The sequence below is a fragment of the Pleuronectes platessa genome, chromosome 10, assembly GCF_947347685.1.
Source record: "Pleuronectes platessa chromosome 10, fPlePla1.1, whole genome shotgun sequence".
In the NCBI taxonomy this organism is placed as follows: domain Eukaryota; kingdom Metazoa; phylum Chordata; class Actinopteri; order Pleuronectiformes; family Pleuronectidae; genus Pleuronectes; species Pleuronectes platessa.
Genome location: NC_070635.1, coordinates 24,795,009 through 24,911,918, shown reverse-complemented (window position 1 = coordinate 24,911,918; position 116,910 = coordinate 24,795,009). Strand labels below are relative to the sequence as shown.

At 41.3% G+C, this 116,910-nt stretch overlaps 6 protein-coding genes across 11 annotated transcripts; 3 read left to right on the top strand and 3 right to left on the bottom strand.

The window, feature by feature from the left end:
* Nucleotides 1–8,858: 8,858 nt before the first annotated feature.
* Nucleotides 8,859–17,389, bottom strand: coq3 (coenzyme Q3 methyltransferase). The gene is made up of 6 exons (XM_053433452.1): nucleotides 17,138–17,389; nucleotides 15,033–15,170; nucleotides 12,748–12,847; nucleotides 10,667–10,924; nucleotides 9,730–9,889; nucleotides 8,859–9,451 (listed from the first exon to the last, which is right to left on the bottom strand). Exons 1-6 carry the CDS (start codon nucleotides 17,287–17,289, stop codon nucleotides 9,264–9,266), a joined length of 996 nt encoding a protein of 331 aa, XP_053289427.1. The 5' UTR covers nucleotides 17,290–17,389; the 3' UTR covers nucleotides 8,859–9,263.
* Nucleotides 17,390–17,940: 551 nt separating this feature from the next.
* Nucleotides 17,941–25,302, bottom strand: pnisr (PNN-interacting serine/arginine-rich protein). 2 transcript variants are annotated; one of them, XM_053432464.1, is made up of 13 exons: nucleotides 25,236–25,302; nucleotides 24,614–24,721; nucleotides 24,306–24,482; nucleotides 23,098–23,342; nucleotides 22,386–22,713; nucleotides 22,238–22,276; nucleotides 21,837–22,027; nucleotides 21,521–21,661; nucleotides 21,316–21,415; nucleotides 20,620–20,673; nucleotides 20,103–20,297; nucleotides 18,865–19,966; nucleotides 17,941–18,321 (listed from the first exon to the last, which is right to left on the bottom strand). In XM_053432464.1, exons 2-13 carry the CDS (start codon nucleotides 24,699–24,701, stop codon nucleotides 18,288–18,290), a joined length of 2,694 nt encoding a protein of 897 aa, XP_053288439.1. In that variant the 5' UTR covers nucleotides 24,702–24,721; nucleotides 25,236–25,302; the 3' UTR covers nucleotides 17,941–18,287. The 2 variants fall into 2 exon arrangements, with proteins under 2 accessions (XP_053288439.1, XP_053288440.1); XM_053432465.1 differs by lacking the exon at nucleotides 22,238–22,276 and having other exon boundaries at nucleotides 22,551–22,713.
* A 3,856-nt stretch (nucleotides 25,303–29,158) lies between these two features.
* On the bottom strand, nucleotides 29,159–67,935 carry usp45 (ubiquitin specific peptidase 45). Of its 4 annotated transcripts, none has more exons than XM_053432028.1 (18): nucleotides 67,634–67,935; nucleotides 66,850–66,960; nucleotides 66,370–66,539; nucleotides 64,043–64,143; nucleotides 63,490–63,590; nucleotides 53,418–53,569; nucleotides 51,438–51,533; nucleotides 49,778–49,908; nucleotides 40,042–40,129; nucleotides 37,713–37,794; nucleotides 37,151–37,242; nucleotides 36,529–36,585; nucleotides 36,294–36,440; nucleotides 34,350–35,016; nucleotides 33,690–33,787; nucleotides 33,409–33,495; nucleotides 33,063–33,207; nucleotides 29,159–32,116 (listed from the first exon to the last, which is right to left on the bottom strand). In XM_053432028.1, exons 2-18 carry the CDS (start codon nucleotides 66,950–66,952, stop codon nucleotides 31,986–31,988), a joined length of 2,448 nt encoding a protein of 815 aa, XP_053288003.1. In that variant the 5' UTR covers nucleotides 66,953–66,960; nucleotides 67,634–67,935; the 3' UTR covers nucleotides 29,159–31,985. The 4 variants fall into 4 exon arrangements, with proteins under 4 accessions (XP_053288003.1, XP_053288005.1, XP_053288004.1 ...); XM_053432030.1 differs by having other exon boundaries at nucleotides 36,309–36,440; XM_053432029.1 differs by having other exon boundaries at nucleotides 53,418–53,566.
* Nucleotides 67,936–68,565: 630 nt separating this feature from the next.
* Nucleotides 68,566–71,834, top strand: tstd3 (thiosulfate sulfurtransferase like domain containing 3). 2 transcript variants are annotated; one of them, XM_053432356.1, is made up of 5 exons: nucleotides 68,566–68,904; nucleotides 69,271–69,441; nucleotides 70,232–70,391; nucleotides 70,786–70,885; nucleotides 71,030–71,834. In XM_053432356.1, exons 1-4 carry the CDS (start codon nucleotides 68,766–68,768, stop codon nucleotides 70,835–70,837), a joined length of 522 nt encoding a protein of 173 aa, XP_053288331.1. In that variant the 5' UTR covers nucleotides 68,566–68,765; the 3' UTR covers nucleotides 70,838–70,885; nucleotides 71,030–71,834. The 2 variants fall into 2 exon arrangements, with proteins under 2 accessions (XP_053288331.1, XP_053288330.1); XM_053432355.1 differs by having other exon boundaries at nucleotides 68,584–68,904; nucleotides 70,786–71,834.
* A 3,356-nt stretch (nucleotides 71,835–75,190) lies between these two features.
* Nucleotides 75,191–77,665, top strand: zgc:172323 (uncharacterized protein LOC564165 homolog). The gene is made up of 9 exons (XM_053433191.1): nucleotides 75,191–75,414; nucleotides 75,620–75,779; nucleotides 75,897–76,046; nucleotides 76,466–76,585; nucleotides 76,668–76,763; nucleotides 76,858–76,992; nucleotides 77,086–77,196; nucleotides 77,293–77,403; nucleotides 77,537–77,665. Exons 1-9 carry the CDS (start codon nucleotides 75,191–75,193, stop codon nucleotides 77,663–77,665), a joined length of 1,236 nt encoding a protein of 411 aa, XP_053289166.1.
* Nucleotides 77,666–85,314: 7,649 nt separating this feature from the next.
* On the top strand, nucleotides 85,315–90,508 carry prdm13 (PR domain containing 13). The gene is made up of 4 exons (XM_053433288.1): nucleotides 85,315–85,482; nucleotides 86,848–86,979; nucleotides 87,081–87,201; nucleotides 89,019–90,508. Exons 1-4 carry the CDS (start codon nucleotides 85,315–85,317, stop codon nucleotides 90,506–90,508), a joined length of 1,911 nt encoding a protein of 636 aa, XP_053289263.1.
* The last annotated feature ends 26,402 nt before the right edge of the window (nucleotides 90,509–116,910 follow it).

Genomic DNA, 116,910 nt, shown 5'->3' with positions numbered 1-116,910 from the left:
CAGCGCTAATAATATCACCCGTTGATCCAGTAGATCGCTGCACGGCTTTGTGCCGGTCACACCGGAGGCTGAAGCACCGCGCTGCACCAAGGCTGCCTCGCGGTGCTTCAGCCTCCGGTGTGACCGGCACAAAGTTTTAACATGGGAGTGGATGGGAGCCAGCTGTTATTTAAGGCTTGGCGCTGCGCTGAAGCGTCCGGTGTGAACCCGGCGTTAGTAAATAACTCACAATGCGTTGCTTAGCATACGTCACATACTACGTTGCTCTGATTGGTTGTAGGTCTATCCAATTGAGCGAAGAAGAATTTTACTTCCTGGTCAGTTGAAACACGCCCCATAATCACAGCCCAATGGAGCGGTCTCAGACTCACATTCTGACTAGAATTGTGAGTCTGACAACGTCAGGCTAAGTGTTGGCTGCTTCTTTCATGTGAATTCTGGACTTCCCCTTGTGCTTAGATTTATCTGGTGCTTTCTTCAGACTGAGTAGAGGTTTGATGTAAGCGGCAGCTTTTTTATGATTGGAAAGTGCATCAGCGACTTCAGTAGAGGATGCTCCTTCACTGCGCACAGCGAACTTTACCTTGCTCTTGGGTTTCACTGGTGGTTTCATCAGTCTGCACTCCTTACTGATGCAAGTGGCAGTTTCTTCCTGAACTGAATGCAAGTCATCCAAGTTAGTATTTGATGCTACTTTCATGTGAATTGGGGAGTTTAACTTAGACTTCACTGCTGGCTCCTCCAGTCTACGTTCCTCATTGGTGGTAATATATGTTTCTCTATTTAATCTTCCTTGTTGGGTTAAGTCACAATTTCGAGGAAAAAAAATTCTTTTAAAAAGACTATGCCAAAGTGCCTTCTCTGGGGTGATTCTTTTTTCCGGATCTACTTCCATCATCTGTTCCTGAACTGAATGCGAGTCATCCAAGTTAGTATTGGCTGCTTCTTTCATGAGAACTGGGGACTTTAACTTAGACTTCACTGCTGGCTCCTCCAGTCTGCGTTCCTCATTGGTGGTAATATAGCTTTCTCTACCGAATCTTCCTTGTTGGGTCAAGTCACAATTTCGAGGAAAATGTTTTCTTTTAATAAAACTATGCCAAAGTGCCTTCTCTGGGATGATTCTTTTTTCCGGATCTACTTCCATCATCTGCTTGAAAAGGTTTACATAGGCTGGGATGTCCTCATTCTCAGTAGTGTTCGGGCGATCCTTCATTATCTCATCAAGACTTTTAAACATAAAAGAAGGGTGTACATTGTGGGTTGTTGAATGACCATTGACATGACAGTCACACTGTTCAAGTAGCTCCCATGAAACCGATTGGACATTGTGAAAAAAAAAGTTTTTGCTGTAAATTCCAGAATTTAGCAGTTTGTCCTCTGGCTGGCCCTGCAAGCGCACCATTTCTCTTATTCGATCAAATTCACACCTTGCTGAATAAAAGTCTTTGCCAAAGAACATGAAGGCTACTATACAGCCAAGAGACCACATGTCTACAGCCTCAGTTAGATGGAGGCCCAGAATGACTTCAGGGGCCCTATAATTAAGGGTCTGTGTTTTGTAGCCAGTGGTCAGTTTGTCGACAGAAAAAGCCGAACCAAGATCAATCAGCTTCACCTTGAAAGGCCAGCATTTATGATTAACCAACAGTATGTTGTCTGGCTTGATGTCCAGATGTACCATACGTATTCTGCTGAGAGTGTTGAGAGACATTACTATCTGTTATGTGACTTCTTGAATCTCATTCAGATGCAGTGGCCTACCAGTCTCAACGATTAAATCATCAAGAGTCATGTCAAGTTTTTCAGATTCCAGTATAACTTTCCTTGGTTACGAAATGCCTGTTAAGGCTGACTATGTTCTCATGTCGGCCATGCTTCCTGAGTTGCGTAAGAGCCTTCATCTCATTTTCAGCACACCAGCCAAATTTTTTGGGAGTGACCTTCACAGCAACTATCTCCTTGGTGTCTAATGTAATGCACTTGTACACTTTACCAAAACCCCCTGCCCTTAGTTGCTTCAGAACCTTATATGTATTGCAAAGAATGTCTTTGGCTGACATTTTTGCTGCTATGAAAAGTTAAACAAAAGTAATTCCAACTGTTTGTTGCTAGCAGTTTGTTGATAGGCAGAAAAATATGTCTCACTATCCTACTTCTTCTTACTCAATTGGTACTCATTTGGTTTAATCGATTCTTCCTCTTCTTCTTCATACTTCATAGTTCTTTATGAGGTTAGAATTTACCTTAATGTTATAGGTTAAAACCCTTTATCCCTTTAATGTTTTTGGTCACAATTTTGCCTTTCAAGTTTAAAATTACACTTTGCCTTGGAAGTTTTGACGGGGACATCTACTCAATTGGTTTGTTTTGGTTGTTAGCATCTTTTTCTGTTTATTAAATTGGATTTTGAACTCTATCTGGTAAATCTCACCTAATATCACATGTCAACTTTGAAAAATTATCTTTTGTCATTCTGTTTTAAATTGACCTTGTCTACATTAATGTAAGGTTTCATGTAACACTCATGTACAGTGTAGGAGAAAAGGGGAAAGACAGCTCTAGAGGTCTGGAGCTGGGCAGGATCTCCTGTTGACTACCTGCGCAGCTGAGCTTCATCTCCTCGTCGACTCCACCCCTCCTCAGTCAATAAAACGTATCAATGGATTCCTATTTATGATTTTGTCTACGTAAAATGGCAACAGGTTTTTTTGTACAGTATGTTATCTTTATGAGGTGACATGGAACTTTCTGTTTGACCTGGTGTTCACCCTCAATCACATTTATGTAAGGACACAGATTACAGGTTACACTCACACAGTCAAATGAAAATGTTATTGTAGTCGGAGACAATACATTTTTTTTACATAATTAACAAACAAAAAATCTATAGCTGGGCAAGTTACACAGGCCAGCCGTCTATGAAGGACTAGTCTGTAAACAAAGGGGTGTGGATATCTTGCAACCCTATTACCTACCCACCTTAAACCCACAGATGAAAAGGCACCTAAGGGAGCAAGATCCCTCGATACAACAGTTTAATTAAAGAATGCTACTTGAGATATACAGTGCCTTGCATAAGTATTCACCCCCCTTGGACTTTTTCCCATTATGTACTGTTACTAACTGGAATTCAAATAGACTTAAATAAACTTTTTCCCGTTTGATCAACAAAACATGCATAGTACTTTGGAGGTGCAAAATAAATTTTATCGTGACACAAACAATAATGAGAACAAAAAAGTTGACATCTGTTGGGTGCATAAGTATTCACCCCCCTGTGTCAATACTTGGTAGAACCCCCTTTCGCTGCAATTACAGCTGCAAGTCTTTTGGGGTATGTCTCTACCAGCTTTGCACATCTAGAGATGGAAAGGTTTGTCCATTCTTCTTGGCAAAAAAGATGAAGCTCAGTCAGATTGGATGGAGACCGTCTGTGAACCACAATCTTCAAGTCTTGCCATAGATTCTCTATTGGATTGAGGTCTGGGCTTTGACTGGGCCATTTTAAGACATTAACATTCTTTAATCCAAACCATTCCTTTGTAGCTCTGGCTGTATGTTTAGGGTCATTGTCCTGCTGGAAGATGAACCTCCGCCCCAGTCTCAAGTCTTTTGCAGACTGCATCAGATTTTCTTCAAGGATTTCCCTGTATTTGGCTCCATCCATCTTTCCCTCTATTCTGACCAGTTTCCCTGTACCTGCTGAAGAGAAGCATCCCCACAGCATGATGCTACCACCACCATGTTTCACTGTTGGGATGGTGTGCTCAGGGTGATGGGTAGTGTTGGGTTTTCGCCACACATAGCGTTTTGCATTGAGGCCAAAAAGTTCAATTTTGGTCTCATCTGACCAGAGCACCTTCTTCCACATGTTTGCTGTGTCTCCCACATGGCTTCTGGCAAACTCCAAACGGGATTTTTTATGGAGCCCTTTCAACAATGGCTTTCTTCTTGCCACTCTTCCATAAAGGCCAGATTTGTGGAGTAGACGACTAATAGTTGTCCTGTGGACAGATTCTCCCACCTCAACTGTGGATCTCTGCAACTCCTCCAGAGTAACCATGGGCCTCCTGGTTGCTTCTCTGATTAATTTTCTCCTTGTCCGACTCTTCAGTTTGGGTGGACGGCCTCCTCTTGGTAGGTTTGCGGTTGTGCCATATTCTTTCCATTTTCTTATGATGGATTTGATGGTGCTCAGAGAGATGTTCAAAGCTCTGGATATTTTTTTATAACCTAACCCTGCTTCATATTTCTCCACAACTTTATCCCTGACCTGTTTGGTGAGCTCCTTGGTCTTCATGATGCTGTTTGTTCAGTAATGATCTCCAACAAACTCTGAGTCCGTCACAGAACAGGTGTATTTATACTGAGATTAAATTGCAGACAGGTGGACCCTATTTACTAATTATGTGACTTGCAAATGTGACTTGTGAATGCAATTGGTCGCACCAGATCTTTTTTGGGGGTTTCACAGTAAAGGGGGTGAATAAATATGCACTCAACACTTTTCAGATTTTTATTTGTAAATAATTGTGAAATCCATGTAATATTTCCCCCCACTTCCAAATGATGCACTATTTTGTGTTGGTCCATTACATAAACTCACGATGAAATAAATTTTAATCTGTGGTTATACCATGACAAAATGTAGAAAAGTCCAAAGGGGGTGAATACTTATGCAAGGCACTGTACACTTGAGTTGTCCAAGTATAGGGGAAGACCCCCATGTCTAGTCTATAATGATAAAAAGAATGGCATTTCCAGGTGCCCCTCTTTTGCTGCAAAAACCATGGAAGAAAAAAGGCATTCATCCATGAAAACCGCCTCTGCTTTAGTTGCTTTAGGAAGGAACACAAGACCAAAGAATATAAAAGGGCGACATACAAGCGCAAGGGAAAGTGACAAAAAATGTCTCTGCCATAGCAGATAACGGCTCCAGTGAAGAGGTTCTCATTGTCACGTCCCATGCATCAATCTAATTTCAAGCATAGTCCCAGTCCTGGTGTCGTTAGTACAAGAGCCGCAAAGAGAAGTATTACTTGACACACATAGTGATTCAACATTCATTATAGAAGACTTACTTCAGGACCTGGATGTGGACACTCAACCAGTTAAGCTAAAACTTAGCACAATGACAGCTGTCAACACCATCTCGCCTACACCCGTAGCTTTCCAGTGGATAAGTCTTACATCCCAATATGAGAAACAGCACAAATGTGCCCTCACCTCAGACATCTAGCAGACATTGATACCACCACTTCAGGATTGCGAAGTAGGACAGCTAATTGGGTATGGTTGTCCATCAGCACTAGCCCTGCATGAAATTCTCATAGGCAGTGAAAATGAACCCTTTGCACAGCAAACTGAGCTTGGCTGGAGCATTATAGGTTCATCTAATCCTGATCTGGACATGCCGGGAAGTCAGAGCTTCGTTCACCGAGTTGCTGTAAAGAAATTCCTGCCCCACCAGTCAATGATGTTTGAAAGCCCTTTAGGTAAGACTTAGATGAAACAGTCTATGAGGATAAGTATGTATCCTATGAGGATGTTCAGTTCATACAGTTCCTCAGCAAACACATCAAGCAGAAGCAAAAGAGTAACAGTCCACCTTTTCTACCAAACAACAATAAACTAGCCACTGTTCACATTCAGTGTTTGAAGAAGAAGTTGAGGGCTAATGAAAAATATCATGACCACTACAAAACAATCATGGAGGAAATCATTAGGAGAGGTGATTCAGAATTGGCAACCAGTCCAACCTAAGTTGTCTTTGACTGCTTGGCTAAGTCCAGGGCACCTCCCCGAATGACACCAATCATAAATTGGCTATCTTTTCCCTTCTTTGAAGGGTGGTGTCCCCGAGACAACTTTAACCAATTAAATTATAATTTAATATTAATATTTTAAATATCAATGTTTTATATTTTATTTTGATAAACAACATTTATTGAGTGCCTAAAGGCACACCATTCTATGGTAACACTTTTTAAGCACTATTGCACAACACTTCCTATATTCGCTGACATTAACACTGTCCATTTAAATCAAAGATTTCTGAATTATGCTAGAGATATAACAATTTTTCCTTCTTCAAAAATGTATCTTTACATTGGGTCACTCCCCACACTACTTGCATTCCCAGTCTTTTGGACCTTGTATGGTCTTCGGACCCCATACGGTCTTTGCGATGTATGCATTGTGTAAAGGAGTTTAATTTCTGTTTGTCATGCTGACTTTAATTTCTGATCGGTCGCTGAAACCATTTTTTATAAATTTGGTCCTCGGACCTTAATTTTTCTCATATATCTCAATTTATCAATTGGGCTTAAGCTAAATTCTAACAAAAACTATTTCACCTCAATACAATTATCTGATAAATAATTATATTGTATAAATGTTGTAATTATTTTCTAGTCTTAGTAAGGTATGAATTCTTCGTTTTGTCTTTGCCTAGAATACTAAACTTACAAGGTGTGAATCATTTTTCCCCACTGTGGGACTATTAAAGGATTCTATCTATTCTATTTATCAATTTCACTACTCTGTCAAAGTCCTCTACCATTTTCACTTAACCACATTCTGCTTCACACCCTCATTATCCCGATAACATCACATAGGGGTCTAAAATGCCAAAAAACCTCTCTCTGAGCATTTTATGGTGCTCAGAGAGATGTTCAAAGCTCTGGATATTTTTTTATAACCTAACCCTGCTTCATATTTCTCCACAACTTTATCCCTGACCTGTTTGGTGAGCTCCTTGGTCTTCATGATGCTGTTTGTTCAGTAGTGATCTCCAACAAACTCTGAGTCCGTCACAGAACAGGTGTATTTATACTGAGATTAAATTGCAGACAGGTGGACCCTATTTACTAATTATGTGACTTGCAAATGTGACTTGTGAATGCAATTGGTCGCACCAGATCTTTGTTAGGGGTTTCACAGTAAAGGGGGTGAATACATATGCACTCAACACTTTTCAGATTTTTATTTGTAAATAATTGTGAAATCCATGTAATATTTCCCCCCACTTCCAAATGATGCACTATTTTGTGTTGGTCCATTACATAAACTCATGATGAAATAAATTTTAATCTGTGGTTATACCATGACAAAATGTAGAAATGTCCAAAGGGGGTGAATACTTATGCAAGGCACTGTATGTGTGGCACAGCGGACCAGAACTGAGCTCTGACAGTAGCAGGACTGCTGCTCGCTGATGCCTGCATGGAGGAGCTGACAGCGGCCCAGCCTGTCACTCACAGAGTATGCCCACTAGCCACCTATTCATATCATCTTGTTAACTCTAAATCTGGCTGGCTACTATTTATATACTCTCTGCGCGCCTGCTTGCGTGCGCATGCACATGTGTGCGTGTATGTGTGTGCATGTGAGTGGGGTGGTGTTTTCTTTCCTCTGATTTGTTTTTTTACTGTTGCTGTGTTGCTGCCAGATGGGTCGACAGGTCTATCTATCTGTCTTTCTATCTTAACTGTATGGGTCTGTTTCAAAGGGGTGAGGGATGAGTCATGTACAGTTCTCACTTTCTGACCCACTTTCAGTGGGCTGTTTAAGGGTTAAGACTTGAGTGTCCTGACTATAGACAGACACACAAGGTTGTGTGTGTTTGGTAGTGGTGGTGGGGGGAAGTCATATTATGGGGGAATTATCCAGTTTATGGGGCAAAAAGGCAAATAACACAAACATACATAACGAAAAGAAATACATTTAGAGCATGGGTGTCCAAACTTTTTATCTCGAGGGCCAAATATAGAAAAAATACGAAAGTCTGGGCCACTCACGCCACCACGCCCGTTCTGAGGGACAGCTGCAATACAGTGGGCCATAGTCCATCACATTACATTTCATTTAGCTGACGCTTTTATCCAAATCGACTTACAATGAGTGCATTCAAGGGTACAAACCCAGAACAACGAGAATCAAGAAAGTACAATTTCTTCAAAAATAGAGTAAAACTATAAAGTACTATAATTAAGTGCCATTTAAGTGCTACTAAATTGTTAGTTTCAAAAAATTCAAAAAAATAATTTCTTTCTTTTTATTTAAAATTTTTTAAATAAAAAAACAAAAAATTGAGCCGGGCCAATTTAAAATGGATGGCGGGCCGCAGATGGCCCGCGGGCCATAGTTTGGACACCCCTGATTTAGAGGTAATGGCTTTTTTTAACATTAACGTTCTAACAGTCAGTCTGTGGACCTAGTTAAACATGTCTTCCTCTACGTTCTCTGATAAACTCCAGCAGTGGTCAGCACCTGGGCCAAACTCCAGGTCAAAAATGCCGCCAGATCATTCTGATCACTTTTTAAATATTTCTATTTCATCATACAGTCACAGCGTTCACACTATCACTTCCTGTTTGAAAAATTATCTTCAAAGTAAAAGCACAATACTCTATTTCTTTCTGTAGTGCAGTGCTTTAAATACTGAGATAAGCTTTTGAATAGATCTTTTATTTAGAAAAGATGTATACCACGGTCTGAAGATTGTGTCAGTTGTTTAACAGGCCTCTAAAACCGCCGACATGTAATTGAATAAAAAGATAACAGCAGTTCCGGAAATCATTCAAACTTATATCAGACACAGTCCTAATCTCTACAGAGCAAACCTACCAGGATCTGTATTCATCAGATTGTAGCACATCATGCCAGCACCACTTCCTCTCTGCCATGGGATTTGTGTTATGTAATACTTCCGCATGGGATACATTATAATCCCAGAGGAGGTGACTGTCCCCTCTCGTGTGGGGATGCCACTTACATTGGCTTTAGCTTCTAAAAATGGTTTCCAGTGACATGACATGTGGCTGTTCGACAAATCTGATTCTTCACGGTTGGACTTCCACTCAAAGACAATTTTAATAGATATCACAACATAAAGCACAGAAGTATTTCAGCACAGTGTATACTGATAAATAAATGGCCAATGCGAACTTCAAAGATTCTCAGGTTGTGTGTGGCTGCAGCGCTCTGATGTTGGAGGATGCTACCTCATCAAATAAAACAATAGGAGTCACTCTGGCCTATAGTAAAGTAAAGGCTGAATGAAAACTGATAGCATGATGCAGTCAGAGTGTAAATCAGCAACTGCAGCTCATCTCTAATTCTATATCAAGGCTGTTTGTCCATTTCCTTTAATAACTTCACATGCTGCATCACAGCCTCTGGCCTCCTTGAAGTTCCGACTCCACACATGTGAATTTATTAGTTTCCTTTCTTTCTGACTTGTTCCTCAGTCTTGTGGCTCAGCTGTGTGTCGCAGCACTTTGGTGCTCTGGGTGGGGGCCGCTGTCCTCAGCTCGGTCCGGCTGGGGATCGTCACTCAGTTTGACAGCGTGGAGGGCGTAGTTGATGGCCGTGCTGTTTGTCCAGCTCCAGGCTCCTGATACTGGGTTGTACAGCATTCCGAGTACAGACTGCACCGAGAAACCATCTGATAAAGGATGAGGAGAGTGGAGTGGTTAGAGCGCGGATACAGGAAATCACCACAGCAACACAACGGACAAACGTTCCCTTCTTTTTTAACATCTTTAACAGAAGATTCTAAACTTGTGTAAAAGCAACAGAGCTGCTGCGTTCAGCAGCTGGTTATGTCAGAAAAAAGTGTAGCTATTCTGAAAATATGAACTGCTTTACACGTCAAAATGTTTAACAAAAGAATAAGTTGTAACGTTCATGTGCTCGTTCCCCTCTGTGATAATGAGGACTTACTGGACGCCAGGAGGCGCTCGAGATCCACTGGGCTGATGAACTTCTCCCAATCATGGGTCCCACTGGGAACGATGCGCAGCAGCCGTTCGGCTACGACAATACCCAGAGCGTACGACAGGTTGGTTTTATTAATAGTAGTGATGAAGAGGGAGCCGCCTGGCTGCACACACAGAAAACAACAGTTTTAGTTCATCATGTAAGAGAGACTCACAGTTTTATACTTTATGATTAAACTTCATCACTGCTGCAGAAATAACATTCCTATAGGTATGTTCTACACATGTGAGGTGCATGGCTACCGGAGGATATTTATAGAGTGGATTTAGAGCTTTCAGTGGAGAGAGACCAGTGCACATGACTGGGATGTAACAGCGTTCTTCCTTGGTCAAAAGGGGAGGGAGAGTGGACTGGGGAGAAAGTGGAAGGGAGGGGAAATAAATCTTTTTCTACTGAATGAATCCAAACAATACACAAGTTCATACTAAAGCCTCTTTGCTGAAGTCTCCTGAAGCAAGATACACTGTAAAGTTTATATTTTAGTACAAAAATACAAGTGAGCAGTAAGGGCCAGACAGAAAGAGCAGAAATCCAGTTTATCCTAATCCAAGTTCAGAGGCATTGAGTGAAGATTAGGCAGCTTTTTTCCCTCTTAACACTCTGGCCCAGGAGATTACGATCATCTGGCCTTGGTATTGATGCACAGCTTTCCATCAGAGCTCGACAAAATTCAAAACAAAGCACATTTATAAAAACATGAAGCTAACCTATTCCCAGCAGATGCAAACGCAACAAACCTAACAAAATCTGCACACGAACCTTAGCATAGGCTCGGATGAACACGCAGACAGCCGCTGTACGGATGCAGAAATATTTGACATGAGGTAACAGCTGGGAGGAGAATCTCTCACAAACACAAACACACACCAACGGGACACACCTTCAGCACGTGGCTGCTGCAGAAGGCAAATGTTTCCAGATCGGCCAGATGTTCCACCACCTCTGACGCTACAACGGCATCAAACTGACCCGCTCCCTGCTCCTCCTCCCCGTCCGCCGAGAGCTCCTCAAGGGTGCAGGCCTGATAGGAGACGGAAGCACGAACGTCCGGGTCATAGGACGCATGCAGCTGAGCCGTGGAGATGCTGTCCTCTACCGGATCTATTCCCACCACATTAGCCCCCAGGCGACCTAGAGGCTTGGGAGGAGGAGGGAATGAGCAGAGTCACAACTGGAATTATTCAAGAGGTTTTAAAAAGCCACACAAGAACATCAAATCAGAAACATTATTGCCCATATGTTCAAATCCGTCTTTGGAGGCACCACACTGCTAAAAACAATGACCATGAGCATACATAAATAAAATAAAAAAGAGAGAGAGATAGAGGGTGAAGTCCTGGGTACAGTTTGCATGACTTCTGAAAAAAAGACTTCTTTACACATTGAGGTGTCTCCACCTTATCTCCATCATGGTAAAAAACTCACAACGGGTCGGATCACTCACGATTTTGAAAATGCTTCTCCTTTTAGCACTCCGCCATGGAGATTGTACTTTCACCCCTGTCTGTTGGTTTGGTTTGTTTGTGGATGCTGTAACATCTAAGGAGGGATGGGCCATGTCCGAAGGAAGGACCTGTTTAATTCTGGTGTGGAACCGGGCGCTGAACCAGGATTTATTTTAAGCATTTTAAGATAGGCTATTTTGTAATACATTTCCCAGGGAGAAATTCTTCAACTTGATGACACAAATCAGTTATGTTTAGTGGACTGATATTAAGGAATGTGTGCAATTTGGTACAGATCCAAATAAAAATCCAGATCTAGAGAAATTAAATGTGCTTTTATTTTGTTGGGCCGTGTGTACACTTTTTTTCACTTGATTGCATCCATGATGTCTCCAGTTTAACCAGCTGCATGAATGAATAATGAACACTTTCTATAAATTCAAATTAGGTTAAACATTTTGTAAATATTCTTGGACAGATTCTTCCACAGTGTTTAATGGTGTGCTCAATAACTCCAAATTAATTTAACTTCCTGAGATTTGGGTTCTTCAAAACAGATTCTCATTTCTGTGACATTAAGCTGCCTAGTCTACAGACATCTTGTAATGCACCAATGTTTGCAGTAAACACCACTGACACCCATCTTTCATGGAATATATTTACTTTGTCATCTTTTAGACAGTACAATTAACAATAAATATGTAACTGTGAAAGTAAATTCACGGCACAGTCGGTGAAGGATCCACCCAATACCACACAGATTAAAATTTAACAGCATGTTAGAATAAACATCTCAAGTGGCTGGATGTGAGCTACAGTGCCCTCCTCTGGACATTAGGTAGAAACACATCCCTGTGTTGAGAGCTGCACTTGCTTGGCCAGGGGCTAATCTCCATCCTCCCTGATCCCTTCTGATGGGTCGACTTCCAGTGACAAGACACCCAGAGACACAAACACAGCTTAAATCTTAACAGACACTTTTTTCAGGGGGGTTTGTGTTTGTGTGTGTCTGAATATGACAGCATGGGTGACAGGGCCTTATAAATACAGGACCTGATTTTGTCTCCCCAAATCACAAAACACAGCTGGTATGTCCTCAGTTCAAACGAGGGCAGAGACAGGAGCTGTGTCCTCGGTGCGCAGCTATCAACACTAACAAACAGATAAACAACTGTAAACGACGACTGTCTGATCCACCACACTGAAACCAGTCAAATCAAAAGAGAACGAGGACCGGTCTGACGTGAAAATGTTTTTCCAGCACTGGTGTGTATGTGAACAGACTGACACTATAATGCACTGGAAGCAGAATCTCATAGTGTAACAGACTGCAATCTGAAGGATTAGAATAAAAGGCTGAATGTGACGTGAAAGGTGGCAATTGAAACAATTGCGACTGGACAGATTGTGTACAGGAAAGATATTATTGTCTACATGTCCTTGTTCTCACTGGATCTGCATCTCTCTCTCAAAACACACACACAAACAACACACAACACACACACACTCTCTTTACCTCTGTGAGCAGGCCTCCTCCACAGCCAACGTCCAGTATTCTGAGTCCTGCCAGCGGTTTCCCAGGATGCCGTGCTGTATGCACATTCAGCAGATTATCCCTGTGCAGGTAAACACACATTTGAAATTTCAAATGAAAACATCTCTCCGCTTTCACATCTGTCTCTTGCGGTCCAACAGACACCCCTTCATGTTATGCTCACAGTCTAATCTGACGTGAAAAGCACTGAGGGAAGATGGGAGTATTTTCAAAAAACATCCACAGCCTGCATGTATGGGAGGCGGGAGACCACATAGAATCTCTACATTCTGCTAACTCCTCTGTCACAATCACCGCCTCCATTTAGCTGCGAGCTAAAGTGTTGGCTGACAACCTCAAATGATCCTCTGGCTACAGAGTCAGCCCTACCTTGCTCCTATGCTCCTTCATCCCCTCACACGCTGTCTAACGGCCGCCTGCCTCGGGCGTGAAACATGCAGAGCAGCCTCGGATCTGGGTATGCATCATCCTCATTAAAGCTCTGCTGCGGTGCGTGAGCACTCGTGCAAACAGTGAAGGAAATGAGATTAGATGTTGGCAGACATCCACCTAACTAGCTCCTGACATCACAGCAATACACAAAGACACTGACAAAGGCTTCTTATCCACATCTGAGCGGAATGTCAAAGTATCTCCACATGATCAGCTATACAGGATGGAGTGTTGTGATAAAAGAAGAGAACAAATTCTTTACTTCTACTAGTCAAAAAAGAGTGAAGAGATCTGTTTGTGATCATTTTGCCCAGAGCCTTTGGATTGCCAAAGGAGTCAAACTAAGGAGGGAAAAATGATGTCAGATGTTGACAGACATTTTTCAACTTGGCCATAACATTTCTTATGAATTACTATAAATGAACAAAAACACAATTGAAAATAAACATTTAGAAAGCTATTTTACCCATATTTTGTAGACATATTTTTGGGGTTGTTTAAATTATTAATCTTTTTGGGTCCGTTTTCTCTGCAAAACTGTGCCAAAGACCCAAACTAATCTTCTAAATGATTTGCCTAAACACAAAATGTGTTTATAACACATTATATAAGCGACGACCAGTCTTTTTGCAGATCGCTGGATCAATGCAACCTGTGTTTATATGCAGGGCTCTTTACTTTAGCAATTACCCTGGAGAACTGAACTGAGCATTTCTTCATCTAAAGGTTTAAAGAGGAAAATAAGAGCAATGTATTTTCTTTCCATATGACCACACATTGTACTGCGTCTAGTGTCTGGTATGGTGGTTTTTTACTTGACTAGAATTTCAAAGTGACTGAAATATTTAGGTTAGACATTAGTCTATATTATCTGTATTTAGAGTAAAGTGGGATATTCAGTTTTTTTAAATGTCTGACTCAATCCTGATTCCTGCACATTTTCCTCATAATCATTCATATAATCTTGGAGGAAAAAGGCCAGGTCCTATTTTATAAATTTGTCACTGATAATTAGCATTTCCTTTTAACACAGCAATTGTGTATTCATGTGCTGTTGTGCTGTTTACCCAACTTGAGTGACCTGACTGTCGGCACAACTGAGCCAGAGCATCGTAGAACACCTGAACTATCTCCATGAAGAAAACACTACAACCATCAAAAGAGAGCAACATTTGGAAACATCTAAAGTCAGTGTAGTACATTTCAATATCAATGAGGTCTGACCTTGATGGACCATTTAAACAAAGAAGGCTGCGAGGTTCCACAGCAGCATCAACTGCATCACAGTGAGACTGTCAGAGTGTTAAGGTGCAGCAGCAACAGTGGTGCATCTCATTTAGTTGAGCCTGAGGGCAGAGCTGTAGCTGGAGAATCAGCCACACTCAGACATACACTGGCACTGGAGCTGTCACACTGTCAGCATAAACACCCATCACCACCAACACGGCCATGGAGGGGGAAGGGGGGAGCGTCAGTGGGCTCTCGGCGAACGTAATGATTATCCTGCGCAGTCCCCCGAGAGCAGATCTTATCAATCAAAACAGAGTCGCAGCCAGCCCCCAAAACACTCGTATGTAGAGTAGGGACGGCTGAAAATGTGCTGATGTGCGAAGGAATCCTGTCACTTCACATTTCTGTTGCTTCGCCGGATCCCTGATGTGTTCTCTGCTCTCCTACACCACAAGCCCGGATCCGCTCCAGGTTATATTTTGACACAAGAGCTCGACGCCTGTGTTGACAGCAACTTGGGCAAGACATCTTTGCATTTGAAAAACCATGATAGATATTGAAACATATTTTGCACAGACACACACCGTATAAAAGGCACCCTCAGGTCATTCATGGCATGAAGAGCTGCGAATTCTCCCTGTTCATCCCACCACTTGCCGGCCAGTGACTGGAACCTCCTCACCTCATCGGGGTCCACTGTGTTTCTGAAGGATGACCGAGTGCTGCACATGGAAAAACAGACAGAGACCATTTAACACTGTCCACAACTGGAGAAATGGTTCTGGAGCCATGAAGTTTAAAGCTACAGAATCCTCCTGTTGGGTCATTCAGTGTCACGTCAGAGAGGAAACATGAAACTATAAAGCAGCTCGTCTGTTAAATGATCTCACAAATCTTATCTGGGAGGTCATGTTGCAGATAAATACTTCAGTCAATGTTTATTGCAGTAACTATTAATAGCATGTCTTACCTCGGGCAAGTTTAGGTTAACGTCAGTGCTGAAATTAGTTTGTATCATGCAAGATTAGGGTTGCAAAATTCGGGGAATAGGCCAAGTTGGAAACTTTGCATGGGAATTAACGGGAATATACGGGAATGAACTGGAAATGTTGTGGGTAATTTTTACTAACTGTATTTACCTTGTCATATAGAGACATAAATATAAACATTTTGTTTTGTCATTGGGCACTTGACTATATGCTTCTTCATCTTTGTGTCATTCTTAACATAGGTCTTTGCACAGTATTTGCAAATGTACACAGCCTTTCCTTCTACATTGGCTGGGGTGAAATGTCTCCACACATGAGATAGTGCACGTGGAATTGTTCTGTAGAATAACATGAGTAAAAAGTTTGTAAAAAACACTAATGCAATGCCAGAGATATAAATAGTTGGCCAAACAATTAGAATCGTCTGTAAAAATATTTTACAATTGATGGATAAATGAATAGAAATAGGCTAGATGAACTGATGAACAATCCTCAATCAGCATGCTAATATATTTTCCCCAGTAATATCATTGAAACTTACCTGACTAGTCCTGCACACTACAGCAAGCCTCAATAGCCCTGCTGTGGTTTGCAGGATGCTGGGCATTATCTGTGCATGTGATGGAAGAACGCACAGTGGAGGGTTGAAATTCAATGAGCAGCGTGGGCTGCATTCCATACATCTTTAAAACAGAGTTTCGAATGATGTTTTTATTGCTCAGCGTTTAATTTGCGTAGTTTTTTTTTTTCTTCAAAATTTCCCAAATTCCCGGGCTTAACTTCCCATGGAAAGTTTCCGGAAAGTTTCTGGAAATTCACCGGAAATGTTCCGCCCATTTACAACCCTATGCAAGATAAATGAGAGTTTTTCAACAAGTAACTTTGCAAAAGGAATTTTAAGCCTCCTTAAAGATGCCTGAACACATTTTTCTACTATGGGTGAATTGATCTAGAATTATGTATATTTTTGTTTATGCTATTTCCATAAGCAGATAAAATATTGACTTAAATCATATAGTGCAAAAATGTGGATTTGAAGTACCTGCAATGTCACTCGTTTTTAGAGGTTTTGTGCTTTTAACTAACTCAAAGGCCTCATAAATACATTGGTAGGCCAGCACAAGCTTTTATTGACCTTTGGCATGTACAGAATTATTTTTTTGTCTATTCATCCTACAAAGACTGGTGATGCTGGCCAACAATAATTGTCAAGATATTCATGATCAAACGTGCCTGCCAAGATAAGGGGTAGAAACAATAACTATGAAGAGCTGAGAAATATGAGGAGGAGAATCTGAGACGATTTGACACAGAATGAGCCGATGAGTTAGTAGATGAAGAGAAAAGTGACCAAACAGGAAGTTTATGTGTCAAACCCTGAGTCTCTAGTGAGAGCATGTGCTGGTTTTCAAGATTGTTCATGATTATATGCATTTAAAAAAGGCCTTTTCTCAAAGCATATTCTGAACTTTTGCAGAATAATAAGAAAAATAAACACCAAGAAAGACGGTTGTGTTGCAGCCAAACTTTCATTCTGATACATTCCAACATTGTCAGGGAAAGGATCATTTAATCGGTACTTTTAGTTTAAGAAGTTGACCCTTGACTGAGCTGGCAGCTGCTTGTTCCGACCCTCACAACAGAACCAGCACCATAGACAAGGTGGCCCTGCTGCTGTCATCCGGAACCTTCCACTGTACCTGAAATGACAGGACGCAGTCGGACACGGGCTCCACACAGCAGCGCTCCTCTGCAGCACCGCTGACCGCTGCCCACGCACCGCGGCCCGGGACAAGCCCATCCGACATCTGTACAGCCCCGACACGAGGCGTCCCAACCGCTTACAATACATGTCACGGCCCCGCGCTGCAGCCACACTGTCTGCTCTTCACTAACCTGCTCCTTTATATAAACAGTCTATGACCAGCACCAGGACCTCCGGTGTTCTAGCGTTTACTGCTCGGGTAGACACTACAGCAACCTCAGTTCCGGTCGGACAGATTAGTTGGTGGTGATAGCGACAGGAAGGGAAATGACAAATCTACTTTACGTCGAGGATAAAAATAGGTAGGTCTGTTTATTTACTGAATCTCTATTTATTGTGTAATGGTTGATTTACGGTTGTGACACTGACAATAAATGTCATCGGGCATGGTTGATTTTTGTAAAAAAAATACAAAAGTTCAATTGGGTCATATTTTTAAGAGTGAGTTCGTGAATTCTTCATGAGGTCTGTGTGAGGATGTTTACAATCTCTACACTTTGTGAGAGTAAAGGTCAGACACTTTTCTGCACCACTGATGTGATTGGATGATATTTTCATGCTTATGACCCTTCAGTGCTTGTGATGCTTCTAATCTTCATGTAGTCCACGGTTGCAACTATGATGCATTATCCAGACACAGTAACAGCAGCTCTGTCCTGTGCTTCATAAATGTAGTATTTTCAAGTTTGACATAAAATGGGTTCCAGTTCACTGAAAGTATGATCAAAGACACAGAAGCAAACTCAAGGAACAGTTTTATTGACATTTTACAATAATATTGGAGAGAAAAGATGAACCCTGTTACTGTTTAAAATGACATAACTTGAATCTTTAGTGTCTACCGAGTCTTGTTAAGTTCTGCATAAAATTACAAGTGTAAACTCCTACCATTCAAAATGTCTTGTTCTTCAGTCACACTTTAAAATAACATCATATTTACAGAAATGAAGAAAAAAAATGTATGAGTGAAAGAGAGACAGGGAGGGGCGGTCACCTACACAACTGCCTCTATAATGAGACAAGCCTGTTCAACTCATGGAATTTAAAATGGTAACGTGCACAGATCAGGAGGTTAGCTGTGCTCCTCAGCGTCTGCTATGACGGGAGAGGGACGCTGACCTGTAAGAGAGGCGCAGACAAAACATTAATATGCTGCACCGAGAACACTTACCCACACATACCATAATACATAGACATGCACCAGACATACTGAACATGAAAACATGAGTCCTGCATACTCTCGACAACCACATCTACCCTCTGCAGCCAAGTGATCTGTATTTCTTCGGACATTACTGAGACCGTATCTAAGTTTCCCCGCACTTCTCTGGGCAGGAGACAGCTTACACATTTTAAATAGGGCTAAAAAAGAGAGCTCTAGACTCTACTAAGGCAACAGAGGGTAACATCAAGAATTGATGAAACTGAAATTCATTCATGGTCAATTTTCATTTGATAGAAAGTATTATATACTAAAACTCTTTATTGCAACAGATGTCTGTGACTGAAGCAGAGTTTTGGAAAACATTAGTGCAATAATTTTTTTCAGGATTTTCCTTCAGTTATTGAAAAATACATTGACTACAAGGAATCTAGAGAAATCACAATGAGACATACCATGAGAACATACAATAAGAAAGAGAGAATAAAAACGAATACTACCTTGATCGCGACTTAGACTTGTGTTTGCGGCTTGCCTTCTTACCAGACTTGTGAGATTTTTCCGTCGACCGTGAGCGACTACGTTTGGATTTCTTAGATTTCTTTTCCTTGCTAACCTCGGGGGAAGGGGATCTGCTCGAGTCAGAGTCTGAGCGTTTCTTGCTAGCTTTGGCGGAGCCCTTCTTGCTGCCTTTGCTCTCCTGCCGGGAGTGCCTGTCACTCTGAGAGTCCGTGAATGAGTCGCTCTCTCTCCGTTTCTTTGATTTGCCATTCTCCTCGGTAACTCCAGAGCTTCCTTTTTCCTTTTCTTTCTCATTACCCTTTGGTTTTTCTTTCTTTTTATCAGAATCTTTCTCCCTTTCCTTGTCTTTATCCTTCTTTTTCTTATCTTTCTCATGGCTATGACTCCTGTCTCTCCGCCTCTCTCTGTCTTTGCTGGAGGCCTTCTGCTTGTGTTTACTATGACTACTATCCCTGTAATCTCTGCTCCTCTTCCTCTCCTTATCCCGGTCTTTCTCCTTCTCTCTCTCCCTGCTACGACTGTGGCTCTCTCTAGCCCTGGCTTTGCCCCTGTCTCGGTCTCTGGATCTGGACCTGCTCCTGTGACTCCTGCGCTCCCTGGAATCACTGCGGTCTGTCTTGTGACGGCCTGACCTGTCAGGACTGCTCCTCCTCCTGTCCCTGACCTTCTCGCTACGATCGCTGCGCCGCCTATGTGAACTGTGGCTGCGTTTGCGAGCCTTGTGAGACGAAGAGCGACTACGTCTTCTCTTCCTTTTTGGGGAGGACGATCGAGAGGAGCTGCGGGAAGATTCTGAAGAAGAAGAGGAGGAGGATGAAGAACGACTGCTGCTGTGGCTGGAGGTGGACACTGAGCTGCTGCTGTGACCATTTGCAGGGGAATGGCTGCCACCTCGTCCCGATCGCTCCTTCCCTCTACCAGAGTGCTTGCTTTCACTACCCTCCTTTTCACTACGGGACCTACGCCTCTCTACCATGGGCTCCGCCTGCCTCTCTTTTACTTCCTGCTTGTGTGGAATCTCTGCCTGACCCTCATCATGTTCCCCTTTTTCTCTGCTCAATCTCTCCTTCACCATCTCCTCTGTAGAAACAAACAGACAAACCAGCAAATAGGATCTGTTAGAAGTCATAACACAACAATGTATGACATTTTGAGGCATTAAAGTCCGACTAGTTACTGTGTTGTAATTTTAAAAACAAAGACTCAAACATCTTACCGCGTGCAAGCAGAGCCTCTTGTGACTGTTTTTCTAGCAGCTGCTGCATATCCCGTTCTTTGCGGCGGAAGGCATCCTGCTTCTCGCGGATGCGGTGGTGCAACTCCTCCTCGTCTGTGTCGGAGGACTCGGATCCTCGCACGCTGCGCTCATCGTCATCCTCACTCTCATCTGAACCATAGTCACCAAGCCCGCCTGCCACAACAGAGCCCCCAGCTTGTTGAGTGTTGGAAAGGACCCAGATCCATTCTCACAATAAAGTTCCAACTTATGAAACACCTTATTCAGAACCCAAGGTCCCCTCACTCACTCCTGTTTAACGCTGTATTTCATCAATTATCCTCTTAAACTCAAACTAATACATAGATATCTTTTAATAATATTAATATCAATACTTTAAGCGCATGCTTTTACCATCCAAGTGAAAACTAAACTCAGGATGCCCCTTCAGTCTTAATGAATCTTTATCTTTATTATTTTTCTTCCCTCCCCCCGGTGACAAAAAAGGGATACTCACTGAGACCAGTCAGAGAAGCCAGTGCACTTGACTGTGCCAGCTGTTTTGCAGGAGCTTTGATTCACATCAACAACAGGAACAACATGTTAAAAACATATACTGCCATGTCCTCAAAGGCTCGAGAGTCGCTAGAGAGGGCGGTCACAGATAAAGCACTATTCAAATGAGCTGCCGTTGGTAAGAGAAGAAACAAAACATAACAAAAATGAAAACTGAAGGGGAAAAAAATGGAGAGAAGAGAAAGGGTTAACAAACAGACTTCTGTCACAATCCAAGTTAAACAGTTGGACTGGAGGAAAAGAACCAATCTGTACTAATGCAGTCACTTGAATGGAGAAAGTCACTTGTGTCTATAACTGGTTGCTGGTCTGAGTCAATGCTGAGACTTTATTCAGTCATGCAGTCTTTCAGTTGCACCTTCAATGCCATGAAGATGTTTTCAAGTAAAGGTTTGTAGGAAACATGGCTAAGCTCACTCTCCTTTTGATGCATTAGTTGAGAATACATTTTTTGACATACACCCATGTTTTAATTTTTATTTTTTGTTACCATGTTTGTTGCTCAATCATCCTTTACAAGGCACCACTGGATCTGATTTCAAATGCTTATATAAATATAATGGATTCTCTTCAGATTTAAAAAATGTCTTGGTGACAAGTATGGATGATGCATAAACTGGAAAAAACAAAAGCAGACCTCGAGTAGCCTTCCGGTGAGTATCTTTGGCGATGTGTACGATCTCTTCGTTTGTGACCTCAAGTAGGATCTCTGTCAGAAGTGTTTTTGTGATGATCATCTAAAAACCGGGGGGGAAAGCAGAGGAAATGCAATATTTTCATTGAAACCTTTTCAAACGGGGTGAGATCAACTACAACAATGTAGATGCATTGGTCAAACTGACTAGCTGAAATTCTTTTTCCTCCTCAGTCATTTCAGGTTCACTGTCCTCTGCAGGAGGTGATGGGCTCCGGACAGAAAACTCCCTCTTTATGACGGGCTTGGCTTCGTCGTTATTGTCTTCATTCCCCTCATCATCACTGTCCTGAAGTAGAAAGAATAAAAAAAAAATCAGACTCAATCAACAAAGCAGAAATATATGCATCATATATAAACACGAGCATTGCTGCAGTTGGATTATACACATCACCACTAACACAATGTCAACTGATTTTCAAAGAGAACCCTTCTGCAGTCAAGGCCAGAAATGTGCTGCTTACAAATTTACTCTTGCGAGGAACGCGTGGCCCGTCACCATCCTTGTCTACTTCGTGTTGGTTGCCCTCATCCTTCGCCATCTCTGCACGCTCCTTCTCCATTCGTTCTCGCTCCAGCTTCTTCTGCTTCTCCCTGTCCATCTTTTCAAGGCCCTCACGGATCCACACAGGTAATGTTCGTCTTTTAACCGCATCTAAAAGGAGAAATCCATGGTCAAAAGGATTGTAGCCACATACTGAGATGTTTTAAAGATTTGTCAACTTGTTTTTAAGCTTTTCCATTCACACAGAAGAACATAGAAGACACCGACGAAGATGTCAAAGAGAGTTTGTGGTCATAAGAGCTGACTGTGTGTTGTAAAGACAATCACATGATCTACGCAGCGGAATTAGTATATCACTACCTGTGTCTGTCAGCTGCACCCGGCTGCTCCACCTCTCGCCTGAATAATGGGGAATAACGGTGTTTATGTGCTGTAGTCAGAAATATGTGATCTCTGCAACCAAATGAATATGTTACTTGCTGCCTGTGACTGCTGCGCCACCCCTCACCTGAAATCTGTGGAGGATTTGTTGCTGATCTGAACATGTCTGAGCAGAGAATCTCCCGCTCCGTTGATTGTGTGAAAGGCAAACTGCGGAGAATGTCCACACCCAAATCTCCAGAGCTCCTCCGCAGGTCTGAAACCGGCTTAGGTTGAGTGAAATCACACTCACCTAATGGTGCCGCGGCTTCCTGTTTGACAGGGAGCTGGATAGGGGATCTGGGCCGTTCTCTGAACCCGGGGGGTCTGGCATCTCGTCTGTTCTGAGGAGGACCCTGCCAGTATGGAGAGTGGAATCCCGTAGGTGTGGGGGTGAAGGATGAGGCGGCTCCATGCTTTGGAGAGAGAGCACAAAAGTACAAATTAAGAGAATTTTAAAGCACAGAAGGTCCTGTAAATACCACCAGGTGGCATTCAATGAGGCTGGGACTGTCGTCTTTCCCCAGGTTATTTTAGCTGACATTCATCCTTCACTCCTAGCTGCGCTAGAAAATCTGTTTGCTTGAAAAAGTAAATTAATAGCTAATAAAATAATACCAAACCATGCTGGATCCTCAACTAGCCAACACTTTCCTCTGCACCGCATCAAGAAAGCAATGACTGATTCACCTAGATGCTGGGACCCGGCACAGTTTCTATGGATTGCTCCTTCTTGTGTTACTTGGTTGTCACACTAAAACCCAAACGCTTCAACAATTTCTACTGTAGCATCTGCATACCTGATAATCAAACTGGTTCATGGCCATGGGGGCCATGGCGTAGCTGTCGGGCTGTGCCCCATACCCATGGCTGTTCTGGGGGTAAACCCCGTGGCGGGCTTCAGAGTTGAACTCCACGCTGTCCTGGCTGTTGCTGTCCTCACTGGGGTTCACCACATCCATTGGTCCTGACCCTGGAGGGATCCAGGCCTGGTCAGGGGGTGGAGGAGGAGGAGGAGGAGGGGGCTGTCCATGCATTCCCCATTCTATTAAAAGTGTAGTAAGATAACATAATAAGTACAAACCAATATGAATATCTTTGTGTACCCACAAAGGGAAATTCTGATTAGTTACGTAGTAGATGCCTTCACGTGTTTCACGTCTATTTGTGAGCTTACACCTTTAAGGTCTCATGTCCTGCATCTTATTTCCAATTAATCTTCTTCATCCGTTACAAATTCTTAAAATTACATCACATACATTATTGGTGTTAGAAATCTTCAGAACCACTTTGACTATAAAGAAAGCGTTTGTGCTCTGGATGAAATGTATTATGACAACAGCGTAATGCTGCATTTACACACAATGCAAAGCATGTCATCCTATTGCTTTACTAGTTTATGTTTGGCTACAGGATAGAAAGCAATGCACATAAACACAACCCTGAAATATATGTCCATTCTCCTCCAGGAAAGAAGATGTCTACTGGTGACTGCAGTCGCTGCGTGGAACCTGTCGTGGAAACGCTGGAAAATTCAGTGCTGTGGTCGTGTGTGTTCACAAGACCAATCAGAGCCTTCACACAGCTCAGGGGCTTAATTCTATCTCTAGAAGCTGAGTTTGGTTGACTACTGATTCCAGCTCTACCTGTGGCTGACCAGTGGTCAGTTTGATGCCCTTCTAGCCCAATTCACAGAGTTTAACTCAGTAACACAGTAATTGGCCTTTACGGCCATGAAAATCTTTCTATCGAAATCAAAACGTATTTCAACTCAAGTTAGAGAAAGGAAAGATGAAAAGTTTGCTTCTGTTGAAACGTGTCACTTGCAGATCGTAAGAAATTTGTTACTTTGTGTCATCTGACTGTGTGTAATCTCAATGCACAAAATATTTGCTTTGCCTTCGATGTGAGCGCAGCATACTGATTTAAATACGTTCGAAGAGAATAGAGAAAATCAATAACAAAAAAAAAAGAGATGCCTTCCAGCTCAATAGGATTCAATGCATACCTGGCTGCCATATTCTGCCAAAAGCTGGGTCACCCTGGAAGGCACCATGGTTAATTTGTCTGACAGGTTCAAGGCCTGGGATATCCTGCCCATTGGGCTGAACGTGCGGCTGCTCTGGTCCTGTAGACTCCTTCTGGGCTATCCAAGCCTGTGCCAGAGCTGCCCAGTCCACTTGACCTGCACCAAGTCAAAAGATAAACACAAGGATGTAAAATGTACTGACAAACACAGGGCTCTTATTATGGAGGGTACACCAGCAGATTTCTTGTTAATAACACATGCTTTCACTGTGTATTTGCATCACTGACCTGGATCTTGCTGGTGCTGAAAGGACTGCATCCACTGCTGCTGGCTCAGAGGCCACTGCGGCCAGGGCTGTCCTCCCTGGTCCCACATCTCTCTCCCTGGATCCAAACCTGAAACACCGAGGCCGGCCACACTCAAGTTCAACACTTTTAAATTAGCATCCCTCTAACTGATATGGCGACGACAGTTTATGTGCTGTAACTTTGCACTTGGATCTGGTCTAGTGGACACACTTACGAGTGAACGTTAGCTTCGACTTCAGTGCTTACGTTACATCCAACTACTCGGCTAGCTCTGTGTTGGCATTAAGTTAGGGACCATCCATAAAAGGAACCAAAGGCTCTGTGCTTCAATGTGTTATTGCATTTATTGATATTGCGTAACTACATTCGAAGTCGTTAAAATCCTAAACTATCAGTTGCCTGTGCTTAACCGAGCAGCAGAAGCTCAAACAAGCTAACACGAGCTAACGTTAGCCAAGATAAAAAAAATGGACGCTAGCAGATAGCAGGAGCATTTAGGCAGCTGAACAAATGTGCCTCTGTGTTTAGATTAGAGTCTGTGCAGATGTGTACGGTGATTGAACCCGAATGAGATCTTTGCTTTAGGTAAAACAATCCGCACCTTTTCCTCACAGGTTCCCCCCGATGCTGCGGATCCGAATCAAAATGGCTGCAATGGAGCCGGGGTTCTGCTGCTGCCTTAAGGGGCTGCCGGGAATTTTGTATCTCACTCTTATTCTGCATCTACCTTTTCCAAAATGTTGTTGCATTTATCGTTTCGCATATTATAGACATTGCATGTCTGCAAAATGAATCGATCATCAACCCACTGCTTTGAATCTTTAGGAAGGTAAATCCCATATAGTAAGCAAACTCATTAATCAGTAAATTTACCCGGTGAGTTTTGCTTTTCGCTTCTTCATACCGAGCACAGGAGATTACGGGCAGCACGTAAAGGCATCATTGGCCCTGCGAGTTTCATTGCACTGGTGACTGTATCGCACACGCACACGCACACGCACACCCCCTTGCCCTCCCCTTTAACCCCCAGCCATATGTCTATATATAGTTCTACCAGATGGTTTTAATTGATTTAAATAACACTTATCCAAAGCACATCTCTCTTATAATGAATCTGTATTATCTTTGATCTATTATTGTTGTTATTTAGTATTGTTTATCATAGAGAGTCATGTCAACATGCCTCAGATTGCTTTATTTACAGCTAGGGAAGACGCCCTGGAGGTTTGGAGAGTTTCTATAAAAACTAAAACTCCTGCTACCTGTGGCCTTTTAAACCTTACCTTATAATTATTTTATTGACTATTTATCCATTTTATTTGAATAATGGAGTTTTTAGTGACTTGTAACACTCACCGTCCCTGCGTGCCCATGCCCGCTAATTCAGAGTGCTGCATTCTAACTCCAACCTAGACCCCTTCTTCCCTTAAAAGGAAGTCTTAACCTTCAAACAGCCCTTTGTTAAATCAAAGAGGACAAAGCCAAAATATCCTCAGTCCGGATGGTTTATGCCTTAAAGGCTCATTGTGTAAGATTAAGGTGAAAGGGATCTATTGTCACAAATTGGAAATTAAATAATCCTAGTGATTATTCCACTTGAGTGTTTCATCTAATTTGTACAAATTGTTGTTTTCTTTGCCCTAGAATGGTCGCTTTCGGGAGCAAGTGCTCTCTCTGGAGGCCACCGTGTTTTCTTTAGAGTAGTCCTGAACAAATTAAACACAGTTAGATTTTTATGACAACAGAAGGCCATCACAGGTTCTCCTTCATGTTGGAAGGGGAGGGTGTGCTGAAGGGTAATCAGCTGCAACTTGCAACTTCACCACTAGATATCACTAAATTCTACACACTGAGCCTTTAAGTACACACACAAACACAGTCCAGCATGAGACCTGATCTCAACGCTGCTCATGTCACACTCACAGCAGTCTGTGTGTATGAGGAAGAAGAGCAGTCAAGTTGAGGCTTGTGTTTTCTCTCTTTGTGGAGACTCTGGTAGTTTGAGCCAGAGCAATTGGACGTCAGATCCCTCATCAGTCTGTGAAGACCACAATCCTGAGAAGACTTCACAGTCGATCGCCCTAAATCGTTACATGACACTAGATTTCCTCTGAGAACACGCCCAGTCTTCTCCTCATACCTCTTTCCTTTTCAGGTTTGAGAGGAAGTTTGAAGATGGGGGCACTGTGTTTGGAATAAGCTGCTCTGCTCACCATCGACCACACCTCCTCAGTTTCAGTGAGTCACATTTTACACATCTATCAGATAAAGTGCAGTAAAGTGTTTTAAAACAAACTTTGAAAGACTTTAACTTACAGAAATCAAAATCAAAATGACCAGTTAGGATCAGAAATACACAGAGAGCCCGAAAGCACAGCAGCAGCAGCAGCCAACTTCCAAGCTGCCTGGCTCATGGGTGGTGGTGATGAAGATGATCCCAAAAATGCTGCAGGGCTTCTGGCTGTCTCCTCCCCCAGCAGCTCAGTGTTCCATTTAAGGGCAGACAAACAGTGGAGAGGGAGAGGTGGTGGGATTGACCTGTGCGCAGCTGAAGATGGACATGCTCCAAGCAACTCTTAAACCTCATAAAGTACTTTATAATGCATTCTGTGTATTTGAGATTGGTGTTAATAAAATGAAGTAAAACATCATGATAAAGAGAAAGGAGAATTCATGTATTTGACTCTACAGGCCGGAGGTGGGAAGCCAACTCCTTTTGGTGTCAAGCGCACACAAACTTTAGAAGTGCATCGGAGAAAACATCAGGTAATTATATGTTAATTAAGTTCAGTGTGTTTCAAATATGCACAGTAGTTGAAAGTAACAAAATACTTCCACTCCACAACATTTTTGGCAGCTTTTAACCTTGCTGATTTAGATCAGAGAACAAGATATAACACTGAGTTTTACACTTTAGTTAAAATTCGACTGAAAACATCATTTAAATGTTGCATGCGCAGTAATACATTGACACAAACATTCTCTTACACTCACAGATGAGAACTGAATAGATTTCAGTGGTCAAAGGTCACAGTGACCTTATATGAATCAGGAAAGAAATGTATGTAGCCTGAAACTGTGCTGGTTAGCGGAGGAATATTCTAGTTTTTTAACATAATTACTTGATACTTTACATATTGCTGTGGATATCGCTTCTCATCTTTACTGAAGTAAAATATTCAATGTTATATTTTTTGCTTGTGATGGAGAATTGTACAGGATGGTATTGCTACTTTTACTCTACATATCTCTATACTTCCTCCAACACGCCGCAATATCAACTGAAACAGTAAAACTAAATTTGACTTTCTCAAAAAGAAACCAGAAGCCACCCTCGGATCCTGAGCATTTTAATTTATGATGTGCATCAATTTATTCCTTTGAATAATAATAAAGAAAATGGATTCAAAAAGTCTTGGACCTCCTCTTAGTTTTTCTCTCCACAGTTGCTTCTGCTGACCCATTGTGGAAACTGTTGTGTTTCTCTATAATGTTCGAAGGCCTCAACCTTAAGTACCTTGAGGAAATGTATGTCATGATTTGGCGCTATTCACATAGAAGGGAATTGAAATTGAATTGAATTATGAATTATTATTAAATTATGAAAGCCTAGAGTTAGGTGGGGCGTCTGATGTGCAGTTGCTCTGCAGCCCATACTTGATGTCACCGTTTTCCAATACATGTCTGAAATATATTTAACAAGGCTCTTGTGCAGGTGTCGGTCAGCACTCAATCATATGCAGTGTTAGTGCTAGATGAGTGTGAAGAGCAAAGCCTGAGGCACATGCATTGTAAGGGTGTTTCTGCATGCGTTTACCATGTTGTGTTAATGTAAGCGTGTAGTGGGGTGGTGTCAGGATAGGTGAGACTGACAGTGACAGTGGTGGTGAGAGCAGGAGATTTGAACCCCCACTGCTGGTGGTGGAGCATCCGAGCACCACCTTATTAGTTTCTTACAACAGTCTCACATGGGGGGGGGGGGTTCATTAAGTGAGATTAATCAAATCAAATGCTTCAACATCATGTCCTAGAGCCAACCCCCCCCCCTCCCCTCCAAAACATACACACGCACGCCCCAGAGCCACACTTTAAAAATAGACAAATACATTTCAGAAAAGATTTGATCTCTTTGTTGGTGGCGGTGGTGACAACCTGCTTTAATGCTCCAGCAGCATGACCGTGGTGTCACAGCGTGTGGGAACAAGAGGACATGTAAGGCGATGGTCTTGGACGTTGCCCTTTTCTTGATTCGACACCCACCTCCCCTTCACCAGCTCGCTACATGTTCTGAAGCAGTGCTGCTATGCACCCGTCACGGCCGATCACCGGCCGAGAAGGTCTGAATATGGCACCCTGGGATCTGCAGTGACAGCCTCGAGCTATGGTGGACAACGTTTCGCTTTGAGTAAAAAAACAACAGGACAACATCAATTCCAAAGCAAAAGAAAAAGTATATTATGATCTCTTGTCTGCGAGCAATGTTGCACAGTCAGGCTAAATAAAAAGAGAGAGGCAAGTCAAATATTCAGTTCATAAATTAGATTTATTTTGATACAGTATGTAGTTATAGTCATTCAAAAATGTTTATTATTTCAATGCTGAAATTAAACGTCTTTCTGACAACAAACATCCGTCTTGAGGAAAAACCCTGAAGCACCAGCATTTTCTAGCTTCTAGTATGTACAATTACATAGTCATTATTATTATTTTTGCTAACAGTAATTTATACTGTACATAAATATTCCACAGGTTCCTCTTTGCATTTGACTCTGCATGTTTTTCTTCTCACCATGCACAGGTTTCTTAAACCTTAGCATAGGCACTGAGTTTGTCCTAATTTCAAAATGAAAAAAAAAACGAAAAACTCTAGACTGTGATGCATATGTTTAACCCTTTCCCTTTACACTGTTTTGGCAAAGTCCAACAATCCCCCCAAAAAATGTTTCATCCAAAATATTTTCATAGAAAAGGACGAACAGTTCATGAGACAGACATTTCAAGAATAGGCAATACATTCATGAGAACATTAACCCATGCACATGACATCAGAGGTGATTTTGTAGTACGGCTTGAAGCCTTTTATATATATATATTTGTTTTTGCTCAACCTTATTGATAATATTAGAGAATAAAGAGTCAGTGTTGCAGTGTTGACTCTTTGTCGGGCTTCTTAATGGTTTTGTGTGTGTGCCCACAGAGTTACAGTAGAGCTGAAATACAATGGAAGGCAAACAAGGTGCTTTGTTGGGCTGATGAGCATCGGGTGTGTGTGTCGGTGCAGCAACACTAAACAATCAGAGATACTGATTGAAAGAACAACAGCTAATGAAACTCTGGCTGAAGTAAACACCTCGCATGTTTGGTTTGGATTTTCTGCTCTGACATGCAGCCGCAAAAACTCGTCTTTGGCAAATGTTACTGCCTGATAGTCTTACATTCATACATTCTGATGAAAAATTAAACAATCCATTTAAAGTAGGCTGTAAAATAACTGTTGTGCTACTCTTTAAAAAGGAGCTGTGTGCAGCTATTTCAGGATGTAAGTAAACTACCGTGAGATGTGATTAACTTGTGTCCAGTTTGTTTATTATCTAACGACTTATCAATTTTACGTTCAGATTTTGCAATGAATGCTCAGATATTTTGTTGCTTGCACTAAGATTGACCTTCAGCTCTTCTCCTTGCACTAACGCTACCTATGTGATGGGTCAAACATCTGCTCTCGGATATTTCCTCTGCTCTCTGGTTTTGTCTTCTGTTCTTGGATTTTTTCATGCAACAAGTCTGTCAAATTTCCCCAACCAACTGAGCACCAGGTGTAATAATGACAAATTAAATTGTAGTGCATGAACTTGTGAATGTATGGGACTCTCGAAGACGTAAAGCTGACACACCCACAATGAGGGTGGGAAAATTAAATAAGCCAGCTGTCCAAGAGCTGAGGAGAAATCCGAGAGCAGACGTTTCATGCGTGAACAGGAGCAGCGTGAGCACAAGGAGGAAAGCTGAAGCTGGAGCTCGGGAGATCTGTCCAAGCAACAAAATATATGAGTGCAAGCACAGTTTGAGCACAAGCAAAGCAAATACCAGCACAAACAGTGGCTATTTGAGTGTGAGCGGAGGGTTTTGAGTGAGAGCATTACAAAATCTAAACTCGAAATCAAAGTCCGGCTCTCAAACTTAAAGACCACACCGTTAAATAGAGACAGGCTGAAAGAAACCCAGATACTAAACCCATTTCCACCAAACTTGGTGGACGGATGGGACCTGGTCCTGAAAAGAAACAATAAAATGTCTGTGCGGATGCAGAGTAAGGGCGATTAAGGTTTTCAGACCACTTCCCTTTGTCTTTATAATTTCTACTATAAGAAATTGATTATCATGTGTAGGATTGTTCAGCCTTGGCAGGTACGGACTCTCCTAGTTAGCAGTGGAGTTTCTTATAAGTATGATTATAAACTCTGTCATGACTGATATTACTACTTGTCCTTGTGTCTTTACTGTAAAGGAACAGAACCTGTCTGAATTCATTGTTCTGCCGTTTCTTACCAACCATTATTAAAATATACAATCAGGCCTACTTGTCACCAAGTCATAGCTAGTGCCTTGTTTTATGAAATTTTTTGTGTAGAGCTCTGACACAGGAGCCAATCTTTATTACACCGGTCCTGAGTTTTAATATTAATAATACCAAGTATGCCAATTAACCTGGCAGTCATATACTGATTAGAAAATGCTACACACAGCACCTTAAAACTACATTCTCCTGTCTCTCCCTCACCCACACACGTGTATGTGCATACACACGCACATTATACACACACACACACACACTATATTGACATCAACTAGTCAGTGCTGAAGACAGTTTAGCATGCAATAACTGCTTATTTCCTGCTGGGTACTGTAGCAAACTCCTTCATGCAGTTTCTATCTCAGGCACATGATTGGGGCCGAGAGATGATAAAGACGGACAAAGACGATAATGCTAGCTCAGGTTAAATAATCTTTTTTTTCTCTTACCCAACCTTCTTATAAAAAGGGTAGAATTTTTCAACAACTGAAATCAGGACTATGTAAAAGGAGAAAAGAATAATGTCAACATCTGTTGCTACTCTTTTATATATCTAAGATATTTCAAAGTGCCCATTTCAGATTTAGATTTAGTTTGGATATGGTACAATGGCCATTTTTCTTCTGTAAGAAAAGTGAGTGTACTGTGAAACCTTTCCCTTTTCGTTCCTCCACCCACTCACACGATCAGTAAGAGGAGTTGTAAAGGCTTTATCAAAAAACAAAAACAAAAATATAAAGTAAAATATTTTTATGGAAACTGCTCTTGTTGGTCACATTACAGCATTTCCTCATAAAAGAGCAAGTATGCCTGAGAGTTGAGTACCCTTGACTCTGGTACTGTTTGAACCGTGGTATCACTGACGTACACCCACTGGCCCTGGGAGCTGCCGCTGGCCTCCCTCGCACCTGAAAAATAAACACAGTGTCAATATCAGGGGGCAAATGGCTGAAGTTGGGATGTCACGAAAAAATATTGGAAAACAAACAAAACAAAAAAATATCAAGTAGTATATTGTTTGTCACTCATCATCTGGTGGTTGGTTTCATCATGGTTATACAATCCTGTTCACAGAACAGAAGCGTGCAAAGCACAGCAAATCAACAGAAACTTTAAACCAAACCTCACCAGTGTTCTGTTGATGTGTGAGTGTGTGTATATGGATTAGGTGAGCTGGCAGAGAGCCTGGAATCAGCCAAAGAACTATGTGCTGTCACTAGGCTGGGAGTTTTGAGAGCTTCTTGCTGGGCTTCAACTATAAAATAGATATTTTCACTGTGACATATTGTGCCAAAACATAAGAAACGTGGACATATTATAAAGAGCAATACGAGTTACACTGAAGTTCTTTGTACACATTTTTGCATCGCCAATTAAGGTAAATGAGACCTGAGTACTTTGGGTCAGATGCTACTGTGGATGTAAATTTCCCACCCTTGCTCATTTACAGACCTGATAATTCTGCATTTTATTGGCTTCAACAATGTTGAACTGAGGTGAAGGTTTTATTAAACTTAGTCAGCCTGTCAAGAATTATTATAGCATGTCTGAACTTTCTGTCATCACCAAACTAGGGTTTCAGTTATAATGTGTCAGGTCTGACAGTAGCAACTGCATCCTGGATTTTTCCCAACTACCCTCCAGCTTCATTCTGTAAATCTGGACACTCTGAAGAGAAAAAGAAAAACAACATGGATCTATAGAACACGAAACCCTGAATTCATTGTGCCCTTTGACGTCTTCAAGCTTATACGAAGGGAGGCCTCTGGCTGCTCTCATCAACTTTAAACAAACGTGCGGATGCAGAAAACAAATACAAGTTCTTAAAAGAGTTGAGGAGAGCTGAACCCTGACCTGACAGGTTCCTGAGGTGCTGATCTGTTTTCCTCTGGGTAGAGCGCACTTTTACATATGCAGTGTAGTGCCCCCCCCTCATCGAGCCACTATGTTCCACGATCCCATACAGAGTGTAGAGGACACGCTCACCAGCCGCCAGGTTCTAACAGAAATGTAAAAAAAGGAAGAGAAAAAAAGAGCTCAAAAACAGCACCAACAGGACATTTACTATGAACTGGAATGGCAGAAAGCTTTAGCATGTTAAAGGTGAAAAATATCTTAACTGGATGTGAGAGTATACAAATAAAAGATCCATTCACTTTCAAACAGAATGTTTTTGACTTTTTTATTTGTTGCTTAATACCTTGCAGGATGCTGAACAGAACGGAGCCAGATCCAAGACAAGAGGGAAGTCAACATGACGATTGACCTTTCGTAGGTTCATCCCTGCCTTGAAAAACAAACACAGAACAGTGCACACTTCGGCTTTAAGACCAAAGCACAAGCCTCTATATCATTGTTAAGGATAAGTAAACAAAACAAAACAAAATAAACCATGGATAACTGCATCAAATACTTTTAACAGCATTTGAGTATATGAATGCTAAAATTGGCCAGTGATGAAAAGGCTGTGTGGCTACTAACCTGGTGGAAACGTTTAAGATGCAATGTGATGACTGGAGGCAGCGAGGATATCAGCATTTGCTTCCTGGCACTGGTGTAAATCTTCTCCAACTTCTTATCTATGCAAACAAGAAAAAACACACGTGAATGACGGGTTAAACCTTTAAAACATCAATTCTGTATTGTCCAAACAATCAAAGTGATGAATCTTTATTTTAAAGAACAAATAATAATCACAAAGAATAATATGTAATAATCAGTGCATTGTAAAATAACTAATAATGGTATAACATGAAACAACAGTCATTTTCAGGTATACGACACTGACCCTGTTTGTATCTGATATTAACATCCATCCTGAGTGTTCAGATCACAAGTGCTTAGTGCCAAGTGGCCAAATTTCTTTCACTGTGTGAACGCAATTTCAACCTGTCTGTTGAATTGTTTTTAGCCACTGCCACTGTATCAAAACAAATTATCAATACTTTCCTTAAATTGGTAAAATCTTTCTTCATAGCTGCTCATATTTATGCAATCATCCATTCAGTCCCTCCTGACTCAGCTCTCTCTTTCTCTGACCACTTCTCTCAGGACGAGTGTCAATACCAGGCCTAAACAGGACCACTGACTGTTTGTTCATCCCCATAGTTCTGCACCCTGGTTCTGGGTGTTCGGTCTTACCAGCTGAGCTACTCTTCCGCAGCTGTTTCTGTCTGCGTTCAGTGCAGCTCTCACAAAGCAGCTTGTTGTTGCCCATCAGCAGCTCTACAGAGGTGAACTGGTGGAGGCAGGACTGGATGGAGCACTCCTTGGAGCTAGGGGTGTAACTGTGGGACAGCGACTGGAAGGCCCCCTGGTGGTGCTGGTGATGGTGGAGGTTATCTCGGGGCTGTGCCTCTCCCTGCTCCTCTGAAGAACATTTCATGGTGGAAGGTGAGTAGTCCCCAGAGCCGAAGCCCATGTTGACTTTCGACACTGCAGTAACTAGCTGCTCCACAGTGCCACCCTGCCTCGTGGAGTACGATGATACGGGGGAGGAGGCAGAGACAGGTGTAGGGGATGGAGTGAGGGTGGAGGTGGACGATGGGGTGGACCCGTGCCCGTGGCTGAAGGAGAAGGTGTGTGGGGCCCACTCACTCTCTGAGGCCTCACTGTCAGCGTCATTACTACTGTCCTGAGCAGCTGAGTCTCTTTCACTGCTGTCTGATAGGCTGCCGACAGTGGCCATCTTGCAAACTGTGACACTTTGGGCTGATCCACCAGAGACCCCCTCCTCCTCTGGTCGCTCCGCACCACAGCCTGCTCCTTTCTCCTCCACAGAGCTCGATGCCCTTCTGGTCTGCTGCTTCTGAGGAAAGGAGAACATGCACATTAGCCCTTTTCAGTGATAGCAGACTCTGACAGATTTACTTGTTGGCCTCATATTTAAGAAAGATACTGATTTATTTTCCAAAGAAAGTTGTTTTGGTCACCTACTGACACAAGACTTTCGTACACAATTTTTGACACAGTTCAAATGTGTGGGAAAACCCCCCACACTGCAAGTAGAGCCATGCAAAGGATTCATGTTTAAAGTATTTTAATAAAAGAAGAGGAAGTGATGTTTTCAATACTATGTCTTACAAAAATCCATTTCAAATCACAACAAATTTACAGTCTACTGTGAGCGCCACTAAGGACGGTTAGAAAACTGAAAAATTAAGAATCTGCTCTCTAAATATAAAGCTGGTTTCAGACAGGCACTGAAGTCTGGACATTGTCTTGAAACTTTCTGGAGACATGCAAATGTCCAAGAAGTCAGTTGTTCCTGACATTTCCCAAACTTTTCCCGCCCTTTGCAAAATTTGGGAGTGAGCGCATGTGAGAACGCAGTTGGAAAATGTCTGCAAAATTCCCCACCAGCGAGGGGCCGTGTTAATGACATCTCTAACAGGTGACGGATGCAAAACTTAAATATATAGAATAACATTTTTTAATGACACATGGTTTCAGAAGCGGAATGTAAATGCTATTTCCGGCCTCCTGCAAGTTTTACTCAGACGCCTCCCCTTGCCTGATTATTTCAGACATTTTCATGTTGTTGTGGATGCATCTGATCTGGAGAATCTCCTTCTTTCTTCTTAATATGTGAAAGGCAAACAACAGATAAATGTGCAGACCCAATTTTCCTGACATTGTCTTGAGTTCATGTCTGAAAACAGCTTCTCACAAAGATAGAAAAAGACAGTTTGGTAAAACAAACAAATCTCCTTTTTGTAATTATTTGATGTTGCTCAGTCTGAGGTGTCATATGTCAAATATATGTGCAGTTTAAATCCATGTGGAAACTGGAAATAACCATGGATGTGAAATACTTCAGAGTTAAAATATCACATTAGATAAATATTTACAAATAAGATGGGGTACTAACTTGCCACTACCAACACCATGGTTTATTTGACAACATGTTTTTATTATGACAAATAAAATGTCACTTTAAAGCTTTGTATTAAGTGAGATGCGAATATATATGAACAACAGATCTAACAGGCAAACCAACAAGATGGGAAGCCTGACTGTGAATAGAAAAGATAAAACCATTTTCATGAAAAAAGGGTGCACAGCAACCAGTGCACCAGTACATACTATACACACTCTGACCTGTCCACTAAGCTTCCTGGTGTTTCGGTTGGCAGAGTGAGCTGCAGAAAGAAGCTGGTCAGCGTGAGCCGAGTGGGCGTCCTGCTCTTTGCTGCCCTTACCCAGCCTGCCAGGATTGGATGGTTTTGACATCTGAACACAACAAAAACGCATTATCTGTGAAAACACCACACAAAACCAATTCTACTGTTTATTCTTGAAAGCAGTTTTGACAGCTCACCCTCTCCTCGATGATGGGTAAGGAGATGTCTATGAAAGCCTCCTTCACTGTGGAGATCTGGAAAAAGATTGCATTTTAAGTCAGTGTATGCAGATATTATCTTTCTTAAAAGTCAGAAATTATAGGCAGCAAAACGTCTGCTGCATATTTTCAACAGGTCTAAGAAGAAATGTGGGAAGCAGCTGTTTCTCTGCTTTTTCCGCTCCAGCTCCACACCTGGTACCCTCTACCTTCAAGGATATTCTAGTTTGCATAGTGCTTTGTTAACAACCCACAGCTCAGACATTTCTTTGTAAACGCCTGCTGCAAACAGTTGGTGTTTGAGCTGGTCCTTGAAGTGCTTTTTTTTTTTTCTTCTGTTGATTTCTGCTCAGTTCTCTCTGACAAATTTGTTGTTGTTTTTTTTCTGGTCTGTGTCAATGTGAGAAATAGAAACTTAATGTAAGTTATATTAAAATATGCACAAATTTCAGACTTTAAGGAGAATGCCAGTGCATCTACACACACACACACAGATATTTACGTGAAAACTGCACAGAAAAAATGTACCTATCGACCCTGCTCCATAGACAACAATACTGACTATTCAGATTTTTGTTATAGTTCCCCCATACATACTTACATGCTCACACTCTTCACACATAATTGTGTTGGTCAGCTCGCCTACAAAGATGCGGTCAACAAAGTTCATCTTCACACCTTCCTTCCCGTATGCTGGTGGAAAAGAAAGACAGTATAGATTAATCATAAATGTGAACAGTGCTTGACTACTAATATGTAACAAATTTTACTTGTTGTTCTCTGATCATCAAACACCGTAATTTAACAGATAATGTGACCATTCTTTCCACGAAATGCTGTGAATCTGTGGCATTTACCAAGTCAAGAAAAATCACAAGGATTGACAAAATAAATTTAATTCTTAGGTATGTGAAAAGCAAACACAGGCCAAAAGTCAAAGTTCATCAGGCATTAAGCATGGTTATACAAGGATTTTCCTTGATTATTAATTTTTTTAATTTTCATGTACAAGTCAAAAGATCATCTAACAGACTGTATTCTTCTCCTCTCCTCCATTAAAACCTATCCTCTGCCCGATCAATCTCTGAGCTGTATTTCCATTCATTGCCACAAGGTGGTACTGTTGATCTTGGTTGTCAGTTGAGTGCAGAATGCCTGTGAACCTTTGACTTGGCGTTTGGTCTCCTCGTCTGCTGTCTTCTCTGTGGGATTGTTGAAGGCCTTCAGAATGCCTGCCCTCACCCGCTGGACAAAGAAAACACACACAAAAAAATGCACAGGGTTTAAGTGACATTCATTAATGCAAAAAATTATTATATAAATTGAAGGAAATTTCACTCTGCAGGTTTTACCGCATCTCTCTAGAATTCTCTCTATTACATCCATTACTGACATATCACAGTATGGCCGATATCTGAGACTGACAGGTTTACCTATAATAAGCATCATTTGTGTAAAATAATTATTGTGCTTGTCTAAAGACATTAACATGTAAATCTAATAATTAACTGTGCATGTTTGTGTGTGTGTAGAAGTTCTTGACAGGGCCTACTTATTGAAGGTGACATGGTCAGTGAGTGTGTTGGTGAGGGAGCTGTGAAGACGCACAGCCACAGTAAATCACCAATCAATAGATAATTGGCCATGGTCTATGTCTGCGGTCGAAACCAGTCAGCCCCATTGTCCCGGGACCCACGCACTGGACTGGCTATTTAGGTCAAAAAGCCCTGTTAATCCCAGCCCGGCCAGTCTGCACCCCACTCAGTCAGCACAGCCAAAACCAGGCGGAGGCTCTCGCACTAATTAATTACCAGTAACCCCCACGCTGCCCCTTTTCTCCCCCTTCCCCAAAGTAGCACTGTGCACTGCCCCATACAGGATGGGCTGTGGGGCTGGGGGGAGGGTGGAGAGGGTTGCTGGTATAAGGGTGCAGGGGTGGAAACTAAAATTAAGACGGGTGAAGAAGGACAGTCCATGCCCTGAGAGAGTAAGACCTAACGTCTCAGCTAATTGGTGATAATTGACTGGGGCCATATTAGCATATTTAGATCTCTGATACTAATGGCCAATCAACACAAACACTTAGGGCATCTAAAAGGTTGTTACCACCCAGTCTCTCTCTCTGGCACTCACATACACTCACACTAATACACACAGGCCAGAGTGAGTATATTCATTTTTCTGCATTTGTCTTACTTCATGATTCTATTCATTATCATAGTCTTTTTTTTCAAGCTTGCAAGTTGATGATGAATTGATGCAGGCTTGAAAACAACATGGTTCTGTCAGGTTTGCTTAATGCTTGAGTGGGAACTTTTTTTAATAAAAATTAAGAAAAATAATCACTGTATCTAAAATGTGACTGTATCTCTGAATGTGCTTGGTTGTATAAATTAATTTCTGAGTGAATGAATAGGGAAGGCCGTACCCCCCTCCCTCTTCACCTTCTTGATTGGATTGGGAGACAGGCTGATGAGTATGTGCGCGTGTGTTTTTGTGTGTGTGCAGGAGGGGGCTGTGGGTGACCCTCAAGCACAATGGGACAGCCCTGGAGCTCATTCAGCAGCTGTGGGTTTCCCAAGATCACACAATGATGCCGGTCGTGCCACTTGCAAGTCCTATAAGTGGCACAACTGTCAGCGTTCACAAGTTTGAATGGAAGCGGCGAGCCCAGCCTGCAGCCCCTCCTGGGCCTGCGGCTGACCACTAAACACACCCGCTAACTTCTCCTCCTTGGTTCACGTAGCCACTGGTGGGGCCACAGGGGCCAGCTCTGCTGTGGGGTCTCCTAATTGCCCTGTGAAGGGTCGGATTGGGGGGTGGTTGCTCTCTGTGCTTGCCAAAAAACATGGCACCATAAGGTTGAAACACAAAAACTGGCAAGCCTGTCAAAAAAGAGCCACTGGGCTGTGTGAGTGAACACAGCCACCCACAAACACGCAGTCGCACATCTTACATTATGATATTAAATGGCTTTTAATGTTTAATGAACAATACTAACTTGACTGATCTTCAAAAACATATAAATTGTCAAAATTGATGGTTGATGAGACTATAAATTTCAGTGGTAAGAATCACAGCTGAGATTACTGGATTTGAAAAAAGATTATACAGAAAAATAGATATACAGTCTTTATATGCTTGATAAAGCTGCCTATTCATTATTGTTGCTTGTTCATTAAGTCCATAATAAACATGATGCTTTCCCATGGCTAAAAAATTTAAGCAAGTTCAGTTCTAAAACCCTGGACTGCCTCATGTTTATAGTGACCTGACTTTGCATGTACAGCACACACAGTATCCTCTTTAAAAATGTACGTGCAAAGAAACTTAAAATACCATGAAAATCAGAGAACCAAAAAGGATCTCTCTGTCACAAAGAATGATAGATTAGCAGACACCTCAAAGATTTTTAAAAGGTGTCAAAAGATCCCAGCAAGTTTTAGATCAGACATGCAGTATGTGTAAATTGTGCACTGGATGTATGCTCACTTTAGTTTCCTCTACTCGTATGGAGTCCAGTAAGTAATGCAGAAGCTCCTGGCTGTCTTGTTGCTGGTAGCCCTTGAACCGTGGAGCTCTAAAACAACAAAATAAAAACAGATGAAAGTCAAGAACTACAGAGATGCAGCAATTCTTGAAATGAAAGGGAGAAGAATCAGACCATGTAAACTCTCTGTGCAGGGAGGAGACATAAATGTGCAATAATATACTCGTGCTATCATTCTCCATGCCGAGCACGTAAGTATATTGTTGGGATTTTACAAAAAGAGCAAAATTCAAGAAACATTATTATTATGAATAGCCTTTGTTCCAGGCTGACAATATAAGGGTTAAATACAAAGACAAACCACAGCCTGGAATAATCAATAGTTAAATCACAGCTCTACCATGCTCCTTATCAGCATTTATTTCTATGATCACTTGCTGAGCAATTTGTCAGGGCTGGATCTCCATCCTGGACATGAATGCTAGGGTGGTTAGAGGGGAGGCTCTCCTTGGGTCCGTCCCCTGGCTGTCCACGCTAAGGCAGATGTGAGGACAGATGCCAGGGCCAGATGGGCAGCCAAGGCTAGAGCCACCGCAACCTGTTGGGCCAAGCCAGCCACATAACCACAGGACAGGTTGGTCCGACAGGCACAGTACACAGCAAAGGACCACGTTGGTGGTTACAGGAGCCATCAGTCAAATGTTGATGATGTTGGGAGGGGAGGGGGGTTAACTCCATCTAAAGGCTCTATGGAGGTAATTTACCGGTACTTCAAGACTAGTGGTCTTCAGGGTCCAGAATGAATGGATCGTCAGTCATTTTGGCAAGGAAAAGACTATCCTCTCTGGTTTGATAGGAGAGTTGTTTAAGGGAATTCTGATGACAAATTCTTTGACATAGCAGAAGACTGGTAGCAATGAATCGAGATTTTTGTTGTTGTCCATGATGTCTTTTCTGAACAATTAATATTGGTGGATAAACAAAAAGTAGCTGACTTTTACTGTAAATGTATTTCTCCACGTCCCTGTTTGTTTGTTAATTAGCAGGTAGCGCAATAATTACTGAACAGATTACAACAAACTTGGAGGGATGAGCTACTGGTCAGGTAAGAACCCATTACATTTTGGTGTGGAGCCACATCAGGGGTGGATCCAGGAATTTCTTTATCCATTTCTTTAACATCGATAGATGTTAACATTTTAAATTACATAACACAATGTATATGCATAGCTTAAATTAGGGCCAACAATTGTATGAAGAGAAATATTTGAAATCAATATCGATAATTATCAGGATAAATATCAAGTTATTATTTCTTTTCAAGCATCAAGTAAGATTTTAGCTCCTTCTGCCTGACGGTTGTGCACTCTGATTTATGAGAGGAGAATGATAAATAATCATGTACACCAAAAACAATTTGGAGATTTGAGGTGGATCAATTATGCGTTATCCCTCCTCACTGTGCTTAAAAAAACACCTAAGCAATATATTGACATATAGTGAACCTTTGTTATATTTCTATTTGTGAAAGTTATATATTGATTATCATTGGAAATATTTTATTGTCCAACCTTTGGATAAATATATGAGTTGTCTTTTTATATGGCAGTTTGGATCCAGTGTTTTTTAGCCAAATAATTTCATTCTTAAGCCTATTTATAAAATATAATTCATATAAAATGAATCCAGTCTTTAAGACAAGCTGACTTGTGGCCCAAGAACGGACATCCGAGGCTCGGGGAGAGATAGCCAACCACCTGCCCTCAACACAGGTTAACCAGGAGGTTTGGAGGAGCCCAATGCCCCCCCTCCCTTACATGCTGACATGATCTCTGTCTCTTATGCCCTGTTCGTGCAGACACATGGAGAGGGTTAGATGGAGGGATGGGGAGCACATATGCCATTTATTCGCCGGCTCTAAAAATTAACAGCATGTGAAGGAATGTCTCCCTCTTGTTCCGCTGACTAGTCGTCTATATCCCAAGAGAGAGACACTCACACACACAGAGACTTAAAAAGGAAACAGAGATAAAATGAGTGAAACAGGGAAAAAAAGGAAAAAATGACACAGAATGAATGAAAAATCTTGGTTGGGATCAGTGGGAATGAGGAGGTCTGGAAGCTCATCCCCGTGGAGAGAAGCAGAAGGGCCCTGTAGCGCTGCTCGCAATCTGGCCAATGCAAACAGCTGCGGTGTTAACACAATTAATAGCCGGATGAGTTAGTACCAGACACAAGACCACACAAGCCCCTCCTCAAAAACACACACGGATGAACAAAACATTGTACCCGCAGTCCCGCACAACAGTTCACAAAATAAATTCATCCAACATTTACTCACTTACAGCCATGAACTATAAAAATGTGACTCAAACAATATGTTCATAAAAATATTTTTGGGGTAAATAGTGGCATGTGCTGGGCATATATGACTTAGTCTAAATACCAATATGTAAATAGAAAATATTGCATGCAAATTAGATTCTTCTTTTAACAAAATAAAAATATAACAACACTGTTAACTGCTGTTATATTTTCTTTTACATAAAGTTTACCAACAATTAAAAACATTACAATTGTGAAGAGTGTGAGTGAGTTGGTGATGACAGTCAGCAGAAAAAACATCAAACATCAGATATATCTAAATGTTTGAATTTGAGTCATGACAATGGTAACCAATGACGACATCAGTAACCAGTGTCCTCATGTGTGTCTCACCCAAGGGAGACATGCCAGGAAATAAATAAAATATGATGAATAGCAAAAGGTGTAACAATAGGGATGTCATGACACCAAAAATGACAGCACACATGCACACACATAAGTTTCGGCAACCTGTTGCTGAATCCAGACTTCCATCCATCCATTATTTATACTGCTTATCCTTTTGAGCGCTGAAGCGGGGCGTGATCCAATTCCAATCTCCAGCAATCACAACATCTGACGGAAGTTAAATGAAGTTCTATCATATTTTCAGAATTTTGGAATTGACCTAGTACTTTAAAATGTTTTGATTTGTTTTCACGGGTTTTATTTTTCCTCATCAGCAGACAGGCCCAACCTCTGTGTGTGCATGTTATCTGTATTCATGTGGGTGCATATACAGTGCCTTGCATAAGTATTCACCCCCTTTGGACTTTTCTACATTTTGTCATGGTATAACCACAGATTAAAATTTATTTCATCGTGAGTTTATGTAATGGACCAACACAAAATAGTGCATCATTTGGAAGTGGGGGGAAATATTACATGGATTTCACAATTATTTACAAATAAAAATCTGAAAAGTGTTGAGTGCATATGTATTCACCCCCTTTACTGTGAAACCCCTAACAAAGATCTGGTGCGACCAATTGCATTCACAAGTCACATTTGCAAGTCACATAATTAGTAAATAGGGTCCACCTGTCTGCAATTTAATCTCAGTATAAATACACCTGTTCTGTGACGGACTCAGAGTTTGTTGGAGATCATTACTGAACAAACAGCATCATGAACACCAAGGAGCTCACCAAACAGGTCAGGGATAAAGCTGTGGAGAAATATGAAGCAGGGTTAGGTTATAAAAAAATATCCAGAGCTTTGAACATCTCTCTGAGCACCATAAATTCCATCATAAGAAAATGGAAAGAATATGGCACAACCGCAAACCTACCAAGAGGAGGCCGTCCACCCAAACTGAAGAGTCGGACAAGGAGAAAATTAATCAGAGAAGCAACCAGGAGGCCAATGGTTACTCTGGAGGAGTTGCAGAGATCCACAGCTGAGGTGGGAGAATCTGTCCACAGGACAACTATTAGTCGTCTACTCCACAAATCTGGCCTTTATGGAAGAGTGGCAAGAAGAAAGCCATTGTTGAAAGGGATCCATAAAAAATCCCGTTTGGAGTTTGCCAGAAGCCATGTGGGAGACACAGCAAACATGTGGAAGAAGGTGCTCTGGTCAGATGAGACCAAAATTGAACTTTTTGGCCTCAATGCAAAACGCTATGTGTGGCGAAAACCCAACACTGCCCATCACCCTGAGCACACCATCCCAACAGTGAAACATGGTGGTGGTAGCATCATGCTGTGGGGATGCTTCTCTTCAGCAGGTACAGGGAAACTGGTCAGAATAGAGGGAAAGATGGATGGAGCCAAATACAGGGAAATCCTTGAAGAAAATCTGATGCAGTCTGCAAAAGACTTGAGACTGGGGCGGAGGTTCATCTTCCAGCAGGACAATGACCCTAAACATACAGCCAGAGCTACAAAGGAATGGTTTGGATTAAAGAATGTTAATGTCTTAAAATGGCCCAGTCAAAGCCCAGACCTCAATCCAATAGAGAATCTATGGCAAGACTTGAAGATTGCGGTTCACAGACGGTCTCCATCCAATCTGACTGAGCTTCATCTTTTTTGCCAAGAAGAATGGACAAACCTTTCCATCTCTAGATGTGCAAAGCTGGTAGAGACATACCCCAAAAGACTTGCAGCTGTAATTGCAGCGAAAGGGGGTTCTACCAAGTATTGACACAGGGGGGTGAATACTTATGCACCCAACAGATGTCAACTTTTTTGTTCTCATTATTGTTTGTGTCACAATAAAATTTATTTTGCACCTCCAAAGTACTATGCATGTTTTGTTGATCAAACGGGAAAAAGTTTATTTAAGTCTATTTGAATTCCAGTTAGTAACAGTACATAATGGGAAAAAGTCCAAGGGGGGTGAATACTTATGCAAGGCACTGTATGTGTGTGCGTGTTCGTTGCAAGCCAGAAAACGAGATGGAATCCATTGTTGCAATTTCTATCATGGATGTGTGGCTTTTTTCATAAAGGCCTATAATCAAAATTGAAAAGATGTGGGTATATTATACAGAGCACCTGGGTGGAGAGGAGAGCCAGCATACTTTTCATTTGTTTTAATATACAAGTCCAGTGTCTGTCCTAATAAGTAATCAGTTCTTGAGAGAGTATGTACTGTGGACAAATGCTTCTGAGTGGTCTTTTTGTCCAATGTATACATTTTACATGCATGGAGAGCACAAATAATTAATTGACCTAATATAGACAACCTGTACAAGATTATGAACCCTGCCTTCCTGTTCCTATAGGTGGAAAATTATTTTACCCTGTAATTAAATGATATTTCCCCCCAGATGAGCTTAGACTGCAGACCGGGACCCTCCCTGGCACCAGATAGAGAGTGTGGTGCTGACCATCCAACCCACATAGCTTGGCACGAGTGTGAGCACAGACCAGACCACTTCCGCAGGCCAGAGGAGCAGAGGAGGCAGGCTGTTGGGTACTCAGCTGGTTGAGGTCAAACACATGTGTACACACACATGGGGAAACACACATACACTTGCACAAAACTGGGCTCGATCAGGCTCCAGTGTTGCACATAAACACTCAGACTGACCCTGATCTGAGCCAAAAAAGCTTTCATTAACCTGCCTGTCAGCACAAACACACTGGATTACACAGTAAAAGAGAAATGGAAAAGCGCTGTCACTTTCCTCGGGTCAAGGGCAGACCCAACCCTCTTGGAGCGACAAGAGCTAGCGGAGACAAGTGAAGATGACAGGCTACATTTACAGAGTGCGGCCATCTTAAAGGTCACTACAATGGAGAGAAATGTCCTAGTCCACAGGAGCAGTTCTTGACCCTGTCATTTCAACGACAAGCTTTAGACAAGTCTGAATGTGGACTAGCTACTGTGTGGAGGAGTTTAAAAGAGAAAAATGGAAAAGCTCAGCCTCGTTCAGAATGCAGCTGTAATCACTCACACTGTGTGGATGTTAGTATGTGAATGAGACCTTGAGAGAGTTCTTTCGTAAACTGAACTTTCAAAATAAACAGAATAGCTTTCACACTCCTGTTAAAACTGAAGAGCCAATCATTGTTACAGAGAGGTAATAAAAACAAACTGAATGGCCAAAGCTGTCATATTTAATCTAAAGATCAATATTAACGCATGCATTGATTTAGTAACATGCAAGGAAATATTCCAGCCTAAAAGTTGTCAGAGATGCCAGACTTCTTCTGGAATGTTATAACAAGCAGAATTGATTAAATCAGTATCACTGGTAAGAAAAATTCAAGACAAGATTTTGTGAGGTTTTTCATTTTAAAGTACATTATCACTCAGCAGAGAACATACCTCCACCAAGGCCCAACAGTTCCCTTATGGAACCACATTTAATTATTCAAATTAGACCAAACAATACACACTCAAAAATATCAAAAAATATTATTATGATTATAATGCTCTACAGTACATTTGATTGTCATTCAAGCATTCACACATACATTCAGACAGTAAATCTGTTGGCAGGACTTTTTCTTTGAGGGGTATACCGGAATCAAACCGCCGACCTTCTGCTTCAAAATGTCATGTTTTTTTGTCAAAGAGAATTAACAATCATGTGAAAATAAGATATTTTTTTAATGACTGTTGCAAATAACACTATTCGAGAACCCAGCAACAAAACACATTGTCCATCCGGATTCTGAGCTACTTTCACATTGAAAGTACCTCAGAATTGTATCACCCGATATTGATTTGGCTATTTGTCACACCAGTGAATAACTGAAGATTAAAGTTTAAATTTTTTTTTTTTTTTAGATCATCATTATCAAGCCAGCTCTATCTGTGTTTAGGAAAATGCTGACAAATATTAAAAAGGCGTTTATCACATGTTTGAGTTAATTTTGAAAACTGTTCTTTTTTCTTCAGCATATTAAGTCTTGATTTTTACATTTACCTTAAGGAGGATCTACAAAACTACAACAAACTGGCCCTAAAAATTGGTCACTTGTGGTACCATATGGGAAATATTCACATCTCTATTCAAATGCATGTCAATGGAATAGATTAACCCTAAATACCACGCGTGAGTGCGATGCTTGCTGTCTGAATGCACAATTGCCTGCATGTGTTCCGTACGCTGAGGTGGTACCAGGTGAGGTGGCAGCGCGCACACACACACACACACACACACACACACACACACACACACACACACACACACACACACACACACACACACACACACACACACACACACACACACACACACACACACACACACACACACACACACACACACACACACACAAGCTCGGTACCAGAATAACTTTCAAAGCCATACCAGAGATGTACCCAGTCATCCAACATTAAATACCCTGCTCACCCACCTGCACTTCAACAGTACACAACACCCCCACCAACCCACTATCTTACATACACACACACAGGCTGGACCCAACCAGCAGTGCACCATGCTCAAAGAAGAACCCAGCCGTTCATAAAAGAGAGGATTCCAACTGCCCAGTACACAAAAGTGCAGCCATGAATATGCCTGTCACACAGCCTGTTAGACCTTGTGCTGGATCCAACATGACACAGGTGGTACAGCAGTGTGGCAAGTAGCAGAAAGAACTGCAAATACCTAGCTGCTGCTCAGTGTTTACCATGGTCCACTGCAGTATGTTGAGATTAAAGTGTGTAAAAGGCATTCAGCTTGTGACCGGGTGCTTCCTGGGTCTGGCTGGTTGAAATGGTCACTGCCAGTAAGGGGGTTTTAAGCTGTGGCTCTGCTATTATGTGTTGCTGTTGTTATTATGGGGAACTGCAATGGCACAGTTTGACGACTTCACTGACCCTGAGCTCAAATATCTGCATACAGATTCAGGGCTTTCTACAGGGATATGAATAAACAGGCCAGTGGGGAAAAAGCAACAAGCCACTGGGGTCCGGGTGCATGACCCTCCAGAGAAAAAAGTAATGCCATTGCTTCTTCATATACATTGATGTTAATTATGACGTATGTAAACATGCAGTGAATTATTTCAAAAGAAAAATAAGGAGAAGGAAGATTTAGAATGAACATTCACCTTGTTTCACACAAAGCAGGAGGAAGTGATTCAGTGACAAGACAAACTTTTAGCCATGAATAAAATGTATGCTGTGAAAAAAATCATATCATATGTTACTGCAGGAGTGTTTTTAGACCTACACATTATATCATAATTACTTTACAAAACATGATTTGGAGAATCTGACATAACTAAATATTGTTTAAAGAGTAGTGACGTGAGAAATGAATCAGTCCTCTCTCCCCTCTGCTGCTGTGACTGGTACCACTGTCAAGGGGGGTAGTTTTCTAGAGCTGAACCAGATTCATCACTCAGACCGACATTTTTTGTTTTAGCTTCTCTATAACAATTTGGTATTAGCTTTACAACCACACTGTTGTTAGGTAAAACATGTCTCCTGCACACTGCCACCAACTGTTTCTACCACATTTCTACATGTTTATTGAACAGGTGGTTTGATTAAGTTCTTAATCTGTCTTAGAAGCGTAGTCAAATGGGAGAAAGTCAAAATATGAGAGCACAGTAAAATTGTATGTAACTAGGAGAACTTAGTAATTAGTAGTCAAGTATTTGGCCAACAGCCGCAGATTATGGAAAATACTGTGAGTAAAGGTAATAGTATCCTCCCTGGTAATTTTCATGTTAATAACAATACAAACTGAGATGAAAAGGTCCGTTCTAACTTCCATAATGTTAATTAAATGATCTATGAATAAGTAGGGGTTGACGCAGTTGTTTTTGTTTCCTATCTTAAACTATCATTACTGCATTACCTGTATGACTCCACCAAACAGTGCAGTTTCTACATATTTCTACATAATTTTGTCAATGTTGACCTACACTTCAGATGTAATAAAACAGAAAAATATAACATGCCTCTATACTGTTCCTGTGGTGTCATCCAAGTGTCGGCAAGGATGGAAACTCGGTGTAAATGACCTTGTTTCGAGTCGAATGTGAATGTCCGGGCTTGCGGACAATTGGATGACACCAAACGAGCAGTTTGGAGGCATGTTGTGTTTTTTCTGTTCTAATACGTCTGAATTCTAGGTCACCTTTGACTTCAATTGTATTGAACTTTGCGTCAACAAAGTTTACCCCTGAGACTCCAGAAGTGTTTTGTGGACTTAAAGATTTCACCCACCCATCCATCGGCATAGTGGTGAGTAGTGAGTGAATTTCCATTTTTAGGTGAACTATACTTTTAGGTAGTCTTGAGATAACACATTCAAAAGGCCAAAACATGTTTTTTGAGTCCACCGTGACATTTACCTTTGACCACCGAAATCAAAACAGTTAATCGGTGAGTCCAAGTAAACATGTGGGCCAAATTTAAATTAATTTCATTTAGGTGTTTCTGGTGGGTTATATTCACAAGGCAAAATGTGTTTCAGAGGTCAAAGACCAACTTTGACCAACAAATTCTAAGCAGGTCCTCCATGAGTCAAAGTGAATTGTGCCAGATGCAATGAAATCCCCTAGGGGCAGTCCTGATGCATCCCATTCACAGCACGTGAGGCCACTGTTACCTTGATCTTTGACAACCAAATTCAAATGAGTTCATCGTGTAAACCAAATATGTGTACCTAATTTGAAGAAATTTCCTCTAGAAAGTTTTGAGATATTGCATTAATGAGAATGGGAAGGAACAACCCCAAAACATTATGCCTTCAGTAGCCGGAGGCATAGAAACAAAGAGTTGAATTTTATATTAATCAAAAAACCTGTTGACTTCCTACTGTTTAACCCAAATTAATGCCGCAGGTATCATCCGCACTTAAGCAATGCATTAGGATACCCAAACATTTGTCATTGCATGAGCACTTACAAATGAGATGATCTATGGTGAAAGGAAGTATAAGGAGTAGTGCCTTACTTCTGACAGAGCTGGTTGAAAAGGATCTTGGGATTGACGTGGCCTTTCCCGGGTTCTTTCATGGTTTGGAGGAAGAGAAACATGGCTGATGTCAGGGGCTCTGGATTAGGCAGCGTTACTGTCAAGAGACTCTGGAAGACATGGAGACAAAATTAAGAAAAATTTACTTCTAATTTGTTATGGCAGGAATGACAAGCAAAAAAGTTTATACAGTAGAAATGGACTTATTCTTTCATTTTTATAGTAAATGGGGAACTTGGATGTTTTATAACAACTTACTGATTCTTATTCTAGACAAATATTTTTAACAGATCCTTGGGGCTTACAAAGCCACTAAATAATTCCCTAGCACCTACCAAGTGCACTGATCATGAGAGGAGAGCTGCCATGAGCGGGCGTGGCTGGAAATACTATTTGACGCATACAGCTATTAATCATAATACATATTATATGTATAGACCTTTTAAGAAGGTACTCAAAGGCACCTAACATGGTAAAAACAGTGACAGTACAAACAAAACAACAAGGCAACATTATGGAAGTTAAAAGATCATATATTACATAAATAAATCGCAGATTTAAAGCAGATTTAAAAAGGAGCGTTTGAGTACATTTCTGAAGGAGGTGAGTGAGGGAGAATGTCTGAGGTGTTGGGGGAGAGAGTTTCCAGTGGGAGGGGGAAGCGATGCAGAAGGTCCCGTCCCCCCAGGTTCGGTGCTTGGACAGGGTAAGAGGGGTGATGAGGTTGGTGGATCAGACGTTGTGCATGGGATTGTGCCAGTGCAGGAGGTCAGAGAAGTAAGCGGGGGCGAGGATGTGGAGGGCTTTGTTTGTGATGGAGAGAATTTTAAACAGTATTCTTTGTTGAATTGGGAGCCAGTGAAGGTTTTGAAGGAGGGGGGTGATGTGGTCTCTGGTACAGACGGGGAGCTGAGTTTTGTAATTTGTTGACGACTTTGTTGGATGTTGTCTTAAAGGATGCTATTCCATCATATAGTTGAGTCATGAGGTGATCAGGGTGTGGATGAATGTTTCAGCAACTGAGGGGGAGAGGGAGGGGCGTATTCAGGAAATGTATTTTAGGTGGAAGAAGGCTGCTTATGTAATATGGTTGACGTGGTGTTCAAAGGACAGGGTTGAGACGAAGATGAGTGGATGCGGGAAGAGTGGAGCCACCGATGGAGAGGGAGAAATTGTGGCAGGAGTTGGTGATTGATTTGGGGCTGATGAGTATTTTCAGATTTTCCGCTGTTGAGGGTGAGAAAGTCCAGGTCTTTATATCTGTGAGGTAATTTGTGAGGGTGGAGCAAGTGACGGGAGTGATGGATTTGGTGGAGATGTAGAGTTGGGTGTTGTCACCATAGCTATTCAGTATAATACCAGTGGAAGTAGGGTATATGTTTGGATGAAGGCACTTAGAAGCTAGGTGTGTCTCCTACCAATCAGCTTACATAAGTTACAGTGAAATTCTAATTGGGTAGATTCCCCTAGAGCCTGCAAGTAGGACCTTTATAACAGAGAGCTAATCAGGAACCTCTGTACTGAAGGACACTGGGCACTGCAGAAGCGGCACCCTACAATAAATAATTTGTCCTCTCTGTGGTCTGGTTAAATAAGACTAAACTTTGAGAGGAAAACAATACATTCTAGAAAAATTTACCAAATTAGTGTCCACAGGGGGGGAGATCCTCAGCTTGTATCCTTTCTCCTTCACTTCCTGGATGAGCTCAATGAGCACGTGCGTCTGGGATAAATTCTGTGGGGATAGAATACTATTATTTTCACCATGTCACATAAAACTTGATTATGAATTAACAATGAATTGAATGGCATTGGGAAAAGGTATGCAGGTACGAGAAGACACTGAAGTTGAAAAATCATTAAGAAATCAGTGGAGCATAAGACTGGTCATATCTTACTATTTATCAAATAAAAAGTGCCATCAACAATATCTTAGACAGGTAAAATACAAACACTGGTACCACAAAAAAACTTTTATAATCCTTCAAAGATAAGAAACCGTTACCAAACGTAGTTTGTGGCAATTCAATGGTCAATTAAAATATCCTCGTTGAGAGTTACCTACATTTTGGTTAGAATTAAAAATCATGTGGTGAGTTCATTATTCTGAAAGAGGCTTTCAAATCTGTCTAGGATCTATGAGTTTGAAATGTAGAGATCCTTGGTGAGGAGGTAGCCTGAAGCAGCCATTGTCCCTTCATGTTAGAGGAGCATCTTTTCCTCCGCTTTCAAGAGATATTTGTTTTGTCACATCCTAGCAATGAAGACAGTTGCTATGGAAAACACACAATGGAGCTGGCATTGTGAATGCAGACACAACTCATCCTTTGACAATTATGTGTTTTCACCAGAAAGATTGCAATTTTCAAGGAAACAATACAAACAGACAGGGTGAGGGAGGGAAAAGCATGTAAAGCGCGCTCACTCGAATTTCAATCAACGAGGAAGGCCCTGAGGGTGATTAACAAAATGGAGGGAAAAACAGCTTCATTGTTGAAGAGGCACGTCAGTTTGCAGTCACCATGACACGACCAGAGAAAGACTGGGGAGGCTCTATAGCTGTGTTGTATGTGAACGTGCTCTGCACCAACTGAGTGCCACTCATGCATGGGCAGGTGAATGTGTCCAAGCCAGCACTGCTTTTACTGCTGCATTGAATATACTCCAAAATGATCTCAAGGTCTAACCTGTTTACAATCAGTCATTAAGAGAATGTAATCTGGTTCATATTGGCCAGACTCCTCAGAAGCACTGTGTGGGATGTGTTTATGCTTTGTAAAGGCAAACATATGCATATTGTCATGTTAGAATGGAAATCCCTGTGACTCATTAGGCTATCACAAAGTCCATTGAGATAAAGCCATGACTGAGAAGCAGGTTATCTTCAGTAAGACATCCACTTAAAAATAATGAGATCATGCAGAAGATTTATAATGACAGATACAAGCAATCATACTTACTTATGTCAATTCATAAGGTACTGGTTCTAACCCTATGGTGTTGTACTATGCAGCATCTATCTGACAATCCGCAGTATGTAGTTAATGCAGAAATCTCTCTGTATGTGCCTCGCATATCGAGAGAACTGTTCATCTTATTAGCTTTACACTCGCCATGTGTATGTCCATGTGTCAAGGCCTGAGGAAGTTGAGCGGATTTCCTTCATGTGAGCTAGTATTTAGAAAAGTTGTGAACTCGAATCTGCAGACTCTCGTTTACTTATAGCCGACATGCAATGTTAAAGAAAAACACCAGTAAAGTAAATTATTCAAACTTATATCGAAACCCCAGAAATGAATACTCTGCACCATAGACGGTATATAAAGCTCTGCACAAAATGTGCAGCAAGCAAACACTAAAATGAGACAGTATGTTGTAGAACTGATTGAGGAGGACTCACTCATGACGAGGAATAATTCTGAAGTAGCTCCGCAACAGTACCACAGGCCACGCGAACAGTACATCCCAAACCATCAGATTCAGAACAGTCACTGCACTAGTATTTCATCATACGTGACAAAAATATGTATGTTGTTTTTTCCCCGTTACCGTTCCTTTTTTCTAAGTTATAGCAGACAAATTCAACCAGGAAATTATAATGTTAGTTAGTAATACCAACCTGCATGACAGCATTGAAGAAACAGGTGTTGCCAAGGTTATTGATGCCTTTGACAGGAACCAAGGTGCTGTTACTGGTTGGATTCTTGCCTTTGGATGGCTCAGAATAATCTGATGCTTCCTCTCGCAGCTTGATGATCTTGGGTGATGCTGCTAGAACACAGTAGCCGGATCTCATAAACAATGTTTAATGGTAAAATGCAGCAAAAGACAACAGTGTAGCCTGCAAGTTAGAGAAATGTTGTGAGGTTACGGTGTGAGGGAAATCTCTGAAACTGACAAATGATTCAATTTCTAAACCCTGTTTTCAATTGTATAGTTATTTTTGTGCCACGACTTGGCAGCCGAGCCTGAAGCTGCAGCTGAGATGGTGGCTGGGTTGTCAATTTGGTTGAGAATGAGGGTGAAAGTCGACCTTGCAGCTGAAAAAATTTCAGCTTCCCTTAAAAATGGGATTACAGCTTGATGCAGGAAGAAAAAAAAAGGGCTTGGCCTTGAAGCGAGACAGGGGCTGGGAGCAGGCTGCTGGGATGGCAGCTGGAAGGAAAGCTGGGTCATTTGGGGAAGCAGATGACAGCTGTAGAAGTTTCCGCTGGTTAGTGAGGGAGGGGTGGGGGAAGGGGTTGGAGAGAAGATTCTCCAGAGCCAGCTGTTTGTCCCGATCACCAATGAAAACTAACCTTAAACAGCAAATAAGACACAGATGGTCCAAAGCTAACGGTGTCATACAGTGTGCTAGGGCAGACTGGAGTAGGTACTGTAGCTGTGTGATGGCGTGCCAGCAGCTAACAACAAAGTTAACACCACAATGACGTAAAAGCAATAATTCTTAAGTACCATGTGATAGCAACTACTGATTCCAAGAAATAGACATTAGATTAAAGAGGTTAAAGCTTTCATGCAGTCTGTTTAGTTAAAAAGAATGGAGTGTATTCTGTCTACATCCTGAATTATCAGCATGTATAAAGCCAGGATGGATAAGACTGACACTGAACCTTTGTGGCAACAACAGATAAGAGATACTTTAATTTTCCTACACCTTGCATTGTGCCATAAGAAGAGGTCGGATCCAATGAAGCTTTGAGCAGAGTTATAACATGCAAACAAATATTATAGATTAGATAGAGCAGATTTTTCCTCTGACGCCAGAGTAATTTAATACAGAGAAGATATGACTATAGGCATACTGAAAAACACGGCACTTAAAGTACAAATGAGTTTGGAAACAACAGCAGATTCCAAACAATGTACAATAAAAATGTAATAACCTGCAAAAAGGAGGTCATGTGTCGTATGTGTTTGTTTGTTTGATATTTAGCAGGATTAAGCAAAAACTACAGGACAGATTATTAAGAAACTTGGTGGAAGAATGTGATATGTATCAGAAAAAAATCAATTTTAAAATCAGCTCCACTCCTACTCATGTTGTATATAATATGTTTAATAAAGCAAATATATTGGTTTGCTTTAGACTGAGAACAGTTTTTTTCTATTTGACTGCGAAAACTGGATGATATCTTCATTTAGAGGAAGAAAAGCATTTGGCCAATATGCTTGCACAATAAAACAATTTAGTTTTTTACTCTGGGAAATGACAAACCGAACATACCTCGTCTTTTTATCTCAGTAGTTTTATCAACAGTTCACTTTATTGTGAACTGTGGCTGTTCTGGTTTTCAAGATAAAAAAGAAAGTAAGGTTGCAAATATGGATGATGCACATACACTGAGTTGCCTGCTTATACATGAAACATATTTAGACCGTTATCTGGAAAAATCCTGAACGAGGAGAAAAAATCTCTTTATGAGTCCGCACATAGATTTGTTATAGTTATATATAACATTTTTTGTGTGTTTTTCTATTATATTTCTATTTATCAAAAAATGAGTCTGTTAGTTCGCAGGATTGAGCAAAAACTACCAAATGTATTACCACGAAACTTGGTGGAAGGGTGTGGTATAGGACAGGGAAGAAGTCTAATTCGGATCAGGGGGCGGATCCAGCACATTTTTCCATTTTCTTTAACATTACAAGATGTTTGTAGAGGCATTTTTAAACATTTTCCTGGATTAAATAATAAATCATGAACAGAAAACTGGATAGTGAATATATATATGTGGTTTCATAAGGTGACTATTGGGCCTTGGCAGAAGAAAACATCTCTGAGAGCCTTTCTCGTTACTATCTGACTGATTCTACTTAATTGGTAGGAGGGGATTTGATTTTATTAAGGATCAACATTGTATACTCTTGTTAATATTGAATAGAAGTTGGGTCAGAGCAAAGTAGTAGGCAGAGCCTTTATTATGTGATGTAGGTTACAACATCACATAGATCGTTGAATACACAAGCATGAGAGTTAACACTGTGTAGCTGGTCCATTGCAACATTATACCTAAGTCACTATGATTGCCTATGGTTCTTTAACAAAGTGGCAAGTCAGTCATGGTAATACATTTACAATGCTAAAAATGCTATCATTGTCTTAAAGAATGCAATGAGGTTTGTACTATATAGTAAATAAAATGTAATATTAATACTTTTTATTAATATGTATTATTTTCTGATAGCCAATTTTACTGGGCATATATTGATGCCCTAGGCCCATCAGACTAATACTGGTAAACAAGAAGGTTTTCCTTGAGCACTTCACCACCACAAGCCAGTCAAGAGAGCAGGCTGGCAGAGAGATCACTGGCCGGGACCCGCTTATGTCCGAGCCAAAGAAATTCAATTGACCCATAAACCATCATAATCATCATAACAGCCTGCACTTTTACTCTCACAATTCTTCTCCTGAACACAAAAATGACCTTGCCTTCGCACAAATTCTATTCACAAAGCCACTCCTTGCGCATAACACATTCAATGAAAAAGCAATTCAACCTACAGCTTTTCCTCCTCAAGGCCAAGGACATCAGCAGGATTGCCCAAGCCACAGTCGGTGGAATGTGAACCTTGGGCTTTTCACTCGTGGCCTGGTAATTTACATGTTATATATCTATAAATTTTCTTTCAGGTAACTTCCACTCAAAAAGGTGTGAAAGTGTCACTTTTCTGTCTAACTGAGTAATTTAGCCTTGAATTGGCATTTTTTGGATGACATGTGGAGAGAGCATTGTCCTGTCGGTTGTGTTCTAGTTTTGGGATCGAGGAGGTAAGGGCGAGGTTCAGCTTGCCGGGACAGCATGCTGTTGTGGCACTCTACCCAGTGGTGCTAAATACATCTGGCCCTCCATGCTGGCAACATCTGGAGGCCTATTTCCATCCTCAATATGTAGCCATAAGGGAGTTCCCATATGTCAACACACACACAATGCATGGACAAGTGGAGATGGGGAAAAAACTGTAACCCCCAACCCCCCCCCCCCCAAAAAAACTTGAAAAAACTAACTCTATTATCAGATTTGGTGAGAGTCTGGGAAGGTGTGAAAACATGTGTCTACGCTAGTGTTGACAACTGAGCCAAAGAGAAAGTAAACGAGAGAAAGACAGAGTGTGTACATGAATGAGTGTGTTTACTTGTTGTGGTGTTTTTGAGCAGAGACCCAAAATCAACAGCAACTCAAGTCGGGGAGCTACAACTGACACTCAAGTTAAGAGGCAGCAGAGGAATGACTAACTGGGCGGAATGGGGATGCCGACGGACACAATCTGCATCTGGGACCGTCACCCAAGGTAAACAATGTTCAGGGAGCCATCTGGTTAAGAACGGGGAAAGGGGGGGCTTAAGAGGGCAGTGGAGGGGGGATGCAGTGGATGGAGGGAAGGGTTGCAACGAGCACAAGCATATGGAAAAACAGATTTTTCCTCTCCCTGCAGCAGTCAGTGAAGGCAAATGTCAGCATGCGCTGCGTCCACGCTTGACTGTGCTGCACTCGGCACCACCACCTGGCCCTCCTTGCTCAGCCACCGAGTATGGGCAGCAGTGACACTGCGGAGCCTTTCCCCAGGGTAGGAGGAAAAGCATCACGGTGCTCAGGCTCATCCACATGCATGCATGTACACCAACACCTCCTGCACTCCCTGCTCTTTTTCACACAAGAGATACACAAAGAAATGTGGGACTTGTTTACTTTCACCGAGAACAGAACTCGAGCACTTCAGATAGATAAAATCAAGCAAGTTTAGCTATATTATAGATTATTCGGTCTCGCTTGTGTTTTTTGTCTTTCTGTCAAGCTGACGCAAGGCCAACACCAGACTGCATGAAAAAGAAACAAAAAAAGACTTCATAAAACATGTCATAAACAAAATGCATTCTTTTCAAGTTTGTTTTGTTTTACAATTTAATGCAATAGGGTTTTTTTGTTTACCGGCTGCTTATTGTAAAAAAAAAAAAAAAAAAATTTACAGATATAATCAACACAAAAGCAAGGCTGAGAGAGAATACACTTTTATAGACCTCTTCATTTGGTTCACAGTTGGGCTGAGAGAGTATGAAATTGTATGGCCATTGGGCAGTGTAGCAATGTGGAGGGTCAGCTCCCTTCATGCAGAGCAGGCAGTCAAGAGGAAGGCCAGGCAACACCAAATGTCTTATTAATTCGCTAATTTGTTGTGACTGCAGGGCATGAAAAGCCTGTTTCCTTGCCATCTGAGGCCAAGAGAACCCAGTGCCTAGTTACTTAGAGACACACACACACAAACACACAAACACAATAATGTATACACACAGCTTTTGCTACCCACTATCTGGCCTACTTTCTTGTGCGGTGGTGGGAATTAAGACGAAATCACCCTTGATTACCTCCATGAACGCACCACCAGGGGACAAGCAGCTTCCTGGCTACTGACTCAGCTAAGCTAAACTGACAGTATACTAAAGACTGTGGTTTCCAAAAAAATCTACAACCAGAGGCAAGAAACTAGGTGAGTAAAAGTGTAATGATGATACAACACTATATCCCCCACTTCAGCCTTTCACCCAGGTCTCTAAGAGGGAAAGTCTACAGAGATGTCAGTCCTGGAAATATTGAGCCCAGGAGCTAACAAGACACAGGTTTCACCCATCCAACGTTTACATCCCGATACTGATACCTCATCTATTATTAGATATTACTAATTTACTGAGTAAAGATCATAAACAAGAGTTTGACTGATCAGAAAAAAAACATTGCTAACTTGGTAAAAACAAATGTAACAATTTCAAATACATATAAGAGTCTCCCCACTGTTTATATTCTTTAAATTTTAAAATAATTTATTATTGGAATAAATAGTGCACAATAATCTTAACATAAAATGTATTATTGAGTATAGATTTGTTTAATTTCAGCGGATTACTGAGTCCGAGTCCGATTACTGATGACCGTGGTGCAGGTCACCAACTTGAGTAGGGATTAATTTGTATCCATATGATTCATAATTTTTCCTTTTTAAATTATCAATATATAATAGGGGATAAATAGTTTACAGATTTACATTGTTCTCTATCTCTCCATCTCTAAGACAAGTGAGGTCAACCCTCACCAAATTACACTACTTTGTCGCATGGGGCACCCTATCCTTTAAGATAAAAAAAATATGTCTGGTTGGTCAAGCCATGCCACCACACATGCTGACACAGTACATCTCAATCCTTCCCCATTCCAATATGACCCATGCTCATCTTGTAACCGAAATACCAAACGCACAACTTCACCCTCCCTGTGAAACGGACATTTAACTGCGCGTTGCACTTGTGTGTCTAACTATGTGAATAGCTGAAATGTTTCACCTTCTTCAGTTTCATTCACATAATCAGCTAAGAACAGATTTAAGTTGTAGTTTTCTGCTCCCTCGTGCTATATTGGCACTCCTCCTTTAAGGGATGTAGGGATCCACCAGCACACTGCTTACATATGATATAGAATAAAAAGCAGATATAAACAAAGACTAACATAAACATGAATGTAATAGATCAGCCATATTTGTCACACTTAATCCAGCTATTGAATCAGCATCAGACCAATGTTCAGTGGTAGAATCAGATGGGAGCATCCCTACTGAGCACACAGACACACGTGTGCATGACCTCACAATCAAAGAGCCGTCGTACATACATTTGACTAATGACTTGCTGTGATGACTAAAGGTGTCTGGAACAGCACTTTGCAGGGACATACAAGTATTCTGTCAGAAACTAATATCAATACTTCTGCTTCTAGTGGAAACTAGGATGAAAATATCACATCAAATTAACATTGATAATGTTAAAATAAATGTTTACAGGAGTCTAGTCTAAGTTATATTTCTTAGTGAAGACCATTGAGAAAAAAATATTTTAGACAGATATTTCATTATGATTGAGCTACCATACTGTCAAAGGGCTTACAAATGTCAGTCTTACTCACTCTTCCTCAGATTTATTTGAGGAAGAAAAAGGTAATAAATGTTTCATAAATACACCCTCAGTTTCAAAACAAGAATTTAGATTTTTGGAATAAAAATCATAAAATATAAAACAAGTATACTGTATGCCTTGTAAGACTGTGGTAATCAAATTTTAGAATGACCATATAGCATCAAAATAAAGAAGGGTTGTTGATGATTTAAATTGTATAAATAAAATATGTATGATAATACAAATTCCACAGAGACATAATGATACAATAAGATAGAGAATGAGGACAATAAGTAACATAAAACAAGAAAGAATTGACAGAAACTAGCTTCAACGTCTATTCAGAACAAAAATTTAATTTGCTTCACAAAGACTCCCCAGCTGTGTTACAAGCTGAAGTCTAGCTCTCTGAGGTCAATTAGCTTTTTACTGGGACACTGGTACTTGAGCTGAAGGCCTTGATGGTGAGAGAGCACAGTTAATCGACTTTCTTTCTTCCTTGAGCTGTTGTTGTACAGAATTATTATGGATTCTGAAAAAAATACTTGCTGGGCCTCTTTTGTGGTTGGGGTCTATGAGAAAAACAGAGCCAAAACCTGGCCTTCACACTGAAATGCAATTTTTCAAGCTCCTCCAGACAACAACCACCTATTCCTATGCAACAGTGGCTGCCCGCTTCTATACCTATTTGGCCAACCGGTGTGGAACAGTTGGGTACGATGAGAAAGGTGACAGGTAATTTAAAGAAATAGGAGGAAGCTGTAATGAAACTAGCAACTGCCCAACTCATCAGATGTTTCCTAACAACAGTGGATCCCTAGTTGCCCACAAGTACACAGCATTTATACATTTTATACAACATATAGATGACACCAAATGTGTATATATGGAACAAAACACACACACAATGCTTAATCAGAGTCTTTTCTGTCATTATATATCGCACATTTTAACAAAAAACAACTAGGAACATAGTAATGGTGAATATGTGTAAGTGTCAACCAACCTTCGATCTTAAATCTCAATGCCTAATCTACATCTTGTGCTCTTGGAGATCCTGTTTGCCCCTAAACAAAAAACACACTATATCAGATTTAGAATGTGCAAATTCCTCCAACGTTAATCCAATTCTGCTTTAAGAAGAGCTCTGCACCCAGTTGACTTTTGGTGGTATGATTTTTATTACTGAAACTTTAAATCATATGTAAAAGGCCAAAAAATGAGATAGTGTTAAATGAGATGTTATAACTAAGGTTAAGAGAAGACAGTATCTCCATGAGTTGAACATTTGTTCCAACATTCTATGTATATGTATCTGACAGTGTGTCCACTGAGAGTTAGTGCGTTCCAGCTGTTAGGATTTAGTCACTCTGACTTGTTGAGGACCCTGGCTCTCACTAGTGCAGCTCACAGGCCCAGAGGTGGTGAGACGTACAGCAGCGCGGCGGGGGTAGCAAGGGACAGAAACAGATAGTGATGGAAAGACAAAGAAGGACAGAACAGAGGCTGTACCCCACACAGCTGCTCTTGTTCTTCAGGGAACCCAGCCGGGAAGCATCACTCAGGCGCTTAATTCCTTTAATGTGTGCAGTCATGCGACTTGCAGTATGAGGATGAGGGGTGGGGGGGTTTGCTGCAGTTTATATCTCACATATCTGCAGCCATGGCTGAGAGACTAAGGGTGGACCAGCCTGACTGGGCCTGGGTGATTGGCCTCTGGCCACAGGCAGCTAGGCACCGGGCAGGGGGCTAAGCTGAGTCAGCCAGTGAGCCTAAAAGTGATAAGGCCCACCACTCTGTTCGGCTACAGCCTGTTGAGAGGCTTCTCAGCACTCTAGCACAAACTACGAGCAGCAACAGAAGGTGAATGCATGTGTGTTGAAGTAAAGTAAGGGGGTGGGGGTGCATATGGTTGACTGACTGGGGTAGGAGGGCTCAGGTGGTCTGAGTAAGTTAAAAGGACATGAGGCTACGACAAAACTAAAGTTCTCCTCAAACTCAAATTCTTCCTGAAACCCTGATAAATCGTGCTAATATAGCTACAGTATATCAAAAAGAAATCATGCTGTGATGCCGGATGTTCTCAAGCCAATGCAGAAACAGCATACACATACATATGCATCAGGTTGAGCTGCAGTGTGAAGTCCTGGAGTTCTAATGACCACAGCCACCAGGGGGAGCAGGTGTACTGCTGTCAACTCCTGGTGTGGAGGTGATACACTGACAATCATAAATGTGACCCTTTGTGAACAGGGGCCTGTACTACAGTTCTAAGTTCTACATACCCAGATTATATTTTCAATAACCGTGTGAAATCAAAAAATCAGGCTAAGCGGTCACAGGAAGCTGGTTATCAACTTGATAAGTCAACCCAGGTTTGCCTCATGAAGATCTGAGAGGGTGCAGATGAAAGGGGCGTGTTTACTGCATAAGACCAATCACAGACATGAACAAGTGAACTGACAACAAAGCCACATACTTCACAACAGGGGAACAAACTATTATGTTAGAAAAATACGAGGAGTGCAGGAGTTTTCTAGTCTGGATAACACATTATCCAGACTAGAAAAAACACAATTAGAGCTGCTAAATGCAGGAAGGACAGAAGGTAAAACATCTCTTATTGTGTGAATGTGTAAGTTAAGAAGGATCTATGCTGAGCTTTAGTTTGACACACACTATGTGCACTGACTCAGAGGACACACCAGGGTGTAAACATTGCCAATTATTAGTCAATAAAAACACATGGACCTAATTGTCCACCATGAACGTGACTGTGCGCACCTACTTAAAGAAAAGGATAAAAGTATTTAACTATGTGTGGTTACCCCGCCACTAACACACCCAGTATATGAATATCAGTAAATTAAGTAAAGGAACGTAGAGTGACGCAGACAGTCTGTGGTACTGTGACTGTGAGCACATTGCTCCTACGTGTCAGGGTGGTTATGTTCGGCCCCAGCAGCTGACAAAGGTTTATCATCATCTCTGATGAGGATCTATATCTTTGATTTAGATCCTCATCAGAGATGGTCAAATGATTTTGTGGGTCTGGCCTGGTCCTCCTCAGAGAACAATCCGTGCACCGAGATCCACGGGATCCTTTTTTTTAATAAATATTATTTTTTTATTTTGCTCTATGTCAAAGGAAATGATTGGTCAGTGCGCAAAGATTTTATGCGGGTTGAAGTGAACTAGCTTTGTAAACTGAAAAGTAAACCTGATAACTACCCCCAAAAATGCAAATCATGCTTCATAGTATAAGACTCTGGTAAGTCACTTCATCAGTATCACTTACTTCAACACTTAATGATTTGACGATAAAAAGATGAGCAGGAGTAGTCTTGTATGAAGTGATGGTGTTATTGCGTTCACAGCCTTGGGTGAAAAGGACCTCTCCACTTCACGTTCTGCTATTATCACATTATATTCTCGATATGTCTGTTGTAACTCGGATACAAAAGCTCATTAAATCTTGTTTGAGATTCATCAGTGGGAATTATTACACATAATTATGCAGCAATAATATGTGATTCTCATAACAAGTAATGTGTGTGTGTTAAAGATCAACTATTTTCTACTTTAAATGAAGACATGGTTGCTAAATTAAAGGAACACTTTAACAGAAACGCAAAAGGTGATTTCTTGCCTTGGTGAAAATGCATTGAGGATGGACATGTCTCATAATAAAAGCTTAATTCAGCAGCAGTCTGTGGCCAGACCTTTGGAATGCTGCAGAACTCCTCACCTGACGTTGCCTTGACTGAGTGCTTTTGTAAAAAGTCCAGGGACTGAGCCAAAGCCTTCTTGTTGCAGTGAGTGGAGAGCTCCTCATTACATTCAAAACACCTGTTACAATGAGAGGGGGGGGCGGGGGGTCATAGACAGAAACAGAAAGGCTTTAGGTTACAGTGGAATTTTACAACCCTCAAGGAACTAAATGTTGAAATGAAGCATTATTTGACGACATGATTATTTGGCTGAAGTGGAAAACCATCAAGTTCAACTATCAGAATAGAGTGAACAAGCATTCATACCAGATGAGTGCACCTAAAATGAAGTAATAAAATATATAAAGGTTTCAGAAACTGACTGGAAATTGTAGTCGCCAAGATCAAGGACACTTCAGGAAAAAACGCACCTTCAGTGTATGATGTTTGAAAAAACACTGGGCAACTATTGTTTTTCTATTCAAACCCACACACTGTCAGCATCTTGACATGTACAGGTTGACTAGCACTGTGTGCAGTCTTGGCTTTTTCATCCCAGCTCAAAATGAATGCAGTTCTTAGGTTTCTCACCAAGCCTTCCATGTGCTCAAGCTAATGGTGATGCAGTGAGACTCGGGATGGAACGCTTGATAGTGCTTGACAGCGTGCTGGATACCAGAGTGGTTACAGCCCTGCAAGATAGATACATTAAAAAAATTGTGTTAAAAATCTTAACTAGCACAAAACATACATGTCTATGTTTAAAAACAATGACTCAATCCCACCTCAAATACAAGTTTGCATGTCGAGCAAAAAAGGACATATTCATATTTTCAATAATGATTTAAAACTTTGTTTAAAACTATGTTTTTATCTCGGTTTGTTTGCTTGTTTGTCTGTTAGTTAGCAGAATAAGGCAGAAACTACAAGCCGGATTCCTAAGAAACTTGGGGGAAGGATGTGGTACTGGTCAGGAAAGAACCCATTCAATTTTGGTGCGAATCCATATCATGAGACAGATCCAGGACATTTTCTTCCACTTTCTTTCACATTGTGAGACAGGGTATTTTTCCACATTTTGTTGATATCTCAGAGAACAATTAATCAATGTTTAGAGGGCTGATATTAATTAGTGTGTGGAATTTGGTGCTGATCCAATTATAAAATCTGTATCTAGTAAAGTAAAATATGGTTTTATAAGGACACTGTTGAGCCCTGGCAGTGGTATACCCTACTAAGTGCCATTCTAGTCTGTTATATCAAAGAAGAAAGTACAGCTTTGATTTGTCTAATACATACATACATACAATAATACATACATACAAAACAACACGTCTTATAAATGGATATACTGGTGACTGACACAGTACACACACACTTTTACACTTTTTGTGTTTTGAATCAAAAGTTGAACATGAGAGAAGAGTTCAGAATTTCTTCTTATATTTCCTGATGTATCCATCTTGATGTGCTGAACAGTATAGGACATAGCACCTTAGCACAGTTGATGAGAGAAACATTGTGTTGGTGGCATCGCCACCAACCTGGACCAGCCTTAACCTGACACACTCATCTTTATAGATGATGTATTGCATGATGATAGCAGAGTTCAGAAGTCTACAGAAACTACAGAGAGATGTCAACTACTCGGGAGGAACTTAATCATGCAACAATAAATGGTGCAAAAACACACGGTCAATGCAACACAGGACTTCATTAGGAGGAAATGTGGAAGGATTTAGTCACTTCCGATTTACCTTACAAGAGCTGAATTTTTTCATGCGTCGAGATAACATACAAATCAATGCAAAGACAAGTCTAGGAGGGAATTTGCGTCTCTGGCCCAGGGAGTTCCATTTGGGGTGTTCCAAACCATGCTGGAGTTGAAATATTTGAACTCGGCCATCAAATTTGCGAGACACAATGTTGCGTCATCGCTGAGAATAAAAATAAGGAGACTCAGTCCTGGCGCCGACCTGAGACAGAGGATGATCAGACCAGTCACTGCTCAGCATCAGGTAGCCCTGGAAATGACAGTCATCCAGACAAAGCTCCTGTAGGAGCCAGGGATAGTCCCTAAACTGTGTGCTTTTCAAGGTGGGCTTCTGGACCCACAAACAACGGGGCTGGCTTCTCCGGCAATTAACCAGAATAAACACATATGATCCCTAGGCGTGTTCAGGGTGTTATGAAAATCCGCGCCTTGTTTAGTACGAACGCACATGTTACGGTGAAAGGCCGGGAAAACTTAATAATGTTAATGTATTTAGATGTCAGCTGGTCACAGTCTTGATGTAGTTATTGCAAGCAAGGGCTGTACAAATAAAAACAATAAATTGTATATACTTTAAGTTACATTAAAACCATCTGTTCCCTTACTTTAGTCATTTACAATATATATATTGGAAATTGACATGGTGAATATCCAGCAATCTGCCTCAGTGTGTCTATGCATTGTTCCTGTTTGGGAAAATTCATATGAACGCCATCTCAAGTCTTAACAATATCTTAGAGAGTCGCGCAAAATTTTGGTAAACGAGATGCTGATGTCATCACTTATAAACCAATAAACATAATTGTAAAATCAGCTTTAGTAACTTTTAATGTGAATTTGTGAAATGTTGAAATGTTTGTGGCAAACATCAGAATTTTATGCTTAACGTGCATGTCACCCTTGATCCCTTTTCTTTGTGCATCATTATTATGCAAATATTGTAAAGACAAGTCCAAATGTTGTTTAAACACTCTAAACACATTATGGTTACAGTGTCCATGTTTTTTCCACATTATGACTTCAAAGCAGATGAACCCACTAGAGTCTGAACAGCGACTTCACAACTCGTGAAATGGGACCTTCCAAGGAGAACGTGAATGCACAGTGTGTTTTCACCATTTATTATTAGAAAAACCAATCTTACCTGGAAACCACACTTTAAACACACCAGGATGTCATGTGATGCTGCTGGTTCTCCGTCGATCATGGTTCTCTCCTTTAGGCACTCAGAGCACATAAACCACACGCTGGACAGGACCGACTTCTTCACTGAGCTCAGGTCCACTGCCTTACTCACATGCTGGCAAGTCAACCCTAATTTAAAAACAACACAAAATCAATTAGTGATAAAAAACCTTGTGTTCAATTCATTGCAATATAAATCCTCTCTTATGGATATTCTGCCATACCTACTAACATAAGCCCTTCAGTCCTGATTTAGGAAGAGAAATAATAATACCCCAATGATAAACAGAAATGACAAGTTATTGTTCAGCTGAACATTACTTGATAAAGAACACATATCTTACGAAGAACATAAGAGTTGATCCCATTTACTATGCACATGAAAACTCAAGGCCCTAACTTTAACAGCCTGGTGTCCAGCAATGCTTCAGGGACTTACCACTGACTTCATCTGACGACTCTTCGTCTCGAGGTTTCCTCGGTTTATTCGTCCGCTTAGTCATATCGACGGCTTTTAAAGAGAAAGGGTCCTTTAGCCGCATCGGGAGCTCTGGAGGTGAACACAGAGGACAAACAACTGTTAAACCTCAAAATAAAACAACATGAGCATGACTGTGTTTTAACAGTGACACTTAAACTCGTCTCTATCTTCCTGTATCATGTTACATTACATTTAGCTGATGCTTTTATCCAAAGCAATTTCCAATAGGTGCATTTACATCTTACTTATTGTAGCAGGTAACCATCAACACAATGCAGTTCTTCAGTGTTTGTACAGTGACACAGTTCTGTTGTACCTCAACACAAACCAATGTGTGCTTTCATGTTTGAGGCCATTTCTACATTGTTTACCTAATATAGACGTGACCACCCTTAAGTATCTTTAGAGCTGATAGTTATTAATCCCACTCAGATTATAATTTCAATGTCACCGTACAGGACTATTGAGGCAAAAAAATGGAGAATATCTGACTGTGTAAATACTTACAGAGATCAAGGTATGTATATATTTACTGACACTCAGATTACAGGTGTTACTATATTCAGGTTAACGACCGGGTAATGCACATAATAAGATTAAGAGGCCTCAATTAGACCAGAGCGTCGGGTTTAGATGGATCTAATGGGCCTTAAAGTTGTTCATCAAACAACATGTGAATTATTTTAAATCTCTGAATGTTATTTCTATATTTAGAATTTAGGAGAAGGCGGTGTGGACTCACCTCTTTATTGCAGCTCCTATGTTGCCTGTGTTAGCTAACCTGAAGCCAACAGTGGGATGTCAACTCTTCCTAGCAAACAGGCTAGCTACATTAGCAGAATAAATAAACCATTATAGGGTGTGTTTATCCATCAACACACGGAAACATTAAGACATTTCATGGGACAGTTCTGTCAACAACTGAACGGTGTCTCAACAACTCCTCGTGATTTGCCTTTAGCCAAGCTGTGGCTAGCATCGACTAGCAACACAAGTCAACATGTGACGCACTACGGCGGCTCGGTTAGGCCCAATGCTGCATTCAGGGACAGCGGACCTAAACTGGAGGAGTCGAAAAATCACAGGGCTGCGTTCAGGCGCGCGTTTGTAAAACATCTGATCGGTTTGTTGTGATATTCAATTCACCTAGGAATAAAAATGGAAAGATGGACTCTTGGAAGAACCTGAGTTATAAGATGAGGTTTTGCTTCAAGTGTTTTTATTCTATATCGTATCATTATTTTATGTCATAAGACCGAACAAATATAACTTGATGTAATAAGGTTTATGTTATAGGAAAGTTAGTGTTTAGAGAGGCTGAAGCAGTTACCTGCTTCCTCTGATATCAGCATGGCAGCATGAATTTATCTCTCAAATTAATCTGATGAGATGTGGCCATAGTTTATGTAATAATAATAATAATAATAATAATAATAATAATAATAATAAACTGTATTTATATTACGATTTTCTTTACAATGCTATAAAGTTGTTCAAAGTGAAAAACAGACGAGGATATTAGCCAAAAAAGAGATGAAGTATGTGAAAAACGCTTCACATATCACTTTGCCGTCTTTTCCCACGACCAGGAAGGCATCAGATACAATGTAATGTAATAACACTAAGCCAGATTAACATGAACAGCTATGATGATCCTCTGACTTCCGGAGCGTTGGGTTAATGAGTGTGTTTTATTTGGTAACGAAGTCGAGCTCCAGACTATTTTGGTCCTTTCGGTGATCCGTACTGTGGCGCAGGCGCAGGTCATACGTTTGTGGGTGAACCTGACCAGTGTGACTCTGCCACTCAACTCCATAGTGACGCTGGGTTTCCATGTTGATTCAGTGCAGGTATAGAGGCTAAAGTCACCTCACATGGCTCTCAGGCGGTGCTGGAGGTTCACAGGAGTGGTCCCGCGGCTGCTGTGTCGGAGAGGCGTCCAGCCCGGTGCTTCTGTCCCGGAAGGAAGGAGCTCTGTACCCGGCCTCGATCACACTCCCCCCGGGTGCAGAAGTGAGTCTCACATTTAGAACTGTGTTCATTTGTCAGCTTGTCCACCGTCCACATGAGTATCTGCTCTCTATCAGGTTACATAATGTTTCACATAACAATAACAACAACATTCGTCTCTATCAGTGCAAGTTAATGTCTAATGTGCATCCTGTTTCACTGGATATATTCTGCTTACGCTGCATATATTCTGTGTAACTGTATACTGTTAACACTGTAACTGTTAATAATGGTTATATTTCCAAGAGTTTATATTGCATTTTTACTTATTTATAACATTTACTGATGTCTTATTTGCTGCTGTAACTCTTACAATCTTATCCTATACGTATTTGCACATGTGACATGTTTTGCTTTTTTTGCTTTCAGACACAGAGTTGCTTTTGTACAGGGGATTCACTTCAGCGCCAACCAGCACAGATGTGACCTACGAGCAGCTGAAGCAGCTCCTGGCTGGCAGAAAAGCTGTGGTTATAGATGTCAGGGAGCCCTGGGAGCTCAGAGAGTACGGCTTCATCCCCGGGGCCATTAACATCCCCCGTGAGTGTTGATCCAACTAAATTACACTAATAGTTGTTGTAGATTTGGTTTATCCAATAGTTTATGTTGTATGCAGGTCATCATCCCACCGTGGAGGGTCCTTATTCATAAAGTCGGTCTTATAATACATTGATTAACCTCTACAGGTCTCTAACAGACCATGGCATTTATTGTAGCATGTTTATTAAAATGCAAAATTCCCTGCATTTTACATTCAGTGTCAAATGAAAATAACTACTTACTGCTCTAAACCTTCCTGTTTTGAATGGACTGTTATCGTGATCTGTGTTAATGCTCTGGAGTTGACTTCAGAATTATTCCTTATCATTAGTGAATCCCCTCAAACAGTTAAACAATTTACTCTCACCTTTTATTGCTTGCATGCAGAGCTTTTTATAAACTATGGTGCAAAGTGAAGTCAGAAAATTTGTATTCATCCTACATGGTTTATCTGAAATGAATTTGCTTTATTATTGTTCACATGTTGGTCTTTTGTTTAATGATTTACTTAACTTGTGCTATTTTTTCATTACATGTCAGCTATAAAGAACTATTGAATCTAACTTCACTGAAGTTTGTGAGATATGAGTTCCTCCTCATAGAGTCAAACAGACCGATAGACAGGAGGACAGACATTTTTAGAATTAGAAGGTAGATATTGAATATGTTATATTCTGATAAGTGTAGTTACACTGCTTTGGCGCTTCTACTACAACAGTACCATCAAACATTAAACCCTAACAGCACATCTGGACCACTCTGATCTGTCTGTGCCTCTTTGTCATCGCAGTGGGACAAGTTAACACTGCCCTCCAGCTTGTTCCAGATGATTTCAGAGAAAAGTATGGTGGTGAAATGCCGGAGCAGACAGACAACATCGTGTTCACCTGTCTGGCAGGGATTCGGAGTGAGAGGGCAGTCAAGGAAGCTGCGTCGCTGGGATACAAAGAGTGAGACACTTCTCCCTGACATATGTTTGTCAGAAACATTCTCACCTGAACACAAAGTCCAACAATTATTGAATTATTGTAGTGATGTATTGTAAGTGTGGGTCTGGATAAGGGTTAGAGTAGCAGTATTCTTTTATGGCTGACTTTGATAGACTTTTTCCCTCACTGACTGACTTTTACATTCTTGAGATAGCAGCTTGAGGTTATTTCCCTTTTGTTGCTTAATGCCAACCCACCGTGCTGCCACATGTCTACTAACACGTAGAGATGAAGATTCACTAAATTGAGAAATGCAGTGGAAAAAATGATGTGTACGATAAGGTCAAACACATTCTTTTTATTTTCGGCACACAGTTCATTCTAATTCCTTCCTTTTTTCTTTTCTACATTTCAGCATTTATCATTACCCGGGTGGATGGAAAGACTGGGCGACAAATGAGCAATGAGAAAAAAAACTTTATGTATCTGACATCAAACTGGAGATTTTTCAGAAGGTCATTCACTTTATTGTTAATTTAAGAGCCTGAGATGTAAGTTGTTCTCCTCATGGGTGAATCCAGAGGACTCAGCAAACATCAGCAATCAATCCATTTCAACAGTGTTGACTTGAAGTTTCTCGTATATATGTTTCACCATAGAATACCCAGACACCCTTTGCAGCTCCTGAACAAACGCATCCAGAGGGATCCGATCACAATTGGTCAACGCTAAGTGCAGGTGTGAACACACCCTTATGCGTCCTCAATGCTTCCTGAGATCTGCTCACTAGAGGTGGTGTGGGACGGATGTGGCCACATATGAAGGACTGCCTACTCAGCTGACTTCCTCCAACCTGCTACAGTTTAAACATATATTTACCCTTATCAGTGTCCGTACATTCAATTTGTTCATAGCCAGCAACACAATATCAACACTGACCACCGAATGATGACTGATACTTTATTTATAATTGTTCGTAGAAGAGCTGCACATTCATTCAGTCCCTCGTGTCTCCTCTCGTTGTCTTTCTGTCACTCGCTCATGCCAACATACACATAAACATTGTCATCGGACACATTTGTCAACTCAAACTGGGTAAAACAATATAATTTGGTCTTTGCAAACACAAATAACGTACTTGATTATTTGCAGAGAAACTTAACTCTGTCTTCTTGTGAGTGCATCTCTGAGGACTGATGTTAAAACCAGGTCTGAACAGGCCTATTCGTTCAGTGACTGTAATAATCAGCACAGCTATAATCGGACGATGTAAACACATTTTTTATTTAACAGACTATGCAAATGACTACTTATCTGTGTATGATTGTGGGTTAATGAGCCGCCCATGTATTCTGAACAGTTTTCAATGTGATGCATTGTAAATATATAATAGTGTTCTGCTCAACAGTTTGTGCAGTTGTTGCCAACATCATTCAAGAAATAAAATTGTAGTTTTGATTAAAACATTAGTTGTGTGATTTTCTTTTGTTTGTGAAATTTCACATCTTTGATTTTGTGAAAAAAAAATCATGGAAAATTTAAACACTAATATTATTTGGAAATAGAATCATATGTGCATTCAAATGAAACTGCAAAGTTTTAGAAATTTCAGTTGTTGATTTGGTCAAGAAATCCCACTGAGTCTTAAGTTGTGTTTACTGAGGGATCCATAACTGAAAAAAGTATGTTTATATAATACAGTTATTTGGTTGTTATAATACTGGTTTGTTGAATTATTTACAACAGCAGAAGACAACAAAAGCTCCACAACTGGTTCAAGTCTCTTATAAATGTATGTTGAGTGGAATAAGTGGTGTTTAGGAAGAAGGGGTATCTCCCCTGGGTTCCGATCTGGGTTTATACCAAAAGTTAAGATGAGTCTAAATGATCATGAATTTGCTGCGACAATGTGATTCTGTGAAGTATGACGGTTTATTTTCGATGTGTTTTCTCTTCTCCTTTGTTTCTTTACAGACTTTTTTCATTAACTCCACCATGGAGGTTAAGTTTTCATCCCTGTTCGTTTGTTTATGTGTAAGCAAGAATACACAAAAACTACTGGATGTATTAACATAAAACTTGTTAGAAGAATACAGAATGGCTCAGGGAAGATCCCATTACATTTTTGGTGTGAATGCAGGATCAGGGGGCGGTTACAGGATTTATTTGTTACTTTCTTTAACATCTTTAGATTTGGTGTTTTTCAACATTTCCATTGATTTCACAGAGAATAACTAATTAATATGGATGACAAAAATGTATGGTTTAACAAGGTGACTGTTGGGCTTTGAAATAGGTATGTGCTGTCTGAGTGCCCTTCTAGTTTTTTTTTTCTCTATGGGTGTAAACTCTGTAGTATAAAAATACAGCTTGTATTCCTTAATCTGCATGTGTGCCACATACCAAGCCTTTCAAAAATGATTTGGGATATAAATATCCGCAGGCCTGCTGAGGTGACAACTGCTGGGAACATGATGATCTACTGTATTGATGGGTTATGACCCATGCTTTCTCAGTATGAATTTGTCACCGACTCTCTATGGAACATTAACAGGTTCCTTCATCATGATGAATGTGTTTGTTTTCAACTGGAAAGAATGCAGACCATGTACATGGGCCTTGTTCTCTCTCACACACACACACACACACACACACACACACACACACACACACACACACACACACACACACCCTAGTACTGAACTGGGAGTCCAAACAGAACTGAAATAAAAGATCTCATCATCGGATTAGGTAACATCTATAAAATATCTAAGCCTATCACTGATCTTAGATGGAAAACTGACCTCAAAGGGATGACCTCTTGATGCATGTAAAGTAAATTCTCTGTCTCAGAAGTTTAAGAACTTTTTTTATTTAACAGCTTTCTCCCGACAGGGGAGGGAGTAGCCCCTGGTTTAACCACTTCACACTAAAGTCTGTCCTGCTACGGCGAGAAGACATAAAATACAATGATGACTTAAAAAATTCATCATGTCTGTCCTTCGTCTATTTATGGCATTTTAAGCTAACCCTCTTTACAAAGGATATTCTTTACGTTATATCACCGTATACTTGATGACCTTTTTATTATTTTGTCAGAATGACAAGCATACGTACATGATCTGATGATTTGTCAGAAGCTATGAAAAATTATAAATTCTGTTTGGGGTGAGATCCCAGCTATAAAACCAGGTTAAATGCATCGAATTTTCATCTGTTCTATAATTGGATCGCTGAGACTCAGCTCAGTTTGATCCTCAGCTCATCTAGTTTACATTCTGATCTGTACTTGGGCAATATACTGAACCCCAATAGTGTGTGATAGAAAAAGTGATCTGTGTAGAAACGTGTATGAATGTGTCTGTGAATGCAACTTGTACTGGAAAGTGCTCACATTTAACAATAAAACTGGAAATGTGCTTAATAAATGCAGCCCAATTATATGTGCATTTCCAGCAATATCTCTTAGAAGTCTAATTGACTTAAAAAATAAATAACTTCATAGCAGAGTCTACTGTATATTACATAACATACATGTGTTACAAAAAATAGGCATTTCCTTGTTTACTTTCTGTATTTACAGAGGTTAAGTAAAACAAAATGTGCAAGTCATGGTGACATTTGAGATGAGACATAACAAACACTGTGACATTCTGAAATGATGAGTGATGCTATTTGTTCGCTATATGAAAAGATTTAGTGGAGAAGGATTGTTCATAAATGAATTTTCCTCTTCTTCCAAAAGAAAGTCCCACACTACTGCCAGATCTGAGGTCAGTGGAAAAGAACAAATGTTCACATAATCCATCAAGTCAGAGCTTACAAGATCAATCAATTTTAAAAAGCCTTTTAGAAGTTGAATATGATGATTTATCATCTGGCTTAAAGATGGATTTATTCTTTATTTTGGTCATTCTGTGTTTTTCTGTGTGAGAAGCTTGGAAGTTAGGTTTTGTATAAAGGTTCATGTTTACAGTAAACTTTAAGGACAGTGACAGGGTTTACTGACCCTCGACCAAGTGACCCTGTAGGTGTCAATGAAGACCACTGTTTTCTCCCCTCATATCACTGTGCCATGTCAACCGTAAACTCCAGACTACAGCCGCCCCTCCTCCTTTTTTCTCGGCCTCCATATTTTCCCTCAGAAGCGGTTGATTCCAATTTTTTTCCCCTGCATACTCCACTTTTAATATGTTGAAAACAGACCGGACTAATAAGTACTAATTTATGTCAAATCTCGCCAGAGCCCTTTGTTCCTCTGCAGCAGCCGCAGCCTCATCAGGTCACCCTCCAGCCTCTGCTCAGCGTTCAATTAAAGTCCCTCGTCCCATCAGAGCAGATCACGTCAGTGCTGCACCTACTGGCTGCCATGACTGAACAGACCCTTCCTGCCTGCCTGCCTGCTGCCCAGTGCTGTTATGGACACTGATGTGGTGCATGTACCATAATCCTGGCAAAACCGTTACTGGCTGTGATAAGACTTAGACTGATATATTGTCTGTATATTGCAGAGGGACTAATAGTTGAACCCTTCACTGATGCCATCAGCCACTGTCACAGCCCAGATCTGCTCCTCACAAGCTGCTGACAGATTTCTGAGTTGCAGGTCACGCCTGCGTTGGTGCAGAGGTTCAAGATTCCACAGGTGTTGGCTCATGCAATGGGCTGTCTGACAGGGAAGGGGGATGAGAAGCAGTAGGAGTTATAAAACCTGGGTGCAAATCAGGAAGCTGGAGCAGCAGTGAAGAACAGTAAACCACAGATAGTTGCCTGCCTGGGTAGGTATCTCTTTTGGAGGAAGCACAGTCCCTACCGCCATCATGAGCCGCAGCCCGGAGAGAATCTCATCCTACCGCCGTCACTTTGAGGACATCAGCAGCTTTTCCCATCAGGTCAGGGTGTCCAGCCCATCCCCCACGAGGAGAGAGGCCCGTCATGCCTCTGCCGGCTACTCCTGCAGAGCCGGGGCTGGCAGCATGCGTGTGGAGTCAGTGGGAAGAAGGAACGTCTCGGCCGCACGCAGGTCTCGCATGGTTGGAGCAGGGTAAGCTGGGTCAGAGCAGTCCGCTATGGACTAAGGTTTGTGAGCAGGCTGTACACTTAGCTTATTATTTTCTAAGGTGAGCTTGTTGCAAAAAAAAGTATTTGTGAAAATTCCACTTCCTCAAGCGCCCTCTCAAGCCATTTACCCTCTTTTAAAAGAGAGTTCTGTGGCTTTGCAGTAAATGTGAATTGGTATGTGTTGACAGTGTGAGTGCAGGGGCCATGGTGTGTGTTGGGCCCAACGGAGAGCCTGCCATGGACCTAGATGTGGCTGCAGCTGAGAACCAGGAATTCCTCACTACACGCAAAGGTGAGAGGCATGAGATGATCGTCCTCAATGATCGACTGGCTGTTTACATTGACAAGGTAAACATTTTTTTTTATTATTCTCACCTGTGTGAGCACAGAGATAGGAATACATATTAGAGCGTCTAGTTTTGGCTTACTTGAAATATCTCAGCTGAGGTTTTCCTGCACTTTTAGGTTCGATCACTGGAGCAGCAGAACCAGCTACTGGAGTCAGAGATCGAGGCCTATCACAACCGCTTTGAGAGGCCAACAGGTCTGCGCCTCCTGTATGAGGAACAGCTGAAGGAGCTGAGAAAGATCGCTGAGCAGATGAGAGTTCAGCGGGTGAGACCGAATTGTCCAGGCTGCACATTGCTTCTGTTTCTTTTCTTTCTCTCTTTTTTGTACGATGCTCAAGAGCAGAAAGACTGACTTCTTTGCTTCTGGCGAGCTTTACACCTCACTAATCTGCATAAGACTCATCCAAGCAAACGATACAAGACGTCAACTTGGTGTTTTCAAGGTTCCTTACCTGGTAACAGGCTTATTTCTGGCAGGCAAATAGAGAAGTGCCTCAGCATGTTACGATGTCATGGAGTACATCTGTCTGTCTGTCACACACACACATACACACACGCACACACACACGGTCAGGTTTGAAAACATGAAATGCAAAAGAGGCTGATCTGCATTTTTCACACAGCCATGCACACACCTTCAAATCTCATGGACGAGCAAATTACTTATGGCATTTTGGTTTTCAGGATGTTTCCTTAGCGGCGAAGGAGTTCACAGCTGCTCACCTAGAGGCAATCAAAATCAAATACGAGGAGGCAGTGGAGCTGAGGAAGAAAGCTGAGTTAGACATTGAAACCTTCCGTCCGGTAGGTTCCATTTAATTACGGAATATTGCAGTCTTTACCATATTCATTTAAAGTTGTATTAACAATGGCGAGCCTTCTTTAGGATGTGGACAAAGCCACCTCCTCACGCATTGCCTTGGAGAAGAAGCTGGAGCAACTGGAAGTTGAAATTGAATTCCTGAAACGTGTTCAGCAACAGGTGCATAACATCTTTATGTAAAGATTTAAATATTTAGTTTATATTTATTTATTTAGTTTACGTTTAATTTTTATGATAAAATGTTTTTTTCCAGGAAATTGAGGAGCTCATGAAACAGATCTATTCAGCTCATGCTGCAGCTGAGAGTGCGTTCACACTCCCTGACCTGGCTGCTGCTTTGAAACAAATCCAAACCCAGTATGACGACATTGCAGCCAAAAATCTCAAGGTAAATAATTACACTTGATTAGCACTGGAGTATGCAGTGAAATCCTCTATATTCTATGTTAATATATGTAATTATTTCCCCTTTCATTTCTAGGAAATGGATTCATGGTATAAAAACAAGTTTGAAGATCTAACAAAGAAGTCAACGGGTCATGTGGACAGGGTTCGAAGCTTTAGAGAAGAAGTGGCTGGTGCCAAAAAGGATGTGGGTGTCAAAAGTGAAAATTGATATATAAATATTCATTGAGAAAATTAATAATGAATGGCTGTAATAAACAAAATCGTGCTAAAATATCTCCAGATCCAAAACAAAGAGCGTGACTTGGATGACCTGAGGACCAGGAATGAAGCTCTCGAGGCTCAGATCAGAGAAATGCAGGAAAGGTACATGAAGGAACAGAAAGACCTGCAGGTAAGTGTAGACTCAAATGCGGGGTGCATACCTCATCACACCTGAGTCAGTCATGAACACAAACCTTCACTTTCATGAATGCAGACACAAAGCCACAACAATGGTTCAGGTAATGGCATGGTTTTGTTAATAGGCTCGGATTGAGTCCCTGCATCTGGAGCTGAAAACCACAAAGGAGAAAATTGCACTGCACCTGCGTGATTACCAAGACCTCCTGAATATGAAGATGGCTCTGGAGATTGAGATAACAACTTACAGGTAAAGGAATAACAACCTGAATATTGATTAAATATTTGATGTCATCTTAGTCTGAATTTTGTCATCGTTTGTATTTTCTTTGCAGAAAATTGATTGAGGGAGAGGACCTGCGGCTGACTGGCATGATGCAAACGCTGTCTCTGACCACCTGTTCCACCAACGCTATTGGTGCTGGGGTGAGCTTTGGTGGAGGGAGCATGGGCGGAGCAGGTGGTGGTGCGAGTGCAGGAGGCATGGGGAGTGAGGGAGGAATGGGTGGGGGCATGGGTGCAAGAGGCATGGGTGCAGATTCAGGCAGTTCTGCTGGAGGTATGGGTGGAAGAATGAGCACTGGAGGTAGGGCAGGTGGGGCAGACATGATTGGTGGTCATGGATTGGGAGCTGGGGGTGCAGGTGAAGGTATAGGAGCTGGAGCTGTCGATGTGGGTACTGGTGGTGGAAGTGGAGGAGTTGGTGCTGGAGAAATGAGTAGTGTTGGCACTGGTGGGCTAGGTGCTGGACGTGCTGGTGTTGGTGGTGGCTCAGGGGTTGCAGGGCATGGTACTGGACCTGGAGGTGCAGGCTTGGGAGCTGGAGGAGCGGGAACTGGGGTTGGGGGAAACTTCAGCACCGAGGGCAAGGGTGACAACAGCGTGGGTGGTGTTGGAATTGGTCCAGGTAGTGGCTCTGCAGGTTCTGGTGGCATGGGGTTCAGTGGAGGCGAAGGGAGGGTTAATGGAACTGGTGGAGGAATTGGAGGGGGCGGAGGCAAAGACCACGGAATGGGTTCCACTGGCAGGGGCAGCGCAGGAACTGAGGGTGTGGTTGGGGATGTTGCATTGTCAGGCATTGGTGGGAAGGGGAAGAGTGGTGGAGGGGGGGATGAAACCAGCGGACCCGGGCTGGGATTTGGATCAGATGCATATGACGGCAACATTGAAACCTATGCAGATCAGGCTGTGGAGCTGACGGAGAGAAGGACAGTGCTCATTAGGTAAAGGTACCAGGTGTCATCTATGTTCTCCTAAACAGGGCCTCTGTATATCGTAGCATTTAAACCCAGATTAAGAAGCAACAACTTCAAGAATCTTAACCTCCTTTATGACAGGGTTAGGACCAGCATTCACCTGCCCTAGATGTCTAACCCTCTCTTCGTTATTTCTTCCCGGACAGAACGGTGAAAAAAGAGGGTGACGTGATGGAGATGGACCGCCAGGAACAAACATACACCATCACCGGTGCAGCCGATGAATCTGACGAAGAGTGAGCAACCCAAATTCCCAAGTGACCTCCTCTCACCCTTAAACCTCCACGCCCCTCTGAGCTTTGCACTGACCAAACGCCATGTCTGGGCACTGACCTGCGACCTTTGCCCTGGACAAGAAGATCATGAATGACCCTTTGCTAGAAAGTTAAACCTTCCCCTTACAGAGTTTGAATATGCCTAAGAACACTCAACATGCTCTCTAAACTTGTGTGTGCCTCACACTCCCTCTGTTTTCTTCCCACTGCAAATAAAGCTATCAGCATTCAACTACCTTGTCTTTCTTTTTATTTGATGTCTCTTTCAGGTTTTTCGCTGAGGTGGCCTTTAAGGACACTAAATTGAATCTAACACCATAGTTACATGAAATGTGAAAATGTAGTTTTGCTTAGAATAGAGAAATGATCCTGTTGTTCAAAGCTTTGGCTTGGATGGAGGAAGAGTGGAAAAAAGAAATAAGCAAACGCAAACATAGAGAGAGACAGAGTCACCTGAGGGTCAAGGCGGTTGCCCTGACACTTTCTGCAGGCCTGAGGAATCCATCAGTCAAACTCTGCTCTGCAGCGGACTGACGGAGCACAGACGTTTTCTGTCCTCATTCCATCCACATCCACACCTTTTCCTCCCGCTGCTGATTGGGAGCGACTGGATCTGGCCAGCAGATGCCAAACACTCTCAGTGTCCTGCTCAAGGGCTGAGAGCAGAAACATGCAACACACCAATCCAACAAAAACACAACAAAGATATAGGAAGAGCAAGATGGCCAATGGAATCTTGGCAGAAATAGTAATATTGTTACAATGGAACACATGTGACTCACCTTGATATCAACAAATATAATTCTTAATGACCTTATTGAAAAGTCAATACATTAAATAAAGTTAGACATCAATGGGCTGTTCTGTTAATGAAGATGGAAATTTGCTACGTAATAAAAAAATACTGACATTTTATTGTTTCTTGTTTCACTGAAGCAATAGTATTCACAAACAATTGAATGTGCTGATTTAAAACTCTTAGAACATTCTATATTTTGCACAGCTTGAATATTCTTCTATCTTAATATTTGTTATAGTGTGCTGTGTGCCAGATACCTTGCTGCGGTAATAGCCCATCTCAGATTGGAATCGATAAATAGCATAAATCTATCTCTATGTATGATATGTGCATTAAAAAGCATTGCATTTCCCCCCGAGAAGAACGGTTTTAAATTGCCATTAAAATCCAAAATATAAAGTATTCGTTGTTTTTTATTCATCCAAACTTTTAATTCAACATAGTTAAATAAGTAAAGGATAAAAGGGAATGAAAGGGTTATAAATGAGCACAAATCTTTCCATGGAGCAACCAGCATCTTCTAGCCACATCACCACATGATGAATAATTTCTTTAACACTATAATATAATAATCAATATTTCTCCCGGACATCACTTCCACAAGCTCATCCCACCCGAACACGCGGAAGACAATTAGTCTGAACCCGAGACTGTCAATCGGAGAAATAATGAGGAGCCGCGAGACGCTCGTATCATTAGATCACATTTTGTTACAGCAAATTAATAATGTGCATCCAACCCGAAACATGCATACAGCTACATTTATAATAAGTCAGCCTATATACACGTATACGTATATATGGATCTCACTTCAGAGAAATAGATGCAAATTGGGTCTACGTGAAGGAACGGTATCGATTTTTAATAGAATTACGCAGGCAAGAGGGAGTGTGTCGGCATGTGTGTGTGTGTGTGTGCGCGCGCGCCTGTTTAAGTGCGAGTGTGCGTGTGCGTGTGTGTGTATGTGTGTGTGTGTGTGTGTTTTAATACGATATGGAGCTCTCCATGGTGCTTCGTACTCGGAGTGGAAAAGAACGGATGCACCAGAGGAAAAGTGTAGAGTGTAGAGCGTAGTCACTCAAATAAATTAATAAATTAATTGTAGTCACAAGCAGTGATTTGTCTAAATCCTACCCTCAAAATTATATTTTCAATTAATCAAATGGTAAGCAATTTTTATTTGAAATAATACGCAAAATATTGTATTGTACTAGTAGTATCAGTATTGTTATCAGTATTATTTTTATTTTTAATATTATTATTATCGTTTGCTGTGAAATGGTCAGAACAAATTACAAAACTAAATTGTTATGATCAAAAGATACTATTTAAAAGAAATTCCATGCGAAAAGTACTACAAAAGAAAATAAGCATGACTTCACTTTAGACGTTGTTTGACCTTATTCAAACATACAGGCCAGTCAAGGTTATAGTCCTACATGTCTTCCAACATGCTCTTTGCCATCTTACTTGTTTTCCTCACACTCTCAGTTTGCAGAAACACACCGCGCAGCCAAGTGGGTCACTAACCTTCATCCTGCAAGAAAAATGGTGTTTTACTCGGAGCCGAGGGAAAGAGCTGCCCATATTCACCAAGGAGGGCAAAAGTTGGGACTCTCTTTGAAACTCTGCGCCTCTGTCACTTTGTGCACATGCTTTGGGGTGGCTAAATCCCAATTAGGGTCGGCTGACACGCTGCTCTATTCATGCACGGCCCTGCCTGCATACATTTGCCTAGGAATGAACTCCTCAAATGGATCCGCTGCTAAATGCGCTCCGCAGCAGAGAGAATTGGCCTGAGTGACACTTTCTTTCTGAGGCGCTCGAGTGAGAAAAGGTATGAATTTATAAGGTACACCGAAACATATCAATTCACGCAACTCGGCGCGCCTTTATCCGCGTCTGCTCATGCGAGATAAAGTGACTTTAAGTCAGGGAAATGTGGCCCGGAGAAAGAAAATAAAAAAGCTGGGCGCAAAACTTCAGAGACTTTGAATACCGACATGGTGCAGCCCCTTTCTGAAGAGGGGAGGAGAGAGAGATAGAGAGAGGGGAGGCATTTTGAATGAAATCACGCATGAACAGCGTTGAATCAGGTGCCGTTTATTCGGCTCCTCACTAATGCGATTTTGAATATTAGTCTGGGTTAAAATCCCAATCATGTCATCTGGTGGGAGTCCCATACAAGCATCATTACTATTCAAACGCGTCTCAAATGTCCCACCCGCATAAAAGCAGCTGGTCTGGCCTCGGCGCAGCCTGGGTCTTTCCCGAGGTTTCTCAGGGAGTATTAGACACCTCCTATATTGTCAAGGTCGGGTTTAAATACAGAAAAGGAGATGAAGAAAATGAATATCAGCGCATCAGTCTGAATATTTATTTTCTTCTGTTTCTCTCTCATATCTTTTAAGAAAGTCAAAGTCTTTGACGGATAGATTTCAGGCTGCCCAGAAAAAAAACGAGGATTTAGCTGTTCTTCTTTCTCTCCTTCATTATGAATTGAAGGAAAGTGTGACCAAATGAGTGTGAGAGGCGAGGAAGGTGTGGGCTTACACATGTGGACAAATAGATGGATGCAGACAAACACACGGTCAGTTCTGAGACGTGGGAATGTGTGAGAAATAGGCCACATTGCTAAGTGGGACAATGATTTCGCGGCTTCTCTTGAATAGAGCCAAACAAAGTTTATGGGTCGACATAAAAAATGTGTTTTCTTCGGAGCTCGGAGGGGTCCTAACTGGAGGGGCCATTGAAACCAGTCCAGGAGAGGTGGTGGTGAACCCTTGGCACCCCTGAGGTATAGTCAGGGCGCATGAATGGTGATCCCTGGTGGGGCATTGCTCTCTGTATTTACCGCGTTGCTTTGCAGACAGGTTGTTCCTCTATATTCATGGCTCATTAATGGCCAACCAGTTAAATCAGAGCCCCACCGTTTAGACAGTTGAAATCCCCCCTCCCCTAAAAAAAAAGAAAAGGAAAGAAAAGAAAAGGCTGGCAAGAGTCAGGCAGAGCGGCCCATAAAAACGTCTCCCTCCTCTCTCCGCCTGCGATTCTTCTCAGGTCGTTATTTAAGTTCAGTAAGAGACACGGAGTTCATTTAAGAGAAGCGCACTTGCAGAATTCGTGTTGATTGACTCCGCAATATTGTCCAAGAGCAAAGATCCGACCATGTAATTAATGTCTTTTCTCTTTTTAGCAGGGAGGAGGGACAATACCGCCGGTCAAGCCATTTAATTTCATTTAATTTTCCATCCCATTTGCTTCCAACACTGCTTTCACTCTGACACCGTCTTTTGACTTTACGCACAGTGAATCGGGGAGGAGGCGGCGGAGGGGGAGAGATGGGACTCACCCCCAGCGACTCCTCCGCGAACAGAAAGGAAACGTCTTCGCCTTCGACTCCGGAGAATAATGAATTTCACTGTGGAGAAGTGTTTCTTAAAGCAGCGCAGGGGTGGATGGGAACCAGCCGCAAATGCCGAGGCGTTAATAAATAACCTCTCCGCACAGCCGGGTGCAAACCTTGCGCCTATTGATGAGATTGTTCGCGTGTCGCTCAGGCTCTATGACTGTGGAGGAGCGTGGGGAGCAGAGAGATTCATGGTTCACCTGAACCCTTTAGATGCTCTTGGTTAACGCAGCTGTAGATTGTGATTTAGTGTCTTGTCTGTTTGATGCATTCTTTAAATAAATAAATCTGATCAGCATGCAGGTACAGCCTGCATATATTCACGTGAGGACATTAGGTCAGAGGTTAATATGGTCTGAACTGATCGCCCACATGTTCTTGTTCTTCCTCTCTGTTCAGACCCCAGTAACTTTCAATTACCTGCTGCACATATAAAGGCTCAGGGCTCCACTTCGCTCCAACCAGATACTCAATATTCTGAGCAGCCAGCAAGTCAATCAGTCCGTGAAAGATTTTATTATAAAATGTATATCTATTGTATAATTTTAGTGCCTATGTATTTAATATATTATGTTGTTGTTTTCTTAGAACGTTGAAAACATATGGACATATTCTCTGAATGTGTCGGATTAACTGAAGGAATAAAGTTTTCTTCAGAGAAACCTTCCCAAAATTACAAACACAAAAAAATCTCTGTTATAAAAATCTTAGGTGATACGTTTTTTCATACAGGACACAATGTATATGATATCAATCAATAAAGATAATCAAGTCAATCAATACTTATTCCCGATATTCCTGTAGTTATGTCTCTTTGATGTAATAACAGTTTTACATGTGTCGAATATCACCAATTATTTTAACATTTTTATTTTAATAAAATATATTATATGCACTACGAAAAGGGAAAAAGCGTCCTATTTTTCTAGCGTTGCAAAAAAAATTTGGTAATTCATTTTAATAGAAAAACATCTTTTTAAAAAATATTTTAAATCATCATTTTAATTACACTTGCTACTAAAATGATCTACCACCTTAGGGTAAAATTACTTATAATTAAAGCAAAATATCATAATGGATTTATGATTTGTATTAATATTTCCCCTTTTCCTTCAATGAAACAACAGAATGAATATGTGTTGAATTAGGAGGACGAGACACAAAAACCACAAGTGTGTATGTGTGCGCGCGCGCGCGTTGAAAAGATGGTACTGGTTATTTCTAGTTGTTTTTTCTCTCTTCCTTCTTCTTCCTACTGGTGGTTCTGCCTTTTCAGTACCTGCCTGATCGCAACCCGGCACACGCCGAGAGTCAATAGGAGTTAACAAGTCCTCTAAACTTTCCTGCGCCTTTTGTCAACCTATGGACACAAAAAGAGGAGGGAGAATAAAGACGCTTTGAAGTATATAAAACCTCAAAGAATGCCAGCCAAGTAGATTTAAAGTAGCCACTCATTTCCAAAAACCTGCCTTGAAAGGAGGGAATGGGAAGGGTTGAGGATTTATGGATAAATTATACAGTGGATTTGTCAGTGAAAATATCGGAACTGTCTGCAGGACAAAGCCACATGCTGAGGATTAATGGTCGCTCTGGACCTTTGATTGTGCACCCTCTTTTCTCTGCCCTTGACAAATTGGATTTCGGGGATGGGAAGGTCGCCTGGCCCTTTGTGTCTCTTGACCGGTTTGGAGCAATTCATTATGCGGCGGGGTGAGGGAAAGTCTCCATGTGACCGGGCCGGCCCGTTTCCCCTCTCCTCACAGCTGCAGGGAGAGCCCAACTCTCTCACACTCACACACACGCACACACATGCGCACACACTCCATCCAGTCAAACTCTGGACCACCTCCCCCTCAAACTACCTAACGTAGCACAGCATCACCTCTCTGCCCCCCCCCCCCCCCCTTTTTTTTTATCCTGGAGCTGGAGAGGTTGGGGTGAGTGAGTGTGTGTGTGTGTGTGTGTGGGGGGGGGGTTGGGGGGGGGGGGGGGGTACCTTGCTTGCACCATCACTAGAAAAGCCGGGCAGCATAACGCCACCGCGTCACTTTGAGGACGGATATCGACCGGTCCTCATCCTCCTCTCTGTCTCTCTCTCCTCCTCCTCTCCCTCTCTCCTTCCCTGCAGCGCTCTCCCACTCACACTCGGTCTCCATCAGTCTTCATGGTTCTAATCTCACCCCACGCCATGCAAGCCACCCGGGCGTCCACCACCGTCAGTGTGTTTGCGGACTGCAGCATCCCGGCCGGGCTCCGGATAGGACCGGTACCGGGCATCTTCAAACTGGGGAAGTACTTGTCGGATCGTAAGGAAGTTGGACCCAAGAAGAAGGTATGTTAAAATGATACACTGACACTTTCAAGAAGTCATTCAAGTTCCTCACTATTTGTGCTGCTTTTTTTTTTTTTACTTGGTAGTCCAGTTTATGTGTCTTGCTTTTAAATATTTTTAAAGTGGCATGGTGCACTGGATAATTGATAAGGAGCTGCATTGTCATATTTTTAAATAAGAATTTACGCATTTTCTGATTAGTAGTTTATTTAATCCATAACTCTATATTCGAAAAGAAAATTTTTACTTTTGTTAAACCATTGCATGTTCTGTCATTTTTACCTTTTTATCTATAAAAATATACTCCATCGATTACAAAAAATATAACCCCCTGTAGGCCTATTTACTCCCTGTTGAGTAATATTATTTAAAACAATTTTGGATTTTTAAAGCTGCACTGTCAAACTCTATCGGGCCCTCGGTTATTAATTGCTTTGGCCTGTCATGTTGGAAATAATTGAGCTCCATTAGTGGCAGACTTGTCAGTCTGTGCTTCTAGTTAACCGGCCTAATGGGCGACCCGGGTCTGCCGCCTCACATTTCACTGCCTGGCGGGCCTGTTATTCCGATGAGCCGTTTACTGTTAATGTAATCCGGCCACAGAAAGATGCCACTGAGGCCCCACTACCTGCAGCTAGGGAAATAAAATACAGAAACAATAACAACAAGGATGAAAAGTAAAAATCTAATAAATTGTTGTTCATGTTGCCGCAGTGGGATTTGGAGTTAATGTCTTCAAAATAATATTTAGAAAGTAAAAGTCTCCAGACCTGACATTTTTTAAATACAAGACAACAAAAAAATAAGTCACACTTTCTGACACATTATCATATTTATTATCATTATTTTACACATAAACAAACAATAAATACAAACAATTTGATGCCATGCGCGCAGCTATAACCGCGCCCTGTTATTGTTGAGGCTGTCAGCGCTTGTGATTGATGCGTCTAAATGCGTGGCCCCCGGGCTGCAGGCGATCATCAGGTGCAATCTCTGTGTCAAATGTCACGCTTCGATCTTTAATGTCCCTGAACAGTTTAGAAACGCTCTGACACTCCTCAAATTCGTTTCCCATATCAACTCAATTAGGCCCGTGTGTCATTCTCTTTAGTAAATTATCAGCAGAGCGGATAAAGAGGCGCATTATGCGCCCTTTGGTCAGGCGTGGCCGCGCGGCACCTCCAGGTACCTCTTTAAAAAATAGATGAATTTAAGTAATGGATTAGCGGATTAACAAATAAATGATTGAGATAAAAACAGAACAAGTTGAAGTTCTCCTTTCATGTTTCCCATCACCCCTGTTCTGCTGTGGTCAGTTGCAAACCTTGCCTCATTCGTTTCATTTCCCGGCCTCGTTTCTAGGTCCGCTTGGTGCGAGGAGAGTTCGTGGATGAGTCGAGCTGTCCTGTGCCAGACTGGATCGGATTCATCCGCGCCGCCAGGAACAGCCAAGAGCAAAACCTAGAGGCTGTGTCGGATTTACCTGGTGGACAGGTGAACTTTTTACCCTTATCATACATAAATCTATAATATTCTTATTATTTTAAAATTTATTTGACACGCTTGTAATTAATCCTCTTCTATTTTTTTTAAAGATATTCTACCGTGTGCTGAGAGAAATCCCTGTAGGAGAGGAGCTCAGTGTTTGGTACTCCAACGCTATGGCCCAGTGGTACGACATCCCCACCACCGCCACTCCCACGCACGACGAGAAAGGTAAATGACACTGTTCATGCCCGAGGACCAGTTTCACCAAGCGGCTTTTGCATTCTGGGAAATAAAATGGAAAGTTATGACAATTATAGGGAACTCAGAATTTGAAATATAATATTATATTATAATAATATTACTTATTATTATTATCGTAATAATAACTCAGAGAAACTAAATTCAATGGGTCTATCGCCGTCATGTCTACAGGCTACAGGTCTGACAGTGTCATCGACATGTTGAGGCCCCATCACTGCACAATTAAATATCTGTCAATAACCACAATGGCCCTTCTTATCGCTCAGATATGCAAATCAATTGGATGTTTATTTTTCATCCTATTCCTCCAGCATATTTTTACCTTTATTTCGGAAGAAACACATTCCGTTTACCAGAAGGAGGAGAGACGATACATTATGCAGAGTGCATTATATTTGACGAATGTTACTGGCAACATGGCCTACAATATAAAGGGCAAATATAAGGCCTAATCGCAGGAGCGCCTCTTTCTCCGAGTGATTTCTTGTTGGCTGAGTTTTGTCTTCAGCCTGTGTTTGGACCGGTAATCCGTCTGTTTGGGCTGTAAAGATGATTTGGGGGATTTGCTTTTTGCGCTTGGGGATTAGTGTCTAATCTTAGCAAAACACACCAACCCAGCAGGATCTAATCCGTTAATAGAAATGATTATCAACCGATACTTTTAACTCATTCTGTCAAGATTGTTTCAGATTTCGATTAAAGCATAACGTGAACGAAAATGTGTTTAAAAAAGAATGTGCTTGAAACGTTTTTTTTTTTAAAGCAATTAAAGGCAAAACATTGACGTGTCTGAGCGACCGTGGAGGAGGAAGAGGAGTCTGGCGATTCAGTCAAGAGACAGATAGGTTAACAAATGCCAACGCGTCATTAATATTCATGAAGTCAAAAGGCAAATAAATTCGAGAACAAGTGCTTCACGGTGAATTAGGTGGGTGCGTTAAGGTATTGTGGCCTAATGAATGCTAACTTTTATGTGGGGTGTATATTGGCCTGCTTCTCCGGCCCGACGCACCGTGCGCTCATGGACATACGCTCGCTTCCCATTATTAGGCGTCAACAGATGGGCTGGCCCCATTGTTTCTGGAGACTTGCGATTTCAAGCAACAGCTGCTGTCACTTCCACGGGAAAGAGCACATGTGAGGAGAAAGTCCCGCATTCAATGCATCGCTTTCTGACCGCCAGATTGGGCAGGGCGTTTGCCCTTTTGATGGCGATCATAAACAATGGTCCGTATGAGGATTACAAAATCATTACATCTGTATTAACCTCTGAGTGATCGACCGGGGACCATTAAGATGGCTCCCCGCTAATACCATTTGGCACCAGATCTTAGGAGCCGCATCGTATCAGGCCTAGTGTTAAGGATCAGCTGAAGTGCAACAGTAACTGAAAAGAATATAAAATAACTATTATATGAAATATTAAATATACAAAAGAAAAATTTCCCGAGGAAAATCGAACAAATGTGACAATGCATCACTCAATGCACTTCGCTGCAAAAGTAAATACAATATTTTCTATTATATTTCTCTCAATTGAATCATGTTGTGTACCACACACGACATGCTCAAACAGATTAAATATGGTCGTGTCTCTACAGGTTGCCAAACCTGTTATTCTCATTTTACGCACGGGTGTGGTGTTTTTACGCATGGAAATATATATGGAAATATTCTGATAACTGACATGTCATCCGAAGGCTTATTAACTTTTTTCACGATGTGTTGTGTCAGGTAATGAGCTGCGTCCACCTCATCATTAATGTCACCCTTGTTGTCTACAGGTGAGGAGCGATACATCTGCTGGTACTGCTGGAGAATATTCAAATACCCGAACACACTCAAGGCCCACGTCCACTTCCACTGCGCGCTGAGCAATGGGCGGGGGTTTGTGAGCAGCGAACAGGCAAGAGGCACCGAGACATTCAGCAGGTCACCAAAGTCGGGAGATATCCCCAACACCTCCATCTCTCCGAGGAGCACTCACAACAACTCCTCCATGTCAGACTCGGGCCGGCGGGCGGTGTCCTCCTCGTCGTTTCTAATCAAATCGGGACTGCCCAAGAAAAGCAGCACCGAGGAGCAGGACCGGGCCCTCGACATGAGCGTCACCGCAGCCAGAAACCAGGGGCAGCTGCTCAGCCTGGGCGCCACATCCTCCGTGCTCAGCAGCATGGGCTTCCACCCGGGTGTGCGCTCTGCCTTCAAGCCGACCGGCGTCTCCAAAGTCCCGGGCGCTGACGCCTCCAGAGAGGACCCCAACGGGAAGCTGAGTGGTATGGCATTCAGCAAACTTATTGGTAACATGAAACCAATCCGGAATGTGGGCGAGACTCTGAACGGAGGAGGCAGCCATCCTCCAAAATGTGCACCTGCAATTATGGACGCCACATCCCCAATGGTGCCATGCACGAACGCTCTCCGGGCTTTCCCGCTGCTGCCTCACATGGAGGAGACCTCGGCTTTCAAGCACGTGGAGAGCCGGATGCACTCCGGCCTGTCCCCCTCCCGTTACCCCCAGGTGCCCCCTGGACTCCACTTTGAACGGTTCTCCCTCCCTCACTTTGATGGCGTTAAGACTTATGGTGGAGACTGTAACATCCCATTGATGCCCTTCACTGTCTATAACGGGGAGCTTCTGTACAGTTCACCTTACTATCCTCTGAAATTCCACTTCGGAAACCTCCTCAAGTACCCGGAGTCCATGTCCTACTTTGGTGCGCCGTCGTTGAGTCAAGACCTGGGCACCATCACCAACATCGACCGGGAGATCGCCATGCACACTCAACAGCTGTCCGAAATCGCGGCGGAGAAGAACCGGACGCGGCTGGACTCGATACCGGCCGGCGCCTCCAGCAACAGCGGCTCTGGCAAACCGAAAAAGGGACACCTGTGTTTGTACTGCGGCAAACTGTACTCGAGAAAATACGGGCTGAAAATCCACATGAGAACTCACACAGGTTACAAACCGCTCAAGTGCAAGGTGTGCTTCAGGCCCTTCGGAGACCCGAGCAACCTGAACAAGCACATCCGGCTGCACGCAGAGGGAAACACCCCGTACAGGTGCGACTTCTGCGGCAAGGTGCTCGTGCGGAGGAGGGACCTGGAGAGGCACGTCAAGTCCAGGCACCCCGGACAGACGGTGAAGAAACTGGAGGACAAACCCGGCGGCCTGTTCGAGGACGCGGAGCAGAAGAGCGACAATGACAGTGATGTGGACGTGTGCTTCACTGACGAACAGAGCGACCAGGAGTCGAGCAAAAATAATGACTGAGAGGTTTAAGAGAATGCCCATTGTCTTGAAATGGTGTCATTTAGTCTTGTATCGAATCATTTTGACATCCTCCCAAAACCTCCACATCTAATTATAGTGGACATGAGACCTCCAAATATATTTTTTTGTTTTTCATCTTGTCAAATTTACAAAAAAACAAACATATAATTTCGACCTAAAACTTTGCGCATTGCTTTGTATATTGCTTTGCGTAACTTTACACTTTGCATGTATTAAGTTATGAGTCACAGCAAAAGGTAAACATATTCGGTATCCTGATCAAGGGCACTTCAAAAATGCTTTAAAAACAAGTTAAAAATAAGAATTCGGACAGTGGTGTCCGTTTGCTTTAAATGCAAATCACCATAACTGTTTTCATTTTTATATACTTTTATAAAGCTGGCACTTCTAAAACCAAACAATAACAATGATTCAGGTAAAAAAAAAATCAAGGCTGAATATGAAAGAGACCTTCCTATAAGTTACAGTTAAGTTGGAGTGTAAAAATGTACCAGATGTGTTTTTTGTATGTCTCCCCCAGGGAAGGAACTATGAGTTTGAAAAGCCACTTCCACCCACTGCCCTCAAATAAACATAATGACAAATATCCCATACTCCCCTCTTAACTGTTAGTTGCACTTTAAAAACAGCAATGGGCACCTCATTCCAACAAATCAGTGACGAAAACAATGCTTAGAATCGAACTGATTTCCTCACTTCTTTGCAGATCTCGTGTTCCCTGCGCCTCGCTGAATAACACACTGTACTTCAATTTGCACTTTCATGGCGCAGGCATGTTGTTCTTAAAGCAGCAGCAGCCAGTTTATTTAAGGAATTATTTCTAGAGAGAGAAAATGTATTGATTGCAGTAAAGGATATAAGACGTGTAAAGTATGATATTTCACATCTGAGTTGAAAAGTGTTGTATACGTATGTTAATAAGTGATAATTGTCTGTGATGAGGACAATACTAAACTCTTGTCCAATACTTGGTTGTTTTTTTAATAAATCTATTTAAAAAATAAGAAGAAATTATGTGTTTTTATTGAATCATGAGATGTTCAGAATTTTTAAACCCTCACGTCTTCCATGTGAAGTTGTGGTGTAGGCCTGTATGAACATTTCGTTTCGTTTTTTGGTCTTAATTAGTCATTATTCAATTATTTCTGTAATTTATATCAAAATAGTATGCTAACCTATAATTTACTGAGCCGTTGGTCCACGCTCTGTGATTCAGCCGAGGATAAATACAGAGGGACGATACATTTCGTCCGTTTGAGATTTTTTTTATATATAATATAACAATTATAATAATAATATAAATTCTACTAATAATAATAATAATGTGACGTTATTAGTCAAAATAAACCCACCAAACGAAGTGGGGATGTAAATTGTCAAATGTATTAATATATTGAATATAAATAAAATATCATAAAACAAATTCATTGACAGTGGAAGTATTATTGACAAACTGTAGCTTACAAATAAGTGTTCACGGCTAAACAGTTGCTCGAGTGTTGAATTATCGAGTAATTAATTCATGTGCATTAATGTGTAGCATTTGATTGTTCTTCTCAATGTGTGGTTAATTTGAAAGATTCACAGTTCCAGCATATATTATGAATAATTCAAAAGCTTACAAAGAAATGTGATGGATTTTAAATTTTATTTCAGAAATGTGCTGGAGCGTTTCTGCACCGTCCAATTTAACGGTTGATTTAGATAAAACAATTTATCAGAGGTTGCTTTAAGAAATAGAAAACTCCATATTTTGACAAAAAAAGTGGAAAATGGCCCAAAAAAAACGTTGAGAATGTTGGGTCAGAGGGTCAGAAACCAAACCAATCTATTGTTTGGCAAGTGATTATATAAGAACTCCTCTTTAAACCCATAGAAACCATTTAAACTAATCTGACACAACAATATTGAAAGTCCTTCTGCACCCCCGAGGAATTTATGTCTTTCTAAAAATATTTAATTTCAGTTTTCTTCATTAGCGAGTTTTGTTTAATTATGAAGGCATGGACTTTGAAATTGGTGGGTGGTGTGATTGTGTGTGTGTGTGATTGTGTGTGTGTGTCTGCGTGCTGCCACCTTCTATCTAGATGAGGTGAAATCCAGCAGGCTTGCAATCCTGTCATTTCAGCGGTTGCTAGAGCCTCACAGCCGTACCCCACCGACCAGTCACTTCACACACACCAGAGAACAGAGGTGCAGCCATTTTCGAGGCATCCCAGTCACGTGGTCCTCACTATTATAATCTGAAAACATACATTTTAAAACACTATAGACCTCACTATAACTTTCATTTGCTTCTATAGTTGTGTCATATTTTTTCGATTGAAAAAGGAAACACACTGGAGGTCGTTGCAGTTTCTTTCACCCTAACCTACACTGCCTCCATGTGTTATTTTGCACACAATTCCCTTTGGCTGTGTGCAACTGACAATTAAAGAGCAGACAACCCCACAATGACAGTTGCAGGGAATTTAAACTGTCCGCTGGTGAATGACCTCCTAAGCTCTAGGAGCTGTAAAGGCGGTGGAAATAGGTGCGACCTTGATGTGGCAGCGTAAATACATTTGTGTTAATCTTAAAGATGCTATAGTGTGTCACCATATTCAATCTCCTCTGTCCCTATTACTTCTGTTTAACGCATTGTCAAGGCGGTGACACTGAAAAAACATTTAAACACAAAGACAGGTATAGCAGGAGGCACATGCACACACACACACAGACAGACACAAACACACAGACACACACACAGATATATGTTTCCATAGTGTCTAGGCCTTCTGGTTCATACATCAACAATCATATAAATCTGACATTTCTACACATCATTTCTACACATGAGTTGTGTGTCAAATGTCACGTCTGCATTGAGAAGTGAACAAGTCAGAGTTGATTTCTAACCACCAAACATACATTGATTTTCTAAGACATAGAAAGACTGACAATGGAAAGTGAATAAGACATAAAGCAAAAACATGATGTATGTCTCTCAGTAGACACAACATTCTCCAAAGAACCAAAAGTTCCCTGAAATTCAATCAAGCTGCATCAAAATGCACACACTTATAGAAATCAGTCCATAAAATTTGGCCTTCGAAGTTTTCCATCGACATTCCTGAATTATAAACTAAGAAATAAGTCAAAATGATGAATACTGCCATGTTTCACATTGCTAACAAGGGCGTAACAATTCCTGGATCTGCCCTTATATGCTGATCCACCCCAATATTTTGTGGATTCTTCCTTGGCCTACGTCTCATCCTTCTACTTGTGGTTTTGTGGTAATCCATTTGGTAGTTTCTGTATAATCTCGCTTACATATAATCAACCAACAGAGGGGTGAGAACATAAACTTCTTGGTGTAGATAAAGATGAGGGAAATTTATTTCAATCCGAGCTTTCGGTATAGGATGCAAAGCTGCATCACATCTGGTATAAAAGTTCAGTAAAAATATGTGAACGTCGGATTTCACTAACTCAGTCGTTCCTTTATTATGATGGAAAACAACTGATCGACAAGCGTTAAAAACAACCTGCAGGTCCTCTGATGTAGATCATTTTTCTCCTACAGTATGCAACACCTTCTATTCAGATCTGAACAACATGGAGTATCTGAAGTGCAGAGAGGATGCTATTACACCCTCCTCCAAGTTACCATCAGTCATTAACAAGTGTAAAATCACAACACACATTAATCTCAAGGCCATATTTCTACTACATGTTTCAGGCTATGATTTACTGACTAAGTGTCCTACTTAAAAAGCCAGAGTAATCTGTTACATTACTCATTTTATTATTTTTGTTCCTCAGCTGTCAGCTACGTCAAATGGACGCAGGGCACTCAGTTTATATAACCTCCAACTTTAAAGAAAGTGATTGCTGAATAGTCCTTGTTTGAACACACAACCTATAAATCAACTGTAGAATAGTTTGGTGGATACAAACTATTATATATTCACTATACTTTAGCTGCTGCACCAAGCAAACGGAAAAGCCAACTATAATACTTAAAAGTCAGCATTTTTGGAAATAGAAAGTAATAGTAATTCTTTCCTGTAATCTTTCTAAATAACGCAATAATGTGACATTCTATGTATCACATCTGATGGACTCAGTTATCCGATAATAGATTTAGTTTTGAATCTACAAATATTATACCTCACATAGCTATACCCTTTTGTAGCTTATTTTAGAAATGGGCCCTTTTTGATTGAGAGAATAACAAAGACAACATGTAGGAAAACTCATACTGACAGACAAGTTGGACACACGTCTAACATACTGGCAACCGCAAGCGCTACCCCAGTTCAAGCACCATCTCAATACGCCTCAATAGACCTGAGTGGAAGCCCTGACTCTGATTCAGGAGCACGTGGCCTTTTCCACCCAGTGAACACGAAGGCCGAGAGGCGCAGTGCAGATACCTTGAGGTTTTTCTATTAGTAGAGAAATGGATGGTGGGGTTGAGTGTGAGTCAGGCGGCCAAGGTGGTGAAGACAGAACCAAGCAACAAAGCAGAGCTTTTGATTCACTGGTTGATATTTGTTCTCCTTCTGGTCACAGGCATTGGATTGTGATGGAGAGAACGTGTTTGAAGATACAAGGGACGCTATTAGATTTTTCCGAGGGGATGTTGACCCCAGTCTTCCCAACACATGAGTTTAATGCTTGCATACCCAGGTTTGTCTGGCTGCAAAGGAACATCGAAAAAAGAAAGATGCAGTGCTCTATAGTTTAACGTGATGTGATGGATTTGTGGCCTGGATTAAATTTATTCCCTCGCTTATAGTGAGTTTAAGACAACAAGAAGAAAAGGCCAGTGTGATGCACATGAAATCCGTCACAAGGATTTATACTTTACATGCATCCTCGCTATAATTGGCTACAAATGCACACCATGATTCAACCCACGGGAATTATTGTAATTAACCACAGAGTGTTTTCACTCTCGGCAGGGGAGCAGCTTCAGAGGGTCGGAGCTGACTGTCCCTTTATGTGGCTGCTCCCCTGCATTATATTGTCTCCTCTGTGTACAATACTCAAGGCTCTCCATTGTGGGCCTCTGCATCAGTCTGGACCGGTTCCATACACTGTTTGTGTTCAAAATCCCTCTTCCCTCTCTCACACTATAACACCCTGCTTGCTCATCCCCTCCCACCAGCGTTTTCAATCAATTAGTGACGTTCATTAGTGGGAACATTGGGGAAAAAAGAGTTTGATTGAGAGAGTTTGACTCCCAGCCTAGAATTTGATCCAAAACCAGACTTCAACAGCAGGCTAGCCACCACATCCAGAACGACTTGTTTCCAGGCTACAATATAGTTTCCCATAAAGCCGGGAGCGGGTATCCTTGATCATAGGAATTCTTTTCATCCACTTGTCCTAACTGACCGGCCAATGGATGAGTCACGATAAAGATAGCGGATACTTCAGCTTCATGTCAAGGTTTTAAACTAATGAATAATCCAAGCATGCTGCATCGTCGAGGCTACCATAAGGTCATCGGATAAATTTTAAGAAATCAATTTGAAATGGTGTTTAAAAGAAAGTCTTCTTTTGAAGCCACCGTTAAATTGTTATTTCAGTGCAAAAGGCTGAATATAAAACGACATTAAACTGAGGGCCAATCATAAAACATAACCCAAAAAATAGTTCTTAGCATAAGCACAAGAAAAATAATACAATTACATTAAAGACACAATAGCTGAAAAAAAAAAGAGAAAAAAAAGGTAATTTTGGACTTGATATGTTGTGTTCAGGAGGGACAGGGACGAAGAGCTGCAAGTCACCAGCGTCATGCCATCTATTCTGCCCCTTTTTAGGTAAAACTTAACAGTTGCATATTGAATGCAATCCATTGTAACATGTAGATTGTGAAGGCTGGATTCTGTGAAGCGGAAAAGGAAATGTAAATGTTTCAAAGCGGAAAGTGTTTGTGATAAAACTTAATCATCTTAAAAACTCCCATACAAATACCCTTCAAATGACAATTCAATAGGAATATATGAACAATGTGCCTGTTTTTATTGCCTCTTGTAGGGAGGTTATGTTTTCACCCCTGTCCGTTTGTCTGTCTGCAGGATTTACACAAAGCCTTCCACAAAAGACAGAATTCATAAACTTATTTAGAAGATCAAGCCAGAGTTTTTATCACATGCTTTAACAATGCGAGATAGGGCAAGGGCATTTTTAATTTTTTTTCTCTCCAATTTCTCATGAAATATCTCACTGATTTCAATAAAAAAACATTTAGATGACTATTATCATTTTTGTGGGAAATTTTGTGCAGCTTGATTGAATTTAAAGGGACTGTTGGGTCTTGGTAGAGGTATGGGCCAACAGTAGAGAAATGACCACTCCTCCAACAAGCCTCGTTTTCTACTCTACAACATTTTGTATCGGCCTTTGCTCGTCGGCTGGTAGGAAGTTTGTAATCTGATGAGTTCTTCCCTGATTAACCGAGTGCCAATTACACAAAATTTTATTAATTTCTCAAAATTAAAATAACTTATACCACCACATATTATTGGGTTTATTGACTGGTTGAACATGGAGACAGAATGATTACAGGAAATGGAAAGTTATTTGTGCATTTAGATGAAATCATAACTTCTATCTCAGAAGTATGTGTTGGGGTTAGGTTAGATTTAGGTTTAGTGTTAGTCAAGTGTGTTGGTGTGTACTTGTACAGAGATCTTTGTGAGGACCATTTTTTTGCCTAGCACCTACAGAGTGAAGACATCTTTAAAGTGAGGACATTTTGGCTGGTCCTCACTCTCCGACCCAATTTTGACCTGTTTTTAGGGTTAGGGTTAGAATTACGTTTAGGTTAAGGTTAGAATACATTGATATGCAATGATAATATGAATGCTAACCTGCTAACTTCCAACAGTAAACACAGTAAACTAAAATAATATAAAATCAGATAATCTACCAAAGACCATGCAGAGATTTTGGTTTCTATCTGACATTCGCCTCAAAGTGTCCGATTTAAGCACAACTACAAGACATTCTCCTAGTTTCTTATTGTCAGTAAATATAAATAAGACATATGAATAAAAACACTTTTTGAAACCACTCAGGATGTTGAAGAATGCTTAAACCTTTGTCCCGAAATTTTTTTAAGACTTCCTCTTTTATGTCGAACAGTGAAGTCAGGTGGAACTTTTTTCTTTAGGTAACAAGCATGTCCTTTACTTTCTGACACACAGACGCACTCAGCCTGAATATGTTTCAGGTCAGTTGGTCATTCTGTTTTGAAATGTTTGTTTATGAGGTGTCTGCTAACATCCCTTTACAATGGAGGCATCGCCAAGATTTTTTTGAACTGCATAGCTTCATAGATTTAATGTCCTTGCTAGTTTGGATGATTCACAGTCTTCGCTGTGATCGCTGAACTTATGGCCTCCCAACTGAAGAAATAGACCCTATGTCTAAGGTACCATAGAAAGTCTCACTGGAAGGACAAACAGCTGATAATTTTGCAAAATGTTATTTTTTAGCGTTGTATACATCAATGATTACATTTCACTTACATCCATTTTATATGACTGGAGGCAGAAATCTGACGGATGTCTTAAAACCAAGGTGAAGGAAACCAATAACACAGGTGAACTTAGGATTCAAAAAAGAAAAAGACCGTTCAGGCACAAACTTGTTTTACACTGATTAAACCCTTTCTATAGGTAAATAATGCATGTGTGTGTGTGTGTGTCTCACAGTCCAAATGTTTGGACAAAACATGTTGTATAATCAGAATGAGTAAGTTTTCAACAGGATAATTAAACACAACTCACACTTTAAAGCAGAAAGATTTATATCAGTATTTTTTACGTGTTTTACGTCTTGGGTTAGTATCTGGGGTCGATCTTTTTTTTAATTGTAATCCAGGATTAGGATTTAACTTGATGTCGATTTTATGAAAATTAGCTTTCCTCTTTATAAGTCAATGTAGCCATGCTTATATCTTGAGCGGCTGTCGCTGAGGGGGTAGAGTTCTGTAACCAGACGGCCAGCTGCTCGATCCCTGTCTTCCCCGACTGCATGCCGAAGTGTCCTTGGGTAACGAATTTCCCCTGACTGCTGTTCCGTTCTCATAGAAAAAAGGCTGCCCAGAGATGCATTGCATGAACGTATGTGAATGGGTGAACTGCACTGTAAAGTGCTTTGAGTGGTCATCCAGACTAGAAAACTCCTTTTTATATCGAAACAAAATCAGACCTGCTTTTCCACAGAACTATGTCATGTACGACAATCATATTCATCTGCTCGCTCTTCTTGTTTAATGCATACACATGTGCATGGCATTTAAACCAAGTGTGGGAATGTTGCACAAAAAATTAACTCATATTATGAATAAGAAGACAAGGTTAATATGGCTGGAAATATAATTAAATTGAAGATTTGACATTTCCTTTTTTTAACATGGACATAAAGTTGTGGTGAGTTTCTCCTGTCAAGCTGCCGACAGTGTTATCAGCCAGTGTTTAGCTTTGTGTGTTCCTTAAATGGGCAAACACTTGGCATTGGAGCTTAGAGTATAGGAGAGGCCAACATAAATTACTCTAACTCCATGATGATGTAATAGAAACTGTTTGCAACAAATCATTTTGAAAATGCAATTTGGCCGGCAGACTAGTGGAATTTCACTCAGTTGCTCATTCAATCAGTCGGTCAAAGCACATTTGTGTGTGTAGATCTAGCTCTACTGTTGGTGCAGTACCAATACAAATATTCAATAGTTTGATAGGAATAAATTCCAATACAACTACTATCAACACTGGGTTTAATCAGATGAGTCTAGCTCCTACATATTTTAGCCGTTTACTCGGTCATTTGAGCTGTGACACCAGATGCATGCTAGTAACAAGATGGTTGGTTTCCATGAGGACTGAGCCACTAAGCAAACAGCACGGACAAAAGGGAAAGGATGAACAGGTAAACATAATACGATGTCTTTTCGCTGTAGATCCAAGGCCACAGTCCATGTTCTGTGTTCACCAACCTGTACAGGAAAAGGCACATCTCTTTTTTTAGCATGCGGCAAGATTTGTATTTGCTATATGGCTGAATATTTCAGTATTTTCGGATGATGGGTGGTTGGTAAAATAAACATGCCTCAGAGAGCGAGGCAACGAGTGCTTGTCTCAGTTTCTCAGCCGGTTCCAGGTCTAACAGACCTGATGACAAGTGACTGTTCTGCTGCTGGCAGTCTGCTCTCCTGGAGCAGGTAGACCAGGATATGAACACAGGTAGAGTCAACACACACAACTGGTCAGATTGAGCTGAAAGAGATGGAACAAATGGCTCCACATGCAAATACATACCCACCATCGGCAATGGCTGTACACGCAGTGACCATAAATCATGAGGAAGACACGTTATCCTCCTGGCTATGACGTGGGTCTGACAGAGTGGATGTAAAGTGACGGGGCAGCGGCTTACAGCCTGCTCTCCTGGAGCAGGTAAACCAGGTAGAGTAAACACACACAGCTGGTTTCAGAGGGCAGCAGAGAAGGATGAAATAGACACAAACAAGAAATAAAGCCCAAAGGAGCAGGAAAGGAAACTGATACATGTTGACATGCACACAAATAACTAAAGGGAGTTATATAAGGGGGTAAAAGAAGGGACACAAGGTGTAATCAGAAAGATAGACACTACCTTTCACGGCTTGTGAAGGTCAAAGGAACTGGGAAAACTAAGGTGGACAAGCTGCATTATGCTGGGGTGCTTGATCTACTGGAATGTTTTGTAGTTCTCACTAATAGAAGTGAACATCTCAGCAAACAGGTTGACAGAGAAGACAGTGGCGGAAGAAACAAGTTGACAACAGAACTCACTTCACTCAGACAGAGAACATTAGTCCCTGCGTGGTCTTGGCCCAGCCTGTCAGTTGTGATAGCAGCAGGTAGAGGGCTGAGACTGTGGCACACCAGCTGTGGCCCAGTGGTAGCCCTTCCTCCTCCGTCCCACCACCACCACTGCAACACAAACACATGCTAAACAGGCCACTGTCTCCTCTGCCTCCCACATTCAGCTGCAAATGAGGCTGCCCTGGGCCCCAGCCCCGTTTGATGTCATGAATAATGAGGGTGAATTTTCATTTGCGCAGGTTTCTTAAAACTTAAATGCCCGTTGTTTAGGGCCCTCACATCGAGCAGTCAGGCATGTGGGCTCAGAACATTTATTTGCAAACAACAGCTCGAGGTAGAAATATGTAAATATATCACCAAGCCCAGTAAAAAGCTCTTGTTGAGAGCAAGTAAGACCAGTGATTACTTTGTTAACAAAAACTATGACAAAAAAACGACCTTTTCCCCATATTACTAATAACAAGAGAGGACCAATGTTAATCAAAAACAACTTTGACCATATCCACATGATTTTTCATTGACTAACTTATAGTTTAAAGTAGAATTACCCTCCTGTGGTCAGAGGCCTTCGCAAAAACAATTTCAGTCTATATATTGTCTTGAAATTGATTATGAGTCTGAGTGAACACTTGTTACAATTGAGGTAACATGCTCACGAGAGAAAATAGGGTTTTCTGAGGTAATGTTGACCTTGACCTTTGACCTCCAATTCAAGTAAATGTTGAATCAAACTGATAGTTTGTGCCCGATGTAATGAAATTCCCCATGGGTGTCCTTGGTGTATCAGTTCAAGTGTACCAAATTTGAAAATATTCCCTCAAGGTATTTCTTAGCATTCACAAGACAAAACATTTGTACTATTCAGTCGTAGTGACCTTGACCTTTGACGACATAATTCTAAATCCAGCTGAACGTTTGTACCAAATATTAAAGAAAAAAGAGAGAGGAAAGGGAGACCAGGGACACTTGTGCAGCATCAGGTATCAGCTATGACTAGTCATAATGACACAATAACAGTGTAAAGATGCTTTTGATTAATAATAACTAGAATTGTTAATAATAATAATAATAATAATAATAATAATAATAACAACAGCTCCTGCAGCTCTGGAGTCAGAGATCCCTGCAAAGAGAGAGAAAGAGAGAGAAAGAGACTATGGGAGGAAAAAGACACATAGTAGTGACATGTTAATAATTGAATGTGTGGACAGAGAGAAAGGGAGAGGGCGAGAAGTGCTCAGTGGGTGATGGGAGTTGCCCCAGCAGTCTTGACCTATAGCAGCATAACTAAGGGATGATTTAGTCCTCACTATAGGGTTTATCAAAAAGGAACATTTTAAGTTTAACCTTAAATGTAGAGATGGTGTCTGCCTCCCGAACCCAGAGTGGGAGCTGGTTCCACAGGAGAGGAGCCTGGTAGCTGAACGCTCTACCTCCCATTCGACTCTTACAAATTATTGGAACCACAAGGAGCCTGTGTTTCGCAGCGAAGTGATCTACTTGGACACTACGGTGTTATGAGCTCTTTGATATATGAAGGGGCGTGATTGTTAAGGGCTTTGTATGTGACGAGCAGGATCTTGAATTCTATTTTCTCAATTCTACAGGGAGCCAATGCAGAGAAGCAAAGACAGGAGTAATATCATCTCTCCATCTAGTTCCTGACAGCACTCGACAGTATTTTGAACCAACTGAAGGCCTTTCACAGACTAACTGTGACATCTTAATATATAAATAAATAATTACAGTAATCCAGTCTAGAGGTAACAAATGCATGGACTAATTTCTCAGCATCCTTCTGAGACAGGATGTTCCTAATTTTCACAATATTGTGCAGGTGGAAGAAAGCTGATGGATGTTCTTCAGACATTCCTGAAGTGATTAGATTCATCAGGCTTCATAGATATACAGCTGGTTGTCATCTGCATAAAACAATGGAAGTGTACGCGGTGCTTTCTGATGATGTTGCCTAAAGGCAGCATATATGAGGAGTATCGAATACGAAGACTATCAGTCCAAGGAAAGAACCTTGTGGAACTCCATGACTAACTTGTGTGTGCATGGAGGAGTCATTGTTAACATTAACAAATTGAAATCTATCTGATGAATATGATTTAAACCAGTCTAATGCCATTCCTTTAATCCCTACATGTTGTTTCAGTCTCTGTAAGATAATCTTATGATCTATAGCAGTGTCCACCAACCTTTTCGAGCCTAAGATCACTTTTTAATTCCAACAGTAAGCCGAGATCTACCACCCCGATATCTTCCAATATACTTATTCATACTTTGAATTTTTTGAAATTTCTGTTAACGGCTGAATGAACAAGAAATAAATTTACACAAAGAAGGGCAGTTGTGTAACTTTCAGTATTCAATGCATAATAATTCAATTAATATTAATTCATATTTACAATGCACAATATGTAGCTTCTCAGTTCCACAACATGTTCTGCAGAGGAGTTGCTACTGCAGCACAAGGCTTTTACATATAGGCTTTGATTTGAATATGGCCACATATAGGATTATTGCCTTGTATGAAAGAAGTCCCTTGTACTCAAATAAATACCAGTGCTACACAGTATGAAGCCGTGCATCTTCTGCTCCTGCAAATATTTCACAATAAAGAATATTTTAAACAAGGGAATGGATTCCATAAACAGAAACGCTGGACTGCTTTCATTTTGCAAAGGCATACAGAAACTGTTGCAACCATTTGTTTGTGACAAAAATTCCTCGGGTAAACATTAAAACTCAGGTGAAAGATCATCTTTCTGTTTATTCTGCTGTGAACCACAACGTGTATCTGTCTATGACACAAATGTATTTACAACACTTTCCGAACCCGTTTCAAAGTAAAAGCACTTCAGCGTTTCACCTTCTGAATCCACTCATTTGTTGAAAGAAGCGCATCTTCATACCGTAGTGTCCTGCTTTTTTACTTTAGTACGTAAACCAACTTGTTCTTGAAGGAAATGCAGTAGATAAACCTGCAACTCACACAGCATGTTTTAAACAACGGACACACAGCTGATCTGCAGAGCGAATTCAGCTAGTAAGTACAGAGAGTTCGGGGATCGACAGTGAAGACTGCGAGATCGACCGATAGATCGCGATCGACGGGTGGGCGACAACTGATCTATGGTGTAAAATGCTGCATTAAGATCCAAAAGGATGAGTATAGAGACAAGTCCATTATCTGAGGCCATTTGTGGTATGTTTATACATCCTATTGCCCCCGCAAACTTTTTTAATAAAGTTCATTGTCATTCAAGTATCATATCAAATCTGAGGCAAAGACAACAAACAATCCTGTCAGCTACTTCTGCTCATTTTTCTTCTTCTATCAATGAATACTGTTTCAATATCCTGCAATTGTTCCAAAGGCCACACTATACAAAAAAGTGATTTCACACTGCAAACAAGAACCATGGTTTGTTTGTTCCGGACCAAGACCACCTCTTGTGGTTGGACGTTTGGTTTCTCTGTCTGCACTGTTGTCCGAGGCACCGTTCACACTTGTTATGTTGGTTATTTTGGATTAAACTGTCCAGTCAGAGGGTCAAGACAGAAAAAGGTATGTGTGAAAATACCTTAAGATTAAATAAAAAGGTACTATCGCTAGAAACAAGTGAGTGGGAATGAAAATTGCATGTCTGGCTCTCATCGACTAACTGGCGGGTTAAAAGTTGGATTTAATTGAAGCCCACAGGCTGCTACAAGCTCCTATCGACAGGCTGCTTATGCCAGTTTATAACAGAGTAACAGTTAATTGGTCAACTTATTTTCCTAAGCGTGATACTTTTCTTACTCTGTCTTACGTTTTTGCTGCCTGCCTGCTCTAAAGATGATCATAGCAGTGAAAATGAATGAACGCTGCTGTAGGAAAATCCCTTAATGCTTCTCTTGTGTGTTGTTAAAGATGTGTTGAATGTACTACATTGATTTCCTCATTACCCTCAGCCTACTTAACAACCAGGCAACTACTAATGCACTAATCATTACCATTCAACATACTGGGCTAGGTCTCTGAAGCTCTGAAATTAATTGAAACAGCCTTTATGTCTGAGTTGAACACTACTCTTTATCAATGTAGCATACATGTGGAGGTTTGTGTATTTCTGCCCGTCTCACTTCTTGGTCAAATGACGTATAAGGAAGGACAAAATATTACAGTTTTTCTCAGTTGTTAACACACAAAAAGCAAAAATTCGGCACAATTTGCACAACCTTCACTTCATGTACCAATCGCTCGACCCAATTTGGCACTACTTCACACTTCCTTATCTGCATTAGACTCTGACTTTCCTTGTTTACACTCTGATGTCAATTACACATCACCTTGTTGTCAAAACACTACACACAATGTTCAGTTGTTGCACACACTTCTCAAGTAAAATCTCCAAGCATCAACCTACAACACACAAATACTCAAATCTCTAAACATTCAGGTCTGTTGAGCAATTTCACAGCATTTACACAGCCGAACAGGAGACTGACATTGTAGATATGGTTCGTGAGAACAACTCTATCACACTCAGACAAATAAAAACTAGGATCCTGGCTGACCATGCTACATTTACAAAACGTCCAGACCGTCATTGGACTGTATTCTTCATAGGAATGCCATGCTGATGAAACGTGTTCAGGGTCCCATTAGAACGGAACACAGCCATCAAGGAGTTACAGTGAGAGTTTGTGCTTGTAAGTACCAACATTCAGCACTGACACATGCATGTATTGTACCTGTAATCCAATATTGTTCCTTTTCTACAGTGTCTCACTGTAGCCCACTGTGTTGACCTCTCTGTGTCCATACTGTAACTTGCATTCTCATGCTGATCCAGGAGCATGACACAGCTCATGTGTTGTACCAGTACATCTTTATTGATGATGTGGGATTCAACCTGTTGAAGAGGAGGTGACGGGGCAGAAACGTCATTGGCCAGCGGGCCATTGTTGAGGTCCCCGGCCAGCGTGGTGGGAACATCACAATGTGTGCTGCAATGAATCACCATGGGATGTTGCACCGTCATGCCCACCTAGGGGCCTATAACGCTGCCCGTCTCCTCGTCTTCCTGGATGGCCTGCATGACCTGCTGGTACCACCTGACCAGACAAATGACTCACAGTGGATCAATCACGTTGTCATCCGGGACAATGTGAGCTTTCAAGTGCGGGAGTGGTTCCAGGACCACCCTCATTTTTCCATTCTATACCTTCCACCTTATTCTCCTTTCCTGAATCCCATTGAGGAATTCTTTTCTGCTATATGAACGGAACCCACAGGACCGGGTCCCACTGCTCCAGGCCATGGAGGAGGCCTGTGGCGACGTGAGTGTCGAGGCCTGTCAGCATTGTGTGTGTGAGGTTTTTAGTTTTCTGTGTGCAGTTTTGAGAAAGCCGTTATTGTTTTGAAAAACGTGTGTTAGCGATTGTGAAAAACTGTAATTTTTGTGAAGGGGGGGGGGGGGGGGTTGAGTAGGCCGGTTTACAGTTCTGTACTGTTCTCTGTGTGTACCGAAATAAACCTTTTTATGCTGCATATTTGTGTGCTGTTTTATGTTTGACTATGAAAAAAGTAGGCCTACACTGAGACATTTTACAAAAGGAGAAATGGCTCATTCATTCATATGGTGTGTTCCATTTTGATGATTGTGTTTTCAATTTTGCACTTCAGTGTGCTGTAAATGCTTGGTAGTGTGCAAGCAAATGCTTAGTTGTGTGTTCCCAATGAATGGTATGTGTGTGTCATTTGAAAATATGGCTGTGTGTACCAAATGAAAACACGAGTTCCATTTTGTGAACAGGTAAGAGATTTGATGGCAAAGAGTCATCTTGCAAAGGGAGTGTCAGGTTTAGCATTTTGTGTGTGAGGTTTTCAGTTTTGTGTGTGCAGTTTTGAGAAAGCCGTTATTGTTTTGAAAAACGTGTGTTAGCGATTGTGAAAAACTGTAGTAGCCAGTAAGCCCCTCATCTATTTTGTGCTTCCACTGTTTGTACGAATCACCTGTGATAGATCGTGATTGCTGTTTGATAAAATGTGAATCCAACTTTGAGACATTACCTCCTCCGTGAACTTGATTTCACAACATCATACAATGTATATTTTTTATGTAAAATATGGGATCTCTACCAATCAACCCAACTATTTATCTTCCCTACTAACCTCTTGGCAAGGTTGTGTGCTCGTGAAGGGACAAAATATCTTTCCCTCCAGCCTGCCTTTCACATCCTCTTGGGACAATCATTATCAAACATTACAAAGGCTAACTATTTAAACCCTTGCTTCTATTCAAAGCCAACTCACACTGACTGAGGAAGAGAACTTTAAAAAAAACAAAGGCCTAGATAGACTCTGAGAGAACGTGGAGGAGAGAAAGAGGACGGTAAAGACTAGGAGAGGGAGAGATGGAAAGAGCGAGACACGTATAGAGAAAGAGATTGAGAAGAGGAGGCCTTTTGGGGTGCAGTGGGCTGTGAGACAGGTCCATTCACACTGATCTAAACACCCTGTCCCACTGCGCATCAGCGCTCTCACCCAGGCAGCCAACACTGTGGCCACAGACTCAGAGTTAACCAGTCAACTCCATTACAGTGCAGGGGGCGTGTACAGACCTGCCACACCAAAGGGCTCACGCCGGCCGGCCAAGAATATTAATTGCTTTTAAATGAACTGGAAGTCTCTTTATTGGATGTCTGGTGTTGGTTTGTTATCTGCGGGGCTGAAAAGGCTGCACTGCTCTTTGGTCTTGCCGCCTTTGAAAGAGAAACTGACTCTGGATGAGGTCATTGATCAGCAGGGGCTGTATAGTCCCAGTGGTTTTTTGTGTGTCCTGCCCCTTTAACTACCCCCATTGTACCCTGCCCATTCAATTCTCAATGCACTGTGGTCAATAAACATATTTGTTAATGATGCCTTCTCCTCAAAGTGTAGATTGAGTTTGAATGCATGTTTACATGTAATGCACTAGTGTTTTCTTGTAGGAAAAATCACCAGCTAACATTGCAAATCCCAATAATGCGCCACTGCTTTGAAAGTTTGAGGATCAGGGTACGGGGGGTGTGGTGACATGATCACTGAGCGACTCTTGACGGACCACGAGATGCAAGGTGATCGCTGTGACAACAGGCCTTCTGCTGGGCTGCATGCAACGACCCAGGCAAACATGAAACTTGCTCCTCCATCAATCAGTTTTTTTTAAATGTTTTAATTACCAAAATTGTTTCACTAGTTGCTTTTGATAATGAGATATTAGTAATGTTAAAAAAAGTAATCTATTATAAGTAACTGATTACATCCTCGACTTGAACAGCATTGACAATCATCAGTATGTGCATCACAGCAGATATCATAACAGATATGAGCGTCCTGTACTGAACTCGAGACTTTATCATTTCATTTCGTAGGTTAATTTGTGTTGCCCGGCAGTGACTTAATGCATTTCCACTTGTGAGTCCTGATGGGATGAAAATGACTGCCGTGGCTCACATCTTGTACAGTGTGTCCACATCCCTGGTCCCTGCTGAGCTCTGTGTCTGAGGCCTAGCGGGCTAGCCGAGAGGATGGAGGACATTATCTATAATTCCCCACGCCATCTCTCTCTCAAAAGGACCTGGGGCACCAAACAAAGCCCTGCTGCTAGACTGCTCTGGAGATGAAGACGAAGCAGAGGTTTCACAGATCCATGAATAAGGTTAGATATTAATCCAGCGAAGAGAAGAAAAACCATGCTACAGGTTGCTTTCTAGGCTTCCTTTGTGGGAGTATTTCTTTGTGTTGCTGTCTGTCTGGCTTGTGAATAGGTTCCCCCCCTCCCTCTCACTATGTCCATTGAAAAAATTGGCTTCTAAATACAAGCTATTAGAATATTTGTGTAGATGAGTAATAAGTTATTAGTTGCAATTACTGGTCATCTATTAGTCTGGTATAATAGACTGATTAGGCAGTAGGCCTTTTAACTTCTGAAGAAGTAATTTGCGAGACAGCCTAGCTTTGACAAGGCAAAGAAAGGCTTCTCTTATTCAGACCATATCTGGCTATTGTACTAACACACATGTTATAATGGGATTACTAGCGACTACAGTGGACTGATGAAATCAATGGCGAATGCATCATTTTGTATAATTCACAGGTACTGGAGATGAGACGAGATCTTCACTAGTGAGAGGGCACTTCAAACAGGATGAATAGGGAGTGGTACATGCATTAACCAGCCTATATTTAATGTAATTTTCGACATATGGGAGACGTTGGTGGGACATTTTTTACTCCTTTAGTGTTTATTCAAGGAGGGGTTCACCACAGTTTGACATCTGGAGTTTCTGGAGCCGTGCTCACAACAAAATGTTGGATTTTGGCCGGTTTTGGGTTGGCCTGTGTTTGACCTTAGAGAAATTGGAAGCGCGTCCTCTTCTGTACAGGTAGTACCCTACTGGTCCTTTGTCAAAGATTTGACAAAACCTCTATTCATTATCTGTCAGATATTCCAAGGACACCCCATTGTCATATAGCATATTCTAGCCAGAGATCTTTCATTACAATGAACAATGGCTGCTCTTGTGGTCACAATGCTTGGACTACCCCTGTTTTCATTCACCTTGCTCTTGCCTTTTCCATTATCTATCAAAGATATACTGGTAAAATGTTGGCAATGTATTGACCACACAGTTTTCACACATTTGTGTTTGAAAAAAGTACATCCAAAAGTAAGGTCAGATGTGTGAGGACAAACGCTTGCTTACATAGGAGGCCATAGGCTCGAGCCCTTGTCCCTAAATAGAGCGAGGGAACAGACTCTTCTCTTAACGGCTGTGGTGCAGCACAGACAGAAACAGAGGAGGGTTCTTCATGCCTCTCCACCCTTCAGTTATTGGCTCAAATTGTGCTTCATGCCTCCTCATTCACCAGCGGCCACAGATGGGGTGCAGGATTGTATAAGTGTATTGCTGTCTTTCCTGCCCACTTGTCTCTTTATACCTCTGCCTCTGCCGTGCTGTTGTTTATTCTAATGCGCTCCGGAGGAAGCAGCTGGTGGTGACATGAGGTTGATTATGCTGTTCCCACAGTGACATATTCAATGGAAGCTGAGGAAGGCGCCATTGTTGCCTCTGATCTGTCGATGACAACCCTGCCTGTTGCACCAGCTCCACACTTGCGATCTCATGGTGAGAGGGGAGCAGGACGTGTGCGTGCAGGGTCGTGTACAGTGCATGCTGAATGTGACCGATATGAGGCTTTCAAAGTGAAATGACACCAGGATATTTGCAATGAGTCTACTCATTACCAGTGTTTTGTTCCTGTATGAAATATTGAAATGTAAGGAGTTACCGGCTTACTTGTTTGTAGGGAGTCATCTTTGAAACAGCATCAGGGTTTTATCGAGCTCTCAACTGAAACCAAGGCCGACCAAGTTATCTTCTTGGTTCGGTTTATTTACCGCCATCTACTGTGATGGTGCACCGTTCCTGGAGGTACTTCATACCGGGTCGATGTGTGGAGTGGAAGGAGAAAGCCCAAGCTAGCCCACTTATTAGTCTTCTTCTTTGTTCGTTTATTGGTATATGTCCTTGATCAAATTATTTTAAACTGAACCGCTTTTGAAGGCCAGATGACCTAATTTACCTTTTAATTGGTAGGAAAATGTAGGCTTCCCCCCCTTTGAAGTGTAGTAACAAGAATTGGTTTTCTGTTGCAGACGTACATACAAAATATACACACACAAACAGTGCATTCACATACACATGTTCCTAACCACTGGCTCTACTCTGTTAAAAAGAATGTGGGACAATTGCATGCACACAAGCAAAGAAGAAGAATAGTGCAGCTAGTCACTCAGTCAGTCCACTTACTACTTCATCACAAGGCCCAGTTTGGATCATTTGGTCGGTAATTGCTGCCCACAAGTGAGCCACTCCACATGAATGGAAGTGCAGTAAAGCGTCAGCGGCCATGATCAGTGTCTGCTCCCAGGTAATAGCCCCATCCCCTCCCCTCCCCCCATGATCCATCCCTCTCCGGGGCTTGCTTCTCCTGTTGAATGAGAGGATAAAAGTAGTGAGGGCTTTTGCAGAGAAGGGGAGGGGGCGATATAGGCAGTCCATAATTACCTGTAATGAGACTTTTGTCTTGGAGCATTATAGGGATGTTCTTGAAGTCACCCCAAAGATGGTTTTCAGATGGAGGGAGAGCTGCGAACGCCTCAAGTCCTCTCGTTGCCCATCTCATCCATATGTGCCGTAATAAGTAATTACTGAAGACTCATTGAAGTCCATGTAGAGCATTCTCCCTCTCTCTCCTCCAGGCAGATGAATACCCGCCGCTCACCTATTACACAAAGTGACACTCCTGGAGATCCGACGTGTCATCTCAATCTTCCTCTTCAGCTCCACTCGTTCCTCTCCTCCAATCCCCCCCCCCCCCCCCCCCCCCCCCACAGTTTCAGGAAACAGCTGGCACCCTTTGATGTCTTACTGGCCTCGTACTGGGTCACCTTCACTGCTGCATCTGACAGGGTATCTATTCCATATGGCACCATCCTGTTAATACCTGCCATGACCTTCCTGTGCTGCTTTGTGACACCTAAAAAAATCATACCTCCCCAAAACTACAAAGAAGCTTTGACTGTTTGACACAATGAACATCTTTTTCTGTTTCTGCCTGAATAATCCACTGATCCTTATCAGGCTTAAAAGAAGCAATTAAAATAATCTCTGCATTGCCAAGAGAAATCTTTGCATGTTTTCCATTGTTGTAGAAAAATGTATTGACAAAACCAGTAGGTCACCGACTGGTACTAACTTACTGGCAGCTAACATGCCAACAGTAAACAGTATGATTAGAAATATCCTGTCTAGTAATATTTCAATCTTTCATTCAATCAGTCTGCTTTCACACATGCACTGAACTTCAGATAATCTCTTGAAATGATCCAGAGGGGCTGTATGTGAGAAGACACATATCAAGTCAGTTGCTCTGGACATTCTCTGGAGTTTTTCCCACCAACTGCCTTCCACAAGAAAAAGACGTTGATGAAGTTCAATATGCAATGGAAGCTAAATTAAAAAACCTAAAAGAATGCAAATATAACCACATGAAAAAAGGGGTGAAATATGCGGAGGACACAGACAAAGATGCCAACATGGAGAGAGAACGTGATTCGAGAGCTTTTGGTGGAAGGGCTGGATTAAAAAACATGATATCTGCAACAGAATTTAGGTTACGTCTTCAATGCTGCGGCACCCGTCACCTAAATGTTACTGATATTTCTATGTTGCTGTGAATGCACCTGTGCGAAGAATCTCCTGCTGCAGAGAAACTCCAGAGAACCTCTGTAGCACATTGTACAGACATTTTCTGGAGTTCATGTCTGAAAGCAGCTTGTGTGTGATACCGTTGCAGACACAACCATCACATCTGTTATAAATCACAATAGTTTGAGACTTTAGGGAGAACAAGAACTTAGGATAGTACCTGAAATGTCAGTTATCTCTTAAAACTGTGCAAGTACAACTACAGAAAGTACAGGGGGTCAAAATGCTACTGGTTGGTCTGTACACTGTGATTGAAGTGTAGGATAATTTGACCACTTGCCTCTTCTTCCAAATAAGTTTGGCCAACAAAGCCTTATCATCTGACTGCCTCTGCTTCTTGTGCTGTCTTACTTACTATAGGGATGTTACTATGTTTCAGATCAGGTGAGTACAAGAAATAGCAGGAATAATTAGTTATACAAATTCTGAATTATTGTTTAAAGCTGTATTAAGTTTTTTCAGAGCTTTGAAAGGTAATTTTTGGTAAACAGTCATGTTTCAGGTCACTGCAATTTAAGTATACCATTCACTCTAACCCTAACTCTTTTTAAGCTCTGTTTTGTTCTCCGACAACTCAGGATGGAGATAAAAGGCAGTTTATCTGATAAATGCCCCATCGTGTAAATTGATCCCTCCTTCTGAAATTTGGTGCCAGACCTGTAGTGGTCTGTGTTTATCAGAAGCTGTTGGAAACAAGTGAACTGAACAGAGAAGTTACTAAACCAATGAGAAGGAACTATGGATGCTCGGCCTCGTGTGGAGGCTATGTGTGTACTTACGGATTAGCTTCAATGCAAAAGCATGCTTACACTGTACACTAAGTCGCTGAATTCATTATTAATAAATCAAATTCAAGTAGTGCAAGTGATATGAAGAATGTCTCAATGACAAATAAAATTCTGTGTTATGGCTGAATATTATTTCAAAATCACTTACTTGCATCTCACTGAATCTGAATATAAAGACATTTTATTTTCATAATGAGCCCTGAAGTGAACAACATTAACTTCTGAAAACATTTTGTACATGTCACTAAAAGCTACTTTCATGTCAACATGAATCTACAGCATGTATTCTCTTTCAACCCCTTTGACTTCCTTTCAAGGCCCTGTGTTCGTAACATAGACCTTGGACACCGTTTTTAAATCAACGTGGAACAAAAGACAAATTAGAACATTTTGAATGCTGTGTGAAGAAAGGCTTCATCTACACTTCTGGGGCATCGTACAGCGGGGGAGAGCCAGGAAGATTCCAATTAAGGGCCCAGCACAGTCAGGGGCCTACAGAGAACACTAATTTTGTTATGATATTATTAATTTGTTAATGTAATCAAAGACATTTTTTTAGTTGGGGTTTGTTTCTCGATTTTTGGCAAAATAATCAGGATGGCCTTTGTACTGTATTTCACACCTCTCCCTCTTCACTGCATGGTTCAGTCTTGCCAGTATGGTGCTACAAGCGGAACAGAAGATGAACTGTCACTGGGCACACTGGCAGCGTGGGTCATGGAGCTCTGGGTGTTTTCCAGTCTCCACAATAAGTTTTGTGGCATCAATCCTTGATGAGTGGCCAGAAATGGAAAGAGTTTTTTTACCTGTTGCGCATTATCTGTGTCTGTGAGACTGAGAGCCGATCACAGAGAGAGAGTCTACTGCCCATCACTTAAAGTTGTTTACATCAACATTTAGTAGCCTACAACTACTACTTTTGTGAGGTTTCTGGTTTGACTAATGTATTTCATTGCATAAAACTAGTCCTATTTATTCAAATAAATACCATTACTATACAATATGAAGCTGTGCATCGCAAGCAAATATTTCATAATATATATATTTTTTTAAACAAATGAGGGGATTAATTCAACAGAAACGCTGGAGAGCTTTTCTTTTGAAACGGGTACAGGAAGTGTTGTAAACATTTATGTTTGGCTTTTGAAATTTAAGTCATTGGCACAACAGCTGGGAGAAAAAAGTTAAGAAGCTGAAAATATAAACAAAATAGCTTAACTGATATTTAGAGGATCTATTTAAATAAATGGACTCAAAACAAAGAATCGAAAATCAGATACCTTAAATAGCAGGTTTAACTAACTACCCTTTACTAATCCAGTATAATGTTCTTTGAAAGGGCCAAAAATTTCTAGCTGCGCCTCTGCCAAATCTATATGAACTGGAAAATCAAGTTGAAGGACTAAAGATTTATTGTTTGATGCAATAAAAGATATCTATCTGCATCTTAGCGTGGGTGATGAAGTCACCGGTAGGTACTCCATACTTCACCCGCAGGATTAAAAATGAAGTGCTTTGGTTGTATTCCTGGATGTGTGTGTGTGTGTGTGTGTGTGTGTGTGTGTGTGTGTGTGTGTGTGTGTGTGTGTGTGTGTGTGTGTGTGTGGTTCTTCAGGCTTTGAGAAGCGTTTTTGTTTTCATAGTGAAAAAAGACACTTGGTGGCTGCATGTGCTCAGATACACACGCGCACCCCCCCCACACACAAAACAGCTGTGCGCGTTGTCCTTGTCATTAGTCCTGCTTGTTTTTCTTTTGATTGAGGTAAGTTTCATTGCAGTGCAACTCTCAATGTGCGTTTCAGAGTGAGGCTGTGTGCCATGTGGATCCGTTCTCAGTGTCCACTCGGCACTGGGACTAATTTGCATTCCTTTGTGTGTGAATAAAGGACACCTATTCTGAGGACAGAGTTTACCAGCTGCCATCCAGGACTAGTCCTTATTAGAGCCCTGCTGTTCCACTGAGAACCCCGGCACATGTTCAACATGCACTTTGCTACTCACACACGGCCACACAGTCCATATACACACACACACCCTCAAGGACACGTGCACCCCCACAGTCATAACCTATTCATACACAAATGAAAACACACTAACAAAGATGCACAAAAAGAAAAAGACACTTTAGACAGAGACACTTGCAGAGGGTCCAGACTGCGATTACCCACACCAGCGATAAAATTCTGTAGTTATCAATGAAAGGGCAGAGGTTATGGCTCATGCACATGTTTTTTGGATCAGTCCCATTTAATACAATAGTTATTTAAGATTACAGTCTGTTAATATATGAAATACAAGGATTAAAACATCATAACTTCTATTGCAATCTGGATTCTAATTCTGGACTCTTATTTTTTGTTTGCACTGCCTGAGCAAACTGAAACTGAAGTCCCCTCCTGGACTCACATCTTTGCGGGTGGTGAGGTGATTTTAATCCGGCCTGTATGAAAAATTAAAAGATCCCAGCAACAATGGCTGCCACAACTACCTAATGTGTTTTAAACACCCATGATTCAAATCTGGTCCAGAATGACATCCATGTGCTGGAGTGGAGGTGTTGCTGTGAGCTGCTTGTCTTCTGACATCATGTATCTCTCTCTCTTCTCTCTTTAAATTAACTGAGTGTTTAATTTTAAAATCTGATTTTCCATCTCTAGTTTTCCTTTAAAGTAACCGCATACTTTCAACGTCACATGTGCTCACAATACCTAAATAATTGTTGGAGTGGATCAAAGCTTTTAGGTAACAGATATTTCTCTTTTAATTATATGTTTCAGTATTTGTGCACAAGCAATTCACCAAGGGACAAGAACAATTATTACATTTTCAAAATGCAAAACCTGTGAAAAACCTGCCTTGAGAGATGTTGTCATCTCTTAAGGCAGATGTTGTCATCTCCTGGTAGACATTTCAGGAGATGAACTTTGTAGAAAAATATGGCTTCAATTTGTGAAGTCCACAAATATGGCAAGTGAATGTAACAGATTGTTATATTTGATTGTGAAGTGTGTTTGCTGAATGTTTTAACAACCACTTAGTCAATTTTATTCATTATATATCACATACAAGTTTATTTTAAAATACATGCCTGAAAAAAGGAAAAAATATGCTTGGACGCAGTTCCCTTCAATGTAAATTTCATGTATGTTGCAAATCTACAGAAGAAAAAAGACAAGAACCACCTTATGTAAACCGACACATACATATGAAATTATTTTGCATATATATTCACGTCATTGTATTTTTTTTAGAATGGTGTTAATGGATAATGAAATGCACCATATAAATATAAGGATGAGTCAGAGTTTGGAAGAGCAATGATGAAAAAAGTTAGAAAAGGAAGTTTCCAGATTGAAAACTGGAAGTATAGAATTGAAGCAGACTATTATTTATATCCAGTGGTAAACACCTTCTTTCTTGTTCGTACAATACATTGAATTAAGTATTTTACTTAAGTGCACAGTGCATACAGTACATAGCATTTTGAGGTTTAAGGGATAAATTGTCATAAAGCTGCAGTACACCCACTGTGTAATGTGTTTATTGTAAACTATAAAGCACTGCTGCACGCAGCACTGCCGCACGCAGCACTGCCGCTGATGATGTCAGTTACTCGGAACATTCATGTTGATGAGCTTGTGTCAAGAGGAGCTGCAGCGGGAGGTGAATCAGTGTCACTTGCTGACACTGCTCTGGATACAAATGACGGTTAGATGAGGGGATGGATCAGGTTTTAAAAGGAGAAACAAATTGTTCAATTTGGGCTAATTAGAAGAAAAGAAGTAGACAGTGACCAGAGTGGCCTTGGCTTGAATACCTCATTACAGAGTGAAAAATTATCTGGCCCTCGCTCCGAAATTACAGTCAGGCTTAACAAACAGACCCTCACCCTGCTCGTCTGAGTGGACGGACTATCAATTTATATATTTGATGCTGCTGATATAAAAAACACACTTCAGTCCCTCCTGTGCTCATAAATCTATGTGTGGGTGTGAAGGGGTTCCTGATATTCAGTTCCATATAATGTGTTTCTCAGCCAATATCATACCACTTTTGTCTGTTTCCTTTCTTTCTTTCTTTTCACCAGTTCTCCTTTATCTATTTTGCATTAATTGCATCTCTCCTAATTGTTCAGCTGTTAAATAGAGCGCTATGGTGCACAACGAGCAAGGCCCAACAATGGCACTTCAGACACACCGCGCACAAGCTAACACTCTAGCACACTTCAGTGCGGTGACAAATTGCAGTTTTTAGAGCTTAATCAAAAATCATTTTACAAAGAAAAGATATGCTAATTGTGTTTGTTGTGGCAAACTAAACAATCGGTGCAGATATGCTGGTCAATGGAGAGAAAACAATAGAGCAGGCGAGCAAGAGCTAATGTGAAACAAAAGAAAAAATTATATTT

Bases quoted from the DNA above. Each gene is read 5' to 3' on its own strand.
- tstd3 (XM_053432356.1), top strand. From the start codon at position 68,766: ATGGCTCTCAGGCGGTGCTGGAGGTTCACAGGAGTGGTCCCGCGGCTG. The intron at 69,442-70,231 runs GTGAGTGTTGAT...TTGTCATCGCAG, and splicing joins CGGGGCCATTAACATCCCCC to TGGGACAAGTTAACACTGCC. The intron at 70,392-70,785 runs GTGAGACACTTC...TCTACATTTCAG, and splicing joins GCGTCGCTGGGATACAAAGA to CATTTATCATTACCCGGGTG.
- prdm13 (XM_053433288.1), top strand. From the start codon at position 85,315: ATGGTTCTAATCTCACCCCACGCCATGCAAGCCACCCGGGCGTCCACC. The intron at 85,483-86,847 runs GTATGTTAAAAT...CCTCGTTTCTAG, and splicing joins AAGTTGGACCCAAGAAGAAG to GTCCGCTTGGTGCGAGGAGA. The intron at 86,980-87,080 runs GTGAACTTTTTA...TTTTTTTTAAAG, and splicing joins CGGATTTACCTGGTGGACAG to ATATTCTACCGTGTGCTGAG.
- zgc:172323 (XM_053433191.1), top strand. From the start codon at position 75,191: ATGAGCCGCAGCCCGGAGAGAATCTCATCCTACCGCCGTCACTTTGAG. The intron at 76,047-76,465 runs GTGAGACCGAAT...TTTGGTTTTCAG, and splicing joins AGCAGATGAGAGTTCAGCGG to GATGTTTCCTTAGCGGCGAA. The intron at 77,197-77,292 runs GTGGGTGTCAAA...AAATATCTCCAG, and splicing joins TGGCTGGTGCCAAAAAGGAT to ATCCAAAACAAAGAGCGTGA.
- coq3 (XM_053433452.1), bottom strand. From the start codon at position 17,289: ATGTATTGTAAGCGGTTGGGACGCCTCGTGTCGGGGCTGTACAGATGT. The intron at 15,171-17,137 runs GTACAGTGGAAG...TTCCATGTGCAG, and splicing joins ACTGCGTCCTGTCATTTCAG to CACTCGGTCATCCTTCAGAA. The intron at 9,890-10,666 runs GTGTGTCCCGTT...CTGTGTGTGCAG, and splicing joins GCAGCAGCCACGTGCTGAAG to CCAGGCGGCTCCCTCTTCAT.
- usp45 (XM_053432028.1), bottom strand. From the start codon at position 66,952: ATGCGGCTAAAGGACCCTTTCTCTTTAAAAGCCGTCGATATGACTAAG. The intron at 37,243-37,712 runs GTTCACAGGCAT...CTTTTCCACCAG, and splicing joins GACCAAACGCCAAGTCAAAG to CATACGGGAAGGAAGGTGTG. The intron at 33,208-33,408 runs GTATTAAGCAAC...CATTTCTGTTAG, and splicing joins TCTGTTCAGCATCCTGCAAG to AACCTGGCGGCTGGTGAGCG.
- pnisr (XM_053432464.1), bottom strand. From the start codon at position 24,701: ATGTGGGACCAGGGAGGACAGCCCTGGCCGCAGTGGCCTCTGAGCCAG. The intron at 21,662-21,836 runs GTAAGCAGCACA...TTTCTACTTCAG, and splicing joins TTCCTCGCAAGAGTAAATTT to GACAGTGATGATGAGGGGAA. The intron at 20,674-21,315 runs GTCTGCTTTTGT...TGTGAATCAAAG, and splicing joins TCACCGGAAGGCTACTCGAG to CTCCTGCAAAACAGCTGGCA.